General features: G+C 42.4%; 1 protein-coding gene across 1 annotated transcript; it reads right to left on the bottom strand.

Annotated features, from left to right (window-relative positions):
- Nucleotides 1–54,581: 54,581 nt before the first annotated feature.
- On the bottom strand, nucleotides 54,582–106,968 carry metrn (meteorin, glial cell differentiation regulator). The gene is made up of 4 exons (XM_068003703.1): nucleotides 106,680–106,968; nucleotides 104,200–104,651; nucleotides 71,913–71,972; nucleotides 54,582–56,727 (listed from the first exon to the last, which is right to left on the bottom strand). Exons 1-4 carry the CDS (start codon nucleotides 106,778–106,780, stop codon nucleotides 56,411–56,413), a joined length of 930 nt encoding a protein of 309 aa, XP_067859804.1. The 5' UTR covers nucleotides 106,781–106,968; the 3' UTR covers nucleotides 54,582–56,410.
- Between the last annotated feature and the right edge of the window lie 37,211 nt (nucleotides 106,969–144,179).

Raw genomic sequence — 144,179 nt, 5'->3', positions numbered from 1 at the left:
ACCACCCTTTGCGTGTAGAAGCGTTTCCTAACTTCACTCCTCCAAGTCCTGGCTCTAATTTTTAGGCTATGTCCCCTAGTCCTAGTATTCAAGTGTTGGAGACCTCCAAAAATAGGTACAAATGCATCAGCAGCCAGAAGCAATAATCCAGCAACTAACCTGTAAATCCTGCATAGTCCCTTTAAATGGTACTGGTAGGAGTCCTCCAGGCCATCTAAGACATGTTCAGATGTTCGTGGGTAAGATAATGCGTTGGCTGGAGCATTGAGTGCCAAAATGGTATCTATTCCTTTAAATCAGCGTTGCACACTGATCCAATGCATATTCTCCTCACTTTAAATGGTACCGGAATTCGTTATCTGCGCGTGTCCAAGATGGTGTCTGGCGTACATCACGCTAGAAGCATGCGCACGCATTCCGGACGCCATTGTGAAACCTTAGGAGTCCGCATGGCACCTGAAAAATGGGCGATACATGGCCCAATTTCTAGCCCACTGTTTCAACAGTACTATCCACATATACTATCATGTATGGTATTATTCACGAACATTCAGATCTTTTCAGGCTTAGCTACAGAGACTCAAAAACCCAAGTTACAGCATAATCTTCCCAATGCTACCTAAGAGCACTGACACACCTCCTTTCTCCCCTCCCTGCCTGCACTACATTGAATCAAACACACATCTCCTACCTAGACCTGAGAGAACATGGGCATATATCCAGCTCAAGATTGCCAGACATTGAAGCCTGACCATTACACATCCTCACCACGATCTCCGTCGGACCCCCTTTCATAAGACTTACATTAGTGCCGGTGACGGTTCTTTCTGGTCCCTAGCGGCAGCCTCCAGGGGGCCTATTTTTGGATGGCCGAGCGGGTGCGTTGGGGGGCGGGGGGGGCTCCGAAAATGGCAGAATCCCGGAGCGGGTACAGAGCCCGGCTCCAACCCGCTCACTTCCGGGTTCCCCAATGACGCGTTCGGGTGCGCGGACAGCTCCCACATGCAGGACTCCCGCTGGCAATTAAAGCCGGCGGGATGATAATTTAGGTAGTTATTTAGCTAGTTGAGGTACTTGACTGGAGACTTTGGCAGGGGTGCAATTTTGAAGGATCCTCAGCGTGTTTCCCGTTCTGTGGGAAACTCTCCCTATTAGAGCAGACGTGTTTCAGCCAGCAGCCAGTGGGAGATGCAAAGGATTATTTGACAGTTGGGGGGAATACCTCATTTATTGCAGCAAGGCACTCTGTCACTTCAGACAAAGTTTTGGCTGCAACATCTTTGTCTTTCCACTCAAAATTATTAATTTATACCCTAAACTCTGCTGTGCAAACACATTTACCTACTTTGCGACCCCCCAAACTCACACCGACAGGATGGAGGGTGCCAAATCTGCATTCATCAATTTATCTGAGGACGAGCAACATCACCAGCCTCACCAGGCACGCCGTCCACCTCTGCCACGTGGAGCTCCGCAACACAGTGCTGCGCCACAGGCACCTGCCCAACAGCAGGGAGGGCAACAACAGAGAGAGTGGCGTCACAGGAGGCACTACCCTCGCCACAGGGTCTACAGACCGAGGCTCAACTTCCTGGACCTCTCTGAGGAGCAGTGCACACAAAGGCTCAGAATCAGTCGCCAGGTAGTCACGGACATCTGCAGCCTCCTTCATGCCGAGCTGCTCCCGACTGGCCCGAGCACCATCTTCTTACCTGTTGCTGTCAAAGTCACCACTGCCCTCAACTCCTTCGCCAGGGTCTCTCAGTTGTCTACACATGTGCATAAGGCAAGTCACCGACAGCTTGTTTCGCAGGGCCTCGCACGATATCAACTTTCCCATGGATGACCTCAGCCAGACGGAGAGGGCAGTAGGACTCCACACTGTGGCTGGCTTCCCACGGGTGCAGGGTGTCATCGATTGCACCCATATTGCAATACGAGCATCTCCACACGAGCCAGGACTGTTCATCAACAGGAAGGGCTATCACTCCATCAACACACAGCTCGTTTGTGACCACCGCAAGAGATTCCTTCACGTGTGCGCCAGATACCCTGGCAGCTGCCACGATTCCTTCATCCTTCGGGAGTCCAACATCCAGCCCCTCTTCCACGCACCCAACACCCACAAGGGCTGGCTCCTCGTGGACAAAGGATACTCCCTGCACACGTGGCTCATGTCACCTCTGAGGAACCCCACCACCGAGCAACAGCATCGATATAACGACAGCCACATCACTACCAGGTCCACAACTGAGCATGCTATAGGGCTGCTCAAGATGCGCTTCAGGTGCCTTGATCGTTCTGGGGGAGCGCTCCAATACGCACCAGACAGAGTGGGACGCATTATAGGCGTCTGTTGTGCCCTGCACAATGAGGCACAACAGAGAGGGGTGCCACTGGAGGAGGCCCCATCCACATCTGCCACCTCTATTGAGGAGGAGAAGGAGGAGGCCGAGGAGGAGGAGGACAGGTCGAGGAGGAGGAGTCAGAGGAGGAGGAGCAACCCCTGGGCAAAACAGCGGCTCAGCTGGCTGCTTGTGAGGCCAGGGAGTCACTGATATGTGAACGAGTTCTCCTAACATCAGACAGTGTGAAGAGTCCAGTCCTCACCACCTGGACAGAAGAGCGGCCACACCAGCCCCCTCCCCCGCCCCCTGCACAAAATAGTCCTGCAACTACACATCCTCTGCGCGATTGTGGAGAATGCGCGTGGCACCTGTTCCAGCACCTCGCAAATGTGCTGCTGCCCCTCGATCATTCTCCTTTTAAAGGATGGCCCCCAGGCTTCAGCATTTTGTCCAGCTGAGCAGAGCCTGGAGAAGAGTGCTCCCACCGACACGGACTCTCCACAGCTGCCCCTGCCACCAGTCTGCTCGTGCTCACATGTGTGTGGTGACTCACCATGTGCAGCCCTAACTAACTGAGGACGGGGACCCACCGAGGTGTGTGTATCTGCGCTGGTGGATGGCTCGCTCAGATGTGACGGTGTCCCCTCAGAGGCCGACAGGTCCTCTGAGGAATCGCCCTCCGCCGTCACAGCAGTCGCTGAAGACCCTGTAAGAGGACAGAAGACAATATTAAGCATGATGACAGATGTTGAGGTGCTGAAGGTGGCAAGGCATGTTAACATAATTTGCTATTGTGAGTGCTGAATGTTAAAGTTCCGTCACCAGCGGTTTGTCGGGTGGCAGTCTCGGCGTCCCCCACAGACAGGCACTCGAGGGTGCGGCTCACTTCAAGAGCCTCCTGCTCCACGTCCGTGAGAACGACCTGATGTTGTGGCCCCCCTCCGGTCTTCGCCCTCTCCCGTGCATTCTGGGCTCTCTTCTCCTATAAGGGGAGAAAGTAGAGAGGCGTGAGTGAGGGATGGTGACGTGGCCAACCGCTGAATGCATTGGTTTGGGTGAGGCTGACCATACAAGAAATGCATCAGAGGGTGAGTATGAGACAGAGCCATGACATTATATGAGGATTGGGTTGAGTGGTAGTGGTGGGATGAGTACTGGGGAGGTGAGTAAATGCAGTTAAGTTGAGGATGAGCTTTGAGTGGTTGTGAGGAGTGATGTGATAGAGTAGTGTTGGCAGTGCAGAATGAGTTGGGGGTGAGGACGGTGATGTGGAAGACGGAGTGTAGGAGAATGAGTAAGTGTACTCACTTTGGCTGACCTAGTTAGGTCATTGAAGCGCTTCCTGCACTGGATCCAGGAGCGGGAGACGTTGCTGCTGCTGGTGACCTCCTCTGCCACCTCGAGCCAGGCCTTCTTGGTGGCAGAGACAGGCCACTTCATCCCGTCCGCCGGGTAGAAAATCTCCCTCCTCCTCCTGGCCCCATCCAGTAGGACCTGGAGTGAGGCATCATCAAATCTGGGAGCAGCCATTCCCCTGGTCAGCTCCATTATATAATTTTAAATGTTTGCTGCAGGAGCAGCATTGGAGGACTGCCCCTTTAAATAGGGCTCCTCCAGCTGACAGCCTGTGATGCGGGTGCGCAGTCCGCCCACTGCGCAGGTTGACGACGGGAAACCCGGAAGCCATGGTGAGTGCCTTCAATTTACCCGCGATCGTGTGGGGAACGGACCGATTTCACTGGGCGGGTTACCCACGCGCCCAGTCGCCCCCCCGCTGCCACCGCCTCCCTGGTAATATCGGGTCCCAGATTTTAACGGCTGTGCAGCTGCTTCCTGCCGACTTCCAAGCTGTTTTGGTCAGGAAGTCATGGTAATGAGGCCAGGCCATTAAATTCGGCTGGGCCTTCCCACTACTGCTCCCGGATAGGCCAGCCAATTGTTAGGCCTTGTTCCTGCCCAGGACTTAAAATCAACGCCAGAGTGTGGAACTGGAGTCACACGTAGGCCAAACCAGGTAAAGGTAACATATTCCCTTCCCTAAAGGACATCAGTGAACCAATTGGGTTTTTTATGGTTACCTTCCTGAAAGAATGGTGCTGGGCCACAAATTAGATTTAGTTTCACAACTTGCCATGGTGGGATTTAAATTCACAACCTCAGGGTTATTAGTCCAGTACCATAACCATTAGGCAACTGTACCCTAGTATACATGTCAGCTCTACTCTTACAATTTTAGGTCCAATTCAATTGTAACATTTACAATGTAAACAGACATGGACTGCACTCATAAAAAATGGTTGCTGGACTGGCATCAAAAAGTGAAAATTATTTCTGATTGAAGAAATAATAAATTGCAAGCAGAATAAATAAAAATAGAATCTCTCCCCTCCTCCTCTCCAAATCAATTATGATGGATTTGCATGTTGTCATTAGCTTGTCAGTGAGATTGGCTTCTGTCCAGATGTCATGGTTAGTAACAGCTGGAAAGATAGCTCCATCAACACCATTATTTGTGTTGTTCATGCTCACATAATGTGTGGACCCTCTGTGACTCCTGAAAGCCTCGAAGTCCAATCCTAAAACAATCAATTACTCATCTTCTCGTGTACTGTGTTTGCTCCCCACATCAAGTCAGCATTGAAGTCTTCAATTGTCTGACATTAAAAGATAATGACTTTGAACTGAGGTTCAAACACTGAAACAAGTACATATATTTGTCAACAAAAGTGCATTACAATAGTGATACAGTTCATCTGACATGAATGTGGCCACTCTATAACCTTGGCAGTGATATCCTTCAGTTTGCAGAAACTCCCCATTATCTATTGGTGTATGCAGGTCAAGGGAACTTGGTTGGGAAGGAGAGGTACACCTCAGCAGTCAGCTCCCGGTTGCTTTTTTGGATTGCTTCGGTACGTTCCAAGTTTATGGACCAATTTGTTACAGTTAAGTAATCTTCTGTCTCATGTTGTAAGGCCCTCAGGTGAAGAAGCATTTTCTGTCAACAATAGGTGTGTTGCCGCACCTTGTGTTAGATGGTGTTCTGATAATCCCTGTTCTCTTTTATTACTGTCACCTGCTCAGTTGCTTGAGTGATGAAAATGCGATCAGATGTTTTGACCAAGGGCCAAGTTGTTGTACATTGCTTTGTATCGTTCCAGAAAGTTTCACATCACTGTCAGATTGAGGGAGTATACAAACAGCACACATGCTTCAACTGCCCCCTTCTCTTCCTCAGTAATTGGGCTTATTCTGTGTCATAGTCATTTCACATGTCAGTTTATTTGTACCAATTCAATTATCAAAAGTAACACCAAATATATTGCAATACACATCAAAGGCAGTTATCTTCACTGGCTGATACTGTGTTTGCCATAAATTGATACCTAAACACACAATACAGCTTAAACAAACAAACAAAACAGACACACCCTGCCTTGCTGATTACTTGCTGCATTTACAGTGTCTCAACCATACCTATTCCAGCTATAAAACGCTGTCAATTATAATAATAGGGCAAATACAGAATTTCTCTTCTTCCACTTAGCTCCTGTGACCCAATTCTGAAGATTTGTAGGAACTGTGATAGACACAGAAGGGCCTATTTTTACTCGGGGCGGGTATCGTGCATGCGATGCGGGACTGGATTGGGAGACGTGCTGTTAAGACATTGTCGGCATGAGGCACAGGCCATTTTTACTTACGGGCCTCATTTACATTTGAAGGACGGGCTGCCCTCTCAATTGCCTGCAGAATTGGGTAGCCTGCCAACGTGACCCATGCAATTTCCGGTGCCTTTCCTGACTCTACTTAAAGCAAGGATGCATCCCCTACTTTCATTTTACATTAAACAACGCTGGAAGATTTGATGGCTACAGATAGTCAGGGAGCTGCACCCCGCTTTCCTAATGCACTCCTGGAGGTCTTAGTGGAGGAAGTGAGGGCAAGGAGGGAGATTATCTTCCTCAGCACCCGCAGGAGCATCCTCTAGTCCACTGTAAAGCAGGCCTGGACAAAGGTGGCTGGGAGGGTTAGTGCCAGCAGAATCTCACCCAGGACCTAGGTTCAATGTAGAAAGAGGTTTGATGACCTCACAAGAGCAGCAAGTGTGAGTACAACTTTGCAGCTCTCTACTTCTCTCAATTGTAAACAATTTTACAACACCTAGTTATAGTCCAGCAATTTTATTTTAAATTCACAAGCTTTCGGAGATTTTCTCCTTCCTCAGGTAAATGTTTACCTGAGGAAGGAGAAAATCTCCGAAAGCTTGTGAATTTAAAATAAAATTGCTGGACTATAACTTGGTGTTGTAAAATTGTTTACAATTGTCAACCCCAGTCCATCACCGGCATCTCCACATCATGACTACTTCTCTCAACACTAACTCACAACAGCCCTCTCACCCCTCCCTCACCACTCTCAACTATGACCTCCCCACCATTACATCCTTCAACATTCAATCACAAGGGCACACTAAGAAGCCTCCCTTGCTCATTCCAAACATCCTCACCTCTTTACACCACACACTATCACCATTATCTTCTCATATCCCACCACTTGCACAACCACTAACCACTCCCACTACTCCTTCCTCACTTCATGACACGCACTTCCCTTTACATTCAACACTTCCCCATCCTCAATCTATTTTGCTTCTTCTCCACCTCTCAATAGGTCCATTATATGTATGAGCCCCACACATCTCCACTCACCTTCTCAGCAGACACTCGCTAACTCTTACACTCTATTTTACATAGAATTACATAGAATGTACAACACAGGAACAGGCCATTCAGCCCAACAGGTCCATGCCGGTGTTTATGCTCCACATGAGCCGTCTCCCACCCAATTTCATCTAACCCTATTGGCTCCCTCATGTGTTTATCTAGTTTCCCCTTAAATGCATTTATGCTAGTCGCCTCAACTACTCCTTGTGGTAGCAAGTTCCACATTCTAACCACTCTCTGGATAAAGAAGCTTCTCCTGAATTCCCTATTGGATTTATTAGTGACATATTTATGGCCCCTAGTTTTGGTCTCCCCCATAAGTGGAAACATCTTCTCTGTCTACCCTATCAAGCCCTTTCATAATCTTAAAGACCTCTATCAGGTCATCCCCCAGTCTTTCTTTTCTAGAGAAGAGAGCCCCAGCCTGTCCAATCTTTCCTGATAGGTATAACCTCTCAGTTCTGGTATCATCCTAGTAAATCTTTTTTCCACCTTCTCCAGTGCCTCTATATCCTTTTTACAATATGGAGACCAGAACTGTTCACAGTATTCCAAGTGTGGTCTAACCTAGATTCTATACAAGTTTAACAAACCCCAGTGCTTGCTTTTTTATGGCCTTATGAACCCGCGTTGTTACTTTTAGTGATTTGTGTATCTGTACCCCTAGATCCCTCTGTTCCTCTACCCCATTTAGACTCTTATTTTCCAAGGAATATGTGGCCTCCTTATTCTTCCTACCATGTATGTGACTTGGAGGGGAACATGCAGGTGGTGTTGTTCCCATGTGCCTGCTGCCTTTGTCCTTCTACGTGGTAGAGGTCGTGGGTTTGGGAGGTGCTGTCGAAGAAGCTTTGGCGCGTTGCTGCAGTGTATCCTGTAGATGGTACACACTGCAGCCACAGTGCGCCGGTGGTGAAGGGAGTGAATGTTTAAGGTGGTGGATGGGGTGCCAATCAAGTGGGCCGCTTTATCCTGGATAGTGTCGAGCTTCTTGAGTGTTGTTGGAGCTGCACCCATCCAAGCAAGTGGAGAGTATTCCATCACACTCCTGACTTGTGCCTTGTAGATGGTGGATTTTGAAATTGTACTTCTGATTCCCGAGTCCAAATTGTTTATGTAAATGGTGAACAACAGTGGTCCCAGCACTGATCCTTGTGGAATGCTACTCCCCACCGTTTGCCAATCTGAGTAACTACCTTTAACCCCTACTCTCTGTTTTCTGTTTTGTAGCCAGCTGCTATCCATTCTGTTACTTGCCCCTGACTCAACACGTTCTGACCTTAGTCATGAGTCTACTATGCGGTACCTTATTGAAGGCCTTTTGAAAATCCAAATATATTACATCTACTGTATTAACCTTGTCTACTCTTTCTGTTACTTGTTCAAAGAATTCAATAAGGTTGGTCAAGCATGACCTTCTCTTTTGAAATCTGTGCTGATTATTCTTTACTATATTTTCAGTTTCTAGATGTTTTTCTATTACATCTTTGAGTAAGGTTATCTTTCCTACCACTGACATTAAACTAATTAGTCTCTAATTCCATTGACTTGTTCTACTTCCTTTTTAAAGGGAGTCCCCAACATCATCACCCTCACACAGGCAGAGTAGGAAGCATTGGAGAGCATTGGCCCTGGCAGGGTCATGAGCATTGGGCCAGGCAAGGCTGGTGGCATACCCAAGCAAAAATTCTGCTTATTACTTTATCCCTTCATTCAACTCAGCATAGCAGCAAGCTTAGCAACTTCAACCTACATTCTCCAGACTGTTTCCTGATCATGTGCCCCTTCTCTCTGACATCCTAACACTTCTCCCTTCTCTCTTTCTTCAAGGGCCTTCTCATCACCAAGGGACTCCTGCACAAGACCGTAAGACCATATGACCATAAGAGATAGGAGGAGTAGGCCATTCGGCCCCTCGAGCCTGCTCCGCTATTTAATGGCTGATCTGATTTTTACCTCAATTCCACTTTCCCGCCCTTTCCCCACATCTTTTGACTCCCTTGCTGATCAAAAATTTGTCGAACTCAGCCTTGAATGTATTCAATGACTCAGCCTCCACATCTTTTTCGGTAAAGAATTCCAAAGATTCACGATCCACTGGGAGAAGAAATTCCTCCTCATTTCCATCTTAAATGGGCGACCTCTTATTCTGAGACTATGCCCCCTAGTTTTAGATTCCCCATGAGGGGCAACATCCTCTCAGCATCTACCCAATCGAGTCCCCTCAGAATCTTGTATGTTTCAATAAGATCTCCTCTCATTCTTCTAAACTCCAATGAGTATCGACCCAACCTGTTCAATCTTTTCTCATAAGACAACCCTTCCATACCTGGAATCAACCTAGTGAACCTTCTCTGAACTGCCACCAATGAAGAACGAACCTTATAGGAGGACAATCCCTCTGAAGTGCATTGGCAGGCATTCAACCTCTCCCAGGCACCAGCTCACACATTGGCACTCCACATTGGCAAGATAGCAAGCTAGAGGGATCTGCATGTGGAGAAACACCCAGCACCAGTGGGCAGCAGCAGCAACTGGTGGCATACAATATAGAAGAGAATTTGTTAAAGGGTGAGGTGCTCTCCCAGCTCTGCTGAGGATGACAGAGATGAGAGGACTTCCAGGGCCCAGCCATGAGAAGAAAACTGCAGGCCTCACACAGACAGCTGTATGAGGTTTTGGAAGATGTGCCAAGGAGTCTTTCTTCTATGCCTGAGAGTGTGGAGGAGTCAGCATCCAGACTCTGTAGTGTCATCTCACATGGCATCAGCACTCTGTAGTCTACCCTGGAGAGTGCGGCACCCTCCTGGGACACTGCAGCAGCCCTCACAGCAGGCATCTATGCTAGCACAATGTGGAATCTCAAACGGCAGCCATGCAGTCTCTGAGCTCCACAATGGAGACAATGGTGGATCAAATGGATCGGGGCTTTGGAGGGGTCGGTCATCTTCTGCAATCTGTTCTCCCTCAGATCAGTGGAAGTAATGAGCCCCAGTCCCAAGGGAGAGGCACTGACGTGATGGGACAAGTACTTACTGGCCTCTCTCAGGACGTCAGCTCCCCCCAGTTAATCAGTACCTACATTAGGTGCCAGTAAAACAGCTGGGCCAGACTGGTCAGGCAGCAGCCGAGTTGCAGCAGGAGTTTAGATGAATGAGAGGAGATCCTATTGAAACATACAAGATTCTGAGGGGACTCGATTGGGTAGATGCTGAGAGGATGTTACCCCTCATGGGGAATCTAAAACTAGGGGGCATAGTCTCAGAATAAGGGGTCACCCGTTTAAGATGGAAATGAGGAGGAATTTCTTCTCCCAGAGGGTCGTGACTCTTTGGAATTCTTTACCCCAAAAAGCTGTGGAGGCTGAGTCATTGAATCCCAGTGTTGCACCAGGTCTTAACATTCTTGAGCACTCAGAAATCACCAGCCTCAAGTATCTCGAGGGTCACCACATGAGGAACAGCAGCCTTCCACCAGCTCTGCTCAGGCCACGAGGGGAGCACCTCGTGTGTGTAGTAGAGTTAGGAAACCTTCTTTAAATAAAAGCATTATGGGTTGATCACTTGGGAGATTAATTAATGGAAAGCATTTATTATATTTGGCATTAAATTGATCACCTTTATGGCCTTTGGGTCTACAGAGTGGTTTAATAGCAGCTACTCAGTCTACACGGTCAGAATGTAATTGGCATGGAAGTTGTTTGAATGGTTTAAATGTTCTTCAATACAGGATGAAGGGAGTGGTGAAGAATGTGACAAGAACTTTTATGTAGAGGGGCCCTGTCTAAGTCAGGAGTGTCCATCTCAATTTACAAACACGATGGGCCTGATCCAACATCCTGGCACTTGGCATGGGCCACATTCATCAAATGCTATTTGGACACACCATAGATAGAAATTGGTAAGCATTTCGCCTGTTTTTTGGACGTAAAACTGGCGCAATGTAGACCAATTTCTGGGCACGAGGTTCTGCTCCAATCTGCGCTGGTGGCAAGACTGCCGCCATATTGGTCCTCACTGTTTTAAGGCGAACCTGGCGGCTGCCTGAAATCAAAGTTGGATCAATTTAAATGTGCAAAGAAGGATCCTGCACTTATTTCCAGACTCTTCTGCAAAATGTGTGTAAAACTAGGTGGAGCATTGCGCCCTGCAAGTTTTGACTAGTTTTTCCAGTTCCGGTCCTCAATGGGAGGCTGCTGAAGAAATGGTAGGAGAACAGTGCCTCTCCCAGCTCCACAGCACTACCGCCAGCCTGCACCTTCCTCCACCCGCCTCCCGGCGATGCGGCAGGCCCAAATTTGATGCCCAACGTTAGGCGAGCTGCCTCTGGAGGAGTGACAGGCGCCAGTAGCTTGCCTCCATTATTAAAATAAGGCCTCAGGCCCAATTTCGGATGAGCCTCGGGCCCCGGCTGCAAACCCTATGAGATCCCGAGCGAGAAGCCGACAGTTGAAATGGGGGAGGCAGGCCCAGGGTTGTTTGTGGGGTTTGTTGACCTGAGAGAGGAGCTGGGAGAGTGGGGCTGCAGCTTGCGGCTATACTGCCTGCTGTACCCCTCCTCTCCCAGCCCAGCGTGAACAGCAGCTGTTGGGTCAGATGATGTAAAATCAGGGTGTGAGAATCCTTCGTCTCTGTCCCCTTGTTCCCCATTCACCCACCAGTAGAAACAATCTTTCATTATTTCCTCACAGTAACATCCCCAGGTTTCACTCATCCCTTCACTGGCTGCTCCTCTCTCAGCACTGCTCCCACTCATGTTGCTGCTGCTGATGCTGCTCCTGGCTCTGTAGGAAGTGCTGAGCCCCACACCCATCCTACCCCATTCCCGAGTCCTCTCTTCACCCACCCTCTCCGCCCAAGCCCCAATCTGCCCGACCCTCAGAATTTTAAAGTGAAATAAATTTGTTGCTGGTTTCTAGCCTGGGTCTTGGAATGTGTATTCTTCTGTCCTCAGATGCCAAAGAAATTATACCGAGACAAGCAATATATGTGATTAAGCTGGAGTACAGTGGTAAAGGTTTTTTGTTCAGCATTTCCCTAGATATTGGAGCGGTAAGGGTACATTCTGGTTCATAGGGAACATGAGCTCCACTTATAGAAGTGGCCCGTGACACTGAACTCGAGGAAATATCTAGCATAAAAATATAACATGGGTTCCTCCTTACTACTCGTGGACTATTAATTAACTCCTTTGGTGCTAACAAGCCGGGGCTAATTTTCTGAGTTTGTGCTTCCAGCTGGGAGCCTTTCCTGCTGGCAGCACAATTCAGACATTTCAGGCATGCACTCCTTACAATCACAACCATCTGTTGGCAAATTGTGGGCAGTACATGCCAAAACTTTTGATTTGCACTGCTGGTGGCCAAGGCTCTAGTCCTCCGTTTAAGGCATGATCCTGAACCTGGGACATTATGGGATCTGCCCTGGTTCCTGAGACACTATGGGATCTGCCCTGTTCTTGGCACATGTATGGGATGTGTTCTGGTTCTTGGGACAGTATGGGATGTGTTCTCGTTCCTGAGAAAGTATGATATTTGCCCTCATTCTTGGGACAATATGAGATATACCCTGGTTCCTGGGACAATATGACATCTGTCCTGGTTCATGGGGCAGTATGGGATCTGTCCTGGTTCCTGGGACAGTATGGGATCTGTCCTAGTTCCTGGGACAGTATGGGATCTGTCCTGGTTTCTGGGACAGTACGGGATCTATCCTGGTTCCTGGGACAGAAAGGGATCTGTCCTGGTTCCTGGGACAATACGGAATCTGTCCTGGTTCCTGGGACAGTATGGGATCTGTCCTGGTTTCTGGGACTGTACAGGATCTGTCCTGGTTTCTGGGACAGTATGGAATCTGTCCTCGTTTCTGGGACTGTATGGGATCTGTCCTGGTTTCTGGGACAGTACGGGATCTGTCCTGGTTTCTGGGACAGTACGGGATCTGTCCTGGTTCCTGGGACAGTACGGGATCTGTCCTCATTTCTGGGACTGTACCGGATCTGTCCTGGTTTCTGGGACAGTACGGGATCTGTCCTGGTTCCTGGGACTGTATGGGATCTGTCCTGGTTCCTGGGACAGTATGGGATCTGTCCTGGTTCCTGGGACATTATGAGATCATACCTGGTTTCTGGGACAGTATGGGATCTGTCCTGGTTTCTGGGACTGTATGGGATCTGACCTGGTTTCTGGAACAGTACGGGATCAGTCCTGGTTCCTGGGACAGTACAGGATATGTCCTGGTTCCTGGGGCAGTATGGGATCTGTCCTGGTTTCTGGGGCAGTATGGGATCTGTCCTGGTTTCTGGGACAGTATGGGATCTGTCCTGGTTCCTGGGACTGTATGGGATCTGTCCTGGTTCCTGGGACTGTATGGGATCTGTCCTGGGTTTCTGGGACATTATGGGATCTGCCCTGGTTTCTGGGACAGTATGGGATCTGTCATGGTTCCTGGGATAGTATGGGATCTGCCCTGGTTTCTGGGTCAGTATGGGATCTGTCCTGGGTTTCTGGGACATTATGGGATCTGCCCTGGTTTCTGGGACAGTATGGGATCTGTCATGGTTCCTGGGATAGTATGGGATCTGCCCTGATTCCTGGGACAGTATGGGATCTGTTCTGGTTCCTGGGACAGTATGGGATCTCCTCTGGTTCCTGGGACAGTATGGGATCTGTCATGGTTCCTGGGATAGTATGGGATCTGCCCTGATTCCTGGGACAGTATGGGATCTGTTCTGGTTCCTGGGACAGTATGGGATCTCCTCTGGTTCCTGGGACAGTATGGGATCTCCTCTGGTTCCTGGGACAGTATGGGATCTCCTCTGGTTCCTGGGACAGTATGGGATCTGTCCTGGTTCCTGGGACAGTATGGGATCTGCTCTGGTGCCTGGGACAGTAATGATCTGCCTTGGTTTCTGGGACAGTATGGGACCTGTCATGGTTCCTGGGACAGTATGGGATCTGTCCTGGTTCCTGGGTCAGTATGGGATCTGCCCTGGTTCCTGGGACTGTATGGGATCTGTCCTGGTTCCTGGGTCAGTATGGGATCTGCCCTGGTTCCTGGGACTGTATGGGTTCTGCCCTGGTGCTGGGACAGTATCGGATCCATCCTGGTTCCTGGAACAGTATGGGATCTGTCCTGGTTCATGGGACAGTATGGGATCTGTCCTGGTTCCTGGGACTGTATGGGATCTGTCCTGGTTCCTGGGACAGTATGGGATCTGCCTTGGTTCCTGGGACTGTATGGGTTCTGCCCTGGTGCTGGGACAGTATCGGATCCATCCTGGTTCCTGGAACAGTATGGGATCTGTCCTGGTTCATGGGACAGTACAGGATCTGTCATAGTTCCTTTCTTTACTTTTTAACACTTTACCAGGAATTGCTCAATTTGACTGAAATAAAAAGATGATTTGTTCCTGTGTGGGTAATCATGAAAGGTAATCAGCATTCCCATTGAGAGCAGTGTTTTCTTGTATTTAAAATTCTGTGAATGGATAGATAACAAAAGGCCCACTATTGTACCCTGGCCGCTGCTAGTGAAAGATTGCCATTGATCACACCAAAAATAGCTGTGAGGAGATGGTGGGCGATGATCAGAGTACAACGTAACCAATAAAAGTACTGATGAAACTTAAATACTCAACAATCCCAATCACTTCTTTCTAATTTTGTGCATAATTGTTGTGGGGTGTGAAGAACAGGCTTTTCACCTACATTAAATTGGATATAAGAAATAACTTCCCCCACACCTTAGGGTGGCACATCACAGTCAAGCTTGACTGGGAAATGTGTAGGCCCAGCATTTATGAAGTGCAGCCATTTGCACCCAACAACCATTATCCTTCAGGTGCCTCCATTGCCCAAAATATCAATTTCTTCATAAAATAATGTAAGAAAACAGCATTGACCACTTCCCAATCACCCACAATTTAAGACAGCCAATCAGACTTGGTTGAACCCATTTTTTCTTCCTTACCCAGCTCCAAATCTACTACCCCTTAAAAATGCACTAAACTTAAAAAAAGTTCCAAAATGATTAAAGTCCTCATGCAACCATCAGCTGAGATAGGTAAGCACTGACACTTTATGTTATTTCACTTCCAAATACAAACTCTGGTAACTCTGGAGAGAGAAGAGATTGAGGGATATAATGAGAAAGTGGGCTGGTGGGGTTGAGATCAATCAAATGGGGACCAGTTTGTTGGGAATAATGGCCTTTTACTATTCCTAAAAATTATTGTGCTCTTAACTTCTCCTGAAATGCATTTTTGCACTATGGCAATAAATACACCCATTCTGAAAACAGGCTTCCTCTAAATACCTAAAATCATCAATTGGATATTAGTTCACGATGACAGCCATAGTGTTTAAATGTAATTTAGGAGGATATAAGGATGCAAGTATTTTTAGAAATAGGAAAAGACCACAATCCAAAGTAATAGTTTTATACAACTACAAGCCCGATACAATGGGGCAGAAATTGCATCTCATAACGTCCATTTTACGGGCATAAAGCAAGCACAGTGAGGTCCAATTTTGGAGAACAACATCCTGCGCCCCAAACACCTGAAAGACAATCAACCCGAACTTGTGTTGGACAATTTTTCAGCCTTCCATGGCGTCCACCCAAAACAGGCATTAGGTCATTTTTATATATTAACGAGGGGCCTAATGCCTGTTTTAGGACTCCTCGGGAAATCAGGTCAACTATGCTTAGCTTCACATGACATTCATCTCATACGTTTCACTTTATTTAAGACAATGACTTAATTAGGAAAGGATAACCTGTTCCTATGTATTTGATCTAGTCAGATGGAAAAGTGACTGCTAATTTGAAGATGCAGGTCACACTAGGAGATGTATTTAAATATCTGAATATCTACAGTGAGGCTCAGGTTTATCCGGACATTGAAGTGGAACTCAATTTAGAAGTGGAACTTAATTCAATCTGAATGTCCTAGCCAATACACATCCCTCAACCAACATCACTAAAAACAGTTTAACTGGTCATTTATCTCATTGCTGTTTGTGGATCCTTGCTGTACGCAAATTGGCTGCTGTGTTTCCCTCCTTTACAACAATGACAACACTTCAAAAGTACTTCATTGACTGTGAAGGGCTTTGGAACATCCTGAGGTTATGAAAGGTGCTTATAAATGCAAGTTCTTTCTTTCTGAATACAGATTTTTTTTGCTGGCTTAAATTGCAGTGTTTAATCAGAAAATTCAAAAAATCCCAAAAGTTATGTTCACCTGTGATTTTGGTTACAAGCCAACCGCTCATATCAAATTGCTGCATTTAATTGATTAGTTACGATTTAAGCAATTCAGTTTTGCCTGAACTTCTCTTCTCCATAAATTAGAGTATTTTTCCATTTCCCAGCATCTTTGGAGCTTCAATCTGTCTCAGCAATGCATTTGTCTAATTTATGAGCCAATAGTTGGGATTATATTGTCACTGCATCCTTGATAAAGATGGAATCTGTACAACAATTTACATAAATTGTAGACTAAATCAAAATTGGCATATAATTTTACTTCAGCAAAGTCTTTAAAGTGGATATCAATCAATGGTCTCAGACTTCAATGTGATCACATTGATGAATTCTCATGCCAGATGAAAAATAGAAATTTAATTTATATCGAAACATTAGATCAAGTAAAATTAATTTAATTTAAACTGGATTGAAGGCTTTGACCTCTTTTTTTATCATGGTAAAATGTCACTGAGGTTCAGATCTGAGTAAAATTGATTGGCTTTTTTCTGATGTCCTCAGCGACAGCCTTATTCACATTGAAAATTGCATTTTATCTCAGGAAGTCAAAAACTTCTTTTTAACTTCAAGTTAGTTGTACGTAGGAACAGGAGTAGGACATTCAGCCGCTTGAGTCCTTTCTGCCATTCAATTACATCATGGCTGATCTGTACTTCAACTCCATTTACCCATCTCTGATCTATATCCCTTGATACCCTTACCCAACAAAAATCTATCGAGCTTAGTCTTGAAAATTTCAAGTGACCCAGCATTCACAGCTTTTTGGGGGAGAAAGTTTCAGATTTCTATTACCCTTTGCATGAAAAGTGCTTCCTGATTTTACTCCTAATTGGCTAAGAATGTGGGGAGTTAAATTGGGCCACGTAGCACTCATTGTTTAGGCGCTATGTGGACTCCTAAGCACCGAAAATGACGGCGAGATGCACGCGCACACTTCTGGCGTGACGTGCGCAGGACGCCATATTGGTAAAGACGTTTGCGCACGCACACCTAACAAACGCCGGCAGCATGTAAAGTAGGGAGATTATGCGGTAGATCTGTGTGCAACGCTGATTTAAAGGGACAGATGTGATTTTGGAACTCCACGTTCCATTGTCTTAACATCGCACAGCTGAACAGGTCTTAAACAGTGTGGAAGACACCCCACCGATGCTATTTAAAGGGATCATGCAGGAGTTACAGGTTCGTTGCTGTTTATTGCTTCTGGCTGCATTTGTACCTGTTTTTGGAAGTCTCTTATACTTGAATACTGACTAGGGGACATAGCCTAAAATTTATAGCCAGGACTTTCAGGAGTGAAGTTAGGAAACACTTCTACATGCAAAGGGTGGTAGATGTTTGGAACTCTCTTCTGCAAATGGCAGTTGATGCTAGCTCAAGTGTTAATTTTAAATCTGAGATTGATAGATTTTTGTTAACCAAAATGTTAAGGGACATGGGGCTACTGCAGGTGTATGGAGTTAGGTCACAGAGCAGTCATGATCTCATTGAATGGCAGAACAGGCTGAAGGGGCTAAATGGCCTACTCCTGTTCCTATGTTTCTATGTTCCTTCAATAAAGTTTTGATACTCTACAGGGAGTGAGCTGGCTGGCTGACAGGCAACAGCAAGGGCACTGGTGGAGTGGCAGGGGTGGGACAGGAATGCTGTCATCCTGAGAGAGGACGGCAGGTTCATGTTCCATGGAGCCACTGCCACTTGCTGCCTCCTATTATGCACCACCTTCGCCTGAAAGAAAGAGGGACATGTGTCAGTGAGTGTCCTGCAAGATATTAGGATGATGTGGCTGTCATGGTTGAATGGCTGCCAGTGTGTGTGACCTGTGAGTTGCGGATGTGCAGCTTGCAACAGTGGTAGTGTGTGAGGGTGAGATGAAGCATCTCATTGGAAGTATTGAGTACTGATTGAAAGAGTTTGTTGGTAGGTTGGTGATGGGGGTACCGTGCCTGGAGCAGTGGATGCGGGTAGTGGTGCAGTTGGTTGGATATACCACTTGACAGTTGAACTCATGCACCTTGACCACTCATGTCAATTCATTGCACTTCTTCCTGTAATGCATCCATGCTCGTGGTGCTATGCTCCTGGCATTGACCTCGTCCCTTACTGCCTCCCACTGCCTTGGGGGCATATGTATGAAGGGCCTCTTGCCCCCCTGCGGATATAGGATGCCCCTCCTCCTGTCCATTTTTTGCACCAAGGCCTCTAGTGCATCATCAGAGAGCCTTGGTGCACGCTCTCTCACAGGCCTGGTACAAACTCGGATCGGCAGATTGGTGGGGTCTGGTGTGCAGATTGGACGATGTGGGATGTAGTTGTGCGCAACCTTTATTCAATGTTTTAAAATAACTCAACAGTTTGTAAACATAGGGACAGTACCTGCATCTGTGTTTTACGTGTGCGATTTCTGATTTCTGTTCTGACTCAGTTCAGACCCGTATCTTATAATATTAAATTTGAGCGGCCAAGATGTTGCTCATTAAAAATTCCAAAGTTCCCATCATCACCATCCTGCACTATATTGCATTACAGATTCACTTCACCATTGACTTCCATCACTTCCTGCAGCCACAGTGCACCTCCCGTTTAAGAGGTGCAAGCTGCCTTTAAGTGGTGCTAGCCACTCGTGACATCTGGGTCCCCTGCTGGTGAGCAGCCACTCAACAGCACAGGTAGTGCTGGCTGCACGCAGCAATCATGTAAAACAGCAGGTAGCACGAACGCTGCGTGCTGCCTGCATCTCAACGACCGGGCATGGGTTAATGGCGCACCACGATCCCAGTGCCTGTTTTCAGTGGTTAACCAATTTAACCCCCGTGGCCTCCTGTTCTGGATTCCACCTCCGAAGGAAATAGTTTCTCTGGGGTAGATCTTGACTTTGTGCGACAGTGTAAAACAGGTGATAGCGAGTCGGCAGCCCGTTTCAAATCGGGAGAGATGTAAATCAGGTTGCCGACTTGCTATTACCTGTTTTACACTATCGCACAAAGTCAAGATCTACCTCCCTTTACTTAACCTATTAAACTCCTTTGTCCTTTTAAAAGCCTCATTTAGATCATCCCTCAAGCTTCTAAACTCAAGGGAATACAAGCCAAGTTTATGCAACTTGTCCTCATAACTTAACCCTTCAAGACCCGGTATCATTTTGGTGAATTTGCCCTGCACCCCCTCCAAGGCCAATGTAAACTTCCGGAGATGCAGCGCCCAAAACTGAACGCAGTACTCCAGATGGGATCTGACCAAGCATCTAGATAACTAAAGCATAACTTCCTCCCCTTTATATTCCAGCCCCCTTGAGATAAAGGCAAACATTCCATTGGCCTTTTTGATTACTTTTTGTACCTGTGCACTAGTTTTTAGTGATTTGTGTACATGGACACCCAAATCCCTTTGCTCCTCCACAGTTCCTAGTCTCTCACCATTAAGAAAATATTCCAATTTGTCTTTCTCAGATCCAAAGTGGATGAGCTCACACGTCTCCACATTGAACTCCATCTACCACAGTTTTTCCCATTCACTTAATCTGTCTATGACCCTTCCTGCTCCCATCTACACAACTTACTGTACCTCTTAACATAATGTCATCTGAAAACTTGGATATACGACTCTGTATTCCTTCATCCAAGTCATTAATATATATGATGAAAAGCTGGAGCTCCAGATCAGATCACTGGGAAACACCACTTGATACATCATGCCAATCAGAATACATTCCCTTTATCCCCACTCTCTGTCTCCTACCTCCCAACCAATTACCATCCCATGTCATAAGACCATAAGAGTTAGGAGCAGGAGTAGGCCATTCGGCCCCTCGAGCCTGCTCCGCCATTCAATGAGGTCATGGCTGATCTGATTTTGACCTCAACTCCACTTTCCTGCCTTTTCCCCATATCCTTTGACTCCCTTGCTGATCAAAAATTTGTCTAACTCAGCCTTGAATGTATTCAATGACTCAGCCTCCACAGCTTTTTGGGGTAAAGAATTCTAAAGATTCACGACCCTCTGGGAGAACAAATTCCTCCTCATTTCCATCTTAAATGGGTGACCTCTTATTCTGAGACTATGCCCCCTAGTTTTAGATTCCCCCATGAGGGGTAACATCCTCTCAGATCTACCCTATCGAATCCCCTCAGAATCTTATATGTTTCAATAAGATCTCCTCTCATTCTTCTAAACTCCAATGAGTATAGACCCAACCTGTTCAATCATTCCTCATAAGACAACCCTTCCATACCCGGAATCAACCTAGTGAACCTCCTCTGAACTGCCTCCAATGCAAGTATGTCCTTCCCTAAATAAGGGGACCAGAACTGTACACAGTACTCCAGGTGTGGTCTCACCAGCACCCTGTACAGTTGTAGCATAGCGTCCCTGCTTTTATACTCCATCCCCCTAGAAATAAAGGCCAATATTCTGTTTGCCTTCCGGATTACCTGCTGCACCTGTATGTTGACTTTTTGTGTTTCATGTATGAGGACACCCAGATCCCTCTGTACCGCAGCATTTTGTAGTATTTCTCCATTCAAATAGTATTTTGCTTTTTTATTTTTCCGCCCAAAGTGGATGACTTCACATTTTCCCACATTATATTCCATCTGCCAAATTTTTGCCCATTCGCTTAACCTGTCAATATCCCTTTGCAGACACTTTGTGTCCTCATCGCAACTTGCTTTTCCACCTATCTTTGTACCATCAGCAAATTTGGCCACAAGGCACTCTGTTCCACTCTGTCATGTCACAAGGTTACCTCAGATAGATAGACAGATAGATAGATAGATAGATAGATAGCAGGGTGCCTGGTCCGTTTTGAGAATTAGACCTCATTAGCATTCAGCCAGTACATGCGGGCGGTGGGAGGGGGGGACGTGATCTTGGGAGGGGGTGTACCCATTGCATCATCGGTCCCAGCTAGTTATGTGGAGCCTGAAAGAGGACTCAGCCTACATTACAACAGTGACTACACTTCAAAAGTGCTTCATTGGCTATAAAGCGCTTTGGGACATCCTGAGGTTATGAAACGCCCAACATAATTGTAGGTTCTTTCTTTCCTTTTAGCAGTTCTGAAGCCAGTCCCTACCACCGACATTATTATATCTCAGCTGATTTCACCTGTTATCCAACACAATCATCTTTCATCTTGAAAGACAATAGAGCCCAAAGTATTTATCATTTTGGTTCAAATTAGTTTGTGAGTAAATGTTGGTGCCAAATTATTTTCATAATTAGAAACATGATATGACAGAATTACTATTGTCAAATGGCCAGGTTACAAAGGAACTTTAGTCATCAAAGTGCTGAGATCATTTGCTACTTATGCTTCAAGCAATTTTTAAAATGTTTACATTTAAAGGTTAGAAAGGAGTGTGTCTACATATGTGAATATATATAAACTATACTTCTAAACTAAAAAGAGCACTTGAGCACTTGCAAATTGCAAGGAGGCGATGGAATAATTATATCACTTCAATGGGGCTTAAGGTTGCAACAGCTTTTGGCTGTTTGGTATCTGGTTGTAGCTGTTTGTCATTCCTGTCACGTTGCCTTTTTTGTGAATTATGTCAGTGACTGAGATTCCCTGCGGTTTTCCCATGTGAATGTAGTAAGAAAGCTTCCAGTCCAACATCAGGTTCGGGAGGAGAATACTAATGCACTGGATTGTGAATGATTCCATAAACTAATGAGTAGAATGTATACACTGAACAGGGAACAGGTCTAACAAACAGTTAGTTTTTATCAACAGATGGCACTATTATTACTTTTATTCATTTAAGTTTAGATTTATTTTAACAACATTGAATGGTGCAGTTATACTTTTACACTGGTTTTATATTGATACGATTTTGAAAGCATGTAACCTAGAGTTGTACTGTCTCCTTTGCACCACTGTCAAAATAGGGGAAGGTGATCAGAGCTCTGCACATGTGTCGTTAAATGCACTGCAAAAATTTGTTCACTAGCAAGAGGCATTAGAAATGTAAAGGCAGTCCAGCGGATAACTTTAGTACTTAAGTTGCAGCAGTGAAAAATAACCTCCCGGGGATGGTCTCATATCCAGTATCAAATGCCAAAGTGACCAGGGGTGGATTAACGCATGGACCTACGATGCCTAGGGACCTCAGCTTGATATGGAGCCCTCCACCGAAAATATGTACCAGCATAATATATTGTGATATGATTTGCTTTATTATTAATACAGCGTGTAAACATTCTACAGGCCTATTTCTTCATGCATTTTACGACACGTTTGTGTTTTACTGGATGGGGGTATGGAGGGGTTGTGCTGGGGGTTTAGAGGGCCCTAAATATTCTTGGCACACAGAGCCCTAAGAATTCTTAATTCGGCTCTGAAAGTGACAACAGTTCGGCTGCAGTTATATTGCTTGTTTTTATTGTGTGACACAATCTGTTTTGGAGCAACTCAACATGTAAGATATGACCGCAGGGTAAAAATTGCATATTTTTTTAGCTGCATAACATAGAAAAAAACCTCTTGCCCCTTCCAAAGGGACATTGTAAAAGTGACAATTAAGCGTTATTATATTCTATAGCTGGTACATGTAGCATTATTGTCCCTCCCCTCTGAGTTCCTTTTATAATCTTATAAACATAATGACAATTACAATGATATTAAGGTTAAGGAATATTGCTGTATGCTTTGCACCCATTATGTCCGTTTTTCAAGCCTCAAACAGGCGCAAAGCATTCCAATTTAGAAGTGGGACAGCCTGTGACCAATCTGCACAGATGTTGATCCCACTGCTAAATTCATGGGGACCATTTTTAGGCGTCCCAGTGGATGCCTAAAACAGGAATTAGGCCCCTTGAATATGCTAATAGAGGACCTAACGCCCGTTGAAGGACCCCTCTACAAAATTCGGATGCCCGGCGCCTGCCCCACTCAAGATTCTTCAGCAGCCCCAATGGCTGCCAACTATAGGCCAGGAGCAGCAAGGGTGCTCCCCCTGATTCCATAGCCCTGGGCCTCTCTGTTAGGGTGCAGGCTGCACCAAGTCTGGGCCCGATATTGAGCCCAGACTTATTTCTACCCCTTTGTGTCAGTCTGATTCTGTGCATTCTAAACAAAGTCTAAGTGCACATGTAGAAATTTTCCTTTAAATTTGTTTTCAAAATTCATGTTAACAGAGCACATAAAATTGACATTAAATGTAAGGATGTTTTAATAAACCTATTTAAAAAAACTTAAATCAATATCATTATGATAATTAGCCTAAGTTCTTGACTACGTTGTTTTTGTCTGGAGGTAATTGAACTTCACCCGAGTCTTTTTGAATCTGTTGTCACTGTTTCTTTTCCAAACGTTTGAGCTGTAATTCCCACCAGTTGGATGGCATTTTACAATATGACTGACAAGAGGCCAATGTAGTGGGAATTAGTATTGAAACAGCCCCTGTGTACACAGTACACACACACACCTCTCATCCGATCATCCATTTTGATACAATTGGCAGTGAAAGGTCATTGCTGTGAATGCAGATCAGTTTGTTATTCAGGGATATGTCTACACAGATAAGTGAGTCTCAAAATATGAATTCTTAGGCTGGGAAGGAACAGATCATTGTGGCAGGAAATTATCACTGGAAATCTCCTTTCACTCTTGTCACCAAGGCCCATTCACATGCACTGTTAGTGGTGAAGGTTCCCATGGAGGGCTGCTTTGGCTCAGTTTGAATTAGTGGGACTTGTTCTCACTGGAACCTTGTCTACCCTTTCATAATAAAGAGGAGTTGCATGCTGCCAACGGAGATGTCAAGGAGACAGTTGCCCCATGTTATCTGACAGCTGAACAAAGCGAGCAGATACATGACGTGATGTTGTTTGACCAATATAAAGAATTCACACCATCGGTCACTGCAGGGCATGATTTATTGGAGTAAATTTGAAGTCTCCCAGACATTACACTTTTCATAATGGGGGTTTGTGAAGAAAGAAAATGTCATTCTATTGTTGCATTCTGCCAATATTAACCAAAAAAATTAGAAATGAAAATCAACATTAGGGTTCAGTGAACTGGGTTAAAACGGGACCATTTTCAGTTTATTTGCAAATTCCTAGATTTGGAACCCTTCAAGGTTAGATACACCTGAGCCATTTTGTGTTAATGGTTTCATGTATGCACAGAAAAGTGTCCATGTACATTTGAATAACAATATCGTTTATATCATGCCATAAGTTTATTTTGTTTGTGATGATTAATGCCCAGCTGTCTGGAATCTGTGGCTCAATCTACAGCTACCAGAATAGTGGCTTTTAGTTTAACTCTTTGAATGCAGAGAGAATTGCCGACTAGTGGTGGGTTTGTGTCTGTGCTCTTTGGTGGTCTTGTCAGTCTTGGTGGTCCAGGGGAATAGTGGTGGCAGATTAGTAAGTACATGTCTGATCCCTGGCTCTCTATTTAGGGGGATATGTCTGTGCTTGCAGTCTAGGCAGAGTTAGCCACCTGTATGATTATTATTGGAACTGGACTTAGACTTCATGGATACCCAAACCTTGGGTTTTCTGAGGCTGAAAACAGAAAAAAAACTCAGAAAAAAACAAACTCTTATTCCCAAACTACATCCCTTCACTTCTGTTGCATATTCATCTTTTTACAGAGTGTCAGCTCCATGTGTAGGCAGTGGAGCTCCTTAAGTTGAACAATTCTAACACTTTTTGTATTTAAAATGACATTCCGTCATCTTAATTCATTTCATCCATGCCTTTCATGAGAAGTCTTGATACCTGCTGCCTGCCTAGTGAGGGCTCAAACCTGATCCTGTCAGTTGCCTAAAGACCAACTAATGTCTATGAATCTTGGGAGGGCAAAGATAAGAAAGGTCTATTTGGAGTCAAGATGGCTCTAAGATGACATGCCTGATGTTCAAAGATTGGAACCAAGTGAACCCTCTGTGGTATACTAGGTAATCTGATAGCTGAGCCAGGCAGATCTGAAACACTCAACAACAACAACTTGCATTTATATAGCGCCTTTAACGTAGGAAAATGTCCCAAGGCGTTTCACAGGAGCGTAATCAGACAAATATTGCCACAGAAGGAGATATCAAAGCTGGTCAAGGAGGTAGGTTTTAAGAACGGTCAAAGGGGGATAGAGAAGTGGAGAGGCGGTGAGGTTTAGGGAGGGAATTCCAGACTTTCGGTTCTAAACGGTTGAAGGCCCAGCCGCTAATGGTGGGGTGAAATGAGTGGGGGCGCACAAAAGACCAGAGTTGAAAGAATGAAGAGTTCTTCGAGGTTTAGAGGGCTTGAAGAGGTCATAAAAAAAGGGAGGGCGAGGCCATGGAGGGATTTGAACATGAGAATTTTAAAATCAAGGTGTTGGTGGAACAGGAACCAATATAAGTCAGCAACCACAGAGGTGATGGGTGAACAGGACTTGGTGCGGGTTAGGATATGGGCAACAGAGTTTTGAATGAGTTCAAGTTTATGGAAGGTGGAAGATGTGAGGCCAGGAAAGAGGACATTGGAATAGTTGAGTCTGGAGGTAAGAAAAGCATGGATGAGGGGTTCAGCAGTAGCTAAAACCATAGAAACATAGAGACATTTACGGCACAGAAGGAGGCCATTCGGCCCATTGTGCCTGTGCTGGTTGATAAAGAGCTTCACAGCCTAATCCCACTTTCCAGCACTTGGTCCGTAGCCCTGTAGGTCACGGCACATCAAGTGCATATCCAAATACTTTTAAATGTGACGATGGTTTCTGCCTCTACCACCCTTTCAGGCAGTGAGTTCCAGACCCCTACCATCCTCTGGGTGAAAACATTTTTCCTCAGCTCCCCTCTAATCCTTCTACCAATTACTTTAAATCTATGTCCCCTGGTTATTGACCTCTCTGCTAAGGGAAATAGGTCCTTCCTATCCACTCTGCCTAGGCCCCTCATAAATTTATACACCTCAATTAAATCACCCCTCAACCTCCTCTGTTCCAATGAAAACATCTTTTGTGAAGACAGAGCAAATTATTCAAAAGAACCATAGCAACATCTTCCGCCTCCGCACATAGGTTACCTTTTTGGTATCTAATAGGCCCTATTCTTTCCATAGTTATCCTCTTGCTCTTTATGTATTTATAAAACATTTTTGTGTTTTCCTTAATTTTACTTGGCAGTATTTTTTCATGCCTACTCTTTGCTTTCCTAATTTCCTTTTTTAATTTCACCCCTGCACGTTCTATACTCCTCTAGGCTTTCTGCAGTATTAAGCTCTCGGTGTCTGACGTAAGCTTCCCTTTTTTGCCTGATCTCACCCTGTATGCGCCTTGTCATCCAGGGGGCTCTGGACTTGGCAGTCCCACCCTTTTTCTTTGTAGGAACATGTGTACTCTGAACCCCTTGAATCAACCCCTTGAATCTCCCCCTTGAATGCCTCCCACTGCTCTGATACTGATTTACCTTCAAATAGCTGTTTCCAGTCCATTTTTGCGAAATCACTTCTCAGCTTAGTAAAATTGGCCTTTCCCCAATTTAGATAAGTTGAGGCGGGGCAGAGACGGATAATATTAAGGAAGTGGAAGTAGGCGATCTTAATGATGGTGTCGGAAGCTCAGCTCAGCGCCAACTGATGTTGCAAACAGTCTAGTTCAGATTGAGACAGTGGCCAGGGAGGGGGGATGGAATCGGTGGCAGGGAACAAAGTTTGTGGCGCGGGCCAATGACAGTAGCTTTGGCCTTCACAATGCTTAATTCGAGGAAATTGCAGCTCATCCAACATTAGATGTTGGACAAGCAGTGTGATAACTCAGATGCAGTGGATGGGTTGAGAGAGGAGGTGGTGAGGTAGAGCTGGTTGTCATCTGCGTACACGTGGAACTTGACGTCATGTCTCCGGATGATGTCACTGAGGGGCAGTAGGTAGATGAGAACTAGGAGGGGGCCAAAGATAGATCCATGGGGGACTCCAGAGGTAATGCTGCGGGGGCAGGAAGAGAAGTCATTGCAGAAGATTCTCTGGCTACAATCGGATAGGTAAGAGTGGAACCAGGCGAGGGCAGCTAGACAATGGAGGAGAGGCGTTAGAGGAGGATGATGTGGTCAACCATGTCAAAGGCTGCAGCAAGGTCATGAAGGATGAGAAGGCACAGTGCACCATGGTCACAGTCACCGAGGATGTCATTTGTGACTTTGATAAAGGCTGCTTCAGTGCTGTAGAAGGGAGGGAAACTTGATTGGAAATGAATGTGCAGGAAAGATGGCATGGATTTAGGAGGTGACAAAAGGTTCAAGAACTTTGGAAAGGAAAGAGAGGTTGGAGATGGGGTGATAATTTGCAAGGACAGAGGGGTCAAGGGTGGGTTTTTTGAGGAGTGGGGTAATGGCAGTAGAAAGGGAAGGGGACAATACCTGAGAGAAGAAACTGTTTACAGTATCAGCTAACATGGGGGCCAGGAAAGGAAGTTGGGTGGTCAGCAGTTCAGAAGCAATAGGGTCGAGAGAGCAAGAGGTGAGTCTCATGGGAAAGATGACCTTGGAGAAGGCATGAGCGGAGATAGGAGAGAAATTCGAGAGCAATACACGTTCAGGGAGGAACCTTAGGGGAAGCTTGGCTTGGTGGGCAAGGAGAAGGGAGGGATGTGGAAGAGGCAGCTGATTGATGGTCTCAATCTTAGTAACAAAGAAGCCCATGAACTCCTCAGACTTGTTGTAAGGATAGAGATGGCAGTGGAGAGGAATTTAAGGAGATAGTTGGTAGTGAAGAAAAGAAGCCGGGGTTATCTGCATTCCAGGATGAGCAGTTTTGACAGAGGAGAGGAGGGCCCAATGTGATCCAGTCAGATCTAGCGATGAATGGCTAAAGTGGTTGTGCATCATATACATTTAAGTCTCAGCCCCTTGAGCTTAAGGGAGTGAAGATGGGGGCTCTACCAGGGAGAATGACTAGGACGAGAGAAAGTAAGGGATTTACTGGGGACAAGGGCATCAAAGGCACAGGTGAGGGTGTGATTGAGCAAATCGATAGCAGCACAAGTATTGTGGTGAACAGAGGGCCAAAGACTAGACAATTAAGAGTTTGAAAGTGCCGTTGTAAGTGACTTGGGGAGTGTTTTTTCCATGGGGGAGGGTGCAGAAGAAAGAAAGTGGGTTGGAATGGGGAAGAGGGATGCAAGTGGTAGGGGATACATGGAAGTGATCAGAGATGGCCTTGTCTGTAATTGAGACAATGGGAATAGAGAGGACAAGTGAGATGGCGAGGTCGAGGGATTAGCCGTGAATATGGGTAGGAGAGTTTATATAGTAAGAGAGGTTTGAGGACAGCAGGTCAGTGAACTCAGAGCAGAGAGGACAGGGTGAGCTGAGAAGGAGATTGAAATCGCAGAGGATGAGAAGTTGCTCAGTGGGCGAGAAGATTGGTGAAAGATGGAGTGGTTGGGATTGCTGCTTGAAAGCAGGCAGAGATGAGTGCCTCAATGGGCCTTTCGGAGAATGATGAGAGATGCACAGCGGTAAGCTGTGGGCTTATCCAAGAGGAAGTCAAACCTGGGATGGCGGCAAGAGAGTAGGAAGGTTGAGGAATAGTGAAGGGTTGGGGTAGGAATTTGAGGGCAAAGTACTAGAAAGGGGAGAAATGAAAGGAGGAATGACTGGGTAGCAGGAATGGGAGGAGACAGGAGAGAAGGGCCCAAGAGGAGGGGAGAGATAAGAAAGAAAAAATGAGATGAAAGTAATGGGCTCAAGTCTAGAGCGGCAGCCAAAATGCACACATAAGTGGACACAAAGGAAATTCAGGTTACATAGGCAAAAATTGGGATAGATATACCCTGGTTGTAAATAGAGAATAGGGAGGAGACAATGAGAGTCCAAAGTTAAAGTCAGAGATCCCATGGTGGGATGAAGTTGACTTGTAGATAGGGTAGAGTCAGCTTGGAGCATTGATAAACTAATTTCCAGGTTCAGATATAGGTATGGAGGGCGAGTGAGTCCAGAGCTGTTTGTGGGGCAGGGTATCAGTGGGCACACTGTTACTGGTTTCCCGGAGAAATGGAGAGGCGGGGAGGCGTGGAGAATCGACCATGAGCCAGCATAAGTTCCAGGGGTCTTGCGGAGATCAGTAGTGGCTTCAGTGATTAGTACACCAACAGATCCAGTATACCAGCAGAGGGATGAATGGAATTAGTGATAATGGGAAACAAGCAGAAAGTGGCAGAGCAAAGGTCATTTGGCAGCAGTAGAACAATATTCAGAGCAGGATGGGAACCAGTAGAAACAGATGAGAGCTAGCTCAGTGTAGAGTGAAAAATTCACAGCAGAGGAGCAGAAAACTGAGGATGGAGGAACAGGCCAGATATTAGAATTGAGGCAACCCAACAGAGAATACAGTCTCTGTCGAAAACAGTGGCGATCTTAGAGGCCACTGTAAGGTCCAGAAGCAGCAGAGAAATGGACTTCGGTCCAGGAGAAAATGGTTTTCTCTCCAGGATCTACACGGCAGCAAAATAAAGCTGAGAAACCAGCAGTCAGAAGCTCAGCAGGTAACAGCAGCAGGTAGGGAATGGGCTGTAGGCTAGAAAAGGTCACCTTAAAACTTAAAGCAGAGCAGAGTCACGGTAGCTGTGTCTTACAGTGTAGACCAGTACAGCAGTGTAATCCTGATGGCAGAGGAATCTAGGGAAGTCAAATTTGAGCAGAGTTCCAGCTATTGAAAAGAGGACAGTGAAAACAAAGAAGAAGCAAGGTCAAGGGATGGGCAGTGGGCTCTGCACCGGTAAACCTAAACTTGCGTCTTGAAATTGTAATTTGGGCAAAGATTCACCCACTATTAGAGCCAGGGGATCTTAACCAGTGGATGAGAGGAGAAAGGACAAAGGATGGCAATGAATGACCAAGGATAGAGTTGCAGTGGAGTGGTCCTCAGTAAGGAGCTGCCTGCCCAGGAGCTATCTTAAGTCTAGGTACTCAAAGGTACTGTTGATGATTGACCAGCCAGCCTTGCTCATTTAAGGGATGGGGACAGGTCTGTCCTTGCGAGCTGAGATTCTACCCACTCAGCTCCAGATAACCTTGCAACCCAATGGCTATTAGTTAGGGTGGTCCTGGCTATAAAAGTAGCCGGATTCTTACCAGTGCTCTATGCTTCATGGTTTTAGCTAGTTAAAAACGCCTGCATACATATGGGGGACCCTAACCCTTAGCTCTTGGAAACCTGCCAATGATATCATTAGAGATCATGTAAACATTTGAAAATTTGACATGTTAAGTATGATGGGTATACACCTGTTTTTCAGATTTGTTTAGCAATCTCCACGATTAAATAAGCATGTTGGTTTTAAAACAAAATTGTTGTTTCTGGGCAAGTCTGTCAGAAGAATTGACTGCTTACATCAATAAAATTCAAATGGTCCCCCAGCTGTGAGACATTTCAGTAAATGTTATGATACATCATATAAACTGAGCCAAATTTTCCTTCTGTCTAAGTTTGTCAATATAGTCATAAATAAATCCACCCAATGTGCTAGAATTCTATGTTGACATTTATTTTAAACCCCTGAGTATTATTTCCACAATCCTAATAATCATTATTTCATGCCTGTGAAAATAAAATATAATCTTTGAAATAATGCTCACAGTCCCTGTGAAGTGCCACCATCTCCATGCATTGTACATGATGAGCACCAATGGGAAAAGAGACCTTGGGGGTAATTTTGACTTTGGGCGGTCATGTAAAATAGGTGATATTGATTCAGCTGTTCGTTATACATCTCTTCCTTGAAGTCAATAGAAGTGAAAATCGGGAGAGATGAATCGATATCATCCATTTTATACTATCGCCCAAAGTCAAAATTACCCCCTTGAAGTTACCATTAATTTTAGTGCCAATAATATTTCACATTTTGAAATTGGATTTTTTTGCACCTACCAATATAAAAGTGTTTTCTTTCACTCATGAGAAAGGCTTCATAATTCACTTGTACCTGTGATGTCCATGAATTAATGTGATTTCTCCCAGGGATATACTGGCACAATACCTCAGTATAAATAATTCCAATGAGCGTACAAACTGAATGATACAATGTAAAATTAGTCATGTTCCCCTGATCATTCATCTGTTTAAGGCAGCAAGTAGCTCAGCCACACAGACCAGATTAGCCAATCTCAACTGGAACAGTGATGGGGGTGCTACATTTGGCTTCAGTGCTCCTGGGTTAGGACGGGGAAATCATCCAAAGTCCGTACTCCTGAATTTCATCCAGCAAAACCTGCTGGAAGTGCACATGTGGACATTAGGGTAGGACAAGATTGATGCTTCCTGCAGTCAGAAGATCTGCTGACATTAACTGTCTCCAACTCCACCCCACCCCCCCCAACTCATTGCCTCACCCTCACCACATAGAGACATTTGTATGTGAATAGAAACCATAAGAACATTACTGGGCACTATATTATAATGGGGAGGGAAGGAAAGGATTAGTTGCGGGACCCTTGAAGAGAAACCAGCACCACAACCAACTGGCAAGCTTTGCATCACTGGGATCTCACTGGGCCAACCACACAGGATTTTAACTTATGTTCTTCTGTTTCTATGTATGTCCCTGAAAAACAGGCTGCAGTTATCCCAAGAAAGCCATCATTTCAGAAGACCTCAGCATCAATCACTCCACCAGTAGCCAGCACCAGGGCAGGTACATTTACCTCAGGGGATTTAGGTAGTTGGTTTGTTATGAATGCAATGGGTGAAGCATAAAACATGAGTGACCACAAACAGATAGTTGAAGCATAGGAGGAGGGAGAACCTGTTGGTCGGAGTGGCTGCTCATGGTCCTTTTGCAGTTGCAAAGACTATGATCTGGAACTCATGTCATGCTTTTGAAAGAAGGCACCAGTCTGAGCACCTATATTTTCTGTAGTCATTAAAAGATGTGCCAAGCACCCTGTATGGGCAAGTGTGGAGGAGTCCACAATCCTCATCTATCCGGTTATAAATGATGGCTTGTCAGAACTACAGTCTGTGGCGACTCCAGGAACATCTGCAGTAGAGTGCCCGGTAACAGTCATTCTTAGGCCAGTCAGAGTATCTCTTCTGAATGTTCAGACTACTGATATAAAGGTGTTGCATTATAATCTCTAAGACAATGGTTGGTAATTTCCTTGGAGCTCCTTCTACTCCGCCGTCGTAATTTCACCGGAAACGCCTTTTACACACGTAAGTTACAGCAGCGGAGTGGGAGCAGCGCTGAGGAAATTTACCCGAGTTTACACTGCACGTCCAGTGAAGTTACGGCGGCAGAGCAGGAGTAGCTCCGAGGAAATCTGCAGTCAATCTCTTGTCTGATTTCAACATACTAGGGAATCACATGTAGACAGCCATTATGTAGGGTTTCCCTACCCTCGTTGGTGCCTCAAGGTGGTCCCACACAAACTAGTGGGCATGGTGAGGCAATTTCCAACAGTGGTGACATGGTTGGTGTGATGAAAAGTATTTTGCTCTGCACCAAATCATAAATCATCTGCTTGATACATCTGTGAATAGCAAGTTAACTGATGTTGATGATGTCCCCTGTAGCAGAGTCTGAGGCGTACAAAAGTTCAGTGCTGTGGTACCCTTGATTGCTACTGGCAGTGTTGATCCTGTGATGGTGGTTGGTTGGATGTCAGATTCCAGGAGATGGCACATCTTTGTCACTGCCACCTTAGTGAAGCAGAGCTTGCAAAGCAATTTCCTCCAATATTCCAAGGTAGGTGTACCTGTAGATACAGCTTTGTAGATAAGGGCAGTTCAAGACAATCCACCTCTAGACTAATAGAATATTACAGCACAGAAATAGGCTACTTGGACTATCAAGTCTATGCCGGAATTTTTTTGTACATAAGCCACCAAGTCTAATCACTTCCCATACCCCTTAACATTCCTTCTTTACCCAACAACTGGCTAATCCCCTTTTAAAAGAATCTATGGTCTCTGCTTCAACAGAATGTTTTCTAATTTCCCCTTTAATTCTTTTCATGCCCTCTTGTTACCATCTTGCCAACTATATGAAAGAAGTTATCACTATTAACTTTATCATAATCTTTCATAATCTTAAAAATCTCTCTCACCCCTCAACCTTCTAAGCTGTAGTGAAAAAAAGCCTTAGCTTCTCAAGTCTCTCTTCAGGACTGTAACCCCTGGTAACATCCTAGTTAATCTATGCTGTACCTTTTCTATTTGCTCAAATGAGGTGCCCAAAACAGCGCAATACTCCAACCATGGCCTCACTAAAGTCTCGTAAAAGTTCAACATTTCTTCCTTGCTCCTCCACAGCCTCTGATGCAATCCGATCTGCCTTCATCCCTTTTCTCATCCCCTTCCTCTACATAAATCAGAAATTGCTGTCCATTTTCAAAATTATAATTATAGAACCTAAAACTATGGCAGCAAAACACTTGAGTTATTTTTGGAGGTTTTTGTCCAATGCAAAATAGCACTGAGAATAATATCTGGCACTAATCTAATGATTAATTACACTTTCAGGTATTTTTTCTTCAAAAGCGGTGGGTCCCTCATTAAATGCTGATTCTCCTGTCACCCTGACTCCAAAGGCCCATTTTATACATTCAAGCTCAAGTCAGCACATTCCCAGGGAATTTTAATATATTTTGGATCTGCAGATATTTGCTCTCAGAATGTGGACAAGAATGTAAGACTTGCATTTATATAATGCCTTATCATGTTGTTGACATGTCTCAAAGTGCTTCACTCAATGAATTACTTTTCTGGAGTATAGTGACTGTTGTTATGTAAGTAAACATGGCGGCTCCTATCCCAAGAGTTATTTTGACCATTGTATTATTTAAAATGGTAATCGATCAGGTTTACATCCATGCAAAAATAAATGATAAAACTCTCTGGATTATATTTAGTTATATACCAATCTGATAAAATAAATACAGAAGAAAAACTTCTCAGAAGGTTTCCAGTAATTCTTGCAATATATTGAAAAAAGCACAACTTTAGCTTGCCTACACCTCATAGCTCACACTAACAAAAGCCATTCATTCAAATCCTAATTAGGGCAGCACTGCACATAGTTGCATTCATGTCGATGGGAATCTGGCAGCACCAATTAAAATCCTTGTAAAAAGGATACAGGAACAATGTTGTGACAGCCTCAATCTTTTTTTTCCATGTGATTTCTAATTAGAAGAACCTTTTCTCTTTGTAATTGGCTTATCTGATTTGGAGAGCCAGGTTGGTTCACTAAACACAGCTGAATTTTTGCCTGTTCAGAATCGCAAATGCCAGGACAAATATTACGAACAAATGCTTGGCACAACAAACTTTACCCTGGAGAGAAAGTGTTAGAGCAAAAAGCAGTAGAGTTAGAATCCATTGACTATTAATTTATGTGCAGTAGAAGTGACACATAAAATGGGCGTCATGCCAAATGTGCATCTTGAATAGAAGTTCACATTCAGTTCAGACTTTCAGTAAGCTTTTGCCAAACCACTTAAATGAATTGAACAGTACAATCATTTTCCAGCCATAGGACATAGTACAAAAAAGTTTTTCAAAAAGACCAGACACGAAAGCATCCATAAACGACAGTGTTTCTATAAAGGATATTAGTTGGCTATTCCATGCTAATATAAAGAACAAAAATATGAGCCTTGTAATGATATGAAAAGATAACTAAAATGATTACATTTCACTTACGCACATATTTACATGCACCTACACTTGTATACAAATGTACATAAAAATATCATGGAATTACAGTATGTTAAAGTAAATTAATGGGCCAGAAATCGCTCTTCTGTGGACGCCACTCCGTAATGGCGTCCTCTCTAACCACCGCTGCATCCATTGTGCAAGTTCGTGAAGTTAAACCTCGAAATCGCGAACTTGCTTCAATTGGTTCACTGGCGTTTTGACGGTTACGAATTAAAGGGCTGCCTACACTACAATTAATACAATCAGGAAATATTTGTAAACTTACCCATCTGCCCAGCTGGAACTAAGATATTTACGCCACCAAAAGGTACGCTGGAAAATACCAGCCCTACACTACCTTTTAAAAACGCAGTGATTGTCAATGATTGCGAAACAACAAAAAATTTAATTTTAAAAATGTGGAATGTCAAATTATTCTCATTTTAATATTTTTTGATGGTTTAAAAAAAAATTAAAAATCAAAAATTTATTTTAAAAATTCATCTTTCAACTTCTGTGAGTTTCATTACATTACATCACTGGCTTGGCTTTTTACGATAAGGTATGTTAAATTTTTATTTACACTAACAAAGAACATTTCACTTTAAATGAATGAGTTTCACTTGCCTGCTTGTGGGCGGGGCTTTCATTCTCACAGGGTCTATCCGTCCGAAGGAAGGTGTGCTGATATGACAGCGCTGAACTGAGAAAAACTTTAAAATGGAGCAAGTGGACTTCGGAGACCACGAGGTAAGTACTTTCGTAGTCTTTGTCCGCAGGATGTGCAGACAGCCTTGCCATGCCGGTCGGAGCAAGTTCCGGCCCATTTGTGTTCCTACTATATTGCTAAATCTTAACAAAATACTAACACCCCTTAAGAGTAACAAGGACATTTTACTAGTGCTTGGGATTTCCTTTTTACAATTCCATCCATTTACAATAAGCCACAGGTTATGGTAACTGAATAAGTCAAATTCTGTTATTATTACATAGGATTATGGAATTTTCGGAAAATGTAACTAGTGTTTTTGGGAACATTGTTAAGGCCTTGATTCTGTCCATTTTTCCGTGAAAACCGCAAATCATGGCCTTGAGGATATTCCTATTCCTACTTGGTCACTGTAACATGGGGAGCATGTGCTAATTTCCTTACTATTCTCAATGCGGGGAAATTTCCTCTGGTCATTTTATGTTAGCGCATTGCTAACACGATAGCAAGATTTTCTCAGATCCTATTTCTAAAGAATTTGTTATGCATTCGAGTAATTTTGCTAAAAAATAGGAAATAAGAAATCTTCCCATTGTATCTATAATGGCACTAACACAGAGTGACAGCATTTTATAATCTTTTAACCCTTGTGTCTTTTACAATTCCTGTGGTTTCTGGGAAGTGGCATTTCTCTACATACTCTTACATTTTAAACGTAATTTCACAAATTTGTGCTGCCAACACAGAGCTTCACCTGCCCGGAAGATAAATTGAGAATTCGGACAGGCAGATCAGCAGGCCCAGCAGGAATTTCCATCCATTAAAAATAATGGGCAGAAAACCATGCCCACTAACCACCACACCCCAGTTCCCTATCTGCAACCCTGGCAGATGAAGTTCAGCACCAGGAGCACAAATTCATGACATTTACTCTTTAATGTTACTGTGTTTTTTTTAGATCCACTTGGTCATAGATCTAGGATTCTGCTGTGGGAAAAAGGAGCTGGTTTTAGCATTGTAAACACGGGGAGGGGGTGCATGTACGACGGTTTCCCTTGATCCTCACTGACACAAGTGCTAAATGTGAAGACGTTTCAGTCAGGCACCCATCGCATTAATTCATTATCTCAGCTTTCCCGTGACTGACCACAGCAATAGTGAACCAGTTAGGTTTCCTATTGTCCTGCAGGTTGATAAACTCCAGTCATGACTGTCCCTGAGCTTTTTGAGAAAGTGAAGACATTTACCATGACAAGGAAAGGTTTTATTCAGTGAATGTATTGCTGTTGCTGCTCATGATGATGATTCTCACTGACTTTCTACATGAAGTCCATGAAACATGGTCCTCCTGTCCAGTGTTTGAAGTGATATCTTAGATGCTGCCCAACAGGGCCAGACAGTTCATAATTATCCGCAGTTCCACAACTGACTGATAGCAATGACTTACGTAAATATGTAAATCACATATTACTATAAGTGTAAAGTGTTGATAGAAATGTACGGTTTGCTGTATCTCAAAACTCCTGAATGGCTTCCTCAGCTGCGTCTGTTTTTATTTTTCTAGAGTCGCTCTTGCACATAATTCTTGTCTCATCATTGCAGCTTCAACAGTCTCATGAGCTGACTCCACAAAGGAAAATAGCTATAAATCAGCAGTAGAGCTGACATTTTTATTCTGTGCCAGATTTGGACATTAGTGCTGCATAACCAGCAATTTCACAGCAAGCCTCATACAGCTTCATATTCTAGATGGGTCAAAGGTTACAACTGGCACCATTTGCCTGCACAGTGCACTTTTCAATTAAATCACTCTGACTACTGACTATGGCTTTCATGGTACACTCCGGGTATTATATTTCTACAATAGTAGGGTGAAAACTATAACTGTGATGATGCATCACTGTCACTCGCACTTACTAAAACACACACACACATTATCCACAATAGCTGGAGATTCCCAGTACCCAAGATCCAGGTGGACAAAAGAGAGAGGAGGGGAGGGAGGTGGAGAGGGGAAGAATGGAAAGAGCAGAAGCAGGAGGAGGATGGGGGGGTGGGAGAGGTGGATGGGGAAAAGAAGGGAAATGGGAAGAAGGAAGAGACAGAGGGGAAGAGGAGAGGGTGTAGGAAATGTGTCAATGGGGGGATGAGGATTGTGTGGGTAGCACTGGGAGGGTGATTTTCTTTTCAGTCGTTGGGGAATGGAAAGTTGCAATGGTTAGATTTTGGTCTCAATGTGGGAGAGGGAAGAAGGTTGAGCCGCTGCTTAACTGGGGGAGGATTCGGAAAAGGCCTGACTTACTTTTCAGCCGTGAGAGATTCAGAAGAGGCCCGGGTTGCTTCTCAGCAGGGGGTAGGGCAGAAAAGGGCAGAGTTGCTTCTCAGAGGAGAGATGAGGGAAGACGCCCATATAGCTTCTCAGTGGATGGGGGCTAAAGTTGCTTCTCAAAGTGGGGGCACAGGGGATAAAATTAAACTTAGGTGAGGGCACGAAATGGATGGTATTGGATTGGCCTTCCATTATACACACCGCCCAATCGGGCAGGGTGTATAACGGCCGACCGATCAGGTACTGTGTGTTTTGTGCCCCCATTGAAGCAAATTTACCCCCGAAAAGAGGATTATATCAGGTGCATTGATTCGCGTTCCACTGTATTTAATGGGACAGATAATGTGACCCTGACAGTGCCATCTACAGGTTCAGTACTAACGCATAGTCATGGTTACTCCTATTTTAGATAATTGAATCACTTTATAGGAATAGAATATCTCTGCCTAATACAGAGTTTGTGATCGACAGGTTCTCCTTCGAACCAATTTCAGTGTAATATCTGAATATAATTCACAATCAAAAGTGAATAATGTTCCAAAACACCATAAAGTAGTGGTACTAAACTAGGCCATCTCCAGGTGTGGAGAGATGGATGGAAACAGGTGCATGTCAAATTCAAACGTTTTGTGTGTATGTAGTTGATTTATTTTTTAGCTGGAAAGTTTTGCTGAGAGTAAATGTCAGGCTCCAACCTTTGGCTCAGCTCTGTACCTAATGTACAGTGTGTTTATTTAAGATAAAATGTATTTAAAGATGCAGAAAATTAATAATCCACATCTGATGGCCTTAAAAGTGCAGCGTGTTCGCCCGATGGCTCAGTAAGTTTATTTAGTGGGCAGACTAGACCCGCAGTCTGTGCTGTGTTAGCAGATTTCAGCCAGGGCAACAGGTAGAGCACTACAATTGGTGTCATCACCCATTGCTTAGGGAGGAGAAAATTAGCCAAACTTACTGCTCCTAGTCGCTTTCCAGTGACCGTCGATCTGGATACTGAGGGAGAGATATATTTTCTTAACTGCCATCTTTTGGATGAGACATTTAACCAAAGTCCCATCTACCTGCTTAGATGGACGTCAAGGGAGGACAGGACTGGGCTCAGCTGTAATTCCCTTATGGTGGAATAATCTGCCAACACTCATTATCAAAACTCATACACGAAAAATGGCCACTTGAACGAGATACTGGAAGGCATTTGTCACGCATCGAACCACACACTAGAAAGGAGGCAAATGTGGTGGACAGTTTATACACTGCAAGGTCTCACAGTCAACAAGTGAATGGGAGACTAGAAATCTGTTCTTTTTGGTGATGTTGATTGAGGTAGGAATGCTGGCCAGGGCACCTGCTCTTCTTCAAAAAGTGCCATGGGATCTTTTGTGTCCACCTGATCAGGCAGAAGGGGCCTTCATTTAAAGTCTTATCTGAAAGATGAAACTTCTGACAATGTAGCAATCTTTCAGTGGTGTACTGAAGCGTCAGCTTAACTTTTGTGCTCAAGTCTATATATCACTGATTATTCGGCTAGCATGAAATAGACAAAAAGGACTAATTTTATTATGATAGATGAAAATGGCTATTTCCTTAAATATCTTAAATACTGTACTCATTAAGGTGTAATCCTGCTTATTGTCATCTCTGTGTCACTTTCCCCTTATTGTTATTGCTTTCTACAGCCCTGATTCTATTTCGTATCTTCTATTTGACAGTTCCACTTTGCATCATCTGCAGGAGCATTCTCCCTGGTGTCCTGGCCAATATTTATCCCTCAACCAACATCACTTAAAACCAATTATCTGGTCATTATCAAATTGCTGTTTGTGGGATCTTTGCAAATTGGCTGCCATATTTCCCACAATACAACAGTGACTTCAAAAGTACTTCATTGGCTGTAAAGTACCTTGGGACATCCTGAGGTCATGAAAGGCACTATATGAATGCACATGTCTTTCTTTTATATATTCCTGTTAAATCTATCAGATCCAAGTGTTCACAGCTCCTAGATAAGTGATGCAATCAAAATTGCCAAACTCAAAATCGAAATTACAGTATTAGCCATTGCAGAAATGACATTTATTGTTAATCTAATTCTTTGATTATGTTAATACTTTAAGAGCTGGCAAAACAGCTTTCTGAAGCAAACAGTTCTATAATATATATTATCCAAACTGGTTTGTTTGAGCTATTGTCTTGGAGGACCTTTCACTGGCTGTTAAACGTGAATGCCTGATAAGAGGAATCTGCTCTGTTAATAATTACCCTTAATTACCTGAACCATGATTTTACTGCAAGGAATATTATGGACTATTCAGGCCTATTCAGAGACAGCCTGGCTTGAAAATTCTTTTGAATAGTTCTTAGTTTCATTTTCATGCCCTATTTTAGCCATCATCATATTTAGTATAATATTTTACTTTAACTTGGGACAATAATGAGACCAATAACTTTAGATTTGTAATTTACAAGGGTCACTTTCCATTGTGTGCTTGAGGATTATGGCGAAAGTTTCCAGCATGGAATTAGTACTGAGTCTATGTAGCAACATTCATGCCAACCTAGAAAACTAACAAAAGCTAACTGACTGTTGCAAGTTTCAGGACTGTTTGAGTTGGGGTAGAGCACTTGGTGAGGTGAAGCCAGATATAAATAATTAAATTGCTAGGAGTCGAGTTTCCACTAGATTACGTTAGTAATATCAGCACAATCCGAGAGGAATTAACCGAACCAATGCAAAAGATCGGGGAATTTTAAACGTAAGTGAGTTACGCCCAAAACCACTTAGGCTCGTGTTTTCCGTGATCTTTTACACTGCTTCATGATTCAATTCACCCGAATCAGGCCCCGGCCACAAAACTGGCCACGCCCCCGGTCAAAATTGCGAGATTCCACCAATAGAGCTGGTTCAGGAAGGCTCTTTGTATTGCGTTCATTTTCTTAGGAGCACAGGCACTAGCAGGCATGTTTTAAAAGTGTTTTCATATCAAAAAATATTCAAGTTACTAAGAAACTGATTAGTGTACACCAATGAAACTATTAAATAGTTCAGAATAGTTTTTTAAAGTCATTTTCAGTGATTTTAAATTAGGTTACTCACAGGTGGAGGACTGGACACCCTTATTAAAAATGCTTCTTTTTGGTGATAAACCCATTTTCAGCTGCATTAATAAAATTGAACCAGAAAAAACAATCACATTCTATTACGCTGCCCAATTACGCTGGTTGATGGAAGGTTTTATGTTTGTGATTACACAAATGAATTTTAGCAGAATCTTGAAGCCAATCCTAACCAATGCAATTTCAAGTGCATTTTGGGCGCAATTTCACGATTCCACCCAAAGCAGAAACTCCACCCCTTAATGTCACAGACAGCAAGTGAATGTACAAAGTAACAATCAAATTAAATTCCACCTATTTATCTCAATCTCACTTCTCTCCCCTAAAAGGTGAGAAAAAATATTAACCTATGCACCCTGTATCTCTTGTAGGTTCACTTACATTTATTTTTGTAAACAATTTTACAACACCAAGTTATAGTCCAGCAATTTTATTTTAAATTCACAAGCTTTCGGAGGGTACCTCCTTCCTCAGGTGAACGATGTTCTTCCACATCGTTCACCTGAGGAAGGAGGTAGCCTCTGAAAGCTTGTGAATTTAAAATAAAATTGCTGGACTATAACTTGGTGTTGTAAAATTGTTTACAATTGTCAACCCCAGTCCATCACCGGCATCTCCACATCATGACTACATTTTTTTTAGCATTTCCTTTCTTCTAGACTACTTTTAACTTCTAAAACTGATCACCTCTATTTTAGCTTACACCTCACAGTTTCTTGCTTAAAACCTGACTGCCCATGTGTCCCTTTGTTTTCTTCTCTCTCTGTTCCCGGCTAGGGGAAGGGCTGTGATGTTGACTTCCTCCCTAGTCAATGATTTGCCAGAAGGCCTATCAATAAAGCCAGCTACCTCTTCTCCTCCGTTAGGATGTGGATTTAAATATAACATTTCTTGCTTTTCTCAAAATGAATGGGAGCTATCCAAAGTAATGGACTTCGGATGAGACAATTGGCTCTCATTGTATAAGTTTGGAATAGACTGTGAGCTTTGGCATTCCACAAACTGGTCCATCTGGCTTTAATACACATCGTGAATGCTTACAGCCTGTGGCTTTTTTTGAAAAAACCTATGTGAATTCACTTTGTTTCAAAACACAACACTTAAATATAACTCAATCCCAAAATCATTCACATGAAGAAAAAGTGATCAACAAATCTGAAACATGACATTGACCAACAGCTTCAGAAAAGCTGGCACAGTCTCCCAAAAAGTTGATCCCTCAAGGATGGCCCTGATTAGAAGCCTGTGACATCCCGAAGGAGAGGTAACTGGCTTTATTGATAGGCCTTTTGGCAAATCATTGACTAGGGAGGAAGTCAACATCAACGTGAAAATAGACTTTGTAACTTAAACTTTAGGTTTACACAATATCCCTTCCCTTGTACTGCAGGGAATAAAACATAAGTACATGAAATCCTAAAGGGAGAAATCCAAATGGTGAACACATGAAATTACAGCTGCATTTTGAGGGGGATCTAGGGGAGTTCTCTCCCAGAAAATTTTGAATGTTTACATTAAAAGTGATGAATTCATTTTAAGAAGTTTAATATTTCACATTAATCATTTTTTAATCAAAAAAAGAAAAACAAAGTCACTTTTAGACTTTCAATAGACCAATCATACCATCACTTCCCCAAAAGTTACCTCAACAGTCACTCGCCCACATCCAGCCTTCACTGCTCCAGTTCACAGATCACTGAGAACCAGCCAACTCCTCACCCTTTGATACAGACAGTCTGTCCTGCTCCAGCCCTAACAGTTCATACATCGGAACATACAGGCATAGAAAAGACCATTGCTGTCCATCTGGCCAGTCCCGTGTCTAGGAACTATCATCTCCAACGATACCTCCCATATGCCTTCATCAAATTTTCCTCCAGGTACTTATCCAACTCTCTTGAATTTGCTGATATATCAGCCCCCGCTGCCTGTTTTGGCCGTCAATTCCACACATTCACCACCTTCTTTATAAAGCAGTTAAGTCCAAGCTGTTTTTTCACTCTCCATTTTCAAAGTTTAAGGCTATCCCCTCTTGTTGTAGAATCTGTAACCATGTTGAGCATATCAATGTTTATTTTGTCAATACCTTTTACAATACAATCTCCACTGAGCTGTTTCTGCTCTAGTGTGAACGTTCCCAGCTTCTGCAGTCGCTCCTCGTAACTCAAGTGCCTAATTCCAAATAGCATTTTAGTTTCCTTTTGCTGCATTCCTCTCCAGTGCCTGGATGTCCTTCACATTAAACAATGACCAGAATTGTTACCAGAAGTCCAGGTGGGGCTGGACCAGCAATGTACAAACAAAGTATTATTTCCCAAGATTTGTGCTCTACTTCTGTGATCATTCAGTCCAATATTCTTTTTGATCTCTTTATTGCTGATGCACACTGTGTTGATGGCTTCAATGATCTATTCATCAGTACCCCCAAATCCCTCTTCAGTGTCCCGTCTTGTAGAATAGTACTATTTCGCTTATATTGCCACTGTTTATTATCCTTTCCCAATCTCATGACTTTGCACTTGTCCACATTAAATGTCATCTGCCACTCATCAACCCAGCTCCAATCCATCCAAGTCCTCTTTATTTGCCTGGTACTCTTTTCCCTCCTTCAGCCCATTTCAAGCTTTTACTCATTTAGTGCTCCCCATTCAAGCTGGCACAATTCTTCTCCCCTCTGGTTTGAGCTGGCATTCTGTCTATCACCCCCTATCATTAATGCTTGGACTGTCTCTCCCTGCTCCCTGTCAGTTGATGCCAGCATTCTCCTTCCTCCCACACCCAAAAGTGCTGCTCTCAGCTTCTCCCTCTATCCCCGCCCCTTCATTTCACCTTTCCCTCTCTTCTTCGTTGCCATCCATTGCCCCTTTCCCTACACTGCCTCGTCTTTTCCACTTCAATGCCATTCCAAGGAAACTAATTTTGAATCAAGGTCGGGGAATCGCCATAATTAACGTAAGCAAGTTAACAGTAATGAAAGAAAATAATGGCACTAAAGAGTGACAAATCCCCAGGACCAGATGATTTCCACCCCAGGGTTTTAAAGGAAGTAGGTGAGAATATTGCAGATGCCTTAACTATAATCTTCAAAGTTCTCTTGATTCAGGAACTATTCCTTTAGATTGAAAAATTGCACATGCCATTCTGCTATTTAAGAAAGGTGAGAGAGGGAAACCAGGGAATTATAAACCAGTTAGCCGAACATCTATTGTCGGAAAATTACTAAAGTCTATAATTAAGGATAGAGTGACTTGACCTTGAAAATTTTCAGCTGATATCAGATTGAGCCAACATGGATTTGTGAAGGGTAGGTCATGCCTGACGAACCTGTCTGAAATTTTTGAAGAGGTGACTAAAATAGTGGTCGGGGAATGTCTATGGATGTTGTTTTTATGGACTTCCAGAAGGCATTTGATAAAGTCTTTCATAGGAAAGTCCCTGGTTATGAAATTGGCTGAGCAGCAGGAGACAAAGAGTAGGGATAATGGACAAGTACTCAAATTGGCAGGATGTGACTAGTGGTGTCCCACAGGGTCCTCAACTATTTACTGTATTTAAAATGACTTAGATGATGGGATAGAGAGCCACATATCCAAGTTTGCCAATGACACAAAAATAGGTAGCATTGTTAGCAGTGTAGATGGAAGCATAAAATTACAGAGAGATATTAATAGATTAGGTGAATGGGCAAAACTGTGGCAAATGGATTTCAATGAAGGCAAGTGTGAGGTCATCCACTTTGGACCTAAAAAGAATAGATCAGAGTACTTTCTAAATGGTGAAAAGCTCGAAACAGTGGAGGTCCAAAGTGACTTAGGGGTCCATGTACATAAATCATTAAAATGGCATGGACAGGTACAGAAAATAATAAAAAAGGCTACTGGAATGCCTGCCTTTTTATCTAGAAGACTAGAATACAAGGGGTAGAAGTTATGCTACAGCTATACAAAGCCCTGGTTAGACCTTACCTGGAGTACTGTGTTCAGTTCTGGGCACCGCACCTTTGGAAGAATATTTTGGCCTTGGAGGGAGTGCCTTCTAGATTTACTAGAATGATACCTGGACACCAAGGGTTAAATTACGAGGAGAGATTACACAAACTAAGGTTGTATTCCCTGGAATTTAGAAGATTAAGGGGTGATATGATCGAAGTTTTCAAGATATTAGGGAGAACTGATATGATAGATAGAGAAAAAATATTTCTGCTGGTTGGGGAGTCTAGGACTAGGGGACATGGCCTAAAAATTAGAGCCAGGACTTTAAGGAGTGAAGTTAGGAAACACTTCTACATGCAAAGAGTGGTAGAAGTTTGGAGCTCTCTTCTGCAAACGGCAGTTGATGTTAATTTTAAATCTGAGATTGATAGATTTTTGTTAACCAGAGGTATTAAGAGATGTGGGGCTAAGACGGGTATATGAAGTAAGGTCACAGATAGCCGCAATCTCATTGAATGGCGGAACGGCAATTGATACTAGCTCAATTGCTAAATTTAAATCTGAGATAGATAGCTTTTTGGCAACCAAAGGTATTAAGGGATATGGGCCAAAGGCAGGTATATGGAGCTAGATCACAGATCAGCCATGATCTTATCAAATGGCAGAGCAGGCACGAGGGGCTGAATGGCCTCCTCCTGTTCCTATGTTCTATGTAACATGCTCGAAGGGCTAAATGGCCTACTCATGTCACTATGTTCCTATCCAATGTCCCATTTCTGCTCCTACCTGATTTTGTCTACTAGTGGATTGGGCCAAGGCTCCTCTCTCCACAACACCATTCCAGCCACTATTGGCAGTGATTGTGGCTGCTGTATATTGTAAGCAGGAGCTTCTGTTTTTAAAAGAGTTCCCTTTTACAAAATACAGTGGGTGGGATACTCTGACCTTAGCAGCTTAGAAGAGAGAGGGAACATGGTCTAGTCCATTAGCAGTTGGATTTGGGTAAGAGTAGGGAAGCGGGCGATTGAGAGGGCCAGAAAATAGAGGAGCAGTTTGAGCTGAATGGAGCCCCAAAATGGTGACTTGTCAATGTGAAACACTAACAATTAGCATGTATGTAACTATATTATCATTGGATGGATAATAGCTCGTAGAGGAAAAGAAACATTGTGTAATATACTGATTAGTTGTCATGTTGTGTGGTTCAGCAGAGGATTTTTAATTACACAATAAGCAAAGCATATGAATAATTTACATTCCTAGAATGAATATCATAAATTTGTCAATTAGGTAGATGCATCTGAGATATATTTGGGTTAGTTTGGTACAGTTAGTGATTGTTCTGAAAGTCTGTCTTTACAGCTATGATGCTTTCTGCTGCAGCTGTTCCAGTGTCTTAGGTGATGCATTTTTCGAAGTAAAATCCCAGATAAAATGGCTTAACCAAAAGTGTATTAGCCTGACTAGCAAGAAAGAACTCACCAAGACTTTGCAATGTTAGAAGTAGTGCCCCTATGTGGGGCTGGATGATGGCCATTGTGCGTGGCTGGATTTCTGCCACTCGGATTTCTAACTGCAGTTTTTGGGCTATTCTTTGCCAATGTTCAGAAATACATTCGCTTGAATCTGCGAAAAGAAAGAAGCAAACAAGAAACTACAATTTCAAATACGTTCGGTGAGTAAGTTGCATGTCAATGCGACAGAACCTAGACAGTCAACTCAGACACGGTTGTTCAAACAAATTGAGAATTCTCCCACGATACAAGAATGAGCTGCTACAAGATGACAAACTAGCATCGAATTAAAAGCAAACACAAATATTTCAATTTACAAACCACAAGGTCTAGTAGATCAGCAGTTTTGAAAAGAGATAATTAAGAAAGAAAATATTACCTGCAGGAAGACATGTATAAATAAACAGGACAAGTAAAAGTCAAGGTAGAAAGGAATTCATGGCTGCACATGTTGTGTAGCAGGTTAAAGATAAGATGGATTTTCCCGAGGAGTGATTGTAATGGAGCTTAAGCTAACACCTCAGTTTGAGGAGAAATGCAGACTGAACAATGTAGGAGACAAAAGTTCCTACTCCAGTGATGGCTACATGTAGTGCAAAAGCCAGTGGCTGTTTATAAGGTATTATAAAAAAGGCACCATAACAGTTTAATTGTACGTGCAGCTCTCCTCCTCCTGTTCCCTCTCCTGTTTCACAGTGTGGGGTGTTTGAAGGAGCTGAAGATTTTGACTTTAAGAGAGGATTTCAGAGAAGAGGTTTGGGACTGGATGAGAGGACAGGATTCAGTGGAAAGAAGTAGAATTAGTTGTGAAACGACCTTTTGTCAATGATGATATTTTCTCAGTGTTTGAGCAAACACTGCTGTCAGTGCTATGACTATTATTAAGTCACAGCCTTTGAAGTCTTGTGTTTGATGGAAATTTCACATAACAATGTGGTAGATGTCATGGATGATACAAAACAGATACTTTGACAGAGTGAAATTTGCTGACATGTTTGGCCAGGAGTTCTGGAAGATCTTTCCCCCATTGTCTAAAGTAACTGGGATGCTGAATTATAATCAGGAGCAACTGAGTAATAGGAACCAGAAGGCTAAATGGACTTTTGGCTGCTTCAAAAATGATTTTTTTATGTAACAATTATATATTACTCTGTCGGCGTTTTCATTAGTATGAAACTTTATGTTTATTGTCAAATGTTTGCCTTTTGGCTATGACAGGTGCTTTATAACAGAGGTATTGCCGGTTTAGGTGTAGAATGTTAGATTATCTCAGTATATGAGTTTGAGGAAGAAGAAAGAAAGACTTGCATTTATGTAGCGCCTTTCACAACCTCAGGATGTCCCAAAGTACTTTACAGCCAATGAAATACTTTTGAAGTGTAGTCACTGTTGTAAGGTAGGAAACGCGGCAGCCAATTTGCACACAGCAAGATCCCACAAACAGCAGCATGATAATGACCAGATAATCTGCCTTTTTAGTGATGTTGGTTGTGGGATAAATATTGGTCAGGACACCGGGGATAACTCCCTTGCTCTTCTTCGAAATAGTGCCATGGGATCTTTTACATCCACCTGAGAGGGCAGACGGGGCCTCGGTTTAACATCTCATCCGAAAGACAGCACCACCCCCAGGGCAGCAACTCCCTCAGTACTGCAGTGGAGTGTCAGCCTAGATTTTGTGCTGTATGTGATGTATCTTAAGTTGTTTTAGTTTTGTAGCAAAACAGTGAAATAAATATTTGGGGGAATTTGATGGCCTTGTCTGAAGCAATGTTAAATCTATATTAAAAGTTATGGGGTAGATTTTGACTTTTGGGCGACTGTCCCCACCCCTCCCCGTGGTTTTGAGGCTCCGGCTTCATTTGAATTCGCCAGACGAGCTAGACGGCGCCAACAGGTGTCCAGACACAGCTCGCCAGGGTGAACACTGGAAATCGGGCCGGAGCTGCCGCCAGCAAGGTAAGTTGTGGGGCGAGGGGGGTCACGATCACAGAGGGTGGGAGTCACGGGGCCACAGCAGGCCAGGTTAAATAATTCAAGACTTACCTTTAGAGGGCCTCTTCTCTTCCATCGCCCATGGATCTGGTGGAAGCCTGCACTGCGCAGTCTCCAACCAGTTCATATTCACAAAGGCAATCGGGGTGCTATTTACGTCATAGGCTCCCAATTTCTGTATTAAAAGGGGCCTATCGCCTGAAACAGGCGGGCGCTTTGGACACCCGGTGGTAGGCCCCTTTTAAAATGGAGACAGCCGCATTGCCAGTGTTGATGGAGTGGTAAGGCTAATGACCCCATTTTGAGGCCCTTACCATCCCGTTAACACCAAGCGAGGGCACTCAAAATCGACCCCTATAAGAATTTAGCAATATATGATTGTAATGTCCCTACACACACAATAGAACTTGTGGAGACCACTGTCCTTTCAACCAATCAGATCCTAGACCATGTAACTACCAGTCAGTTCATAGAACCATGGGGGTAATTTTAACCTGTGGGAGAACCTTCACCACACGGACTGCAGCGGTTCAAGAAGGCGGCTCACCTCCACCATCTCAAGGGCAATTAGGGATGGGCAATAAATGCTGGCCTCGCCCACATCCTATGAACGAATAGAAAGAAAGTACTTTTGAAGTGTAGTCACTGTTGTAATCTAGGAAACGCAGCAGCCAATTTGCACACAGCAAGGTCCCACAAACAGCAACGTGATAATGACCAAATAATCTGTTTTAGTGCTGTTGGTTGAGGGTTAAATGTTGGCCAGGACACCGGTGATAACTCCTCTGCTCTTCTTCAAAATAGAGCCATGGGATCTTATAAGCCCACTTGAGAGGGCAGATGGGGCCTCGGTTTAACGTCTCATCCAAAAGACGATACCTCCGACAGTGCAGCACTCCCTCAGTACTACATTGGATTGTCAGAGAGGTCACAGTGAAGTGCAGAATATTCTTCCCCATATGAACAAACTGAAGACCAATACAGATATCAGAGTAAAAATTATAGAAGTAACACATTTTTTAAAAATCCTACTTTTAACGTGATGATACCTGCAGTGATAGTGAAAAAAAGTATTATTTCTGTAACATTTGTGATGATACCAATATTACCGCTTTTTCATCACAAGGGTAAGTACCGATGAATTTTCCTGCATCTGGCCCATCTAGGCTATTCTTGCATAACAACCACAGTTCCTCTATCACTGTGTTGGCCAATAGAAATTGCTGACAAGCCACAGGCGTGGCTCTGGTGACACAATTTTAGCCACATGCACTAACTTTAGTAGAAAATGCCATACATACAATACAGGTAATATAGTCTACGTATATTTCAACCTGTCATTGCGAGCGGTACTTTGACTTCATCAGAGTGATTGCTGAGAATGTTGACTTGCACAAGGAGACATGTCAGACTCACCCTTCCTCTCCATTCAGATGGAGATCCAGTTGGATGCTGCCTGCCCTTTGCCCTTTGCCACGACGTGCCCTGTTGGAGCTGCTCATTATTGGTTGGGCTGGCTTACTTCTGCTGGCCTGGAATGGTTATTACAAGTGGTTGAGCTGACCATGTTGACCGCTCCTTTCTCCATACAGTGTTGCTGGTGTTTCCATGCTGCCGAGGTCTGGAATTTTCACTCGTGTTACACATCATTTTAACAGATAACCAATACACAGTAACCAAGAAAATAAAGCACACACAATGATCAAAAAATACTCGTACACTCTGCTTTTCATTTTACAATTTTACCAACAAACGCACAAAACGTTTAAAGTAAACATACATACAGCATGTGACTATGAGTATTGAGATCACATGCCCAATGACGATGTCTATTACTCATTTATTTATGGCTACATATAGTGACACCATAAATCCTGGCCAGAATGGAGATGGTTAAGTAATTCCCCCATCAATCACCCCTGGAGACCGCACTGCTGTTAGTAACTGAGATTGATTTTACGCACATAATTTGTATTATGTAACTATCCGCCACTCACTGCATTTTGCTGGAGAGATAATCCTGCTCTACTTGGGACACTCTGTTTGCTATAGTTTTGGTCATGAGTTTGGAGATGCTGTTTGCTCTGCCCCACCTCCAACTCATTGGCTGATACAGCGGTGTCAATATTCACACCATTTTTTTAATTTACTAATCAAAAATGCAATTACATAGAATTACAAAGAATGTACAGCACAGAAACAGGCCATTTGGCCCAACAGATCCATGCCAGTGTTTATGCTGCATACGAGATATCTCCCTTCCTACTTCATCTAACCCTATCAGTATATCCTTCTATTCCTTTCTCCGGCATGTGTTATTCTAGCTTCCCTTAAATGTATCTATGCCAGCCACCTCAACTATTCTTTATGGTAGTGAGTTCCACAGTCTAACCACTCTCTGGGTAAAAATGTTTCTCCTGAATTCCCTATTTAAGTTGATTTTTAAAAAAAATTTTTTTGAAAAATATCACCAGCATTTCAAAAATGTTACATAGAATTAGGATCAATTTTTAAAAAATAATAGGTTATATTTATGGCCCTGCAAGTGGAAACATCTTCTCTACATCTACCCTATCAAACCCTTTCATAATCTTAAAGACCTCTATCAGGTCACCCCTCAGTCTTCTCTTTTCTAAAGAATAGAGCCCCAGCCTGATCCATCTTTCCTGATAGGTAAAACCTCTTAGTTCTGGCATCATCCTAGTAAATTCTTTTTGCACCTTCTCCAATGCCTCTATATCCTTTTTATAATATGGAGACCAGAAATGTTCACAGTACTCCAAGTGTGGACTGACCAAGGTTCTATACAAGTTTAACATAACTTCTCTGCTTTTCAGTTCTATCCCTCTAGAAATGAACCCCAGTGCTTGGTTTGCTTTTTTTATGGCCTTATTAACCTGCGCCGCTACTTTTAGTGATTTGTGAATTTGTACCCCTCGATCCCTTTGCTCCTCTACTCTATTTAGACTCTTATTACCCAAGCAGTATGAGGCCCCCTTATTCTTCCTACCAAAATGTAATACCTCACACTTATTTATATTGAAATTCATTTGCCAATTACAGGCCCATTCTGCAAGTTTATTAATGTCTTCCTGTATTTTGTTGCAGTCCTCCTCAGTATTATACCCACAATTTGGTGTCGTCTGCAAATTTTGAAATTGTACTTCTGATTCCCGAGTCCAAATCGTTTATGTAAATGGTGAACAACAGTGGTCCCAGTACCAATTCTTGTGGAACACCACTTCTCACCTATTAGTCACATCTGAATTCCCAATTAGCCGCATGTGGCTAGTGGCTAACGTATTGGACAACACTACCCTATCACAGCTATATAAGTGCCCCGTGCACGCTTCCAAAGATTTTGGGAAGAACTTTCCAAGGCCCCCGCCACTGGCTTTGACAGTTTTTGTGACTGGAGGCCATTTCCAGTGGGGTTCCGCAGGGCTCAGTTCTGGGTCCCTTGCTTTTTGGTGTATATATCAATGATTTCGACTTGAATGTAGGAGGCATGATCAAGAAGTTTGCACATGATACAAAAATTGGCCGTGTGGTTGATAGTGAGGAGGAAAGCTGTAGACTGCAGGAAGATATCAATGGACTGGTCAGGTGGGCATAAAAGTGGCAAATGGAATTCAATCTGAAGAAGTGTGAGGTAATGCATTTGGTGAGGGCAAACAAGGGGATACACAATAAATGGGAGGATGCTGAGAGGTGTAGAGGGACCTTGGAGTGCATGTCCACAGATCCCTGAAGGTAGCAGGACAGGTAGATAAGGTGGTTAAGGCGGCATATGGGATACTTTCCTTTATTAGCCAAGGTATAAAATATAAGAGCAGGGAGGTTATGCTTGAACTGTATAAAACACTAGTTAGGCCATAGTTAGAATACTGCGTACAGTTCTGGTCACCACATTACAGGAAAGGTGTGATTGCACTAGAGAGGGTACAGAGGAGATTTATGAGGATGTTACCAGGATTGGAGAATTTTAGCTATGAGAAAAGATTGGATAGGCTGGGGTTGTTTTCTTTGGAACAGAGGAGGCTTAGGGGAGATTTAATTTAATTGAGGTGTATAAAATTATGAGGGACCTAAAGTGGATAGGAAGGACCCATTTCCCTTAACAGAGGGGTCAATAAGCGTAAAGCATAGATTCGGTAGAAGGATTAGAGGGCAGCTGAGGAAAAACTTTTTCACCCAGAGGGTGGTGGGGGTCTGGAACTCACTGCCTGAAAGGGTGGTGGAGGCAGAAACCCTCATAACATTTAAAAAGTGCCTGGATGTGCACGTGAAGTGCTGTAACCTACAGGGCTATGGACCAAGAGCTAGAAAGTGGGATTAGGCTGGATAGCTCTTTTTCGACCGGCGCAGACACGATGGGCCGAAAAGCCTCCTTCTGTGCCATAAATTTCTATGATTCTATGACATTAATGTGCCTGTGAATTTCCAATAAGCTGCCCGGTGCTGTGAAGTCCCGCCAGTGGTGAGGGGCCTTGGAAAGTTCCACCTCACACCCCCACTACCCCATGCAAAAGGATAAATACAAGAGTCAGAGACACACAAAGATACCGAGGCATCAAAAACAGAAAGTGGGCGAGAGTCCTGGAAAGAGAGAACAAGGGAGACCAAGACAGAGGGAGGGAGACTGACAGAATCAGGGTGTGAATCAGGGTTTATTCCCCCACGATGGGAGATGGGAGGCGGGGTATTAAACCCTAAAAAATGCGAAACGCGAGGCCAACCCGACACGTGCACACCTGCCACAATTTCTACGGCGGCGGGTTGCAAGTGTTCCGTCCTGGAGAGGTGGGACACTTCATTAACATATTTAAAATCAGGCTCCCACACTGCAATTGGGAGCCCGATTTAAATTTAACTGCTGCCGGCCAGGTTTCCCCAGGCTCAGGAAACCCGGCAGCAAAATGGAGGCAGGAGTTGCTGACTCCAGAAGGCAAGTGCTTTTTCTAGCACTCCTTGTGGGCCAGGAGGAGCAGGAGTGCTCACCCCAGCCACTAAAGGTAACCTTCGGCCTCCATTCTGCCGATCGCGGCCTCTCTCTAGCATCTGCCTCGATTGTTGATCTTCCCTCCCAAGCCCCGATTTTCAGCCTGCCCTCCCCCCGATTGCCGGGGACCATTTTTTTCCTGCACGAAGAAACAACACGATCAGTGACTTAGGCGATTTGTCGAACAGAGTTAGAAACAAAACAAGTTACCCCAATGCCTGGCATTTTTGCAGGATGGGTCCCAGCTGCTGGATGTAGCAGTTCTCTAGATCGATGAGTTTTATTGTATCAGAGTCCAATGGCATGAGACAGCCCCACAGAGTCAATTGGGGTCAGCCACAAATCCTGAAAATTAAGTGTTCCCACAGATCCAACTGTGGCCCAAGCCAGTCTTTTATTCTGAGACGCAAACAGGTAGTGCAATGTGTTCAGGATGTCCCTTTTACCAGTTTCACTCTGTTTCCAATCTGTTCTCCAACCTCTCCTTCACCCAGTCAATCACTCGGCAGGGGAGCCGATTTTCCCACCCGGCAGCCGGCCAGCCTGTCAATTTGGCCGGTTACCGGGCGGGAAACGGAAGGAAAACATAAATGAGGTCCTGCCGTTAAATTCGGCAGAACCTTTGCATCCTTGCAGGGTTCTTCAGCCATTTTCAGCCTCGTCCATACCCTCCCCGTCACCCCATAAATATAGGGCCCATTGATTTTTATTTTTGTTCATGAACTAATTGAGCAATCAACTAGTCCAATTGAATATTTAGCATACATCCTGCAACATTCCTTTACAGCTCTTTATATTAAAAATAACATTTTTAAAAATTGTTTACATAAGTGATTGCTAACCTGTTAATATTCTCTGCACAGTGTGGTTAAAAACATCGGTATTTCCAATTTACATGAACTACTTCAAAAGAATCGCTTTCTTGTTTTGTACCAAAATGCCTTCTGATTTGAGTCACCATCATCTTTTAATGCTGGTGTTATACAAATAATTCAACGGACACTAGTGCTAATCACAATTTGTTTCAGATTTTAATAAACTTTTCAAATGTAAAAAGAACATTTTTTTTAAACAAATACATTTCCTCAAGAAAAAAAAACTACAGCCCATATTTATACAAAGACTCAGAAGGTCTCAATTTTTCCATCCATTGAATTTAGGATTTTTTTTAGCATAAATATTTACACTATGTACACTCAGAAACTAGCTGTAGACACACAAACATAACTAAGGCCACAGACAATGGCACTATAGTAAATATTTTACATGAGTTGGCAGCACCATGTTCCTACAATACAATGTATGGTAAGCCAAGAAAAGTACAAGGAAAAAACAAAAGCACAGTAAAGATATTGGCCCATTTTAATCACTCGGTTTCTTTTCTCCTCAATGGTGTTTATTTCAAAATATTGTTTTGACAAATATGCCACCTTAAATGTTATCCTTTTCAAATTAAATAGTCTGATTTTAAAAGTCGTGGCATTTATATGTTGATAATACAGATGGGTCTTCTGTTTAGTGGCAGCCACCTTGTAAACTCCATAAATTTACATAATACCCTATTCTCTTCATATTTTTCACTTCAAATACTGAAAACATAGAACTCATTAATTCACTGCTTCCATAATAAGGAAGTGGACCCTCCCATTCCCCAAAACTTTCAGTTTTTTCATAGGAAGTGCCCTAATGTCAGGTTTACTAGGAACACATTTTATCAATATTTGAAGTGGTTGATACAACGATTACTATTTTATTCACAAAGAGACCGTGAGGACAAGAATACAGCACAGCCATTGGCTTGCCATTAGGGATCATAAAGAAGACAATAAAATCTAGAGCTTTAAATGGAATGAATGGGGAGCCTATGGTTTGAGAGTAGAGGTCATGGGGTGCTAAGGGACTTGTGAATAGATGTCTGGGGTCAACGCGAACATAGGATTAAATGGAAAGAGGTAAAACTACTGATACTACAGAACTTGCTTTCTGTTACCAATACTGATACTTTCAGTATTTGGACTGATACATCTATCTGTGCCTGCACTGACTGACACAATTTTTATAGACTGTGGTCTCCTTCTTCTAAAGTTGCACCAAATAAATATAACAAAAATATACAAAGTAAACATTCTCTTATTAAATCAGGGGACACTGATCTGGTCTTGAATTTCACCTCAGCCGAATGACCTGAAATGTTCACTTGCACTAGTCAAGTGATAAAACTTAAGCCATTAATCCTGCAGGTCAATAACCTCTCTGTTACCTGCTGTTTCGTTTTGGTTAAGGGTCCCTATAAGCACCTACGTAGAGTCATGCAGCCTATACACTTTACATTTATGTGGAATGTTCTATTAGGATGCTGAATCAGTTGCACAATTTGTTTATAAAACTAACTTAACTGTAGAGTACAACATTGCTCCTCATTAAAGGGAAGTGTTCTGACATGAAACTATTTTACAAATTTATTCTTCAACCAAAGGTCCTTCACAAAGTGAAACTGAGTGCACGTTCTCAATTGTTCACACGGGACAATAAATCATTCCCCCTTCCCCCTCCTTTCTAAGGGTCCTTCACATACGAGGTTGCCTGTGCAATAACAATTGTTCTCATTGGACAATAAATCAATCCCACAGTTCCTTTCTCAATGTCCTTTGCACAGTGAGGTTACCAGCACAGTCACAGTTGTTCTCACTGGACAATGAATCAATCCGCCCCAAAATCTTTTCTTCAGGGATTCCTTCACAAAATGATTCAGAACGTACCGTGGCAGTGTAGTGGCATATGTTTTACAGTCCTTTTCTGCCAATTAAAAATGCAGCAGCAAAGTTTTTTTAAGCAGCTTCAGTCTGACTCAATCTCGCACTGATTCTCATGTGCGTCTTTGGCCGCTTCATAGATCCTCTTAAAGTCTTTGTAGCGAGGCGCGCAGCCGAGCCAAGCCTCTCCAAAGTGGACATGGCCCGTGAAAATGAAGCTCCCGACTCCTTGCTTTACGCCGCACTTTAAGAATGTCCTGACTTCCCCAAATGATTTTCCGTATTTTCCTATCGGGTGAAAGAGTGTGTACTTCTGTCTATAAATTTTGGTGGTGCTCACACTTACAACAGATTCCTGCCGCTCTGCATCGTGGAACACAGAACGAATGTGACCTCGCACCACTGGAAAAACAAAGAGAAAAGCATCTTAGCATTTTGTGAACACTGCACGCAAAACTGAAGACAGCCAAAGTCTTAAAAATAATGAAACACAGACCTGTCAACTCATTCATTTGGAGTGAGACTCAATGGGGTAGATCTTGACTTTGTGCGATAATGTAAAACAGGTGATAGCAATTGACTTCAATAGAAATAAAAATAGGGAGAGATGTAAAACAGGCTGCCAACTCGCTATCACCCGTTTTACACTATTGCACAAAGACAAGATCTACCCCAATCAATCAGTTTAGTTTAAAAATACCACTTTTTTTTTTAATCTCACTCCTAAAAATGAAGACCACCAAGTTTTTAAATGTGTTTGTGATCTATCTCAACTTTTCTTTTTAAAACTTCTCCAGAAAATTAAATTACGATAACAGCCTCTGACTTACATGAGGTTTTTGCAATGATTTTGTATGTTTTAAAATACAATATTTTGATCTGTGTCAATGTTTAGGTAGTAAATCCAGGAAAATTGGATAGAACAACCAGCTGTCCAGATAACTCATTCCTCCTGGCTTTGAACACAATAGTTAAACTAATCTGAAATAACCCAGAGCACCATTAGACAGTATATTTGTCAACTGTGCCTTCAGAGGTGGTTTGAAATAAAATGTTTCCTCCTCCCTTTTTCCACCAATTTTCTTCCCTCCTTTCCTTCCTCGTCTCCAGAAGGTGTTGCCTCTTTGCTGAAATATAAGGGGTGATTCCCTGATCAGGCATTCCCAGCAGGGAGCGGGACTCAGAAGGAGGCCATCTCGGGAATTCGCCCCCATGAATCCTTGGGTATCTCTGGTCCATCTCTGGTACCTCACCCAAGTGACCATTACTCAAATCTGAGCTTGGATTGTGAGGGGGAGGGAGCAGCTGAACGCAATCCTGTCCTCACTCAACATTCCTATCAAAGAACTTCCAGGAGGAGCCAAACAAGAGCACGATCCCTTGACGGTTTTCCTGGAACGCTGAGGCCACTTGTAATGCCCCAATCACCAGCCCAGAAGAGATCACCTTAATCAGGATAGTCTGATAATGAACCTAGGGCCTTCCGGGTCGACATGGCTCAAATACTCATTGTTTTCATTAACTGACCTGTTGGGGGAGCTAAACAACAAGAACAACTTGCATTTAGATAGCACCTTTAACATAGTAAAATGTCCCAAAGTGCTTCACAGGAGAATTATCGGACAAAATTTGACATTGAGCCACATAAATAGATATTAGGACAGGTGACCAAAAGCTTGGTCAGATTTTAAGAAGCGACTTAAAGGAGGAGAGGTAGAGAGGCAAAGAGGTCTAGGGAGGGAATTCCAGAGCTTAGGGCCTAGGCAGATGAATGCTCAGCCACCAATGGTGGATCGAAGGAAATCGGGGTTGCCAAGAGGCCAGAGTTGGAGGAGTACAGAGATCCCGGAGGGTTGTATGGCTGGAGGAGGCTACAGAGATAGGGAAAAACTAAAAGGTTAGTTTTAATGGTAGTGGCTATGTTTTATTGGAAGAATGTTGCTTGATGTGTTTTTGTATTTTTTCATCATAAGCAGATCATCCTCAAGTGAATACAGTTCTGAATATTTATGAAGAGAAACCCCAGTTGTGGTGACTAGCTCCAAAGGCCAGCAAACTTATAGCATTTGGACAATCAATCAGTTCACATTTCTAGCATTCAGACATGAGAGAGTCCAGTCTAGTTTACTACAAAAGAAATGTTCTTATCAGTTATAAATTACATCATTTGGTGGAAGCAAATAAAACGAATAACTGAAAGTTTAAACTGCAGCTTAATTTTTTTTTTTTTTTTTATTCGTTCACGGGATGTGGGCGTCGCTGGCAAGGCCGGCATTTATTGCCCATCCCTAATTGCCCTCGAGAAGGTGGTGGTGAGCCGCCTTCTTGAACCGCTGCAGTCCGTGTGGTGACGGTTCTCCCACAGTGCTGTTAGGAAGGGAGTTCCAGGATTTTGACCCAGCGACAATGAAGGAACGGCGATATATTTCCAAGTCGGAATGGTGTGTGACTTGGAGGGGAACGTGCAGGTGGTGTTGTTCCCATGCGCCTGCTGCCCTTGTCCTTCTAGGTGGTAGAGGTCGCGGGTTTGGGAGGTGCTGTCGAAGAAGCCTTGGCGAGTTGCTGCAGTGCATCCTGTGGATGGTGTACACTGCAGCCACAGTGCGCCGGTGGTGAAGGGAGTGAATGTTTAGGGTGGTGGATGGGGTGCCAATCAATCGGGCTGCTTTATCTTGGATGGTGTCGAGCTTCTTGAGTGTTGTTGGAGCTGCACTCATCCAGGCAAGTGCAGAGTATTCCATCACACTCCTGACTTGTGCCTTGTAGATGGTGGAAAGGCTTTGGGGAGTCAGGAGGTGAGTCACTCGCCGTAGAATACCCAGCCTCTGACCTGCTCTTGTAGCCACGGTATTTATATGGCTGGTCCAGTTAAGTTTCTGGTCAATGGTGACCCCCAGGATGTTGATGGTGGGGGATTCGGCGATGGTAATGCCGTTGAATGTCAAGGGGAGGTGGTTAGACTCTCTCTTGTTGGAGATGGTCATTGCCTGGCACTTATCTGGCGCGAATGTTACTTGCCACTTATGAGCCCAAGCCTGGATGTTGTCCAGGTCTTGCTGCATGCAGGCTCGGACTGCTTCATTATCTGAGGGGTTGCGAATGGAACTGAACACTGTGCAGTCATCAGCAAACATCCCCATTTCTGACCTTATGATGGAGGGAAGGTCATTGATGAAGCAGCTGAAGATGGTTGGGCCGAGGACACTGCCCTGAGGAACTCCTGCAGCAATGCCCTGGGGCTGAGATGATTGGCCTCCAACAACCACTACCATCTTCCTTTGTGCTAGGTATGACTCCAGCCACTGGAGAGTTTTCCCCCTGATTCCCATTGACTTCAATTTTACTAGGGCTCCTTGGTGCCACACTCGGTCAAATGCTGCCTTGATGTCAAGGGCAGTCACTCTCACCTCACCTCTGGAATTCAGCTCTTTTGTCCATGTTTGGACCAAGGCTGTAATGAGGTCTGGAGCCGAGTGGTCCTGGCGGAACCCAAACTGAGCATCGGTGAGCAGGTTATTGGTGAGTAAGTGCCGCTTGATAGCACTGTCGACGACACCTTCCATCACTTTGCTGATGATTGAGAGTAGACTGATGGGGCGGTAATTGGCCGGATTGGATTTGTCCTGCTTTTTGTGGACAGGACATACCTGGGCAATTTTCCACATTGTCGGGTGGATGCCAGTGTTGTAGCTGTACTGGAACAGCTTGGCTAGAGGCGCAGCTAGTTCTGGAGCACAAGTCTTCAGCACTACAGCTGGGATGTTGTCGGGGCCCATAGCCTTTGCTGTATCCAGTGCACTCAGCCGTTTCTTGATATCACGTGGAGTGAATCGAATTGGCCGAAGACTGGCTTCCGTGATGGTGGGGATATCGGGAGGAGGCTGAGATGGATTATCCACTCGGCACTTCTGGCTGAAGATGGTTGCAAAGTAGTGCATTGAACTAGCATGTTCTTAAAACAAAGATGCCTCAAAGCCCTGAATATATGAAAATACACAAAATGTGCAACCAGGTTTCAAATAGTTTCATCCCAGTTGTGAGATGCTATTTTCTCTTATGAGGATCCTATTTTGTGTGGCACTGTGGACTGCAGCATTCTTTACAATTTGTACCAAACACAGAACACAAACGTAAAAAAAAATCAGTGGATGCTGTCCCAACCAATGACAGGAAGATGCTAAAAAAAACAATAGTCCTAAAACTTACTTGGCTGTTCCAGTGGACTTTTGCTGTAACTCCAGTGGAAAACCACCAGAACAGCCAGAAAATTGATATACCATGTCTCAGCCTTACGTGGGAGTCTCCAATGGCCTTATTTGAAGGGAGAAGGGGGGTAAGCCTCTGCCCACACCAAATAAGGCCACTGATGCAGAGGAGGCACTTCCTCAGCCTCAATGGGACCTGGTATATGGTTGGAGGCCAGTATGCCTGGTGAGACGAGATATACCAGCTCCCTGGAAGGGCACAAATGAGCGGGTCCAGGCTAGGATCGAGGCCTGGAATCCTCAAAGATTATTTTAAATTTTTTAGGCAAACTCCTGACACAGGGAGCAGCTGTGGCCACAATCTACTTTCTAGGAGGGAACTTGACTTGCAACCCCATCCATCCCCAGGCCAGACATCTACCATCCGCATTTCTGGGGCTCTTGGTGGGGGAGCTAGGCAGATATCCCCCCCACACTGCCAAAGGCTCGCTCCACTCGGACATCAGAAATTTCAGCGGGGTCATCAGTGGAATTCTATGGTAGATGCAGCCCTGGGCCCCATGAATTTTCAGGGCCAATGCTTTTTACAATTAAAAGAAAAAAAAATCAGAAAATACATCTTTAAAAACACACACAAGCCAACTGTCATATCTCTCTCTTCAGCATCTTCCTACCCCCTCTGAATGTATTGTATTAAAGGTCCGCGTTGACTCCCCTCCCCATGGCTGAGTGGGTATATGGATTTCTGGCTACGCTACGGAGCCATTCATAGCAGGAAAGTCCCAACAGCCAGGGTACCTCCTCCGGTTTGCTAATCAGTGGATGTGCTAGACAATGTGCATATGTGGATGTCAGGTGAGAACAGGATCAAGCTTGGCTGTGATGTCCTTTCTCCCATTGTGGATTTGCCTGCTGATACTCGCTGTCTAGGCTTACACATGAAGAATGGTCACTTGGGTGCGATACCAGGGTACGGCCAGCACCTGTGGAACTGTACCCCAGCAGGAGTCACCAGAAGGCACAGAAACAAAAAGGGAAGAAAATTGGTGGGGAAAAAACATTTATACAGTTTATTTTTTACATTATATAATACATCAGAGATTATAGTGGCAGTACCTCAGAGCATTATCATGAGGTATCATATCTTGGTGAGTTTACATTTAATCTATAGAATGTTTTAAAATGACTTTTGCTGCAGGCCTGACAACTAAGATTTTTTTTTTGAAATTTTGAACTCAGCTATTTAAAATAGTTTAGCAACCAAATCCTCGCAAACAGCGGAAAACAGAAGTTCCAGTTATTTAGTAAGAGTCTGAGTGGTTTGGGTAATTAAACAAACTTTTGTGAAAGCTGCATTTGTTTTAAAGAATGTACCATTAAATAAGAGCAAAGAAGAAAAATGGCAGGAAATGCCAGTAAACTCTGATAAAGGGTGTCTTGAGGGATTTTTTTTCTATGCGTGGGGAGAGATGATTATTATAGTCTGAGCTCAGTCCTCCACCCAAACTGAACAAACTTTTATCAGTCAGGTTAGCACTGGACCACACGGCCTCAAATTAATGGTAATCCTCTGGAGTGCTAATATATTTAAACAGGATATTTATTCTAGATAAGACAGAGTTGTGCTGTGTGCATGGCTGCTATGAAAACTAAAGAAATCACTACTCATTACACAAGCTGTAATAATCTATACTACAAACAGCCACAAAACTGCAAGTAAAATCATTTATTCAATGGGGATTTTACTTGTTACACTAGAGATTCCTTACACTGCAAACTCCTCTAGTGATTTAATTACTTTCCCCCTGCCCGATGTTTTTTTTCCCCCTTTGTTCTCCCCTTTTCCATTGACAGCACTGACATCATGCTGCTCCCATTGGCACCAATGGCCTTTTGGTACCTCATTAAAGTGTGAGCCTGGGCAGTGAATATCAGTTGCCTATTTGATCATATAGGGTATCACAGCAAAGCCCAATCCTGTCCTCATTCAATGCACACTCACGCATACTTTCCAGTCATGATCATAAGCAGGAACCTTAGCTAATTTTTCCCCCTTGCTCTCTAGCCCAGGACCCGGAGGCCAACTGCAGTATCCCACATCATTGCCATCCAAACTGATAACAAATAACCTAGCACAGACTAAGAATCAAACCTGGGACCATTCATGCAGCTCAGTTACACGTTGCCTGCGTCATTAACTCACTGAATAATCAGGAGTGCCCACATCACTTTAGTGATTTAAAATAAAAACATTTCAAACACAATTTACCAAAGCGTTTTGTAAAGGTTTCTAGAATCAAATTCATAATGTGGGACAAATTTCCAGGAAATTATATGTGTATAAAACATCACAACGTGATGATCAACAAATGGAACAGAACATATGTATTTGGGAAATAAAAGTTAGAGATGGCAGATGCCTTTTCAACAGATGAAATATAGATCTGCGCATCTTACATCAAATCTGTAAATATATCCCAATCTTTGCATGTACTTTTATGTAATGATGATATTGAAATGGCTCAACTTGTTATGAATCTGATAAAGTAAAATGGCTGCCAGTTTGCTCAATACAACAGGCATGTCCTTTCATCAACTTATTTAAAATGTGACACCTTAAACATGCTAATATAATTTTGATTTGCGTTACCTTTGTGATTAATAAGATAGATGATTTGCAAATTTGATTGTTGATAAGGTTCAGATCAATCACCATGGCAATTCTGTGGCGTACACAGTCCAAACTGGCAAAAGGCCAGGAAAACTGGTTAACCTTTCCAAACTTTAACCCACTAAATCCTACAGTAGCATTTTTCCATTAAATCCATATTATGACTAAGTTGTATCTGACATAACCCCTTTTTCTCATAGGTTACCTACAGGATTAATTATGTTTCCAAATCACAAACTCCACAACAGACTGTCATGCCTTAAGTTAGTGTGGAGAAACCATGGTGACAAGCCCCTTCATTGTTTTTTTTTCCACAAAATTGCTTACGGCAACAGCTCATGGTGCAAATGAGGAGGAGGTATGTCAGTTTTTTAATACACGGCTCTGCAAAGAGTTGGCTCCTATTTTCTAACGTTTTTCAAAACTACAATTAAATTACTGTCAAAATGATGTAATATGATTTTGTTTTTTCTTTGAACTCTTCAAACGGGCACATAATTCCAGAAAACTACCACATGCACGGAGAGCTCCTTCAGAACAAAAGCAGATTGGAGTAGGGGGACAGCCATATGCCCTTTAACCTGATGTACATTTAAGACCTACAAATCATGGTATTATCCAACCATGCAAGGATAAATTGCTCACTGGCCATTTACTTTCAGTAGACCATGAGTACTTAAAGTAGAGTAGCAGAAGTTTGAGCTCACTAATTACACTTAGCGTTGGATGTTTAGGCCACTAATCTTTACTATAGTTCACAGTTTGTGTGCAAGCTATCATTAACCCATCCACCACCAGCAGCTAATTTCGTAACTACAGCAATGCTGTGTAAATGCTAGTTGGTTATTTCCAGTTTTTAGTAACACAAATATTTGTTATGTTTAACAACTTTAGATCTTAACCACTGCTCCCATTTTCTCAGAAAGCAGGTGGAGGACGGCTGCACCAGAGCCACTGGGAGAGGAGGTGGTGTGGGCTGGTGCTTAGGGTGGAGATCGGTACACAGCCGGGGGAGTGGTCCACACCCTTAGGGTCTACCCACCTTTATCCGCCACATTCCTGGGTCGCGGGAGCCTTCTCCTCTGCCAGATTTTCCATGCTTTTCTGCCCCTCTGCTATAACCATTTACATCTTCTCTGGAGCCATTTTTGGTTTCTTTACTTGTGCCATTATCAGCCCCCCTTTTGCCTTGCACCATCGTCCCTTTTGTCATTTAATCACTCCTGCCCTCCATCCCATCACAGACCTTCCCTTTTGTTTTTTCCTCCCCTCCCCCCTTTTTCCCTGGCTCTGTGCTTTCTTAAAAACTGTTAATCTTGAACATCTTCCAGTTCTGATGAAAGGTCATCGACCTGAAAAGTTAATTCTGTGCCTCCTCCACAGATGCTGTCTGACCCGCTGAGTGTTTTCCAGCATTTACCATTTTCTGTTGTGTGTTGACAAGCCACAAATATTTTCACAAGGTCCATGGTAATATTTAACTACAACTTGACTTGCGTGAAGCTTGGTCGAAAGTGAAAGATTATAAATAAAATACTGCTTAAATATATAGGCCCTGGAATTGCGTGACGGTTCTCCAAATCTCCTGCTCTAGCTTTGGCCGAAAGCCAGCAGGGAAATGACAAATGGCTAAAGATGTCCGTTATGCCATCTCCCTGGGGGTTCCGCTAGTCTCCCACTAAAGTTACAGCAGGAGACTGGGAGAAACCTCACTGAACTTCATGGCCATAATTGTGTCCTGCAAATGTAAATCCCTATTTATATTCTGACCACCATTTTTTAAAACATAGATTCTGGGTCTGATTCAAACTTTTATCCTCTCACTCCTATTCAAGTAAAGTGACATAGGCCCTGAAATGACATGATCCCAGTGGTTACACGGGGACTGAGCCCGCCAATGTCCTCCAGGGCCGACCCCACAAGAGTTTACAGTGTCAGTGGGAGGGCATGTCATTAGCACGGGGCAGGCTGACAAAAGCTTCACTACGGGTACATTTCTGGCATCCAAGAAAACTTCGGTGTTCGTCCACTCGAGGGGGTGGGCATTGCCCGGGCACCTCCCCCCCCCAATCCCGGCCACATTCCCCTTAGCAAGGCTGCTGTTCTGGAAATACAGTTTTTTTTAAAAAAAGTAACCTCCCTTCAGGGGTACAGGCGCTTGCCTGAACTGGATCTAATTGGTTGGACCCACGTACATGCTTGTAGAGGTTGGTACACCTCCACCCATTCACCACACTGATTCCCCACCTCCACCCATTCACCACACTGATTCCCCACCTCCACCCATTCACCACACTGATTCCCCGCCTCCACCCATTCACCACACTGATTCCCCACCTCCACCCATTCACCACACTGATTCCCCACCTCCGCCCATTCACCACACCGATTCCCCACCTCCACTCATTCACCACACCGATTCCCCACCTCCACTCATTCACCACACTGATTCCCCACCTCCGCCCATTCACCACACTGATTCCCCACCTCCACCCATTCACCACACCGATTCCCCACCTCCACTCATTCACCACACCGATTCCACGCCTCCACCCATTCACCACACCGATTCCCCACCTCCACTCATTCACCACACTGATTCCCCACCTCCACTCATTCACCACACTGATTCCCCACCTCCACCCATTCACCACACTGATTCCCCACCTCCACTCATTCACCACACTGATTCCCCACCTCCACTCATTCACCACACTGATTCCCCACCTCCACTCATTCACCACACTGATTCCCCACCTCCACCCATTCACCACACTGATTCCCCGCCTCCACCCATTCACCACACCGATTCCCCGCCTCCACCCATTCACCACACCGATTCCCCACCTCCACCCATTCACCACACTGATTCCACGCCTCCACCCATTCACCACACTGATTCCCCGCCTCCACCCATTCACCACACTGATTCCCCGCCTCCACCCATTCACCACACTGATTCCACGCCTCCACCCATTCACCACACTGATTCCCCGCCTCCACTCATTCACCACACTGATTCCCCGCCTCCACCCATTCACCACACTGATTCCCCACCTCCACCCATTCACCACACTGATTCCCCGCCTCCACTCATTCACCACACTGATTCCACGCCTCCACTCATTCACCACACTGATTCCCCGCCTCCACTCATTCACCACACTGATTCCCCGCCTCCACTCATTCACCACACTGATTCCCCGCCTCCACTCATTCACCACACTGATTCCACGCCTCCACCCATTCACCACACTGATTCCCCACCTCCACCCATTCACCACACTGATTCCCCGCCTCCACCCATTCACCACACTGATTCCCCGCCTCCACCCATTCACCACACTGATTCCACGCCTCCACCCATTCACCACACTGATTCCACGCCTCCACTCATTCACCACACTGATTCCCCACCTCCACTCATTCACCACACTGATTCCCCACCTCCACTCATTCACCACACTGATTCCCCGCCTCCACTCATTCACCACACTGATTCCCCATCTCCACCCATTCACCACACCGATTCCCCGCCTCCACTCATTCACCACACTGATTCCCCATCTCCACCCATTCACCACACCGATTCCCCACCTCCACTCATTCACCACACTGATTCCACACCTCCACCCATTCACCACACTGATTCCACGCCTCCACTCATTCACCATACCGAGATTCCAGGTCTCCACCCATTCACCATACTGATTCCACGCCTCCACTCATTCACCACACTGATTCCACGCCTCCACTCATTCACCATACCGAGATTCCAGGTCTCCATCCAATCTGAGGAGTAGGAATTCCTGGCTTAGAGTCCCTGCCTCTACCTCTCTGCGGCTATTATTTGCCTTGCAAGGGCAGCCGGAGGTTCAGTCTCTTAGATGGCAACTATGAAACTTCCTGGAATGAGAGGCCTGTGCTACCAGGTAATGGTAGGGGCACTACAAATGGCCTTATCTTCTTTCACGAGGGAGAAGGATGGAAAAAATCAGCCAAGGTTCCTATCCTGATGTGCATGATGGCTGAGTTGGCGGTGTTAGCCTCGTAGCAGTCGGGTCCTGAAACTCCTCTGTTTTCAGCTGTTTGTGCCATTTCTCTGGGGGCTCCATTGGTCTTCCACTGAGCAGAAGACCGGGAGAACCCTGCAGAATTTCAGCACCTCACTATCTAGGTTCATGCATGAAGAATCACAGTTGAGCAAGATATTGGAAGGTTACAAGTATGTTGGAACTGTCAAGTAAATTCACTACTCCCAGCAGGGACCCACTCTCAAAAGAAGCATAGTCAGCGATAGGGTTACAACACCATAGTGCTAATTCTCCAACCACGGTCTGAGTGCGGCTCGCTTTTGGGAGTACGGGATTGATGAATTTACCTTGTATCTCAGAATAAGCCCATGCCTTCAGGAGAGGAGAAAATTGGATGGGGGGGTTGCGGGGGGATGAAAATCCACTGAAGCCACCATGCTGGCTGCATGGGTAAAAAAGAAAAGAACTTGCATTTATATAGCGTCTTTCACGACCTCTGGACATCCCAAGGCGATTTACAGCCAATGAACTATTTTTGAAGTGTAGTCACTGTTGTAATGTAGGAAACACGGCAACCAATTTGCATGCAGCAAACTCCCACAAAACAGCAATGTGATGATGACAGAAATGATCTGTTTTTTAGTGATGTTTGTTGAGGAATAAATATTGGCCAGGACACCAGGGAGAACTCCCCTGCTCTTCCTCCAAATAGTACATTGGGATCTTTTACTTCCACCTGAGGGGGCAGACAGGGTCTCGGCTTAATGTTTCATCCAAAAGAGAGCACCTCCAACAGTGCAGCACTCCCCCTCCCTCAGGATTGCACTGGAGTGTCAGCCTAGATTTTGCGCTCAAGTCTCTGCAGTGGGATTTGAACCCACAACCTTTTGACGCAGAGGCAAGAGTGCTACTAACTGAGCCACGGCTGATACTAAAAGCTGGTGCTGCAGCAGATGCTGCGTCTCCTTCAGCTTAAAATTTCACAATACATTTTATTGTAGTGTTAGTTTAGAACTGACCTTTTAAAATTTGTAACAGTAAACCAGATTAGTGACGCAATTATGTAATTGTGCCACAGATCATGTAATTTTACATTCCTCCGTTTATAAACCTGAACCAGATGGCAATGCCCCCTTTTAAAGATTGGCATTGTGCTGTTCCAGTGATTTGTTCATAATATAATCCGACCCTGAGAAGATGCCCTTTTCAAAAATAATCCTACTGAAAAACTAAACTAATCTACAAGAGTCTGACTGTATGTTACAATATGAACTCCAGTTTAATGGTTGTTAAACTCAACTAAAAGATCTACAGCAGTCATACAGCGTGAAATGGCATTAGACGGTTGGCAGACATTCATTAGGTGCTCTTCCTGCCAGCTCCTTCTGTAGGTAGATTTCCACATAAAAGATAAGCAGAGAAGCTGTGCCAATGAAAACAAAGGCCTGCTTACAGGCGAACATTGTTTAGTTAATAAATTTAGCTGTCAGCACCAGGATGTGGCATGAAAGGGGATTTCAAATGTAAGAGACACAGGCCAAAAATGGCCCAGTGTGGTTATGGGAATGCACAAATGTGAATAAAAGCAGCTTTGCTGAGATCCAGATGGATCAAAATGAAACTCTAGGGTCCTGAAATTACACTGTGGGATAATAGCTGTGAATGCTTAAAGCCTGCTGAAATTCCTCTCGAGTATTTTATTGGGGGCGTTAACCCATTTATCCCACAGAATAACTTCAAGCTCATGTTTTTTTAAAAAATATTAATAAAAAAGAACAATTTATGTAATTTATACAACAGAGAGCAGTCAGAGGCAATTATGGATACAATAGGATTTTTAAATCTTCTGTAATACCGTGTCGAGGTTTAAAGTTTAGTTCCAAACATGTTGCCTCGAGAGTATTTTTCTTTACTAAATTTCTCCTACTTTTTTTTCTCCTCTCCTTCCCTCTTAAAGGCATTGACTCCTGCCTTGGGTACATTCCCACTGGCACTAGAAGCCCTCTAGGGCCTCGTCCAAATATCCAATCTTCCTGCGTGAGCCTTGACAGCAAGTGTTAGCGAGCTGTTCTACCATGGTGGGCATCGCAGCAGAGTCGAATTCTGTCCTCACCAGACATCCACATACAAACAATTTCCAGCCAGGCCCATTGGATAGCGATCAAAAGTGGAAAGCTTGGCTGATTTTCTCCTCTATAATCCAGGGTCACTGGAGCTAATTGTACAGCCATCCATCAGAGATCAGCTAAATACAGGCCTAAGAATCAAACCTAGGAACAACTGAGCCATCAGGAGATGCATTCTGGTATCTTTAAGGTGCAAGATGTTTTAAAAACGGTTTGATCAATTCATACTAATCTAAATTTGAAGAAAAGGCAGTTACGATGTAATGCAAGGATTGCTGAATAGCAACCAGGACCAGAAACCATGATCAATATTAGGAGCAAAGGAACAGGAGTAGGACATTTAGCCTCTCGAGCCTGTTCCGCCATTCAATGAGATTATGGCTGATCTGTGACCTAACTCCATATACCCACCTTAACCAAAGGTATTAAGGGATATGCGGCTACCAAAAATCTATCAATCTCAGAATTAAAATTAACAATTGAGCTAGCATCAACTGCCATTTGCAGAAGAGAGTTCCAAACTTCTACCACTCTGCATTTAGATGTGTTTCCTAACTTCACTCCTGAAAGTCCTGGCTCTAATTTTTAGACTATGTCCCCTAGTCCTAGACTCCTCAACCAGCGGAAATAGTTTCTCTCTATCTATCCTATCAGTTCTCCTTAATATCTTGAAAACTTCGATCATATCACCCCTTAATCTTCTAAATTCCATGGAATACAACCCTAGTTTGTGTAATCGCTCCTCGTAATTTAACCCTTGGAGTCCAGGTATCATTCTAGTAAATCTACGTTGCACTCCCTCCAAGACCAATATACCCTTCCAAAGGTGCGATGTCCAGAACTGAACACAGTACTAAAGGTGTGGTCTAACCAGGGCTTTGTATAGCTGTAGCATAACTTCTACCCCCTTGTGTTCTAGTCCTCTAGATATAAAGGCCAGCATTCCAGGAGCCTTTTTGATTATTTTCTGTACCTGTCCATGACATTTTAATGATCTATGTAGATGGACCCCTAAGTCTCTTTGGACCTCCACTGTTTTAAGCTTGTCATCATTTAGAAGGTGCTCTGATCTCTCCTTTTTAGGCTCAAAGTCGATGACCTCACAATTGTCTACATTGAAATCTATTTGACACAGTTTTGCCCATTCATTTAATCTAATATCTGTAATTTTATGCTTCCATCTATAATGCTGCCTATCTGTGTCATCAGCAAACTTGGATATGTGGCTCTCTATCCCATCATCTAGTCGTTAATAAATACAGTGAATAGTTGAGGCCTCAACACAGATCCCCATGGGACACCACGAGCCACATCCTGCCAATTTGAGTACCTGCCCGTTATCCCCACTCTGTCTCCTGCTGCTCAGCCAATTTCCTAACCAGGTCAATAATCTGCCCTCAATTCCATGAGCTTCGAGTTTAGATAACAGTCTCTTGTGAGGGACTTTATCGAATGCTTTCTGGAAGTGCAGATAAACAACATCCGTAGACATTCCCCTGACCACTACTTTAGTCACCTCTTCAAAAAATTCAATCAGGTTCGTCAGGCATGATCTACCCTTTACAAATCCATTCTGGCTCTCTGATCAGCGGAAAATTTTCAAGGTGCTCAGTCAATCTATGCTTAGTGTAGACTCTAGTAATTTCCCAGCAACAGATGTTAATCTAACTGGTCTATAATTCCCTGGTTTCCCTCTCACCTTTCTTAAATAGTGGAGTGACATGAGCAATTATCCAATCTAAAGGAACGGTTCCTGAATCAAGAGAACTTTGGAAGATTATAGTTAGGGCTTCTGCAATGTCCTCACCTACATCCTTTAAAACCATCTGGTCCTGGGGATTTGTCACTCTTTAGTGCCATTATTTTCTCCACTACTGTTAATTTGCTAACGTTTATTATGGTGAGTCCCGTCCCTAATTCAAAATTAGTTTCCTTAGGGTATCAGGCATGCTATCCTCTTCCTCTACTGTAAATATGGACGCAAAGTAATTATTTAACATGTACAACATTTCTTTATTTTCATTTACAATATCACCATCATCAGTTTTTACGCAGCCCACATTGCTCTTGACCACCCTCTTTTTCCTAATATAATTATAAAAATTGTGTGTATTGATTGATATCTCTTGCAAGTTTCTTTTCATACTCCCTTTTTGTAGCTCTTACTATCTATTTTGACACCCTTTGCTGTTCTTTAGTATTTTTGATTTACCAATATATATTTTAACAGTAAAAAGATGAATATATTTACTGTCCTGTAAATAGTATTGGGGGGCCAAATTCTGCCAGTTCCTGATGCAGCTTCAGAGATCATTCATGGAAAGAATAGATTGTGAATTAGTTTCAAACCTCTTTACTCAGTTGCAGAACACCCCACCTAGAATACTCACTCAACTCCACATCTGGGTATTCTACATACCCTATAATGATGACTGTAGGTACACAATGTTCTACAGCATTAACAGTTATGCGTGAAGAAAGGTAGGTAAATGGGAGTGAAGGTAAAGGGGAAGGATACAGAACCGTGGTGTAAATAAGTCAAAGCACTTACCAAAATCACTTGTGCAGACAGCCATTAGGACTTCTGTGTCGTTACATGGTCTACACGCTCCTACAGCCAAAACAAACAAGAAGCACATTTAGTCTTTCTGTAGGCTTTTGACTATACCACTGAGTGTCTGCTGAGAAAGTGAATTAAAATTATAATGTGGCAGAACTCACTCCCGAAATAAGAGGAGCTCAACAGCGCTCTCAGTTTTCAGCGGTGAATCGAAGGAGTAAGTTCCCGCGTTTTTCACATGCGCAGTAAAACTCAAAAATCGTGAGCTTGCTCCTAGTGGTGAGCGGGCGATATGACAGCTTCAAATTGAAGGGCCATCGCATGCTGCATTCAGGAAAATCATTGATAAAGTGTAATCTTGCTCATCTGCCAGGCTGGAAAGTAACTAATTACGCCACCAAACAGGTACGCTGAAAAATACTAGGTCTAACCTAACTTTTAACAGCGTGGATAGTTTTAATGACTGCCAAACTAAAAATTAACTTTCAAAAATGTGGAGTCTCATATTACTCCTTATTTTAATAGTTTTTGGTCATTAAAAATTTATTTTATGAAAATTATTTTAAATTTTCCCTTTAATTTAATTCAACTTTTTTTGGCTTTTTATTAAAAAAAATGTATTTACAATGACATACAGAATAATTAACTTTAAATTCAAAATCAAGCAAGTCGACGCCACAGAGCCCACAGTAAGTATTTTTGTTCGCTCTGCGCAAGTTCTGGCCTGTTGTTTAACTTAACAGTAATCAATTGGCTTCTAGAAACATTGCCAAACATTCTCTAATGTGGCAGAGGTGCAAAATTAGAATAATTTAGAAATGACTTGCTCATTTCTGCATTCTCCTATTAGTTTTCCTGTGTAAAACCATTTCTAGCTGAATAAAATACTATCTGGTCTCCTTTTCTTCCCTGAAGGCGCTGACTTTTGCTGGGATATGGTTCCATTGATACCTCATCCAATTGGCCAATCTTCACTTTTAACAGTGAAAATTTTCAGGCTATTCAACTATGGTAGGACCACAGCCTGTGCTCACTTGATACTCACACACGCAGAGGGGTCACCGGTTAGTGATTAGAAGCAGGATCCCTGCCAGATTCCCTTCCCTAACCCAGAGATGCCGTCACACTGAGGGCAATTGTACCTGGAAACCTCTGAACTATAGAAATTCTTGGGGCTCCGTTCCACCAACTGAAGTGAGTCAAAGTGGAACGTATGCTTGCTGAAATAGGAAGGGCTGACCCGGTCAGAAATTCCAGGGTCAGTTAACTTAAACAATGCTGGGAAGAAGTCTTGTCAGCAGGGCAAGGGTGGGGGGATGGGAGGCAGATACACCTGGGGAACCCAGAAAATCTGGTAAGCGGGAAAAGCAAGGGCATAACTTGCCTACCGAATGGTAGGTGTAGGAGGCCGAGGACCTAGGTTGGGAGACTTCAATGTGCAAGCATGCAGTACAGGATGTGAGACACTTAACACGAGTGCTGCCAAGTGACTTTATTCTTTGGGCCATTGTCGGAGCTTAAAGCTTTATAAATATATTGCCCGAGGCCAATGTGATGACATAATTGTCAAACCAATGACATAATTACACACACTTTGATTACCATTCTTTAAGAAAGTTTAGGACACTGAACCAGCTGATCCTGCTATTTTCTCCAAGACAATGTATTATATATTCCACACCTGTACTGTAGACTTTGGGAGGAGGATAATTTGCTTTTGAAATTATTGAACAGAATTCCTAACTTTCTTGAATCTTATACATGCTTATCTGTATTAAACACCAATATAATAATAAATATCATTTAAGACAGAAATTATAAGTTACTGCAAACTCCTTGCAAGCACAACTAAAGAAATACAAGTTTTCAATTTTATGAATAAAACACGGAGGCATGTTTGGAAGTGGAATCTTCCTAATGAAGATTAGCAAACATTCAGCCATTTGGAAGGTAGCAAATATACCCCTGCTATTCAAGAAAGGAGGGAGAGAGAAATCAGGGAACTATAGGCCAGTTAACTTCATCAATCCAGCCAATTACCACCCCATCAGTCTACTCTCAATCATCAGCAAAGTGATAGAAGATGTTGTCGACAGTGTTATCAAGCGGCACTTACTCACCAATAACCTGCTCACCGATGCTCAGTTTGGGTTCCGCCAGGACCACTCGGCTCCAGACCTCATTACAGTCTTGGTCCAAACATGAACTAAAGAGCTGAATTCCAGAGGTGAGGTGAGAGTGACTGCCTTTGACATCAAGGCAGCATTTGACAGAGTGTGGCACCAAGGAGCCCGAGTAAAATTGAAGTCAATGGGAATCAGGGGGAAAACTCTCCAGTGGCTGGAATCATACCTAGCACAAAGGAAGGTGGCAGTGGTTGTTGGAGGCCAATCATCTCAGCCCCAGGACATTGCTGCAGGAGTTCCTCAGGGCAGTGTCCTAGACTCAACCATCTTCAGCTGCTTCATCAATGACCTTCCCTCCATCATAAGGTCAGAAATGGGGATGTTCGCTAAAGATTGCACAGTGTTCAGTTCCATTCGCAACCCCTCAGATAATGAAGCAGTCCGTGCCAGCATGCAGCAAGACCTGGACAACATCCAGGCTTGGGCTCATAAGTGGCAAGTAACATGCGCACCAGACAAGTGACAGGCAATGACCATCTCCAACATTCAATGGCATTACCATCACCGAATCCCCCACCATCAACATCTTGGGGGTCACCATTGACCAGAAACTTAACTGGACCAGCCACATAAATACTGTGGCTACAAGAGCAGTCAGAGGCTGGGTATTCTACAGTGAGTGACTCACTTCCTGGCTCCCCAAAGCCTTTCCACCATCTACAAGGCGTAAGTCAGGAGTGTGATGGAATACTCTCCACTTGCCTGGATGAATGCAGCTCCAACAACACTCGAAGCTCAAAACCATCCAGGACAAAGCAGCCCACTTGATTGGTGCCCCATCCATCACCCTAAATATTCACTCCCTTCACCACCGGCACACCGTGGCTGCAGCGTGTACCATCTACAGGATTCAGCAACTCGGCAAGGCTTCTTCAACAGCACCTCCCAAACCCGTGACCTCTACCACCTAGAAGGACAAGGGCAGCAGGCACATGGGAACAACACCACCTGCACATTCCCCTCCAAGTCACACACTATCCCGACTTGGAAATATATCGCCGTTCCTTCATCGTCACTGGGTCAAAATCCTGGAACTCCCTACCTAACAGCACTGTGGGAGAACCTTCAACACACGGACTACAGCAGTTCAAGAAGACGGTTCATCATCACCTTCTCAAGGGCAATTAAAGTTGGGCAATAAATGCTGGCCTTGCCAGTGATGCCCACATCCCACGAACGAATAAAAAAAAAAATCAGTAGTAGGGAAAATGCTAGAATCTCTTATTTGGGACATGGTAACAGGACACTTAGAAAATCATATGATTAGGCAGAGTCAACACGGTTTTATGAAAGGGAAATCGTGTTTGACAAATTTATTAGAGTTTTTTGAGGGTGTGAATAGCAGGATAGATAAGGGGGAACCAGTGGATGTAGTATGTTTGGATTTTCAAAAGGTATTCAATAAGGTCCAAGAGGTTGTTACACAAGATTAGGGCTCATGGGATTGGGAGTAATATTAGCATGGATTGAGGATAGGTTGATGGACAGAAAACAGAGTAGGAATAAACGAGTCATTTTCAGGTTGGAAGGCTGTAACTAGTGGGGTGCCACAAGGGTCAGTGCTTGGGCCTAAGCTATTTACAATCTATATTAATGACTCAGATGAAGGGACCGAGTGTAATGCATCCAAGTTTGCTGACGATACAAAGCTAGGTGGGAAAGTAAATTGTGAAGAGAACGTAAAGAGGCTACAAAGGGATATAGAAAGGTTAAGTGATTGGGCAAGATGGAGTATAATGTGGGGAAATGTGAAATTATCCATTATGGTAGGAAGAATAGAAGAGCAGAATATATTTTGTAAATGTTGGCATTCAGAGGGATGTGGGTGTCCCCGCATACAATCACAGAAAGTTAACACTGCAGGTACAGAAAGCAATTAGGAAAGCAAATGGTATGTTAGCCTCTATTGCAAGGGGGTTGGAGTATAAGAGTAAGGAAGTCTTGTTACAATTATATTGGGTTTTGCTGAGACCACACCTGGAGTACTGTGTACAGTTTTGATCTCCTTACCTAAAGAAGGATATCCATGCCTTAGGAGGGAGTGCAACGAAGGTTCACTGGATTGATTCCTGGGATGAGAGGATTGTCCTATGAGGAGAGATTCAGTAGAATGGGCCTATATTTTCTGGAGTTGAGGATAATGAGCAGTGATCTCATTGAAACGTATAAAATTCTTAGAGGGCTTGACAGGGTAGATGCTGAGAAGTTGTTTCCCATGGCTGGAGAGTTTAGAACTAGGGGTCATAGTCTCAGGATAAGGGGTTGGCCATTTAAGACTGCGATGTGGAAAACTTTCTTCATTCAGAGGATTGTGAATTTTCTACCCCAGAGGGCTGTGGATGCTCAGTTGTTGAGTATATTCAAAACTGAGATCAATAGATTTTTGGACACTAAGAGAATCATGGGATATGGGGATCGGGCGGGTAAGTGGAGTTGAGGTTGAAGATCAGCCATGATCTTATTGAATGGCGGAGCAGGCTCGAGGGGCCATGTGGCCTACTCCTGCTCCTATTTCTTATGTTCAGCCTTTAGTAACCTATTAGAGGCTTATTTTACTAGTAATTTTAAAAAAAAATTCGCTGGGCGAAATTTGAGCGAGATTGAACAGTCAGCCAGTTTTGCACCTTGTCCTTTTTCTTTTAACGTTGAAGTCAATAGAAAAGAAAATCAGGTGAGGTGTAAAATGGGCGGCCGATTCCCTATCACCCATTTTTCACCCAGTGATAAAAGTTAAAATTATCCGCAAAGACTTTAATTAGGTTTTGTGAAGCTGAAGTAACTAAAACTTTAATTTGTCAAGTTTTTGGTTTTAGGAAAGTATTTTATTGAAAACATGTAATCTACTTGTCAACTGGTGGGTTTTATTTAATCATCTTTGAGAAGAAAACTGCACAGTACAAAAGGGCCTATTCACAACCACCATAATTTCAACATTCGTGCTTAGCCTAAATGGTATTTCTGTTCAATAAAGCTTCTCTTATTCTCAAATCAGTAAAACACAGCCAGAAGCTTTTCAAAGACAGGAGTTTCTGTATGATATTTGATGCAAAAATAGATCAAACCCTGTTCTATTACACTAAGCTACATTGTTGCATATCCTCTGGTGTTACCTAACTAGAGAATACTTGGTGGGTAAACCCAGAATGTTAAAATATGCCATAATGAGCAAACCACATAACCTACAAGTGACTAGTCATGTCAAATCTGGATCATACTGGAATATTTTTGTAATCACTCAGCATTTATTCTTTATTTACAGTATTATGTTTTTGGGAAACTGGGAACACGGTCAGCTTTTTTTGAATGTTGCCCATCAGGTACTCTCTTCCATCGAGATGAAGCAGTGCTCAACAACGCTGGGTGGAATGGCCGCATACGCCCAATTGCTGCAGTGCATATCTAGTCCGCAAGAAACCTGACCCCACAAACCACTGCATTTAGGAGACTGTTATTCAATAGTTTGTTGGTATAAAAAGTTATCATTTCTAACATGTGCAGAGTAGAAAAATGTTCCCCATTGGCAACGGGGTAATAAATGACTGTTGTATGCAGTGTTGTTGTCTACCATATGTGTCCCCAGAACGGGACTACTGGAGAAGACCAGCTACAGGAGCCCAACATTTCTCAAATGTAACCACAATTGTTCAGCATATTAGCTTTTCTGACTCTGTGACCACATCGGATTCAAATATTATTACTTTCATATTAATCTTAATTTAACACTTTTTAATTCAAATAGTGTACTTTCATGGGTCAAATAGGGATAGATTGTTTCCACTAGTTAGTAAATTGGTAACCAGGGGGACAGTTTCAGGATTATCAATTTTAGAAGAAACTAAGTGGGAAGTTAGAAGAAGTTTTTTTCCCCCCACACAGAAGTCATTAGCGTACAGAATATTTTACCACGAATGGTTGTTGAGGCAGAAACAATATCATTTAAGAGGGAACGGGATAAGTATTAAAATATGAAGAATATGAAAGGGTATGGGGAAAGGGCAGGGAAATGGGCTTAGAGGAGGTAGCTCCAGTTGAATAGCATGGACCCAGCACAGGCACAATGGGATGAATGGCCTCCTTCTGTACTGTTGAACTTGTGTGCATCAGGAATATCAAATTATACTTTTGACACATACAAAATCCAAGCATGCAACAAGATATACATTAAAATTATGAAATTGTTCATACCTGTATTTGTAAAGATATATTACTAATTAAATATTTCCACTTTTCCTTAAGAAAAAAATTATGTTACTTAGCAACAATACATATCTTAAGGAATACTGATAAGAAAGTTGGAATTTTAACTTCTAAAAAAAGTGATGATGCCTAAACGTCCCCATGATTTTACCTTTGGTAATGTTAAAGTAAGTCAGTCAAGTCTCAATCGCCATAGAGAATGAATGTCTCCTTTCTTCAGCCGGTAGCGTCACACAAGTCTTCAAACTTGCAACTGGTCTTTGACAGTGAACAATAATCATTATTGTGGAAAGTTCAAAGATGTTCCCCACTGGCACCAAGGTAATGAGTGGCTATTGCAAGGAGTGTTTTTGAAATTGTTTACTATATGTGCCCTCAAATCATCACAAAACAGACCTGTTGCAGATCAGTTGCAGGACCCTAGTTAAGATAGCACAGTTGGTCTTTATACATTATATACATGCTCAGGATGTATCTTAAGTATGACTTTTTAAAAAAAAAATACGTGTATCCTTTTCACTGGTTGGAAGGTGGAAACAGGATCTTCACCAAGACCATAAGTCTTTGCCTGCTCTATGAGGCACAGGTGTATTGTCATTTTGGTTGAGATTGAAATATTTTGGTGATTGAAACTTAAGACCTTGAGCCAGATGAAGGCCACTGCTGTCAATTTAACTCAGTGGTTACATTTCCTTACAGATAGTGCACATTCAAGATGCTTCAGGCAGCACTTCATCACCCCCCATGATCAAGAATCTTGACCTTGAGTATAATTGCAACATCATGTTGTTAAAGTTATTCAGACAACTGATTGGAAACTTAAAAACTGTTGCCTCATTCTAAAATCTTAATTATACTGCATTTTAGTGGTCAGGTCAAACCCCAAATGGACTAAATTCTATCATGTAAAATATAATCCATCTAGGATGATCTATTCACTCTAAACCTGTGCCACTTTAAATAAGATCCACCCAAGGGTGGGTTTTGTCTTGATTATAATTCAGATACATACCACGATGATGTGGCAGGAGAATTGCAACTGAATCACCCCCATTTTGTCTTTCACATTCCCTCATGCCATATGTCATATCTCTTTCTGCTACTGTCCCTTGTAACCATTGTTTAATTTCAACCACTCTGCCCATCAATGTTTCCAAAGGATTATTCATGGAATTGTATATTGGACACAAAAACACCCACAAAGATTCCTGCCATGCAGCGACCCACAAAAAGGTTACACAGAACATCTGAAATACTTACTTTCAACCCATCATCATAGGATATAAATATGGAACTCAAATTATGCCACTGGGTTGCAGTATGGTCTTATTATATGTGTTTAAAATGTAAAAAAAATCTGCTATTCCATAGAGGCTGACGTTTATTCAGAAAAAGGCTTTGTTTTGTCATATCTTGAAAAGGATATGCTAGCCTGCATTGAAAGGAACAGTAACGTTAACCTCTTTGATTGTACGTTCATTTCTGTATAACCTGACCAGAGGGCTTCATTATCACTTGTCCACATTAAGGTTACCTTTATGCTTCCTAATCCTATTGCTGCAACGCTAGCTGGCGACCACACTTTCATTTCCAACATTGCAAGATTGAAGACAACATGTATTTAAATGAGCAAAATCTCAGCTAATAGACATTCATTTCTTGCTTCAAATTCTTTTCTTTGTTCAGGGTTAATCAGAAAGTTCTCTTAATTTTCAGAGTGTTCTACTCCCACTGGTCACAGTCAGTGCAAAATACAATTATGCCTGGAATAGAATTTGCTGCACTCCACTGTAAGGTGAGGTGTTAAGTATCATTGGCTAACATGAAACCTCATGACAAAACAAATCCATGTCACTAAATAACTATACATGCACTGATGTGAAACAATAGGACAACATTGAATCTCAAATTCAGCAATCCTACCTTGTAGCCTGACTTTGGTGACAATGAAAAGAAGGTGCAGCTGCTGTCTCCATGGACAGCAAGACTCACCTAAAGAGATGGTTTTTGTTGGTGCCTCCAGAGGCAGCAAAACCGCTTCAGTCTTTTAGACTCAGTCCACTTATACAGACCCAACAATGTGATTTTTTTTCCCATCGTGGCCAGTATGATCTTTCCCCAGCCAGTGCGTAAGATCCGTTGCCAGAGCATAAAGCAGTGAATCACAAAATTTGAAACAGCTGCACCTGCTCAGTTATTTGCCAGTTGTCTGATACCATAGAATCTAACCCACAATGTAAATGAATCAGGACCATGCACTAGCAGCATGACGATTATAGAACTGTTTCTAATTGATGATAGTACTGCACTGAAGCGTCGGTCCAGATAAAGGTAGAGTGAGTTACACACCCACAACCTTCTGACTCAGGGACAACTTTGATAGCACAGAGCCAATCTGATGCTTCAGTACAGCAATGAGGAAGTGCTCTATATTGGCGGTGCCATGACAACATAATAGTTGTGGGCAGGATAGAATCACATCTTCAGCTAATACTTATGATACTCATGATGAAAATTCATAGAAAATTTTAATAATTAATATCTCAACATCAGGAGATAGAGAAGAAAATGGGGATGGAGGGGGGAAAATTGACATTTAAAGAGATTTTTGATGTCTGCTTTACATTTACAAATTTCCAGACAATCCATTCAAAACTGGACTATCCAGTCCAAACCTAGGAGGGTAGCAACACTAGGTGCAGCTATAGTTTTTAGGTAAAGTTGCATGGTGAGGAAAGCAACAAATCAATGGCAACCACATTCTTTCAGTTCAGTGAGTTTTGTATCTAATTTTTGCCCTATTGGCTAGCAAAAATCTGATAGTAGAGGCAATGTTATATTGGCATTGGTCGTGGGTCGATGGCATTTGATACCAACTTACTGCATTCGCACTGCCAAGATCATCTTCCTTATCCCTGTGGCAGAATCGTAGACCTACAAAAAATTAAGTCTTTGATTCTGCAGTCAGGAAAAGGGAGCTTGTTGTAGGAGTATAAAGGCAGATGGACATTGCTGTCCCACAAACCCAACTAAACAAGTGCCAGTATAAAAAGTGACTTCAGAAGCTAACTAAATCAGTGTAGGTAGTTTAAGGGGATTCTTCAAACAATCTTTGATAACTTGGTTAACATTTAGAAAATGTTGGGTGGGTGAAAAATTCCAGCCACAAAAGAATTTACTCAGTCACTGTATTAATGGGTAAATGTGTTTGAAATTAAACAAAGACTTTGTCCTTTGTGGCCTAATAGCCTCAAACACTTTGTTAGGGTTAGAGAAGTGTAAACAGTTTCAGGCTGCAGCCCATCAGACACTTCTAGCTTTGCCTCCAGCTGTGCTTTATGACCTCACCTTAACTCCTTTGGACTTGCTGTTTGATGGATGGCTTAAGTCAGGCTGTGCAGGGCCTATTGAATTTGACTGAACCTTCAGGGGTCACTTGACCTTCAGTCTGGGTGTGTGTTTTCAGTATTATGCTTTCGTAAATTCCAGCACATGAACTTTAAGGTGTAGAATATATAGTTATTCACCTTACAAAACTGCTGTGTGTGGCATCAGGTAAACTTTCAAAAATTATATCTACCTTTGGTCAGACTAGGGCTCCGCATGAATCAAATTAAAACAATTCAGACAATTCCTAATGCAAATAACAAAAATCATGGAGAATGAAGTTGAATTACATTTACAGCCTTCTATATTTACAGCATACAACATCTATAGTCAATGAGACTGACTTTAATGGCAGGAACACCTATTAAAAAAATTCTAAATGTTAACATTTACTGGATGGCTTCAAATTTACAATTTAATTGGATATACTAAATGTTTAAATATCCACGTTTATTTAGAATGTTTTCATCCTTATTTAATTTGGCTAAATTCTTAACTTAGATTTTTGTGTTCTGGTCACTGGCCTTGTTGCAAATTAACAGTGAGGTTTTTTAAGCAAGTTATTGTTGTTGGTGTTTAAATATATTTTATATATATTTTAAGAAATATTATCTGGCCGTGTTCTTTAACGTAAAAATATAGTACAGTAGCACCACATTTTTGAGCTGCAATGAATAGTGCCACAGAATGATACCTGCAATTCCCCACACTGCTACTTTGCCAGTTTCAGCCATACCACTGTGGGGAAAAGGCAAGCAAAGTCACAGGGAGGGATGGACGTTTCCAAGAGTCATCCATGGACTGCACATGTCTCTAGCAACTGGTTCAAAATATATTGGAAGGACTGAGTACTACAGTGCACCTATGCAATCTCTTGCCACAGTTGATGCGTAGCTGGGGAAACTTATTCTTAATTTTTAAAAATGTTAAAATTTGAAAATCAAAATGTATACCAATGGTGTTCTAAAAGTACCTGCATAAGTAAGAACCTAATAGTGGAGTTTCTTACAAGCTGTGTTTGGTGATACAGTCCTACTTGCTAGTCATAAAATTGTTTCAACCAATTTGAATAAAACAAAGTGGTAAATCAACCCCTCATATTTATAGGAAAGTATGTTTTATGTCCCAGTTGTACTTCATTGATGTTCAACAGCCATCCCATTAAATATTATGATGAATGTATTTTGTCTGATTATTGCATAGATTATTAAATACATAACTGATTTCCCAATAATATTATTCACAAATCAGAGATATACTCTTTAAAGAAATGGATTAAAAACGTTGCTATCGCCTATAATGCATTTACAATAGGCTGGATTTGGACTGCTTAAATGGCTTAGAGTATAACACCTGCACTGGCTAAACCAGCAGGTAGGTGAACAATTAACAGATTAGTATAATGGTGAGAATTGGGAGGTGGCCTATAAAACCTTACACTGAAAATAAAAGTACTGTTATTACTAGACTTAAAACAGACTTCTGCAGAAACAAATGGAGACACATTTTAACTCTTAAAAATCTATTTATTTAATAGGAGCTCACAATGAAAAGGTAATTGTAAACAATTTTACACCACCAAGTTATAGTCCAGCAATTTTATTTTAAATTCACAAGCTTTCGGAGGCTACCTCCTTCCTCAGGTGAACGATGTGGAAATCGTTCCACATCGTTCACCTGAGGAAGGAGGTAGCCTCCGAAAGCTTGTGAATTTAAAATAAAATTGCTGGACTATAACTTGGTGGTGTAAAATTGTTTACAATTGTCAACCCCAGTCCATCACCGGCATCGCCACATAATGAAAAGGTATGCAGTTAAGTAGAGTAGGCAGTATTAGCAACAGGAGAATGCACAATTGTCCTAAGCAGTCCCTGCATTGGTGAATATTTTTGAACTAATCTTTACGTTTCCCAGTTAGAGAAGGGTTTGGATAAACCAAAGTGTTAATTCAGCCCTTCACCTTTAGGAAAAGTATGTTTTATGTTTCAATAATATTTTAGCCCGGAATTACCTCAATCCCATTTACATTGTTATTTACACCGTTTTTATGCTGATCTTGCTGACAGGAACTAAAGCCCAAATTTCATGCAGAGCTCATTTCCCAACGCCAGAACATCAAAACCAACTTTAAAAGTGCAAAAGCAGTGCCACTAAAAGGGCAATAGTGCAAGTGTAAAAAGGTGTGCACATTTTTGACCACGGTGCCTCACTCAGAGCCTTTTGCCTCTGCTGCTCCTCCATTATTATGCAGAACTGGGGTATACCCACTTGGAGGGGCATTCCAGCGATGTATTCCTTCTGAACGCATGGGGAGGGGGAGCTGAAAAAGTTTGGGTGTACTGAGACGGACAACACTTTGGCTAAGTATAGTGCAGGGGTCAGTAAAAAAAAAATGTAAAACATCACAAAGAAAATCCCTATTAAACTTCAGAAATTTCAATTATAAAGATTTAGGCCCTGCTGTGCCTAAATTTGAGCACATGTTTACACCCCTTCAGAACTGGCAGAAATGCAGAAAACGCACACTCTCTGGACTTTTTCATGAGGGCGGAGCTAGGTTAATGAGCTAAGATGGGTTTCAATGGACATAACTCCGGAGCAGTACAAATGATCAACGATATTAGTGGATAGCAAGGCTCCAGCGTAAAACGGCTCCAGTACGGCTTTGCACCAATTTCCATAGAAGAAAATGGTGCAATGTGGCTCTTACACCATTGTTGCACCAAAAATTATGAGGAAATTACTGGCCTTCGTGTTTAGTGTTGGTGTAATGCAATGTGGACTGCACCAAAGCCAACTTTTGTGCATTTTAACTGCTAATTTCTCAAGAGGTAGTCTCACTCCATTAGTGCTTCACATTGGCTGCAGTTTAATTGCTGTTGATTTTCAGCAAATATTTTGAACTTTATAGTTCCGAATACCCATCCTGTTGCCTTTTTTCTATTATAAATGTTATTACTGATCATATGCAGGAAGCAGAACTGCATACAATTAAGTATACATGCATTGAGTGCTCCTTTCCCCAATTCGAGATGAGTGCATGGATACCAGTTTAATGTTGACTGCTCTCTGAAAAGATCCTAAAAATCGCAATATTTGGGACAGTATTTACGGTGTATTAGATTTCTTTTAATATTTACGTGAAAAAAGTGAACTAGATAAAGAAATCAAATCAGTGTTTAAATGTCCTTCTGTTGTTCTCCATCCCACTTTTTTGGCTCCTTGAATAAGTTCAAGTCAGCAAAGCTCACCCACTACTCAATATGTGGATTGCTACCACCCCTAGGGACTGACTGTTACTTCTAGCCAGACAAATTAGTTAAGAAACATTTGTGCAGAATCTCAGCAATTCCAAAGTCACTTATCTACAGACCAAACTACACACTCCATGTGTTGTTAATCATTGCCGTGTTCCACATACACTGCATGTGACATGGGTCACATGTTGAGGATAGTTTCCAGCTGTACTGAAACTTAACTCCGACAAGTAACACAATACACAGGTGGCTTAAATTTAACTCTTTTGTCCTGTGCTTTGATACCACTTCTTTCAAAGTGTGCACCTCAGCCTCACAAATCCAGAGTATGTAAAAACAATCAAAGATCTACAGTCTTCTTTCCTCACTAAATATAACACACTTAACTAACCCTAAAGATACAATCAACGGTTTATTAATCTTAAGGGTTTTGTGATTGACAATCTGTGGTAAACCTTTCTAAAAAGTTAGAGATCCTATACTTATAAAATTTGGTCTGAAAGAAAGGATATGGATCAACAGTCCCAAAAGTTATCTGCTTTCAGCCATCTCCTAAACACAATGAAACTATCATGGACTTTATGACATGGCTGCGTTTGACTTTTTATTCCCCTAATGTTTTAAATCCAGACTGCACCATATGGACTGGCAAAAGGTCTATTCTTGTGATAACAATAGTGGCAAACTAAAACTTCATATCCAAAAGGGGTTTGTTTTCCTCCTGAAAGAAATGACATCTATAAATCTGCATAACAGCTCGCTCAAACATACAACAAATCTGTTCTTTACTGGCTCTTTTTCCATTATTTTTGAATGCAGGCTGCATCATAGTTGCTCTGCAGTTAGTTTGCCAAGTTACTGAAAATGACACAATGTCCTTAGAAATTGTTACTTCTCCTTTATACATTTAACAAGAATTTGCAACATGAATAGCATTAATTCAGCTCAGCTGTTGGTTTTTTTTAAAAAAACAAGAGGAATTCGGCTGGGACACATGCTCAGCATTGTTAAAGACAAATGAACCATATGCTAAAGGTTAACCTTGCCCCCACTACTTGAGTGAAATAGAGATGGGTTTTTTTTGTACAAAAACCTGAGGTGAAAAAGAAGCCCATTGAAGAGCTGGACTGAAAGAGGCAGAAGTTTTACATTTTAAAACACAAAAAGATCCTTTCATTATTGGACAAATGTGGAGATTGGTTATACAAGCAGCAGGTTACATATAGGGAGGATATAGCACTGGTAGAGATGCATCACTTGACTTTATTTCACAAGTGGGATAGAACTATCACTTATTTTTGAATTATGAAGTTCTTCTTACTAATGAAATCAACTCACACTCCATTCTATGGACATCAGTGGTCCTAAACAAGATGATCTAAAATATTTATAAATGATTGTTATATCCTGTAGAAAATGTGGCAGCAATTGTCATGGATCTAGTGATCTGGGGATCTGTGCTTCCGATGGTTACTGACTGTTGATGGGCATGTTAGTTGATACATTACTTCTCATTTTTATTGGTGGTATAGGGGGAATTGTGAAAATGAAATAAATGCTTCATTAAATGTGTTTGGCAAACTTATTCATAAATACAACTAAGTCAGTAACTTGTGATGAAATGCATCATGTCACTTACGTGTGACATCATCATGACATAAGTGACAAACAGTTCTTCTGCACATACAAAAAAAGATTTGCCAAACATTTTTTTTTACACAGACGTAGTCCTTTAGACTTTAAATAATTAACATATGCTGCTAAAATATAAGTTTTCAAACTGGGGTCCCCAGTCCATGAGGGAATCCTGGGGTCCATCAAATTTCTGTCATCAGATCTTTTCTAAATGTATCCATATTTGTTGACTAATTAGCACATAATATATTGCTCTATACTAAATGACAAAAAAATATATTCTGTAATGCTAACACTATTTTTCTTTGGGTAACTGACATTGTCTTTTGGCCATTAGTACAGGGGTTCCCCACGTGCGTGTCAATATTTGTAGGGGATCCTCCACACAGGAAAGTTTAAAAAACACTATGTTAATTCAAGGAGTTTTCAGATACTACCTAGGGATATACAGAAAAACAACATATCATTGCAGAATATCTAGTTAGCAAAGACCACAATTCTGCCTAGTAAATTGCTGTACAATGACTTTACCCTGTTTTTTGTTGTTTTTTTTTTATTCATTGTGATTAATGAAAACAAGTTTAAAATAATTTGAGTTTCTGCATGAGAAAGATATTAAAATAACTACAACTACAGTGTTATAGTTATGCTTTCTATCTCAACCTTTCCCTGTTATTTTATGAAGTATAATAATTCAATGAACACTCAGTTCCACTGTAATAAAACAAACAGTCAGATGATAATGTGCTTCATGATGCATGAAGACAGTCCTCTAGTTTTACCACAAAATGACTTGTAAAAAAAGAGCTGAAGTATGATAATGAAGGAGTTATATTGCCTCTGATGACAGGTCTCTTTTGTTGCGTTAATTGACCGGATTTGACCCGAAAATGTGAACTGATGTGTAGCACTCGTGTTCTGATAAATTCATAATCCAGGCAAATGTCTAATCCAAGCATAGAATTTACTGCACCATTCCCATTCTCTCTCATTATGTAGAAGACTGAAGCCAATCATAACATTTTTTGACAAACTGAGAGTGAGAGGGACGATATGTGAACCATAGGCTTTTGAGAGCTCTGTATCTGTGACAGGTGTACAGCTTTAAGAAGTTGTCATAGAGTCATAGAGTCATACAGCACGGATAGAGGCCCTTCAGCCCATCGTGTCCGCGCTGGCCATCAAGCCCTGTCTAATCTAATCCCATATTCCAGCATTTGGTCCGTAGCCTTGTATGCTATGGCATTTCAAGTGCTCATCCAAATGCTTCTTGAATGTTGTGAGGGTTCCTGCCTCCACAACCCTTTCAGGCAGTGAGTTCCAGACTCCAACCACCCTCTGGGTGAAAAAGTTCTTTCTCAAATCCCCTCTAAACCTCCCGCCTTTTACCTTGAATCTATGCCCCCTTGTTATAGAACCCTCAACGAAGGGAAAAAGCTCCTTAGTATCCATCCTATCTGTGCCCCTCATAATTTTGTACACCTCAATCATGTCCCCCCTCAGCCTCCTCTGCTCCAAGGAAAACAAACCCAATCTTCCCAGTCTCTCATCATAGCTGAAGCGCTCCAGCCCTGGTAACATCCTGGTGAATCTCCTCTGCACCCTCTCATTGTATACAATGTCAGAATGGCCAAGGCAAAGCGGTGTAGCTTTAAGAAATCATTGACCTTAATTGCCTTTAATCAGGAATGACGCCCAGCCTGGATGGATAAAAGGGAGGGAAATAGCTCAGTTAGAGAGGAGATTTGAACTGAGTGAGAAGGTTTATGCTGGAAAGTAATCCCTGTTATTGTTTTGTTCATCACTGCACTTAAAAATACAACTGCTATGGGTGAATAAACTGCATTTGTTTTAACCATTACCCTCTGGTCTGCATGTCCAATTGACCACTGTGTCCTGGGCCTGCTTCAGCTTGTTACACTAGCTATAAATATATCTCTATTCAAATGTTCTTCAGGTGCAGTGGATTAGCACATTGTCCTTTCACTTCTGGATCCTGGTTCAAATCGAGTTCAGATTAATAGAATGAAAACCTCCTTCCTCTGTGTCTGTGTGGCAGGGAAAATGTTATACAAAGTGTGACAATTACAGGAAGTACACAAGAATTTTAATATATTCATAGATCAGTGTACATTCTATTTATGCATATACATGTATGTGTGGTGCATGGTACCACACGGTAATTAGGTTTGCTTTCCTCTCTTCCATCCCATTATTATTCTTCAAAGGTTTTGTGCTTTTTATGGCAAGGTTGTCAGTGCTGGCAAACAGAACAATTCTTATATTTTCCACTCAGCATCAACATTCAGCACTAGAGCATGAATAGCATAGCATAGACTATGTATTGAGTAAAGCTCTCCCTACTCTTCCATAACTTCAGAAAAGAACCCCTACAGCACCAGTGTGACATTTCATAGGAACAGGAGAAGACCATTTAGCCCCTTGAGCCTATTCCACCATTCAATGAGATCATGGATGATCCGTAACCTAACTCCATACACACACCTTAACCCCATATCCCTTAATAACTTTGATAGATTTTTGTTAACCAATCTCAGATTTAAAATTAACAATTGAGCTAGCATCAACTGCTGTTTGCAGAAGAGAATTCCAAAATTCTACTACCCTTTGCATGTAAAAGTGTTTCCTGACATCACTACTGAAAGTCCTGGCTCCAATTTTTAGACTATGTCTCCTAGACTCCCCAACCAGCAGAAATAGTTGTCTCTATCTACCCTATTAGTTCCCCTTAATATCTTGAAAACTTCAATCAAATCATCCTTTAATCTTTTAAATTCTAAGGAGTACAACTATAGTTTGTGTAATCTCTCCTCATAATTTAACACTTGGAGTCCAGGTATCATTCCAGTAAATCTACTCTGCACTCCCTCCAAGGCCAATATATTCTTCCTAAGGTGCAGTGCCCAGAACTGAACACAGTAATCCAGGTGTAATCTAACCAGGGCTTTGTATAGCTGTAGCAAAATTTCTACCCCCTTGTATTCTAGTCTTCTAGATCTATAGGCCAGCATTCCAGTAGCCTTTTTGGTTATTGTCTCTACCTGTCCATGACTTTTTATAATTGATGTACATGGGCCCTTAAGCCTCTTTGGTCCTCCACTGTTTTGAGCTTTTCACCATTTAGAAAGTGCTCTGATCTATTCTTTTTAGGTCCAAAGTGGATGACATCACACTTGCCTATATTGAAATCCATTTGCCACAGTTTTACCCATTCACTTAATAGCTCTCTAATTTTATGCTTCCATCTACACTGCTTACAATGTTGCCTATCATCAGCAAACTTGGGTATGTGACTCTGTGGCCCATCATCTAAGTCGTTAATAAATACAGTGAGTAGTTGAGGTCCCAACGCAATCCCTGTGGGACACCACTAATCACATTCTGCTAATCTTAGTACCTGCCCAATATCCCCACTCTGTCTCCTGCCGCTTAGCCAATTTCCTAACCAGGTCAATAACTTGCCTTCAATTCCATGAGCTTCAAGTTTAGCTAACAGTCTCTCATGAGGGACTTTATTGAATGCCTTCTGGAAGTCCATATAAACAACATCCATAAACATTCCCCTGTCCATTACTTCAGTCACCTCTTCAAAAAGTTCAAATCAGGTTAGCATTATTTTGGAAAAGGACAGAGTTAAATCAGGAGTAAATGTTTTAAATTGGGGGAAGGCAAATTTTACAGAACTAAGAGGTGATTTGGCAGAAGTGGACTGGACGCAACTACTTGAGGAGAAATCAGTGGCAAGCCAGTGGGAGGCACTAAAAAGTGAAATTCTACGGGTACAATGCAGACACGTTCTCTCAAACAAAAAGGGTGGCACTGCCAAATTTAGAGCCCCCTGGTTGTCTAGAAGTATACGGGGCAAGATAAAGCAGAAAAAGAAAGCTTATGACTGTCACAGAAAACTAAATACTGCAGAAAGCCTAGGAGTATAGAAAGTACAGGGATGATGTAAAAAAGGAAATAAAGAAAGCAAAGAAAGGGCATGAAAAAATATTAGCTAGTCAGATTAAAGAAAACCCAAAGATCAGTACATTAAGAACAAGAGGACAGCTAAGGAAAAGGTGGGACTTATCAGGGATGATAAGGGTAACTTGTGTGTAGAAGCAGACGATGTGGGTAGGGTTTTACACGAATATTTTGTCTCCCTATTCACAAGGGAAAGGGATGATCTAGATGTAGTAGTTAAAGAGGAGAGGTGTGAAATATTGGATAAGCTAAACATAATGAGAGGGGAAGTACTAGAGGGACTGGAATCCTTGAAAGTTGATAAGTCACCAGGGCCAGATGGATTGTTTCATAGGCTATTGAAGGAAGCCAGGGAGGAAATAGTGGATGCTCTGAGGATCATTTTCCAATCCTCACTAGATACAGTGGAGGTACCGGAGGACTGGAAGACTGAAAATGTAGTACCATTGTTTAAAAAGGGTACAAGGGAAAGGCCGAACAATTATAGGCCGGTCAATCTTACCTCGGTGGTGGGCAAACTATTAGAATCAATACTGAGAGATAGGATAAACGGTCACTTGGAAAGGGATGGTTTAATCAGGGATAGTCAGCATGGATTTGTTCAGGGAAGGTCATGCCTTACAAATCTGATTGAATTCTTTGAGGAAGTGACAAGGAGGATTGATGAGGGTAATGCAGTGGATGTTGTCTACATGGATTTTAGTAAGGCATTTGACAAGGTCCCACATGGCAGACTGGTCAGAAAGGTAAAAGCCCATGGGATACAGGGAAATGTGACGAATTGGATCCAAAATTGGCTCAGTAACAGGAAACAAAGGGTAAAAGTCGATGGATGTCTTTGCGAATGGAAATTCATTTCCAGTGGTTTGCCACAAGGCTCAGTGTTGCGTCCCTTGCTGTTTGTGGTATATATTAATGATTTGGACTTGAATGTAGGGGGCATGATTGGCAAATTTGCAGACAACACAAAAATTGGCCGTGTAGTTGATAGTGAAGAGGATAGCTGTAGACTCCAAGAAGATATCAATGGGTTGGTGGAGTGAGCGGAAAAGTGGCAAATGGAGTTCAACCCGGAGAAGTGTGAGGTAATGCACTTATGGAGGGCAAACAGTAAAAGGGAATATGCAGTAAACGGGAATATATTGAGAGGGGTAGAGGAAGTGAGAGACCTTGGTGTGCATGTGCACAGGTCCCTGAAGATGGCAGTACAGGTAGATAAGGTTGTGAAGAAGGCATACGGAATGCTCTCCGTTATTAGCCGAGGTATAGAATATAAAAGCAGGGATGTAATGATGGAACTGTAGAAAACGCTGGTAAGGCCACAGCTGGAGTATTGTGCGCAGTTCTGGTCACCACATTACAGGAAGGACGTAATTGCTCTGGAGAGAGTGCAGAGAAGATTTACAAGAATGTTGCCAGGGCTTGAAAATTGCAGCTACGAGGAGAGATTGGATAGGCTGGGGTTGTTTTCCTTGGAGCAGAGGAGGCTGAGGGGAGACTTGATTGAGGTGTACAAAATTATGAGGGGCCTCGATAGAGTAGACAGGAAGTACCTGTTTCCCCTAGCAGAGAGTTCAAGAACTAGAGGACATAGATTTAAGCTGATTGGCAGAAGGATTAGAGGGGACATGAGGAAAAGCTTTTTTACCCAGAAAGTGGTGGGTGTATGGAATTCGCTGCCTGAATTGGTGGTAGAGGCAGGGACCCTCAACTCTTTTAAAAAGTACCTGGACCTGCAGCTAAAGTGCTGTAAGCTGCAGGGCTATGGACCGGGTGCTGGAAGGTGGGATTAGAATGGGCACCTGGTTGTTCTTCAAGCCAGCGCAGACACGAGGAGCCGAATGGCCCCCTTCTGTGCTGTATCTTTTCTATGGTTCTAGGTTCATCAGGCATGACCTACCCTTTACAAATCCATGCTGGCTCTCTCTGATCAGCTGAAAATTTTCAAGGTGTTCAGTCACTCTATCCTTAATTATAAACTCTAGTAATTTCCTGACAACAGATGTTAGGTTAACTGATCTATAATTCCCTGGTTTCCCTCGCTCTCCTTTCTTAAATAGTGGAATGACATCTGCAATTTTCCAATCTAAAGGAACGATTCCTGAATCAAGAGAACTTTGGAAGATTATAGTTAGGGCTTCTGCAATGTCCACACCCACTTCCTTTAAAACCCTGGGATGGAAACCATCTGGTCCTGGGGATTTGTCACTCTATAGTGCCATTATTTTCTTAATTACTGTTAATTTGCTAACGTTTATTATGATGAGTCCCCGTCCCTGATTCAAAATTAGTTTCCTCGGGGTGTCCAGTGTGCTTTCCTTTACTGACGCAAAGTAATTATTTAATATGTCCGCCATTTCTTTATTTTCATTTACAATATCACCATTATCAGTTTTTAAGGGGGCCAAATTGCACTTGACCACCCTCTTTTTCCTAATATAACTGTAAAAATTTTGTGTTGATTTTGATATCCCTTGCAAGTTTCTTTACATACTCCCATTTTTGAAGCTCTTACTATCTGTTTTGACACCCTTTGCTATTCTCTGTATCCCTCCCAGTCACCAGGATCTGTGCTTTTTTTGCATGCTTCTTCTAGTTTTATATCATCGCTTACCTCTTGTCGTCCATGGCTGTTGTTTTTGGCAAGTGGAGCTCTTGCCCCTTAGTGGTATAAAATGGTTCTGTATCATGTTAAATTCTTTTCTGAACACCATGCACTTCTGGTCTTCTGTCATTTAACCCATTAACAGATTTGCCCAGTTTACTGTGGACAGTTTCTGTCTCATCCCGTTGAAGTTGGCCTTACCTAAATTTAGAATCTTAGAAGCTGATACAAGTTTCTCCCTTTCAAACACAATATTGAACTCGATCATATTATGATCGCCATTAGATAAATGTTCATGCACCATTAGGCTGTTAACTAAATCTGGCTCATTACTCATTATTAAATCTAATATGACCTGCCCCCTTGTTGGTTCTAGGACATATTGTTGCAGAAAGCAGTCTTGAACACAAGAAATTTGCTACATTTCTGACATGAGCTCATTTGCTTATCCCAATCAATATGAAAGTTAAAATCCCTCATTAAAACCACTCTGCCTTTGCTACATGCTGGTCTAATCTCTGCATTTATACATTCTGCCACTTTACAGCAGCTAGCAGGGGGGGGGCCCTAACACAACTCCACTACAGTCTTAAATCCTTTTCTATTTCTTAATTATACCCATAAAATCTCGACTGCCTGCTTACCTCTCATTATATCCTCTCTTATCATTGAAGTAATTTCATCCTTAATCACTAAGGATACTCCTCCCACTCTACCAGTTTCCCTATCCTTCCTGTAGACCTTATAACCTGGTATATTCAGTTCCTAGTCCTGACTGTCTTACAGCCATGTCTCAGTAATGGCTAACATATCATACTGTAAGTTGAATTTGCGCCTGCAATTCATTCAATTTGTTCCTTATACTCTCTGCGTTTGTATTAAGAACGCATATTTGGGCCACACACCCTAACCTGTCCTTCTGCTATAATGTTGTTTTTCTCACACATTTCTTATTTCTCTCTCCTGATTTAATTACTTTACCTGTAGTGCCTAAAGCATAATTTCTGACCATCACTCTACTCTCCTCGTTTGTTTTAGAATTATTATTTATACTATCTTTTCCCCCTGAGGCACCCCCCACCCCCCATTTACTAGTATAAAGCCCTCGTCACCGCCCTATTTATCCTTTCCGCTCGCACCTTGGTCCCAGCCCAGTTCAGGTGGAGCCGGTCCCAACAGTACAGCTCCTTCCTGTCCCAATACTGGTGCCAGTGTCCCGTGAAATGGAACCACTCTTTCCCACACCACTCCTTCAGCCACATGTTCACCTTCCTAATAATCTTATCTCTACCCCAATTTGCATGTGGCTCAGGTAATAATCCTGAGATTATATCCCTTGAGGTCCATTTTTTTTAAAATTTAGCTCCTAGCTCCTGGTACTCTCTTTCCTATGTTGTTGGTCCCAACATGAACCACGACTGGATCCTTCCCATCCTGCTCCAATACCTTTTCAAGCCAGTTCAAGATGTCCCTTATCCAGGCACCAGGTAGGCAACATACCATGTGGGACTCTCGATCCTACTTACAAAGGATGCTATCTGTCCCCCTAATTATTGAATGACCACATCATGCTTCGCCGTATCCTCCTCCTTTTGGACAGCCCCCTGCTCCAGGGTGCTGTGGTCAGCATTCTGGCTGTCCTTCCGACAGTCTTTATCCTTATCCTCACAGGTAGCAAGTACATTGTACCTGTTGGATAGGATCAATTTCTGCGGATCCTCATTATCTCACCTGGGTTCCCCTTACTCTGTACACTATCGGTCACATTAACCACGTTCTGATCCTGTATCTCTCTACGAGATGTGACCGAGGTCTGGAGCAAACTGTCTAGATACTCCTCCCCCTCCCTTATGTGTCAGCGTGTATCCAAATGACTATGAACTGGAGAGATTCGAGGTGGAGGCATCTACTGCAGATATGTTCGCTCGGGACATTTGATGTCCACAAACTCCCACATACTGCAGTCCAGACACAATACCTGCTCTGCCATATCTTAGTTTATATTTATTTATAAATAATTACTTTTAAGTCTGCCTTGTTTTTTTTTGAAAAATTTAGCATCTCCTTCTCCCTCTACATCTAATTCCCACCCGGTTCACGATCCACTCTTTGCAATGCCCACTCTGTGCTTCAGCACTGTTTCTGTATCAGCCAAACTGTAACCTTTGAGTGAAACTAGAAACTCTTGGTAGTTTCGTGTTCTGGAATCATGCCACTTTACGAAATAGGTTTACAATGTTCAAACTTAGAATTATGTCCCTTATAAGCATTAAGGGTGGAATCTGGCATGCATTTTCAGCCCCGATCTCAGGTGAAGGGGCAATGCTCTACCCACTGCACCATCCAATCTTGGGTTTCTTCTTTCTGAAGAAGAACACTTCTACAGTCCAGAAAGGCACACACACCTTTACTCTTCTTTGATTTACTTGAAATTTTCCATTTATAGTTAAGTTTCTGTAGATATAATTGTTCAAAAAGCTCACTTCCTTCAATGTATCCTCAAAGCTCCTACATTACCTTGATAGTAATCTTATACACCGTTTCCAGTTTTGACATGGTTAGGCAGCCCTCGACTCCCATTGTTTCCCAGAGACTGCATTTTCACTGTATTGCCATATGACCACTGTTTGTTACTTATTTGCATCAGGTTGAATAAGTAATTTATACTATAAAAGCATACATACACGCAGCACACAATTGATCTTACTTTAAAAAGAAAGTTTACTCTCCTAAGTACCTGACGTCGGTGTTTGTGAATAACATATTATAAGACCATAAGAGATAGGAGCAGGAGCAGGCCATTCGGCCCCTCGAGCCTGCTCCACCATTTAATGAGTTCATGGCTGATCTGATTTTTACCTCAACTCCATTTTTCTGCCCTTTCCCCATATCCTTTGACTTCCTTGCTGATCAAAGATTTGTCTAACTCAGCCTTGGACGTATTCAATGACTCAGCCTCCATAGCTTTTTGGGATAAAGAATTCCAAAGATTCACGACCCTCTGGGAGAAGAAATGCCTCCTCATTTCCATCTTAAATGGGCGACCCCTTATTCTGGGACTATGCCCCCTAGGTTTAGGTTCCCCATGAGGGGTAACATCCTCAGCATCTACCCTATCGAGTCCCTTCAGAATCTTGTACGTTTCAATAAGATCTCCTCTCATTCTTCTAAACTCCAATGAGTATAGACCCAACCTGTTCAATCTTTCCGCATAAGACAACCCTTCCATACCCGGAATCAACCTAGTCAACCTTCTCTGAACTGCCTCCAATGCAAGTATGTCCTTCCTTAAATAAGGGCACCAGAACTGTATGCAGTACTCTCGGTGTGGTCTCACCAGCACCCTGTACAGTTGCAGCATGACTTCCCTGCTTTTATACTCCATCCCCCTAGAAATAAAGGCCAATATTCCGTTTGCCTTCCGGATTACCTGCTGCACCTGTATGTTGACTTTTTGTGTTTCATGTACGAGGACACCCAGATCCCTCTGTACCGCAGCATTTTATAGTATTTCTCCATTCAAATAATATTTTGCTTTTTTTTCCTCCCAAAGTGGATGACTTCTCATTTCCCACATTATATTCAATCTGCCAAATTTTTGCCCATTCGCTTAACCTGTCAATATCCCTTTGCAAACACTTTGTGTCCTCACCGCAACTTGCTTTTCCACCTATCTTTGTATCATCAGCAAATTTGGCCACAAGACACTCTGTTCCTTCATCCAAGTCACTGATATATGTTATAAATAGTTGAGGCCCCAGCACGGATCCCTGCGGCACCCCACTAGTTACAGATTGCCATTTTGAAAATGACCCTTTTATCCCGACTCTTTGTTTTCTGTTAGTTAGCCAATCCTCTTTCCATGCCAGTATATTACACCCAACACCATGAGCTCTTATCTTGTGCAGTAATCTTTTGTGTGACACCTTATCAAATGCCTTTTGGAAATCCAAATATACTGCATCCCTTTATCCAACCTGCCCGTTACTTCCTCAAAGAACTCTAATAAATTTGTCAGATATGATTTCCTCTTCCTAAAACCATGTTGACTCTCCTTGATTGTATTATAAGTCTCCAAATATCCTGCTACTACTTCCTTAATAATGGATTCTAGCTTTTTCTCAATGACAGATGTTAGGCTAACTGGTCTATAGTTACCTGCTTTCTGTCTCACTCCCTTCTTGAATAGAGGTGTTAATCCTTTCCACAATCTAGTGAATTCTGGAAGATTACAACCAACGCATCCACTATCTCTGTGGCCACTTCCTTTAAGACCCTCGGATGCAATCCATCAGGTCCAGGGGACTTGTCAGCCTTTAGACCCATTAGTTTACCTAGTACTTTTTCTCTAGTGATCGTTTTTAGTTCCTCCCTCCCCTTTGCCTCTTGATTTTCTACTATTATTGGTATGTTATTAGTGTCTTCTACCGTGAAGACAGATACAAAATATCTGTTCAATTCCTCTGCCATTTCCTTGTTTTCCACTATTATTTCCCCAGCCTCATCCTCTAAAGGGACCAATGTTTATTTTAGCTACCCTCTTCCTTTTTATATACTTGTAGAAGCTTTTACTATCAGTTTTTATATTTCTTGCTAGTTTAGTCTCAATTTATTTTCTCCCTCTATTATTCTTTGTCATCCTTTGCTGGTTTTTAAAGTTTTCCCAATCTTCAGGCTTACCAGTAATCTTTGCCATGTTGTATGCTTTTTCTTTTGACCTGATACCATCCTTGACTTCCTTAGTTAGCCATGGTTGGTTCACCCTTTTTGTGGAGTCTTGCCTCCTCACAGGGATATATTTTTGTTCTGAGTCATAAAATATCTTTTTAAATGTTTGCCACTGCTTATCCACCATCATACCATCTAATCTGTTTACCCAGTCCACTTCAGCCAATTCCGCCCTCATTCCTTTATAATTGCCCTTATTTAAGTTTAATACAGTAGTTTCAGACCCAAGATCCTCGCTCTCAAACTGGATGTGAAATTCTATCATGTTATGATCACTGCTTCCCAAGTGATCCTTTACTTTGAGATCATTAATTAATCCTGTTTCGTTACCCATTACCAGATCCAAAATGGCCTGTTCCCTGGTTGGTTCCCCGCTGTATTGGTCTAAGAAACAGTCCTAATACACACTATGAACTCCTCCTCAGGGCTATTTTTGCCAATTTGATTTGTCTAATCTATGTGAAAGTTAAAATCACCCATGATTATTGCATTACCTTTTTTTACAAGACCCCCTTATTTCCTGATTTATATTTTGCCCTACAGTGTAGCTACTGTTAGGGGGCCTATATACTACTCCCACCAGTGATTTCTTTCCCTTGCTATTTCTTACCTCCACCCAAGTTGATTCGACATCTTGATCTTCTGAGCCAAGATCATTTCTCACTATTATACCAATTTCATCTTTTATTAAAAGAGCTACCCCACCACCTTTACCTTTTTTCCTATCCTTCCGAATTGTTAAATAACCTTGAATATTTAGCTCCCAACCTTGCAACCACATCTCTGTAATGGCCACGAGATCATACCCATTTGTTTCTATTTGTGCCATCAATTCATCTATTATGAATGCTGTGCGCACTCAAATAAAGAACCTTTAATTTTGTCTTTTTACCATTCTTTCCTACCTCGGCCCCATTTGCTAGTGCACTCATGTTTGTGCGCTCTGTCCCTTCCTGACACACTCTGTTTATCATTACCCCCATCACTTTTCTGTACTACTGCCTTGTCTTTTCTCTTTATCAATCTAAACTTTGCCTCACCTGAGCCCTCCCCACCTCTATTTAGTTTAAAGCCTTCTCTACCGCCCTAGTTATTCGGTTTGCCAGAACACTGATCCCAGCATAGTTCAAGTGAAGCCCATCCCAACGGAACAGCTCTCTCTTTCCCCAGTATTGGTGCCAGTGCCCCATGAATCGAAACCCACTTCTCCCACACCAATCTTTAAGCCACGCATTCATCTCTCTGATCTGATTTACCCTGTGCCAATTTGCTCGTGGCTCAGGTAATAATCCGGAGATTATCACCTTTGTGGTTCTGTTTTTTAAATTTAGTCCCTAGCTGCTCAAACTCCGTCAGCAGAACCTCTTTCTTAGTCCTACCTATGTAGATGGTACCTACGTGGACTACAACAACTGGACCCTCCCCATTTAATGATTTATTAATGTCATATTAATGATTTACTGCTTGCTTTGAAAATCTATTAGCATCTTAACTGAGCATAAGTGCTTGACAGTAGCTGAACTTCAAAATGAACTGAGGGAACACACGTCAAACCACATCTGCATAATTCAGGAAAAGCCTGGTCAATGTTTTTATTGGTGTGTTTCTAGCCAAGGCACCTATCTTGGTATTCTCAATGGTGGTTACTGCATTGGAGCAAAACCTGCCTCGTACAAGTCAAAGTAGTGTCACGTGATATGCAGATTAAGCAATCCATTAGATAAAGCATACCTGCATGGGACAGCGGCACATGGAAATATATTTTGAGCAAACACCTAATTATACTTGAGTGATGATGTCTGTTAAAAGATTAAATAATTTCTAAATCCCACTCACTCAATTTAAATACCTTATTTCATTCAATGTACTTTTTTTAAAAATGTTTGCGCAAGTTTTCAGAAATTTTATTTTTGGGAGTTTGGAACATTTTGACCTTGTGACCTGCTTAGGCTTCATGTTAACATTTCAAGGTAGCATGGAGAAAACAAAATCTGAATTTGGCCAATATTCTGTTCCAAAACTGTATAACCAACCAAGTTAACTCCTGGACTCTGGAAGAGGAGAACAAATTAAGCCTGAAGTATAAGTTTTCCAGGGATTCAACTGTAGTTCAAGCCAGTTCCTTTTGTGAATTGTACATCCCAGAAGGCAGTGTAGTGACAAAATGATATCAACATGTTGTATAAGGAATTCTGGGGCAAAATGTATGTTTCATTGAAAATTTTTTTTGGGGGTCTATAGAACTGGCCCAGTCTTCCAAAATTTCCTGTTGTGGAACCTAGGTACTAGAAATAAGTATAAGCAGGGTCTCGGACTCAGGCGCTTAGCTTCTTGTGCACTGGAAATGACGTGATATTTTTGACCACAAAGAGGCCTTGTCTAGAGTTTTCCCATCAGAACTCATTTCCCGAGTATTTTACTATTTTCTTATGTGGCTATTATACTGCACTTTGGCACCAGTGCCATGCCGAGATTTTCAGCCTGTTGGTGCCAAAGTGCAGCATTAAGCTGATATTTGGCAAAAGTGAGAGAACTTCGAAGAGGTGGTCTCAAATTGTTTTCATTTTATAAACTGCCAATGGGACCAAAGCTTGATTAACTTATATTTTTATAAATTTAAACTCAGGTGTCTTGTTGCACTGCAATTGAATTCTTACCAACTGATTAAAGCCAATTGAAAAGAGCTGCTGCCAAAAAAAAGTGAAATCTGATTGGAGTTGGAGTCTAGTAACATCCAAGACCCTTTACCACAGTGATATGAGTGAACAGTGTAACTGTTGCTTCCCACTCACATCTCCCAACAAACGCTGTTGGTACTGAACCTGCAGATGTGGTGCAAACAGCAACATTAGAGAAAAACTGAGAGGCAGGGAGCAGAAGATGCATCCGCATGGATAATGGAATAATGAAACTCACAAAAGGAAACCTGAGTTGAGCTCTCATTAGTATGTTTGTTTTATTCCCTTGGAATTAGTTCTGGTTCAGCAAGCTATCCCAACCATCTTTTGCAAGTCTTTTAAGATAAAATGTACTGGGCTGTTGAAGGTGCACTGAAAAGGGAACAGTGGGAGGACTGCAATATGCCAAAATGCTCAGTTTATGATTTTCCAGTCTGTAAAGAATTAATAATTGTTTTCAACGTGGCTGTTTAGCACCAAAAACAAAGGTTGCCAAAAAGTAAAAAAAATAGATTCTCTGTATGCAGTATGAGTACATCACCCAGGTTGGGTAACAGAGGATGACATATTTCAATTTTCTGAATTTTTATTGTCCCATGTTAGTAGTTTCAAAGGAAGTGTAAACTGTGTGATATTTTTCCAGCTCTTTTGAGTATTCAACTTTGTTGCAATTCTCTAATACACTGGGACAGTCAAAGGATGGGCAAGGCGCTATATCAATGAAAGTTCTTGCTTTCTTCTGTAAGAAACATTCAGCATTACATCATGCATTGACTTAGGGATAGTGGGGAATGATTTACTCAGCGCATAAAAAATAAATCTTCACCCATTATTGAATGAGGTTGTGAGGGAACAGAAAAATATCCTTCCCTTTATATTCTATTGGCACTGCACCATCATTTGAAACAGGTCAGCATGATTTGTTTTTTTTTTTAAATCTCAATTCCTATCTTCTGTGCCTATAAAAAGGAAAATTAGTTATGTTTTTGTATTTTATACTTTACATACATTTTAAATACAATTATTGTTGTGGCACACAGAAGTAACATGGAACTCACAATACTGCTGTTGTTTCAAGTTCCAAGACAAATTTGAATTCTTGTCATGCTGAAGGAAAATGCCCTTGGGGCATTTTTCACTTCAAGCTACTTTTAGAGGGAGCATTTCAGATGACATGTTCCGTAAATCTTATTTCCATCTATGACTTCCAAAACAAACTAACAAAATCCAAAGGATACTGGTTGCACATAATTTTTAAAAATCTAAACAAGATGACATGATTAAATACTTCACAATCACCATGACAACTGTACTAATCCTTAATCTTTCATGCATCTGAATAAAAGGCAGAGTTTTGTATTGGGCCCAACACACTGGGCTTTTGTCTGTTCCACCACAAGGGTGCTATTGGGGTTACAAAGACAAGAGCATTCTTGACCCTCATAATGCACTTGCAGCTTTTTTCCCTCCATGAACTTGTTCTTAGGAAAAGGGGAGAATTCTATCTGTGAGCCATGGGAAGCCAAACCGGGGTGAGATTAAAGCCTCAGAACTACCCATTTTCAAATTGATGCCCAGACGCACCTGGCTGGACCCAACATGCTTCAGTGAGTGAACTGTGTAAGACTTTCAGTGCACTTCTGAATTGGATATAGCACAAAGTGAAGACTGGAAGAATCGCTAACTGTACAAAAAGCTCAGGCCACACAAACACTAGTGTATCAAGGCATTCTACCTCATTCGGTCCACAAAATGGTTTTACACCCAAGATAGAAGCAAAAGCTACACCCTTAAAAATTAGAAATATCTTCCAACATCATTAAAAAGTACAGTAATTTATAACTACAGATCTAAATAGATGAAATCCTGTACAGCAAAATTACAAAGCCTTCATTGCAGTCAATTCCCTTTATCTTCTCCTATAATAATAGGAGGAAATAGATTAATTTCTGAAGTGTTCTTAATAATGACTACTTGGCAACCAGTTTCAGAATCACTGACCAAGTGGGATTTTGTGTTTATTTTCCTAATACTGCAGCCTCTCAATCTAGTAGGAGAAAAAAAAAGTTACAAGGATCCTCTTGGCCTAGTCAATTGTACTTTGTATAATATTCATCAAGCAGCAGGTAAATAAAAACTTCAGTTTATTTTATGTGTTGACATTATGAACTGAAAGTGGATTGAGCAGGATGTCCCTGTAACTGTATTGTGCATTGGAAGGACTTGAAATAACCCTTAAGCAAAACTTTGTAGCATTATAGTAGTACAGCATATCTCACTCAAGGTCAATTATGACCAAATGAAGGCCCTATTAAATACTCTGCTGAGGTAATCTGCAGTTTGTTCCTACCCGGAACAAATATTTAGAATTTAACCTATTGATATTATCATAGTTTCTCTGATAATGACAAGAACTCACCCCAGAGTTGCGCCCATACTTACTGTAACCTTTAACCCTAATCAATTTTGATTCTATGCCAAAATGATAGCTTTGTTAGTTTTGGAAAATCAAATCCAGCCAATTAGAAGTATTGTCCTTTCAAATTTTACTTTGCAAGAGTGTGTTACAGGGAAAGATGACCAGTTCTTTTGCCTTTCCCTGCTGCCCAATAAGAACTGTTTTTTTTGATTAATTTTCTCTTGTGTCCCCATAAATCTCTGCTTTTGTCCTTTGCAGTAGGTGGAGTACCTGCTGTTCGGAAAAGTTTGAGTTAACCAGGAGATTTCTCCCAATGTGTTCTCAAGTTCGTGAAAACTTTAAGGAACTCCTACTTTTGTACATACTTTTTAAATCTAGATGAAGTACTGAAGTCAAACTAATTTCACTGGATTCTCCAGCCCAATGGTGCCAGTTCTGATGAAAGTTCACACCTATCTCTCCCTTTCAGATGCTGATGAATATAACCAGCATTATCTGTTCTTATCTGAGACCGTCTGCCTCATAACAGTGTTATATTTGGTAACTATGAGTAGAAGGGTTATTAGTATTTATGTTAAAATAAATAAAATCTGGCTGATTTTATCCTCCCTGAGGCAGATATATTAGAATAGGTGACCGAAAGCTTGGTCAAAGAGGTAGATTTTAAGGAGTGTTTTAAAGGAGGAGTTAGGGGTGGATGCAGAGATGTTTAGGGAGGGAATTCCAAAGATTGCATTACAACAGTGACTACACTTCAAAAGTACTTTATTAGCTGTAAAGCGTCTTGGAACATCCTGAGGTCATGAAAGGCACTATATTAATGCAAGCCAGTCTTTCTTTACTTCACTGTGAAATATCATTGGGGGCACAGAGGTACACAGAGGTACCAGGGGATGAAAATTAATCAAACTGCAACCTTCTTTTCAAGGGTAATGCAAATCTATTTTTTCAGTTCCTATCTTTTCTACAAGTGTTATCACCCATCATTGGACTTCCAAAACACTTCCTGTAGCTGATGGCAGTTTTACATCACCTCAAGACGGAGTATCCAAAGTCTCCTAGCCCCTTGTAATTGACAAGTAGAGTGTTGCTAGTTTAGGCCAGACTGCAGTTTTAATATAGAAACAAGTCACCATTGCCATTAAATGTAATTAGGGGTCAATCCAATACATGTACTTCAAAGTATGGCTCCTTACTTTCAATCTGCTGAGGGTGTAGCACTCCGGAGCTCCAGTCCCCACGGAGCTCGTACTTAAAGGCAGCAATACGGCGACTGATGTCCCGGTGTAGTGTTGACTGGATGAAGAGCGCCACCTTCTCGCCGGCCAAGCGGCTGAAGCAATGTACTTTAGGCTCGGCCCCCTCCTCCTCTTCCTCCTCCACCTCTTCTTGCTGATCTCGGACCAGCAGTTGCAGCTCTCCGTCCCTCTCCAGGTAGATTTGCGCCCCCCGGAACGTGTCTGCCGGTTTAATGCACGCCGTGATGCGGCCGCCAGCGTTTCCTCGGGTCGCTGAGGCGGCTGGCCCCGAGGGGAGGCGGGGAGAGAGGCTGAGTCGCAGCGCTCCCACTGGGTACAGCCACTCCACGTCCCCTTCGGCACACTGCAGGAAGATCTGCTCCACGCTGCCGGGCTCCTGAGATAGACCACTGCAGCGAAACATAACACACCATTAATACACAAAAAACCTACACACATCACATCAACTGATGTGCAACTCATCACCTTTAACATTGCGTGTAATGGTATTCTGTTGAACTCAAACCATGTGGAGCCACATAGATTACACAATGCAATCTATGCATTGCTGCAAAGCTATTATTCACATAGGACCATAGGGACTGAATGCATTATAATCCCTAATATGTTCCCACCGATACAATATACTTCATAGAATCGAACAGCGCAGAAGGAGACCATTCGGCCCATCGTGCCTGTACCAGCTCTTTGAATGGGCTATCCAATTAGTCCCCCTCCCCTTTCCCAGTAGCCCTGCAATTTTTCCCCCTTGGAGTGGTCATCCAATTCCCTTTTGAACGTTACTATTGAATCTGCTTCCACCACCCTTTTAGGCAGTGCGTTCCAGATCATAATTCTCCCAGTAAAAAAACATTCTCCTCATCTCCCCCCCCCCCTCCCTCCCTCCCCCACTTCTTTTGCCAATTATCTTAAATCTGAGTCCTCTGGTGATGGACCCACTTGTCAGTGGAAACAGTTTCTCCTTATTTACTCTACCACCCACCCCTGTGGAAACAGAGTAGATAGGGAGAAACTATCAAAACCCTTCAGAATTTTGAACACCTCTATTAAATCTCCCCTTAACCTTCTCTGCTCCAAGGCGAACTTAATTTTCTGTTCGAAGGTATTGAAACTTTTACTCATTCATGTTTTATAGGCAATAGAAACTGGACCCGAATCCACCAGTCCCAAAATGGTTAAAACACGAAAGGCTTTTAAAGATTTTCATGAGGAAAAAAAATAAACGGGACACTAACTACTTTCCATATTCTACATGAATTGTGTGAATCTTAGATCTGGTCCTATTAATTAACCCCGGTTATAAAACAGTTTTATCATCTGACGGACGGTAATCTCTCTCTGTACATCTTATCAACGAAATCACAGGCAACACAATTTATACCAATTAAATGGAAAACCCATTGACGGAACAGTGCAGAATCCGCCTCCCCACCCGCTCTTTTCATGGGCTTTAATCTTTCCTCCATCAACTCAATATATAAACGTCCCCCTCCACCGCATAAAAGTTATTTTCTAACAAATAACATTCATAAAGCGGATAAAATGCGGACTCATCCCCGTGCTCAGGAGATACGACAGATTGCACGGGATTCCGCTGCTGTCAATCGCATCGCTGCACTTAATGGAAAAAGACAATTGTAACAATAAAAGTGCGCGCCAAATATAACAAAGGGCTCGCATTTTAATAAAATGCCGAATTTAAAGTCACAATTATCGAAAACAAAAAAATCACAACATGCAAACAGAAAGTAGAGCCTAAGACGCCGCTCTAAAAGCTAAAAAAAAACTCTCTGTGGTACAAGTTGCGCCCTAGCTGCAATAACACGTTAATGATGTTATAGATATGAATTGAAATGAGCTTGCTGGTTTGAGTAATGCGGACTAACAACAAATAGCGTTCTGGAATGGTGAGAAGAGTGGAATTTAATGGTATGGCTTTAATGGGCGCTGAGCTGTTCCTTACAACAAATCTGATCAGTGAAACCCAGACACCTAAAGCACTGTGCACTTGTTCCTAGCCACAGAATAATATTCCCAGGAGTCATCAGGTTAGTCTTAACAGGCAACATCTTATCAGATAAAAACGTTTTTTTAAGCGCTTTATATACTAATGTGAGTTGGGAACGCAGAGTGCTGATTTTCTGTTGCTATTTTCGAATGCTGCCGATTTAAGACACTCAAGAGAAGGTCAAAACCCTTCATTTAAATGCAAATTCCTTCGTTTCTCGCCACGTAAACTCGAAAAAGTTTACAAAAGCAAAGTGCAGAAACTGTACGGCAGCGGTGGATAGGGGGCGCCATTACTAAAGAACTTTAATGCAACTTTGTCCCGTTCCTGACTGTTACCAAACATCACAATAAAGTCGAGGATTTTAACTGACATATGTTATGGTAAATTAAACAAGCCAGCCCCATACCTTCCTTTCCAGTTGCACTGATCTACCGAGTAATTAGAATACACCGTTTTCAGCAGGGTCAGTAAGAAAGTCCAAAAAGCAAAAGGAGTGAGCAAAAGCATCTTCAAGCCCAGAAAGGTAATCCTGATTTAATTAAGCGGAGATCCCATCAAAACTGATATCCAGAGAGAAACGTGGTGAATCACGCAGTAAAATGCGGGCATACTGACATTCCGTGGGACAGCTCTCCTGCTTTCTGCCTGTCTCGACCCTTTTACTGTCCTTTAATTACTAAGGCTCAACCCTCGCTCTCTGACACACTGACACTGACCAAAGAGCGCCTCCTCCGAAGATTTGTTACAGAGTCCGGACGTTTCTGGCCAATCAAACCGCAAGTGCGGTAATTCCACCTTACCGAAAACCAATCGTCGGGCGAAGCAGATTTTGCCGGAGGCACGCCCCGAAACATGACGTCTGCCAGCGGCATCCAGATACACTTTTAAAAGGGCAATGACGGCCGCTTAACTCGACACTTCGCTCCAGTTTATTTCATGGCCTTGCCCCATTTTTAAAAAGATAGCGGTAATATTTTCCTAGAATCGAAATTCTAAAAAAAAGAATCGGTATTAGGAGTGCACAGTAATTTATTGAACAAATGCTGGCTCATATCCACAAAAGTATCAGTTTCTGAGGGAGACTTTCTGGGCCCCACATACCGCCACTGGGAAAGGACCTCTCAGATTATTCTCATTCTACCTGGATATTTGCTTCTTAAACGTTAATAGTATGCATCAAGCACATTTTCCATTGTAACTCGGAGAAATCACTGACTAAACTTGAGGAGGGAAAAGATGGCATTCTGTCAACAGAATCTCACCTATAGCTGTGGGTAAATATCATTGGCGCATTAAGCGATTTTAAACGCATTGGTGCAAAACCTGTTTGGCACTTTTACAAGCAATAGTTGCATATTTTCAAATCGATTTTTCTTCTGGATTACCTGTGGTCTATTTAGCGTGAATTTTTACCAGGCTTTTTCCATATATGGGAGTTATTGAGAAATCCGTTTTGTGGCTAATTTCACTGAAGAAATCACCGATGCTGATGCTTACCAGAACCCCCCACAGTGAAACGTATTAAACTTTGTCTTCATTCCATTCTGGAGTATGAATTACAGGATAAAATACAGTATGGTTTAACTTAGCGATAAACAGTTTAATTGATAGCCGAAATTATGCAGAACAACATCACAGTCTCCCGAGAGTGAGATAAATATAGATGAAAGTTTTATTCTTATGTTCTGGCTTTTATCTTAAAAGTGATTTGTAAATATAACTGTAGAGAGTCATTGTTAATCACTGGATGTTTTTAGCCAACCAAACGTGTAAATGAGAGAAAGACTTCAGCACAATAATTAAACTCCCACACTAAACTACGACGGGTAATTGAATCTCAACCAGCCTTGGCGTGTTTTAGCTTGACATAAATATGGTACTTTATTTAAATTCACGTTGATTTTTAAGAACTAATTCTGGTTAATTTCTGCAACAGAAACAAACTTCCCCGCAGTCTTCAGCATTCAGGCAGTTCGGAAGCTGCAATGCACTTTTCCAGAGTCTTCAAAGAAAGATGGGGCGCTATTTCTACCGGCATCTTTGGTTAAATTAATTTAAAGCAACAGTAAAGATGTGTCGGGTTATACACATTAATGCCGTGTTGGTTAATGTTGGTGGACAGAATGAGAATTCTCTTTTGCCTGACCTTATAAAGTTGCTTTCGTTTTCTCAATAACATCTAGACACTCTCACCCCATCACCTAATCTCACCGGTGTTATTATAAATTCATGTATACATTACGGTTTGAAAGGAAAAGCTTTTGAAAGGACTATAGATTTTTTTTTCGCTAAATAGTCGTATCGCCCGCCAAAATTTCAAATAAAGAGCAGAAATCGACTGACAATGGGAGAAGACAGACGGGCGGAGTTCTATGCAAATTGCTGACTGCGCTTCAGGACAGAAAATGACCAGAAGCACGTCTGACATCCAAAGCAATGCAATGTAACCCCAGCAACCCCTCGTGGATTGTTCCATTTCAATCTATTGAGACTAGCAGATTCTGTTATCATTTATAGTCTGATGCCTGCAGGCAGAGGTCTGAAATCTGCTGTGTAACCTCGGGGCATTCCATCTCCACAAGGTGGAATAATGCCACAGCCCTTCGCTTTATCATTTCTCTGCAGTGTTACGATACATTCCTGTTCATTTCTTGCCCGCCGTGTGAAAGTTAGCGACAATTATTACATGATCGATATTTTACCCAATCTATCCTTTAAACCGACAATGGCATTATAACGCTCCAAATAGCGCAAGGGGCATTATAACACAACTCTTACAGACTGGGGAAAATACTTTAGATACAATAACTATTGTTAGCTGTACATGTTTACATTTTCTACCGATGGAAGCGTTTTGACAATTGATTATATTTTTCACGTTCTGCCTTCACTACATAAAAGGACAAACCCATTCATTCGTATTCTGGATGCCATCCATATTAATGGGGCTACAAGACAAATCAGCACTAGATTTTACAGGATGCACATTCTACTGCTGGTCGTGTTTCAGAACCATGTGAGGATATTCTGCATCACTAAGATGAGTTTGTTGCATTATTGTATCTCAGGGTACCAAAGGAGGTGGTGGGTGTCAGTTAGACACGCTGATCTAGAGGGTGATCCGAGAACCTTGATGGGGGGGGGGGGGGGGGAGGGAGGGGGTTCAGCTACCGCCTAAAGCTTTAGTCAGGCGCCAGAAGTCAAGCACTGACCCTACTTAACATATCCCGCCAAAATAAGCCCTATTCATGGTGTTGAATAGTCGATAAATTATAATCGGTTCAGCCTTTGTTTAAATAAATATCAGACATTTTTAAAATTTCTACGTGGAAGCATTTCTAGATATACTAAAAGGGTATTGCTTATCTGATTGGAATTACAATACATACAGTAATTATTTTGGTTCTTTATCCAGCTCTTGTCCCAGACGCGTGGCTCGGTATACAGTGCACAAACAGTTGGCTCCGGCACCAACCCCATTGCTTTGTACTCATGCGTAAAGTAGATAAAATGAATCAAAGCAAAAGCACAAAAGTTAAGTCCTTGCCCTGTTATGAACGCCTGCTATTGTCATTCCACAACTCGTTTTCTGTTACATTGGAGAACACAAACCAAATCGATTATCATTTCATCATCTTCAAATGACACACAACGTGTAATAGAATTGATCGTATTGATCCAACAAAGATAACACAAATTAAAGCAGCGTTTTAGCAAACAACAAAGAAGTAGATTATTAAATGACCCTTTATAGCCTGAGCTCCTCAGCCGTTTCACTTCCTTATACTGATAATTTTAAAGGAAGTGAAATGGGTTTGGATGAGTGTCAACACAAAGGTGGCAGTAAGATTGGGGAGTCACATCGCAGTCTGATTCCCAACAGGCTAAAGCGAAGGGTTTGAAATTCTCTCCAGGAGGCCACCCCATAATCGGTCTGAGTTCACAAGGGGTGCAGTATAACTCCAGCGCAGTGTAAACCTGCATTTTAAAAGTGCCCAGGCAGTTTGATGGCCCTCTTGGGGACTTATTAAACTTGCCTTTGAATGTTTTTATTGTTAGTAGATAGCAGATGTTTCGGCCCTTCTTCTGACATTATATAAACTAACCATCCAGCGATTGGTTACCAAGGATACTGAGGGAGGAAAGATAGTGGAGGTACTAACTATAATTGGAAATGGCAATAGTGCCAAAGGACTGGAGCTGGCAAATGCTACATTCTTATTTAAGAAAAAGGAAAGGGATAAGCCAGGAAAATAAAGGCTAGAGAGTTTTTCCTCTATTGTGGGTAAATTTCATGAGTTCATAATATAGAATAACAATAGTGACATGAGATAATCAAGAGACAATCAGTGTGGATTTGTGAAGGGTAAGTCATGGTGGCCTAATTGAATTGAATTCTTTTGAAGAAATCACAGAATGTATAGAGAAAGGGAACGTGGTAAATATACATGTGAATTTTCAGAAAGCATATAAGGTGTCACCTAAGATGCAGAAATTAAGGCACATGACATTAAAGGGAAGGTTTTCAAAATTATGAAAAGTTGTGAGGGTGTGTGACAAAGATGGAACTTGTCTATAATATATTATGGTCTTGGATTTTTTTTTCTTTTTGTCATGGTACATGCAGAGTTAAAAATCATGTTCACCCAAAGAAAACGGCCCAATTTGTTTTAATGCCAGAGCTGTCGTATGTAGACATCGAGTTTAGTCAGGTACCAAGCCATTTAATGAAGTATTTAGCATATTGTGGGGTTTATTGATATATATGTTTCATTGGCAGCTTTTTGATTCTAAGAGTCACATATTAAAATTTTGCTCATCCTACTCATATCTTTGAAAAGTATTTCTCAGCCTGTCTTGTTCAAATTACATAATGAGGGTCACCATTGACCAGAAATTTAACTGGACCAGCCACATAAATACTGTGGCTACAAGAGCAGGTCATCATCTGGGTATTCTGTGGCGAGTGACTCACCTCCTGACTCCCCAAATTCTTTCCACCATCTACAAGGCACAAGTCAGGAGTGTGATGGAATACTCTCCACTTGCCTGAATGAGTGCAGCTCCAACAACACTCAAGGAGCTCAACACCATCCAGGACAAAGCAGCCCATTTGATTGGCACCCCATGCACCACACTAAACATTCACTCCCTCCACCACCGGCGCACTGTGGCTGCAGTGTGCACCATCTGCAGGATGCACTACAGCAACTCGCCAAGGCTTCTTCAACAGCACCTCCCAAACCCGTGACCTCTACCACCTAGAAGGACCAGGGCAGCAGGCACATGGGAACAACACCACCTGCACATTCCCCTACAATTCACACATCATCCCGACTTGGAAATATATCACCATTCCTTCATCGTCGATGGGTCAAAATCCTGGAACTCCCTACCGAACAGCACTGTGGGAGAACCTTCACCACATGGACTGCAGCGGTTCAAGAAGGCGGCTCACCACCACCTTCTCAAGGGCAATTAGGGATGGGCAATAAATGTTGGCCTTGCCAGCGACGCCCACATCCCATGAATGAATTTTTAAAATCCATCTGAATCCATGTCTAAGGATCCTATTTTATGGATTTCCAGGAGGTTCCACATAAGAGATTATTAGGAAAAATGAAAGTGCGTGGAACTGGAGGTAATCTTGTGTCATGGATTGGTAATTGGTTGGGGGTTAGGATACAATAGGGATAAAGGGAATGTTCTCTGATTGCTTCAATGCAACAAATGTTTTTCCTGGGGCCTCAGCTTTTCACTGTATATATTAATGACTTGGATGAAAGAATAGAGAGATGTATATCGATGTTTGCAGATGATATTAAGTTAGGAGGCAGAGTAAGTTGCGTAGATGGGAGCAGGAAGTTACAAAGGCTCATAGACAGGCTAAGTGAATGGGCAAAACTATGGCAGATGGAGCTCAATGTATGGAACTGTGTAGTCATCTACTTTGGATCTGAGAAAGACAAATCAGAATATTTTCTTAATTTAGGAGCTGTGGAGGAGTAAAGAGATTTGAGTGTACATATACACAGATCACTAAAGCACAAGCACAAAAAGTAATCAAAACGAATAATGGAATGTTGACCTTTACCTCACGTGGGTTGGAATACCAAAGTGAGGAAGTGATGCTTCAGTTGTACAGAGACTTGGTCAGACCCTATTTGGAGTAATGCATTCAGTTCTAGGCAGGAACACCAGGAAAGATATATTGGCCTTAGAGGGGATAAAGCACAGATTAACCAGAGATAACAGGGCTAAAGGGTTAAAGTGTGAGGGCAGGTTGCATAAACTTGGTTTGTATTCCATTGAGTTTAGAAGGTTGAAGGCTGATCTAATTGAGGTGTTTAAAATGATAAAGGATTTGATAAGGTGATACAGAGAAACTGTTTCCTCTGTTGGGGGAATCCAGAACAAGGGGGCTTACTCTTAAAATTAGAGCTAGGCCATTTAGGAGTGAAATCAGAAAGCACTTTTTCACATGTAGGGCAATGGAAATCTGGAGCTTCCTCCCTCAAATGGCTGTGAATGCTGGGTCAATTGGAGCTTTCAACACTGAGATTGATAGACTTTTGTTAGGTAAGGGTATCAAGGGATATGGAGCAAAGACAGGTAAATAGAGAAGAGGTACAGATCAACCATGATCTAATTGAATGGCAGAATAGGGTCGAGGGGCTGAATGGCCTATTCCTGTTTCTATGTTCTCACCAGAGAGAGTGAGATAAGCTGGAGATAGTCGTAAATGCTCATTGCAGTATAATTGTAAGCCAGTTTCACAACACTCGTGTAGTACCCCAGGAGTCATTATCCAAAGAAGGAATTTGATTATCAGGACACCTGCATACTGCAATTTTTTAAAAATAGAAACATAAAATTCTGGTATTACACAGCAGGTCAGTTAACATCTAGAAAGAAAGAAGACAGGTTATCATGCTTCAGATGTACACCCTTCATCAGAGCTCTAATGACAAGTCCAGATCCATAACATTCTTCTCTTCAGAGATATTGACTGATCTGCAATGTATTTCCAACATTTTTTTATTTCATTTCAGGTTTCCAGTATGTTCATTTTTTTGCTTTTAACTGTACTGCAAAATGTTATACTTTAGAAACACTTTTGTTTGACTCTTCAAATACTTTTGTCAATTAATGTGATTTCTGACTGCTTTATATTCAACTCTGCAGAATCTAAGAGGCCAATTAATACCAGTGTTATGCCAACATCACTGTTTTTACTGATGATATACCAATAGGAAACCCAGTGACTGCTTGATAAGCTTAGGTATATGAAACCATTCAGTGATCAGTTAGTTTTAGACCAATACAATATTTTTGTTGTAAATACAATACAGGTAAAATAATTTATTAGTTTAGAATTAAATTACAATGCACTGCAGTAGCAATCAGACATCTGACTTTTTACTTTGAGTTACATGAATATCTTACAATCAATCATTTTAAGAATAACTCAGGAAATGGAAGTACAATTTCAAAATTTGCAGATGACACAAAATTTGGTTATATAGTTAATACAAAGGAAGAATGCTTTAAAATGCAAGAAGACATTAATAAACTTGCAGAATGGGCGTGTAATTGGCAAATGAATTTCAATATAGATAAGTGTGAGGTGGTGCATTTTGGTAGGAAAAATAAGGAGGTCACATATTGCTTGGATAATAAGAGTCTAAATGGGGTAGAGGAGCAAAGGGATCTTGGGGTACAGATACACAAATCACTAAAAGTAGCAATGCAGATTAATAAGGCTATAAAAAAGGCAAACCAAGCACTGGGGTTCATTTCTAGAGGGATACAATTGAAAAGCAGAGAAGATTATTGCTCAAGATAAAGAATCACTGGATTGGGGGTAATATCCTGGCATGAGTGGAGGATTGGTTATCCAACAGGAAGCAGAGAGTTGGGATAAATGGTTCATTCTCGGACTGGCAACCATTAGCCAGTGGTGTTCCGCAGGGGTCGGTGCTGGGTCCCCAACTCTTTACAATCTATATTAACGATTTGGAGGAGGGGACCGAGTGTAACATATCAAAGTTTGCAGATGATACAAAGATGGGAGGGAAAGTGGAGAGTGAGGAGGACATAAAAAACCTACAAGGGGATATAGACAGGCTGGGTGAGTGGGCGGAGATTTGGCAGATGCAATACAATATTGGAAAATGTGAGGTTATGCACTTTGGCAGGAAAAATCAAAGAGCAAGTTATTATCTTAATGGCGAGAAACTGGAAAGTACTGCAGTACAAAGGGATCTGGGGGTCCTAGTGCAAGAAAATCAAAAGGTTAGTATGCAGGTGCAACAGGTGATCAAGAAGGCCAACGGAATGTTGGCGTTTATTGCTAGGGGGATAGAATATAAAAACAGGGAGGTATTGCTGCAGTTATATAAGGTATTGGTGAGACCGCACCTGGAATACTGCATACAGTTTTGGTCTCCATACTTAAGAAAAGACATACTTGCTCTCGAGGCAGTACAAAGAAGGTTCACTCAGTTAATCCCGAGGATGAGGGGGCGGACATATGAGGAGAGGTTGAGTAGATTGGGACTCTACTCATTGGAGTTCAGAAGAATGAGAGGCAATCTTATTGAAACATATAAGATTGTGAAGGGGCTTGATCGGGTGGATGCGGTAAGGATGTTCCCAAGGATGGGTGAAACTAGAACTAGGGGGCATAATCTTAGAATAAGGGGCTGCTGTTTCAAAACTGAGATGAGGAGAAACTTCTTCACTCAGAGGGTAGTAGGTCTGTGGAATTTGCTGCCCCAGGAAGCTGTGGAAGCTACATCATTAAATAAATTTAAAACAGAAATAGACAGTTTCCTAGAAGTAAAGGGAATTAGGGGTTACGGGGAGCGGGCAGGAAATTGGACATGAATTTAGATTTGAGGTTAGGATCAGATCAGCCATGATCTTATTGAATGGCGGAGCAGGCTCGAGGGGCCGATTGGCCTACTCCTGCTCCTATTTCTTATGTTCTTATGTTCTTATAAGTTATGTTAAACTTGTATAGAACCTTGGTTAGACCACACTTGGAATACTGTGCACAGTTCTGGGCTTCATATTATAAAAAGGATAGAGAGGTATTGGAGAAGGTGTAAAAAAGATTCACAGGGATGATACCAGATCTGAGAGGATATACTTACCAGGAAAGAGTAAACAGGCTGGGGATCTTTTCTCTAGAAAAGAGAAGGCTGAGGGGTGAACTGATAGATGTCTTTAAGATAATGAAAGGGTTTGATAGGGTAGATGTAGAGAAAATGTTTCCACTTGTGGGGGGAGTCCAAAACTAGAGGCCATAAATATAAGATAGTCACTAATAAATCCAATAGGGAATTCAGGAGAAACTTCTTTACCCAAAGAGTGTTAAGATTGTGGAATGCACTACCACAAGGAGTAGATGGGGCAAATAGCATAGATGCATTTAAGGGGAACACAAAAACATAAGAAATAGGAGCATGAGTAGGCCAAGCCGCCCCTCGAGCCTGGTCCGCCATTCAATAAGATCATGGCTGATCTTCTACCTCAACTTCACTTTCTCACCCTATCCCCATATCCCTTGATTCCCTTAGTGTCCCTGTCAATCTCAGTTTTGAATATACTCAAAGACTGAGCACCCACAGCCCACAGGGGTAAAGAATTCCAAATATTCACAACCCTCTGAGTGATTAAATTTTTCCTCATTTCAGTCCTAAATGGCTGACTGCTTATCCTGAAACTATGACCCTAGTTCAGCCAGGGGAAACAGCCTCTCAGCAACTACCTTGTCAAGACCATTAAGAATTTTATACATTTCAATGAGATCACCTCTCTTTCTTCTAAACTCCACAGAATATAGGCCCATTTTACTCAATTCCTCCTCATAGGACAACCCTCTCATCCCAGGAATCAATCTAGTAAGCTTTTGTTGCATCCCCAATCTAAGGCAAATATATCCTTCCTTAGGTAAGGAGACCAAAACTGTACACAGTACTCCAGGTGTGGTCTCACCAAAGCCCTATATAATTGCAGCAGGACTTCCTTACCCTTATACTCGAACTCCCTTGCAATAAAGGCTAACATGCTATTTGCTTTCCTAATTGCTTACTGTACCTGATAGATAAGCACACAAAAGAGAAAGGAATAGAAGGATATGCTGATAGGGGTAGATGAAGTAGGGATGGAAGTGGCTCGTATGGAGCATAAACACAGGCATGGACCAGTTTGGCCGAATGGCCTGTTTCAGTGCTGTAGACTCAATGGGCTATAAATTGGGTAGTGGAGCGCCTGTTTTTCAGGTGCTATGCGGCCTCCTAAGATCCCAAAATGGCATCCGGAATGTGCGCACATGCTTCTAGTGTGACGTGCGCTGGATGCCATCTTGGTAAAGGCATTTGCGCATGCTCTGATAATGAACGCTGGTACCATGTAAATTAAGGAGAATATGCATTAGATCAGTGTGCAACACTGATTTAGAGGGATAGATACCATTTTGGCACTCAATGCTCCAGCTAATGCACTTTCTTAACCACGAACAGCTGAACGTGTCGTAGGTAGTCAGGAAGACCCCACCAGCACTATTTAAAGGGACTATGCAGAATTTACAGGTTAGTTGCTGGATTATTGATTCTGGCTGCTGATGCATTTGTACCTGTTTTTGGAGGTCTCCTATCCTTGAATACTAGGACTAGGAGACATAACTAAAATTTAGAGCCAGGACTTGCAGGACTGAAGTTAGGAAATGCTTCTACAATCAAAGGGTGGTAGAAGTTTGGAACTCTTTTCTGCAAACGGCAGTCGATGCTAGCTCAATTGTTAATTTTAAATCTGAGATTGATACATTTTTGTTAACCAAAGGTATTAAGCGATATTGGGCTAAGGCGGGTATATGGAGTTAGGTCACAGATCAACCATGATCTCATTGAATGGTGGAGCAGGTTCGAGGGGCCAACTGCCACTGCCACTTGCTGCCTCCTGTTATGCACCACCTTCTCCTGCAAGTGTGTCAGTGAGTGTCCAGCAGGATGTTTGGGTGATGTGCCTGTCATGGTTGATAGTTGCCAGTGTGTGTGACCTGTGAGTTGTGGGTGTGTGGCTTGAAACAGTGGTAATGTGTGAGGGTGAGAGGAAGCATCTGATTGGAAGAGTTGAATATTGATTGAAAGAGTTTGTTGGTATGTGGGTGTTGGGGGGTGTAGTGTGTGGAGCAGTGGATGCGGCTAGTGGTGTAATTGGTAGGAGATGCCACTTGACAGTTGACCTCATCTTGACACCCGTATCAAAGCATTGAACTTCTTCCTGCACTGCATCCATGTTCGTGGTGCCATGCACCTGGCATTGACTTCGTCCCCTACTGCCTCTCACTGCATCGGAAGCATATGTCTGGAGGGCCTCTTGCCCCCCTGTGGATATAGGATATCCCTCCTTCTGTCCACCTCTTGAACCAAGGCCTCTAGTGCATCAGCAGAGAACCTTGGTGCACGCTTTCTCTCAGGCCTGGTACAAACTCAGATCAGAAGATTGGTGAGGTCTGGCATGCAGATTGGAGGATGTAGGATTTAGTAGTGCACAGCCTTTATTCAATGATTTCAATCATCAGTTTGGGACAGGACCTGCATCTATGTTTTACATGTGCGATGTTTGATCTATGTTCAGACTCCATGCGGGCCCATATCTTATATTTTGCATGTAAGAGGTGCAGGCTGCCTTTAAGAGGTGTGAGGCACTCACTCGATATTGGGCCCCCCTGCTGGTGAGAAGTCACTGAACAAGGTAGCTTGGCCTGGCTGCTGGCGCTGGAATCAGGTAAATGAGCAGGCAGCACGAATCTCATGTATCTCAGGTAAAGTGTTACCAGTTTAATTCCCAGTTTAGAAAATTTGACAAATGCTTGAGTTCCTTTTACTTTATAAAGCAAATTATGCCATTTCTTTTAATGCACGTGACATTGACACTGTTAACACAATCTTTGTACCCCATTAAATGCCAGAGTCTGCAGTCACTTTTACCATGTGCTCTTTTAAAGCAATATCATGGCCATCCATTTATCATTTATTGACGAGTTGTACCTCCCGTTTGCACGTTGTAGAAGCTCTTCAGTTACGACTAATAAAAATGTGCTCAGACAAGTTTAACTTCTTTACTTGTGTGAATTTAAAACATTTAAGCAAAGCCTCACTGATCTCAATGTCCTTACCAGCACGCTCATGTTTTAATCTTTATTAGCCCTGCTGGTCCATTCTTCACAAATGTCAACAGGTGTCTTGATCTATTTACAGGCTATTGGGTAAAGAAATACTGAACTTCCAGCTGACTTAGCAACAGATTTTATCATTATTTTCAGAAGGTCAACTTCCTGCTGATATTCTCAATTTTTTGAAAAGGTACTTTCTTTTAATCAGTCTCCACATAAAAATTATAGTACTGCTCGTGCAGATGTTAGAACTGGTTTACTCACTATTATACATCTTCATATGAAAACAAAAACTGAATTTAAAAAATGTGAAAGAATTGTATTTGTATGCTGGTGTGGTTTGTGCCATCAACGTCATACCTGTATCAAGATGAGAGTGTAAATGAAGTACAATGCCCATATTATAGTAAGAATTTCAGCATGAGTGAAATGCATTGAGCAATGGCGTATCACTGCACTGGCAGAGTCAGTCTTTCCTTAGCCAGCAGCTGGGTGCTACAAGTAACCTCAGCAACCCAGGACTTGAGGCCAGCAGTGTCTTGCTCCCGTTAACTATCCACCAACCCCTGTTGGAAACAACAAAAACTTGCATTTATATAGTGCCTTTAAGGTAGTAAAGCAGCCCAAGGCACTTAACAGGAGCTTTATCAGACAAAATTTGACACTGAGCCACATAAGGTGATATTAGGACAGGTGACCAAAAGTGAGTGGAGCAAGGCCAGTTTTTTAAAATTTAAAATTAAAGTTAAAAGGTGCTCCAGACAATATTCACCTTCAAGTTAAGCCACGTGGTTCTTTTCTAGAAGTTTCACTGGCAGTTGGAGCCCTGTGGACAAACTTGCGTGCTTGTTCCTGGGTTTACGGAGCTGGTTTGTGTGCGGGGTGCAGTATAACTGTGTTCGGCTCGCACTGGTACCTACACCATTAGACGCCTTTTCAGGTGCTGTGTGATACAGACCAAACGACCAACTGCAGTTCCAACATTGTTTTTACTTCCATGAAAATTACTCATCACTTTTAAAAGGGCAATGAAAAAGATCACCAACACCCTTATAACAAACATCTTTAATCAGTGGTTCGCTTAATTCCTGCCTCTAAAAGCCAGTCTGCCTTGTATTTTGCCTCCAGGGGACAGCCCTGTCTCTGCACGGACCAACGCTCAAGTGTTCATTAAAAGGAGTTACAATATGTAGGACAAGCCAAGAAAGTTGATTCCATTACTCCCTGCTTGGTGGGTTATTTACTAAGAAATAAGTACCATCGGTTACCGAACATATATTAACCTGTTAATAAATACATTAATTAATAAGTGTTGACCTGTCTGGTCTCTCTGCCGATTCTGTGTGTTTCCAGCATTTTCTGGTCCTGTTTTAAATTTCCAGCATTTGTTTTTTTTTTAACCTTTACATATCCATTTTTTTGTGGCCGGTCTAAACTGACTTTATATAAAATGGTTTAGAATGATTCCAGGAACATTGTTATGTATGGCTTTCAGCCGTCTAGGCCCTAAGCTCTGGAATTCCCTCCCTAAACCTCTTCCCCTCTCTCCTTTAAGAAAGTTTCTTAAAACCTATCTCTCTGATGTGGCTGCCTGTTAAATTTGTTTGATCACTCTCATGTGAAGCGCCTTGGGACGTTTTACTACGTTAAAGACGCTACATAAATGCACGTTGCTGTTGTTGTTATATTGGGTTGTGGACGTTTTCAATATCACGGATTAAGAAACCAGAAGCGTGCCAGCTCACTGTCGGCTTCACTGCCATTACTGGGTGTAACATAGTGTGAGTTGGGCCTTCTCTTTGATCGCGACAGCAGCTCGCAGAGATGGCTCACCAGATCATCCATATGAGTCAGAATATTTCTATTACAGCGATAGTGAATTAAATTGCAATGATTATAAAGACATCAGGAAATTGTTTTAACGTCCGAAGCGGGTTTGCACATTTTCCTTTGAAGTGAACAATTACTGAGTGCGGAGATGGGTGGAGAGGCGGATAAAGCTCAGAATAGTAAGGAAACTCGCTCTAATGTAACCTAATTTCGGGGATAACTGATCAAGGTTCATATCTTGAACCGATAATTTATGCATCCACCATCTCAAATGTCTATCCCGCCATGCATACACAACAAGCACCCTTTTAGTTCATAGTTAATTCAGTTGAGTGGCAGTAACCACAATTCGGTAAGATAATTGGAATCAGTGCATATTCTAAAAAATATAAACGCACCTGGGATGATCCTTAGCGAATTAATTCAACTCAAACATCTGTGCAAAAGCTTAAAACATCAAAGAATAAATGCGACCTCTCTCTTTTCTCGAACGATTTTGATACAATATTTAATCAGATTATGGCTTTTTTTTGAGATATGAATTGTTTTAAACGCATTGCAGGTCGTTCCGAAGGCCCGGGGAGAGAATAACTCTACAGGGTGTCATAACGAAGCTACAGAGGACACCCCGCCGCTCCCTCGTACCATACTGAAACGCACCATGACTGCGAGATTTGATTTGCTCGTTTATAGATATCTTGACAGCGATTGTAACCATTGTTCTGCAGTTATGATGAGGTCAAAATTCAGAGCCCTCTGTCTGTAGGAGGGGAGCATACATTCTGCTCGTTTTGTGCATGAGGAGGTTCCTTGGCCGAATGACCAGGACTCATTGTGAAAGTGACGCGGAGGAGCAGTTATTGGAAGCGTTATTTCTCGAAGCAATGAAACGTCAAAAGTTTTTGCAATTTCCTTTGCAATTTAAACATGTCTTTAAAAAAATCATGGGTGAAAATCATTGAAAGAAGGGAAACTAGAAAGAGGCAGTAGAAGGGTTACACGCTGTAATGCGACATAGGGAGTGTCGCCGATAGCAAGTTATTCTTCAGAAGGATTTTCTGATTATTCTGATTCTGATTATTCTCCAGATACTCAGAGTAAACACCCTCCACACTGTTTGGAACTGACATCCATACACATCGATTCGAGTGTTCAACATCCCAGTAAATTTTCCCCGTTGAAATCTATTCCGTTTCCACTATGAAGTTTTTTTCCGAACGTTATTGCGCGATATCTTAAGTCACTACAAGGAAGTTTCATTTGTTCAATTTATATAAGGTATTTATTAATTCTTAGAGGGGGGCGGGGGGAGATAAACGCCTGCTCAGATTTTCTCCCAAATCCCGCGGGGTTTTCCTGCAATTGCAATATCCACTTGCGTTTACATCACGTTCTACATTTTTTCACCTGTTTTCAATCTCAAAGAAGTTGAACAAACCGATTGAATGCACCATTAAGGATATCTACAGATCTTGCTTAAAGATAGAATGAAATAGAATCATATTTCAGAGCCGCCTCATGTCTTGGTCTGAAATAACTTTTAGCACGAATTTTGGTCCTAGCAAGACTCAGCAAATTGATCTTTCTTAATCTTATTCTGCATCACTTTCAGATACCACCTTAACATGGGCAGCATAATAATGTCTCTTAAATATTTGTTTAATTCGCGACTATCACGTTGAACAGGGTCGAACTTCCAAAATGTACTCAACCTCAGAGTACAGATAGACTTTAAAAGCGGTCTAGATCCTTAGGCATACATTGAAATGCACACAGATTAGATCTGGGTTTGAATTCTTTAATGATGTGTTCCTATCATTTGCCACCATTTAGTCCGTCGGCTCCGCTTTAAACTACTGCAGCCCCATAGAGTAACTGAGCCCGAATGGATGATATCAGTTTGACATTGGCAAGTTCCGCTCGCTGTTTCAACAAAGTTTTACGCTTAAACTTCAGCACTGGCGCTTTGAAGATGTTAATGATTGTCCTGCAGCTGTTTATCAAGTAAACAGGGATCGGGAGACCCCTTAAACCTCCCGTGGTTTTTTATTTATTAGCTTTTAACCACAGGAGGCACATTTACACGTTATCACCCTTCAGCCCCTAGTGCCGGTGAAGGGAGGCTGCACTTTTTTTTCAGATGGCTTCTTAACAGAACTATTTCATTGCCCATGTTGAATATTTTTTGTTTAGTTAGTGTCTCAGGGTGTGAATTTTTGCCAGAATAATTACGAGCTAGAACGAGAAGATTCACTTTCCTCACTTTCACTGGCATTCCCGCTGAGCTCATGTGGACAGGCCAGCATATGGTGTCACATTCAGAAAGCCTGCTACTCATTCTCCCATTCCCTCTCCCTTTCTGTCTTTTCTAGCATGTCCTCTCAGTTCCCCACCCCACTCAAGACTCCTCTCATTCTGATCTCATCTCCTGCTGCCATTCCAGGCTTAAGCTTCTGAACATGCCTACACCACCCTAGGCATGCTCTGTCATGCCCATAACCCCAACTACCCTAAACCCGTTTCCTCTTCTACTGGCCTGCTCTCTGACTACCCTGTAGGTCACCAATCACCAGTCTACTCCATGTCACACTCTGGAATGTTTGCTCCTTTGCGAATAAGATATTCTCCATCCACAGCCTCATTCTGAATGAGACTATCAACATTCTAGGTCTGATTGAAACCTAGCTTATGGATGATGGCTCCTTCCCTTTCACTAAAGCTACCCACCCGGCTACACGTGCCCTGCCCAAAGCATTGTGGCAATGCAATGTCTGTTATCACATCTTGGTCTCTTTCCCCTACTCCTGTGGCATCTTCTCCTCATTCAAATATGTCAAGCTCTTTCCAAAATTCCACCATTCCTTTAGAGACTAGTTTTAAATTGTCTACTGCCTTCCCAAGCCCCATGATGATTTCTTCACCATGGTTTTCACCTTATTCTCATCCCTTAATCTTTGCATTTAGAAATTCTTCACCCTCGCGTATCTTAACTAGCACCAAGTCCCGTTCACCCATTACCCCTGTGCTCGATGACCTATATTGGCTCACGTTCCACCAATACCTCAGATTTAAAATTCTTTTCCTCATGTTCAAATTCCTCCATGGCCCTGCCCTTCCCTATCTCTGTAACCTTCTCCAGCCCACAACTCTCCAAGAACTCTGTGTTCCATTCAATTCTGGCCTCATGTGCATCCCCAACTTTCTTCGCCCCACCATTGGTAGCCGTGCCTTCAGCTGTCTAGGCCATAAGCTTTGTCATTCCCTCCCTAAACCTCTTCACCTTTAAGATGCTCCTTAAAATCTATCTCTTTGACCAAGCTTTTGATTACCTTTTTTTATTTGTTCATGGGATGTGGGTGTTGCTGGCAAGGCCAGCATTTATTGCCAATCCCTAATTGCCCCTGAGAAGGTGGTGGTGAGCCACCCTTCTTTAGACAACTGAGTGGCTTTCTAGGCCATTAAGAATCAACCACATTGCTGTGGGTCTGGAGTCGTATATAGGCCAGACCAGGTAAGGACAGCAGGTTTCCTTCCCTAAATGGCATTAGTGAACCAGATGGGTTTTTATAACAATCCAGTATTTTCATGGCCATCATTACTGATACTAGTTTTTTTTATTCCAGATTTTATTTAATTAATTGAATTTAAATTCTCCCAGCTGCCATGGTGGGATTTGAGCTCATGACTCCAGAATATTAATCCAGGCCTCTGGATTACTAGTCCAGTAACATAACCAATATGCTACCATACCACGTTTTGATTATCTATCCTAATGTCTCCTTTTTTAACTCAGTGTCAATTTTTTTTGACCTGATTACGCTCCTGTGAAGTGCCTTGGGATGTTTTACTCTGTTAAAGGCATTATATAAAAGCAAGTTGATGTTGTTGTTCACTCTGTATTGGTAATTGAACATAGAGCATCACTGCACTGCCCTGTTTCTCAGTTTCTTGCCATTATTCTTCAAATATGTTGGCTCCATAAGTGCCTTGTAATAAGTTTTAATTCAAGTGGGGCTAAACAAACCTACCAGGTAAAACAATTTCTCCTCAGTACTGTCCATTGTACAATATTCAAGTTTTTGGGTTGGAGGTAGATTCCAGGCAGTTCAGTTTCTGTGCACAGGCTGACCCCCATTCTTCACCCTGGGGTCTTGCCATTAGTGAAAAGCTAGAAGTCGGGAGGAAGAGCAGAACAGTAGTCCATGGCATGAATACACATACCATGCATTTCGGAAATTGACCTCTGCTTCAGAAACATGAATATCATGCTGGACGGCTAGAAGTTAGATTTTAAAAGTCAGGTATGTTTAGTTACCTCCTACTGGTTTGTGGAATTTTTAATTAAGGGACAATTGTGAGGAGCTGCTACTTTAATGATTGTAGACTAATAGTTAATTAAAGTTTTCTTTTTTAAGCTATTCACTGGATTTTCAAATTTTGGTGCCACATGGAGATCTTTAATAATAACTACATTCTTTATGTATTGTAGATAAAGAAACCAGCATTCTTGTAAACTTCTCAATTTTATATTCAACTAGCTTAATAGCTTTCAAGATTTGTATGATATGATTACAGGTTGCCAGTAGGTCAACTTAAAGGGGCATTGTCACCCCTGATTTATATATAGAATCATAGAATGATACAGCACAGAAGCAAGCCATTCAGCCCATTGTGCCAGTACTGGCTCTTTGAAAGAGCTATCCAATTAGTCCCATTTCCCTGCTCTTTTCCCATAGCCCTGCAAATTTTTCCCCTTCAAGTATTTATCCAATTCCCTGTTGAAAGTTATTATTGAATCTGCTTCCACCACCCTTTCAGGCAGTGCATTCCAGATCATAACAATTCACTGCATGAAAAAAAATTCTCCTCATCTCACCTCTGGTTCTGTAAAAGCTTTTCCCCATTGTTTTGTCAAGTTCAAATGCAATGGCACGATTTGGATTGAAAACCATCAAATTTCAAAAACACCATTGCATTGCTTGAGTGTGCTACTGTAATGAATGTGACACACAGTGCTTCTGGGTATTTATTTCCCCACAATGATGGCAATTCCCATTTAACATTTTGTGAAATTAATAAGAAGATTCATGTGTGAAGGACATGGTAACTTCAAATAGTGAGTGGAGTTGAATTAATTACTTTTAAAACTGAGGGTTCATTAGATAGATACAAATGAGGAAGACCATTCAGCTCATTCTAACTGAGTTGTCCAGCCAGAAAGAACCCACAGTCTTTCCCATCATAACACACAGTTTAGTTTTGCCTCCACCAATCTACCTGGAAGTCCATTCCATGTATTGATCACTTTTTATGTGAAGAATTTCCTGAAACCAGCCCTAAATTTGACTTTCACCAGATAGAGCCTGTGCCCTTCTCCTATTGAATAGTTTAATTTGAAGTACTGTTCCAGATTTACCTTTTCTATACTGTTTACTATCTTATATATCTCTGTAAGGTTCCCATTCAGTTGCCTGCTTTCAAGCTAAAAAGGTTCTTCAGTTTTTCCTCATCATAGTGTTCTGGTGGTTTGGATCAGTCTCATAGCTCTTCTCTGCATCATCCCCAGGGCTTGAATTTCTCCTTCCTGTGGCTTGGAGCAGAGTCAGACGAGAGAATCCAAGAAGACACTGTTGCTTAGCCCAAAAGCACAACACTCAAACAACAAATTACATTTATATAGGGTTCCTCACATTGGAAAGACACACCTGAAGCTTTTCAGATGAGAGTATGAAAGATACTGGGTGAGAAAGGAGAGAGAAGGGGCTAAATCAACTGTCAAGGAGAACATTTTTAATAGACTTTTGAAAACAGGAGGGAAGAGAGTAATGCAGAGGAATTTTAGGAGGGATGGAAGAAAGAGGAATGAGGTGTAGACTAGTATCAGAGGAGCGATGGGTGTGAGCAGTGACCTAGAGCTGAAGGAGGTCACTATGTAGGGTGGGGTGAAGCAGTGGAGACATTTGAAGGTGAAGATAAGGATCTTCAACGTGACTCACAGCAGTATGGGAAACCAGTGGAACCTGAGAAGAACCAGGATAATGGAAGTCCAAGGCTTCGAATGGATAAGGACAGGAGCAGTGATATGCTGAATGAGTTGTAGTGTGCTGAATTTGAAACTGGGGAGGCTGGCTTGGAGAGTAGTAGAGAAGGTAAGCCTCAAAGTAATAAAGCCATTGGTTGGAGTCTGAGCAGCAGTGGTCGAGAGGTAGAAGCTGCAACCAGCAATGTTGCAAAGGTGGAAGAAGATAGCCCATGATGGAATGGATGTGGTGAAGGAAACGTAACTTGGGATTGAGCAGCAGCCTCAGGTTACATATCACTGGACATAGCCTGAGATGGCAGTCAGTAAAGTTGATGAAGTTAAGGGCAGAGGTACAGAAGAATTAATGGGAGCCAAAAGAAAGGATAGCTTTAGTTTTGCCTAAGTTAAGTTTGAGAAGATTTTTACTTATCTATGATTTAATGTCAGACAGGCAATCAGAAAGATAGGCAATAACCTTGGGATAAAAAAAAATGGAAAGGTAAAGGCCTGCGAGTCACCAGCACACATACAGAAGCAGATCCCATGCTTTCAAATGATGTCACCAAAGAAATCATATAGACAACAAGGGGGAGAGGACCAAGGACTGAGTAGATCAGTGGTAATTGTGTGAGATCAGGAGGAGAAACAGTTAGAGGACATGAGGCTTTGTCATTGAGACAGGTATTTCTGGAACCAGGAGAGGGTAATGCCATGAAGGTGGACTGCCAAGGAGAAGTGTTGAAGGAGGATAGAATGATCAATACAATGGAGGGGTCAAGAAGACTGAGGAGGGTCAGCAAATCATGGTCACAATGAAAGAGGGTGTTATTAGTAACTTTGGCACGAACCAGCCACTGTGCTTGTAAGGGGCAATTTGAAACCATATTGCAGGGTCTCAACCAGGGAACAGTGGGAGAGGTGGGTATAGGACTTTGGAAGGAAATGGAAAATTTGAGATAAATGCTCATTGGAGTGGTGGGAAGCAGTCTGAAGTCTGAAGTGGTCTTTTTGAGGAGGGACATCATGATTACTATTTTGAAGGAGGTAGTGACATTGTCAGAGGATAGAGATAAGTTGATGATGCCAACAGGCAAAGGGCTCTCTAGTACAATCATATGTTTCCTGTAATGTGGTGACCAGAACTGTGCGCAGTACTCAAGCTGTGGCCTAACTAGTGTCTTATACAGTTTTAGCATAACCTCCCTGCTCTTATATTGTATGCCTCGGCTAATGAAGGAAAGTATCCCATATGTCTTCTTGACCACCTTATCTACTTGTCCTGCTACCTTCAGGGATCTGTCGATGTTCACTCCAAGGTCCCTCTGTTCCTCTACACTTCTTAGTATCCTACCATTTATTGTGTATTCCCTTGCCTTGTTTGCCCTCCCCAAATGCATTACCTCACACTTCTCCGGATTGAAATCCATTTGCCACTTTTCTGCCCACCTGACCAGTCCATTGATATCTTCCTGCAGACTACAACTTCCTTCCTCACTATCAACCACACAGCCAATTTGCAAACTTCTTAATCATGCCCCCTACATTTAAGTCTAATTCCAAACATGGACAAAAGAGCTGAATTCCAGAGGTGAGGTGATAGTGACTGCCCTTGATATCAAGGCAGCATTTGACCGAGTGTGGCACCAAGGAGTCCTAGTAAAATTTAAGTCAATGGGAATCAGGGGGAAAACTCTCCAGTGGCTGGAGTCATACCTAGCACTAAGGAAGATGGTAGTGGTTGTTGGTGGCCAATCATCTTAGCCCCAGGACTTTGCTGCAGGAGTTCCTCAAGGCAGTGTCCTAGGCCCAACCATCAGCTGCTTCATCAATGACCTTCCCTCCATCATAAGGTCAGAAATGGGGATGTTCGCTGATGATTGCACAGTGTTCAATTCCATTCGCAACCCCTCAGATAATGAAGCAGTCCGAGCCCGCATGCAGCAAGACCTGGACAACATCCAGGCTTGGGCTCATAAGTGGCAAGTAACATTCGTGCCAGAAAAGTGCCAGGCAATGACCATCTTCAACAAGAGAGTGTCTAACCACCTCCCCTTGACATTCAATGGCATTACCATTGCCGAATCCCCCACCATCAACATCCTGGCGGTCACCATTGACCAGAAACTTAACCAGCCATATAAATACTGTGGCTACAAGAGCAGGCCGGTGGCTGGGTATTCTGCGGCGAATGACTCACCTCCTGACTCCCCAAAGCCTTTCCACCATCTACAAGGCACAAGTCAGGAGTGTGATGGAATACTCTGCACTTGCCTGGATGAGTGCAGCTCCAACAACACTCAAGAAGCTCGACACCATCCAGGACAAAGCAACCCGCTTGATTGGCACCCCATCCACCACCCTAAACATTCACTCCCTTCACCACCTGTGCACAGTGTCTGCAGCGTGTACCATCCACAGGATGCACTGCAGCAACTTGCCAAGGCTTCTTCGACAGCACCTCCCAAACCCACGACCTCTACCACCTAGAAGGACAAGGGCAGCAGGCACATGGAAACAACACCACCTGCACATTCCCCTCCAAGTCACACACCATCCCAACTTGGAAATATATCGCCGTTCCTTCATCATCACTGGGTCAAAATCCTGGAACTCCCTACTTAACAGCACTGTGGGAGAACCTTCACCACATGGACTGCAGTGGTTCAAGCAGACGGCTCATCACCACCTTCTCAAGGGCAATTAGGGATGGGCAATAAATGCCGGCTTCGCCAGCGACGCCCACATCCCATGAAGGTATAAAAAAAATTAATATATAGCACAAAATGCAAGGGTCCTACTACTGAGCCCTGCGGAACCCCACCAGAAACATCCTTCCAGTCACAAAAACACCCGTTGACCATTACCCTTTGCTTCCTGCCACTGAGCCAATTTTGGATACAACTTGCCACTTTCCCTTGGATCCCATGGGCTTTTACTTTTCTGACCAGTTCATATGGAAGGTAAGTGGCTTTATAGAGTATACATGGTCCATGTGATCTCCTGGACTGATTTTGATCACCTGAGGGGGTCGGAGAAATTTTCCAGTGTATTTTTCCCTTATCAGCCCTGGGTTTTTTGCCTCTCCGAGGAGATGACATGGCTGCAGGACAGGGATATGAAGTGTCTGGTCATGATTCTCCAACCATTATGAGTGTGGGACAGGTTCGATGGACCAGCTGATCTTTGCCTGATTCGATGCCACTGGCTGCTTTCAAACTGCCCCAGGTTACATTTGTCAGATCTGCCAGTCTACAGTGCACAGCTGCATACATCAGGTCACTGATGCATTGTTTGCCAGGGTGAAGGACTTCATCACTTTTCGTAAAGACAACAGCCAAGAGCAAGAGAGCTCTTGATTTTTTCAGTGTGTTTGGTTTACTAAGAATGCAGGGGCTCATTGGTGATAGCCATGTGGTCATATAGGCTGCTTTCACCAATGAATGGCATTTATGAATCAACAGAGCTTCCATCTATTAGCATACAGGTTGTATGTATCAATCAGAACTATATCATGCAAGTGGATGTCAGATATCTTGAAGCTGTCACAATTTATTTACTTATAAGCCAGCGACGTACGCTCAAACTAAAGTAATTCTGCTCCTCAGCTAGCCAGAGTAGTTGTGAACATAGTCCAGCATAATTTAGCTGCCAGTTTGCTCAGTAACTCTCCGCCCCCACCTCAGCAAATCTCCGCCCCCACCTCAGCACATCCAAATCCACCAAAGTCGTTAATCCAAATCAATTATGTTAGTAACCAAAATCACGACTTAAATGTAAAAATGAATAACAAATTGCAGTCACAAATTACCTGTCAATAATTATTTGGTTGTCACCGTACAATTCAATCCCATCTACTCAGATCGTAGAAATTAGATTGTGTGGCTTATGGTTAGTAAAAAGGAAATTAACATTGAAGCTCACCAACTAACTAAGTGAGAATTGTGTGAAAATTATCTCCTCGGGCTGCGGTTTCAAATTATTCTCTCAGAATTTAAACCCTGCGTCTAGCCAATGAGATGGAGTACAGATATCACCTCCATGTGTTTTCGGTAATGGTACTGTATGTTTATATCATGATGCACACCAACGTCACATGGTACAAATATATTGATCTGAGCTAAACTGCACAGGTAATGGGATTTCTCAGTCAATGGAGCTGCTCTGGTGTAAATGTGGTGTTAATGGGGCTAGTTTAAATTTTCTCTCATTGTCAGCCATATAAATAAGAAGGTCTCAGTCTGTGCTGAGTTTGCTGATCTCCGTCAGGATGACGGTAGGGATGCTACAATTGGGTTCAATCTTTTTGTCCTAGGCCAGAGAAAATTAGTTAGGGTTTCTAATCCCGATCAGTATCCAATGTGTGCGCGTGGAAAGCAGCTGAGGGTAGGATCAGCCTTGGCAGTCATATCCCAAACTAAAACTCACTGCCTAGGCTCACAGACAAAGAATGGCCATTTAGGTGGGATACCAGAGGTGCCCAGCACCTACAGAACTGTAACCAAGCTGAAGTCAACCTCTTCAGGAGTGGAGGAGGGGAGGAAAGAGGATAATCAATATCGACAAAACAACTGGCACTACAACTGGATTTTAGCCAAAACACATTTTAAAAAAAATTCTGGGTAAGGTCTCCAACTCCTGGATATTGGTTTGAATCAGCTTTGCAGTAATGGAATTTGAATCAAGCTGTGCAAAATGTGTAATTTAAATTCAAATCCCACTCTTTCTAGCCCCACAATAGAACCCCAGCAAATGAGTCAGGCAATAATTTCCTGGCAGTGAGCGAACTGCTGTGGGACTGCATTGTACTTCGATACTTCTCACATTATAGGGAATCTATATAGTAGCAGTAGAATGATTTTCTCAGCGAATACCACCATCCTGTTTGCTGTTCTTTAGCTGCCAGACTGCATTAGGCAAAAGACAGCTCCTGTTATGTTTGGCAGTAATGATTTAGTGTGACAAGTGAAGAAAAGATACATGCTTTCCCTGCCGATTACCCTGCCATAAGTAACCCTGTTTCTTGTGCTAATGACCAGCATCCCCAGTGGGCTATCTGCTTGGGCAATCCTGAACTCTGATCTTTCTGTCTGACTTGTAGAAAATTCTAATTATTCAGCTTTACCTCTCTATGGTCCTCAGCTGTATGTATACAGATCAACAAAATAGCTAACTGTGAGGTGGTGCATTTTGGTAGGAAGAATAAGGAGGCCACATACTCCTTGGAAAATAAGAGTCTAAATGAGATAGAGGAGCAAAGGGATCTTGGGGTACAGGTTCACAAATCATTAAAAGTAGCGACGCAGATTAATAAGGCCATAACAAAAGCAAACAAAGCACTGGGGTTCATTTCTAGAGGGATAGAATTGAAAAGCAGAGAAGTTATGTTAACTTTGTACAGAACCTTGGTTAGACCACACTTGGAGTATTGTGCACTGTCCAGGTCTCTACGTTACAAAAAGGATATAGAGGCACTGGAGAAGGTTCAAAAAAGATTCACTAGGATGATACCAGAACTAAGAGGTTATACCTATCAGGAAAGACTGAAGAGGCTGGGGCTCTTTTCTTTCTGAGAGGTGACCTAATAGAGGTTTTTAAGGGTATGAAGGAGTTTGATAGGGTAGACGTAGAGAAGGTGTTTCCATTTGTATGGGAGACCAAAACTAGGGGTCATAAATATAAGATAGTTACCGATAAATAAAATAGGGAATTCAGGAGCAACTTCTTTAGGTTAAGGGATAGGTCAGTAGAGATGCAGTGACAGACATTTAATGAGAAATTTCATAACACTCAGCAAAGATACATTCCAGTGAGAAAGAAAGACTCTAGGGAAGGACGTACCATCAGTGGCTAACTAAGGAAGTTAAAGATAGTACCAAATTGAAAGAAAAAGCATACAATTCCGCAGAGATTAGTGGCAGGTCAGAAGATTGGACAAAATATAAAAAACAGCAAAGAATGACTAAAAGAATAATAAAGAGGGAGAAATTAGAGTACGAGAGAAAGCTAGCTAGAAATATAAAAACAGATAGTAAAAGTTTCTACGGTTATTTAAAAAAGAAAAGTGTAGGTAAAGTGAGCGTTGGTCCTCTACAGAGTGAGTCTGGGGAATTAATAATGGAGAATAAGGAAATGATGAAGAACTGAACAGATATTTTGCATCTGTCTTCACAGTAGAGGATACAAATAACATGCCAGAAATAATTGTGAATCAAGAGGTGAAAGTGAGGGAGGAACTTAAAACATTTACAATCACCAGGCAAAGGGTTCTGAAAAAAATATTCGAACTAAAAGCTGACAAGTCCCCAGGTCCTGACAGACTTCATCCGAGGGTCTTAAAAGAAATGGCTGCAGAGATAGTAGATGCATTGGTATTAATTTTCCAAAACTCCCTAGATTCTGGAAGGGTCCCACCTGATTGGAAAAATAGCGAATGTAACTCCTCTATTCAAGAAAGGAGGGAGACAGAAAGCAGGAAACTACAGGCCAGTCAGCTTAACATCTGTCATAGGGAAATGCTAGAAGCTATTATTAAGGAGGTTATAGCAGGGCACTTAGAAAATCTCAATGCAATCAGGCAGAGTCAACATGGCTTTGTGAAAGGGAAATCGTGTTTGACTAATTTATTAGAGTTCTTTGACAAAGTAACAAGCAACATGGATAAAGGGGATCCTGTGGATGTGGTGTACTTGGATTTCCAGAAGGCTTTTGACAAGGTGCCACATCAAAGGCCACTACACAAAATAAGAGCTCTTGGTGAAGGGGGTAACATATTAGCATGGATAAAGGATTGGTTAGCTAACAGGAAACAGAGAGTAGGCATAAATGGGTCATTTTCAGGTTGGCAAGATGTAACGAGTGGAGTGCCACAGGGATCAGTGCTGGAGCCTCAACTATTTACAATCTATATCAATGACTTGGATGAAGGGGCCGAATGTATGGTTGCTAAATTTGCTGATGACACAAAGGTAAGTAGGAAATTAAGTTGTGAAGAGGACATAAAGAGTCTGCAAAGGGATATAGATAGGTTAAGTGAGTGGGTAAAAATTTGGCAGATGGAGTAAAATGTGGGAAAATGTGAACTTGTCCACTTTGGCAGGAGGAATAGAAAAGCAGTATATTATTTAAATGGAGAGAGATTGCAGAACTCTGAGGTACAGAGGGATCTGGGCGTCCTAGTACATGAATCACAAAAAGTTTGTATGCAGGTACAGCAAGTGATTAGGAAGGCAAATGGAATGTTGTCATTTATTGCAAGGGGAATGGAATATAAAAGTAGAGATGTTTTGCTCCAGTTGTACAGGGCATTAGAGGAGGTTCACTTGACTGATTCTTAGGATGAGGGGGTTATTTTATGAGGAAAGGTTGGACAAGTTGGGCCTGTATACACTGGAGTATAGAAGAATGAGAGGTGATCTTATTGAAACATATATGATCCTGAGGGGATTTGAAGGGGTAGATGCTGAGAGGATGTTTCCCCTTGTGGGAGAGACTAGAACTAGTGGACACAGTTTAAAAATAAGAGGTCTCCCATTTAAGATGGAGATGAGGAAATGTTTTCTCCCAGAGGTTCGCTAGTCCGTGGAACTCCCTTCCCCAGAGAGCGGTGGAGGCAGGTCATTGAATATTTTTAAGGCGGAGTTAGATAGATTCCTGATTAACAAGGGAGTCAAAGGTTATGGTAGGAAACGGGAAAGTAGGGTTGAGGTCACAATCAGATCAGCCATGATCTTATCAAATGGCAGAGCAGGCTCGAGGGGCCGAATGGCCTACTCCTGCTCTTAATTCGTATGTACCCAGAGAATGGGGAGAATGTGGAACTCGCTACCAAATGGAGTAGTTGATGCAAAAAGCATAGATGCATTTAAGGGGAAGCTAGATAAGTACATGAGAGAGAAAGGAATAGAAGGATATGTTGGATAGGGTGAGATGAAGTAGAGTGGGAGGAGGCTCCTGTGGAGCATAAACATTGCCATGGACCAGTTGGGCCGAATGGCCTGTTTCTGTGCTGTAAATTCTATGTAAAATACCTTCACTGTGAGTATTGTGAATTAATTTTAAAAATGTAAAGGTTACACTGAAACATCTGTAATAGTAACCAACTTGATCAGGGCAAGGTTTTATACTTTGCAATAAAGTTTCATTTTGATGCTCGTAATATATTTTGTAACATACAAAGTTGAGGTAACCGTCCTTGATTTGGAGCTTTAGTTTAGTTTAATCTGTACTGGCCCATGCCAATCACATTTGGTGTGAAATTCAGCCAGATCTTCTTCCTATTGCATCCGTTAGTCTATTGCATAGCTATTGGGATCATGCTATCAATGGTAGAAATATGAAGGTATGGTCGGCTAAAATACCCACATGAGAAAGGGTGCCTTTAGGAGAATGCTTCTTGTGACTAAAAGAAAAACTTGCATTTATATAGCGCCTCTCACAACCTCAGGAATTCCCAAAGTGCTTTACAGCCAATTAAGTACTTATGAAGTGTAGTCACTGTTGTAATGTAGGGAAACGCAGTAGCCAATTCATGCACAGACAGGTCCCACAAAAAGCAATGTGATAATGACCAAATAATCTGTTTGAGTGATGTTGGTTGAGGGATAAATATTGGCCAGGACATCGTACCATGGGCAATGTTCCCTCTAATTTTTTTTCAGCCATGTGCGGAATGAATTTGGGTTTGTGCGCCAACATAAAGGCTGTGTGCACTACCGTAAAAAAAGTCACAACTTTCAATAGAAGATCTTTTCAGAAAACATTATTCAGGGTATATAACAAACAGAACAAATGTACAAAATAATGGATAATTGTAACAAGGCGAGCTGTCAAGGATTTTTAATTAAACAAAACTGGTTATAGAAATCTCAGAAGTAAACACTGTCACTAGAGGAATGGAGACATCCTGATTGAGACGCAGAGTCTGTAGATGACTGGCCAGATGATGAAGAGGGTGGCTGTCTGTATCATTGATGTATCATTGATGTAGTGCCCCTGACAAAACTCAGCCCAGCCAAGCAGCCACCAGTGCCCCCAACGATTCGGCTTACACATGTAAAACCATACCGCAGCAAGAATCACCATCTTAAATACACCAAAGGGCAAAGCTCAGCCCAGCCACAAAAAGGCCCGACCCCCAGCCCCGACCTCCCAGTATAAACTAAATGGCAACATTTTAAAGGGGGTGCAGGAACAGAGGGGCTTGGGGGCTCACGTACACAAATCTTTGAAGATGGCAAGACAAGTTGAAAAACTGTTAAAAACGCTTACGGGGTCCTTGGCTTTCTAAATAGAGGCAAGGAGTCAAAAAGAAAGAAAGTTATGGTAAACCTTTATAAAACACTCTTTAGACCTCAGTTAGAGTATTGTGTCCAAATCTCGGCTCCACACTTTAGAAAGGATTTCAAGGCTTTGGATAGGGTGCAGAGGAGATTTACCAGAATGTTTCCAGGGATGAGGGAATTCAGTTATGTGGAGGGGCTAGAGAAGCTGGGATTGTTCTCCTTAGAACAAGTTCAAGGGGATATTTCATAGAGGTGATCAAAATTAACGGTTTTGATAGGGTACATAAGAGAAACTGTTTCCACTGGCAGGACGGTCGGTATCCAGAGTTCACATAATTAAGATAATTGGCAAGAAAGCCAGGGGGATGATGATGAGAACTTTTTTTACTCAGTGACTTGTTATGATCTGGAATGCACTGCCTGAAAGGGTGGTGGAAGCAGATTCAATAGTAACTTTCAAAAGGGAATTAAATATATGCTTAAAAAGGGAAAATGTGCAGGTCTATGGAAAAGAGCAAGCTTGAGGGACTAATTGATAGGACTTTCTGAGAGCCATCATGGCCATGATGGGTCGAATGGACTCATTCTATGCTGTATGATTCTATGATTTACACTTAAAAATGCAACACTCAGCAGCATGCAGTAACTGTTTGGAAGATGTAATACCAACCGTAAAGAATGTGTGAACAAAAGCTTGTCATGCAACACAGGCTGCTCAACAAAGCGAAACAGAGAAACAAAACTTATTCTAGTGGTGATCTGAGGTCAAAACCGCAACTCCTTCCATTATTACATCGCGTGTTCCCAACTCCCACCCCAAACCCCAAATACCTACCTCGAACTGATGTTCCTTGGTGCGCACAGAGCTGGATCTGATTCTGAACACGGGCAGCACCACGAGGACGACCAGGGCCTACAAAATTCCAGTGCCTGCTCCCACCGGATATGACGATCCAGCTCCTGAGAGGCCTGGCCCAGGTTTTTTTTCCCAGATTGTCTTCGACCCGGAGTAATTCCATTGGATCATGAGATTTTTTTTTATTTAGGAATTGATGTCATGAGGTTTATTTTTGGTCCTGGCCCTGCGTGAGCAGAGTCCCGAAGTACATGCACTCAATGGACTGCTGCGCGGTCGCGTGCAACTTGCAAGGAATGGTGACCATGGGATCTTTTACATCCACCGGAGAGAGCAGACAGGGCCTTGGTTTAACATCTCATCTGAAAGACGGCACCTCTGACAGTGCAGCACTCCCTCAGTACTGCTTTGGAATGTCAGCCTAGATTTTTGCTCAAGTCTCTGGAGTGGGACTTGAACCCACAACCTTCTGACACAGAGGCGAGAGTGGTACCACTGAGGTACGGCTAACACCTAGAGTAATATCTGAGCGAAGGCTCCAGAAATGGTATTTGTGAATCTTATATTTCTAAAGTCCAAAGTTAAGTTTAAAGTTATCTGCATTTTGTATTCAATTTTAAATCAACCAAGGGCCTCCCACATATAGGGATGCTTGTTGTCATCATTCTCTTTCTATGCTCATGTTTACAATGCTGCAACTATCACTTACAATGACATGGCAATGGAGAGTGCGACTGGTACTTCCAAGACCTTAGCACTGAGCTAAATGCAGACTGAAAGTGAGCTCTCATTACATGTATACACTGAAATACTACAATGGTTCAAGTTGATGACACACTCGCCCAGCAATGTGCTTTATTGTTCTCTGCATGTTTACTAGACTTTTCTTTTACCATCCAGACTGATCTAAATTTGGGTAACTGTGAGTCTTTCCAAATAGGCTTCAAATGGCTCAATTGAGGTCATCCCATGTCCAGAGACCAGTTCAGCATTTATCCCTACAGATAATTACTGGAATTTCAACAGGGGTTTGCCACCTGGAGAAATGGTGTAAATGATTAAAAACGCCTGTATCCACCATTTTTCCAAGGTTTTCGCCAATCTTTTGCCAAACTTGTGGCCGGAGATCAGAAGAACGCCGTAGAAATTTTCCCCAAATATTTATCAGATTCAGTTTCATTGTCCCCAACTATTGGGGCCAATTCTGTGGTGCAGTTGTGCAGTTAGCTAATCTGTTTTTGGTCATTTTGGTTGAGGGAAGAATTTTGACCAGGACTCGTCTTCGAACAAGTGCTATTGCATTTTTTTATTCCACCTAAATAGCTCAACAAGTTATCCACTTAACTGGTGCCAGCTTCTGGTGGGTTACACAGCTGCTCCGTTGATTTCATGCCTGTTTTGAGCAGAAGTTGAAAATCCTCCAAGATGATCTGGATTAATTTTTTCCCCCTTGTGTGCCAATTTACTACGGAAGCAAGGATAGTTCACAGGTGACAGAGTTCTTAAAGGTAAACAAGCTTTGTATTGGGTTTTTTTGCAATGTTAACAGTACCTTTTTAGTTATATGTTTCTTCATTAGATATATTTTCCATATTTCTAAGCATTTTATTCACAGTAATTTGGGGGAAAAATTTGGGGGGTTCAATTTTTTTACTCCAGTGAATTTGTTTTAAAAGTGCATCAAATATAGTATTTCATGGTTGGTCTGGTAAAAGATGGAGATTAACAGGCTTCATACCATCTCTGCAGACCTTAGCACACCTATCTGCCAGTGCCCAAAGATAACTGTTGCAATTTGCTCAGGATGTTGAGTACATTCAAGACTGAGATCGATAGATTTTTGGACACTTAAGGGATATGGGATCGGGCGGGAAAGTGGAGTTGAGGTCGAAGATCAGCCATGATCTGATTGAATGGCGGAGCAGGCTCGAAGGGCCACGTGGCCTGCTCCTGCTCCTATTTCTTATGTTCTTATGATCAGTAGGAGCTTTGCCATCTGCAGCAAGGACACCTGCAGCCAGGGATGGCACTGCCAGAGGCTGTTCCCCAAATAGCACTGCAATATCAGCTTATGTGCTGCTCACCAGTGACTGTTGCTGCAGTCAGTATAGTCAGCACTTTCATCTTCTTTTCCATTAAAAAAAACCCTGACTTGGCTGCCCCCAAACCGATGGCAAAATGCATTGTGCAAATGCAGAGCGACAATGACAAATTGGCCATTTTGTACACGCAACATAATTGCCCGAATCAAGATGATAGTACGGTGTACAAAACGCCCAGTGCAATGAAGTGTGCAATGTCGTGACATCAGTGCAGTGCTTGTAGTGCCCAGGGGGCCCATGACCATGTGAAAAGCAGGTCTTCCTGGCCACCAATCTCACAAAATCTGGCAATGTTACCTTCATCAGGCCTCTGGCTGTGGGAGCCGCAGGCTACAAGAGCTTGTAACGGAAGATCAATATACAAGAGGCTAACTAGTACAGGACATTTTACTGTATTTTTCAAAAATGTTTTTCTGCAGCAGACATGAGTTTGGGTGACAAATAGCTTGGTCAAAGAGGTAGGTTTCAAGGAGCGTCTTAAAGGAGGAGAGAGAGGTGGAGAGGTTTAGGGAGGGAATTCCAAGCTTAGGGCCTAGAAGGCTGAAGGCACGGTCGCCAACGGTGGGGTGAAGGGAATGGGGAATTCACAAGAGGTCAGAGTTGGAGGGGCGCAGAATTCTTGGAGGGTTGTACAATTGAGTGTTTCAGCATTGCCGTCTGCAAAGATTAGCTCTCAGAGGGTTAATGGATATCAAGGCCGTGTTAGAATTCCTCTGGGCAGCACTTTCACTGTTAAAGCACAAACACGTAGAACAAGGAATATACACAGAAGTGTAAAATAGCATGTACTTACTAATTGATGTCTGTTGCCTCACATGCAAAACAGCATCTCTTTGATGTAGTTGATGACAGCATCTGAATACAGCCTCCCTTCAAGCTGGAACACCACCTCTACACCCATTCATCCTGGTCCTGACCCGAGAGATTCAGACAATTCATTTTCAGACAATTGTCACTGCTAACAGCTGGAAAGAGACCATAAATTATCCAGCATCTAAGGAGTAACATTCAGCAAATAACAGGCCACACAGATGTTAAAGAATGGGCTAAACTTTATAAAAGTATGTCATTTATAAGTAAACATCAACTATTTGAACTCCAGGCAACAATGAACTGTGAACGATTCCAGTGTAATGAGAAAAGGGAGAGGGGAGCTGGTATGGCCATATTGTCTACAGTACAAACTACACCTCTGTGGTGTTGCCCTCATCTGAAGTCCACACACATAGAAATTCCACTGAGCAAGCAACCACGAATGGGAACCACATCCGATTCCCGCTCTCTCTGCCCCCCCTCCCCCAGTAGCACAAAGGCTGACTGTAATGCCCCTATCATTGCTGACACTAGCTAACTGAGCAATGACCAGTGATCAAACCCAAGATTTTAATGATCTGCACGGTTCAGTATTACCCCACATGGTAAATAGAGCAATTAAACCATCAGAATAGTCCTGAGAGCAGCTGTTCTGGAAAACACTAGCAACATATTTTCTACAATTACAAAATGATCTAGTTATTTATAGTCACAAGTTCTGTTACTCATTGTGATCAATTAAATGACTCCTGAGTGTAGTGGAACAGCGATCAAATCTGGCATCTTTCTGATCAAGTACCACACCTGACAAAGATATTTTTATAGTTGGGTATGAACAAAAGTTCTTGTTCCACAGAAGACATTCCCCCTTTAAATGTGTCTAATAATTTATATGTTGCAGTACAATCTTCCCTGAAACCATCAGAATCTGCTCCCCACTGGGAGCTCTAGCACTGCAATATTATAAATGAAAATACTACTTGCACCAAATCTTTTGGTCAATGCAGAATAGATTATAAAAGTGGATCTATTTTATTACCAATGTAGATGACAGCAACTTGTCAAAATAAAACTGCTCTAGGCTGACCATTGTTCTCCTTGGAACTGTGACAGATAGTCCAAATCTTTAATAATCAAAGTTTATTAAAATTTAGCACAATTTTGTTTTGGGGGAACAGGTTGGACACCATATTGCCTTCAGCATACAACAACGAAAAGAAACTTCACAGGTCGACAGAGCTACTGAGTTTGTCCTTCTGAGTGTACAGTTGTTTTTGTATACTCTATGTTTTTTTATATGCTGTGAGTTGACTTGTTTGAAAAAATTCTAAATGTAAGCAATTGCTGAGAAAATGTCTGACTCACAAGACAGAATCTTGTTTGTACTCACATCAACCTTTTCACTAAAATTAGCGACAGGAAGAATTCTACCCTTTGGGAAGGGGATTATTTGATTTTCCTCTGGACACTGATTGCACCTGGCTATATTGGCAGGAGTATTTAAATAGCGTGTTAATGAAGGAAATACATTATTAGGCTTAGCAATGCTGTGATAGAGAGGAGTTTGACATTTTAAGCCAAGTGCCCTAAGCTTTGGAATTCCCTCCCTGACCCTTTCCACCTCTCTACCTCTCTCTCCTCCTTTAAGATGCTCCTTAAAACCTACCTCTTTGACCAGACTTTTGGCCACCTGTCCTAATATCTCCTTATGTGGCTCGGTGACAAATTTTGTTTGATAATAGCTCCTGTAAAGTGCCTTGGGACTTTTTACTACGTTAAAGGCACTATATAAATTCAAGTTGTTGTTGTTGTTATAAGGCCAGCATGCCAATTACAGTTTTTAAAAAATATGTCCACTTTTTCAAATGCATTGGAGGCAGTAAACCACACTCTGCTGCAGACTCCCCAAAGGCAGACTCTCTGCGTCACTGGAAATCCTACCAAAAATATGCAAATGCAGCTGACCCCGAAAAGCCCAGTGTCAAGAGGCATGGGTGGGCACTAAGGCCACTCTGCAGCAGTTCCAGTGAGATTCATACTGAAAGTGAACATGTAGGCTTGAGTCTCTGTCTCTCTGTCTGTCTATCTCTCTTTTTCTCTCTCATATGGTGACTGGAACTCCTGTGCTTCTGAATTTCATTGTTGACCGGAACTTTTATTGCAGTTTAGTGATGAAATTCAATATTATCAGAATTTTATGAAAATTAGCTTTCACGGACTTTACTGGGCTGATGTGGAGAATGCAATATACAGTCTCCTTATCCTTAATATAATTATCTTTCTTATGAGTAGGCACTTCTTTCATGAAATAAAGCATGAAACCATATAATTACAATTAGGACAGACCACCTACACACCTCAGGATTCTGCACCTAATCCTGCATATTATCAGGCACAGATGTCCAGTGCAAATTGAAACCATATAATATATATTCCGACAGGAGAGAGATTTATCATCTGAAAGGGCCTGATCCATTATGTTAATTTCTGATTCATCTCTCCATCCCTCGTTAATGCTAAAGCTTCAGCCCTGTCTTGAGGGTAGCTGGCACAATACAATCCAAAGGCTTTGTGTGGGGGCCCAAGCAGAGTGTCACAAAGCATAATTACCCCCTGTGAAACCTCGCAGATCAGTTGGATAAAGGATGATCGCCCCTCCCTTTCTCTTACTTCAACCTCTTCTACCCCTGTCAATGGATTGTACACTAAAAGTACATCGGTGGGGTTCATCAGATTAGAATTAAATTGAGCTAGCAGCCCTTTCTATTTTGTCTACCAAGTTCAGGTTCAGAGAGCAGCTGTCATTTTGCTTTGGTAGAATATGGTTGAAATTTGGAATGTTATTTTTGCAAAAGAAAACATTTCTGAAATGCTGAATATAATCAACTCCACATAAACATATATAGAAAGAAGAAAGAAATAACTTATGTAGGGCCTTTCATGACCTCAGGACATCCCAAAGAGCTTCGCAGCCAATTAAATACTTTTTAAGTGTAGTCACTGTTGTAATAAGATAGATACAGAGAAACTATGTCCTATGGTGATGACATTCTCTCCCCCAAAAGGCTGTGGATGCTGGGTCAATTGAAATTTTCAAGACTAAGATTAATAGATTTTTATTAGCTTAGGGTATCAAAGGATCTGGATCAAAGGCTGGTAAATGGAGTTAAGGTACAGATCAGCCATGATCTAATTGAATGGTGAACAGGCTGGAAAGGCTGAATGGCCTACTCCTGTTCCTATATTCCTATGCAATGTAAGGAAATGCAGCAGCCAATTTGCGCACAGAAAGGTCCCACAAATAGCGATGTGATAATGCCCAGATAATCTGTTTTAGTGATGTTGGTTGAGATAAATATTGGCCAGGACATACACATATATACATCATATATAGGGATAGCTGTGTGCGATTCAGAATAAAGCACCTTCTACTCTGCTCCAATAATTTTACCTCAGCCTCAGCTGCAGTAGAGCACGTACGGCACTAATGTGACATTTTTCTATCTGTCACACCAGCCATCCTGTTTGCTTAGTGAAGCTGCCAATTGGTGCCAAATGAAGTGAATTTTATGCTAAGTGTCCATGTCATCACAGAAACTGGATAAAGACTACCCAAACTCAGGGTGATGAACATTCTACCAGTCTGTGATGCTAGGACAAACCCACTGCAGTGCCAGAGTTTGCAGCCCCTCTTTCATTACATAAAGGAGCTGCTCCTCAATTATCGATTTACCCTGACCATGTTTATCTCTGGTCACCCCAGTGCTCAGGGTGAACAGATTGCAAGATATCCTGATGGGTCTTCTCGTGGGCCTGACAAAATCTGCTATGAAAGCTCTAGAATGCGTAAATTCGCCAGATAGGCTCTCTCTGACTGCTTACCCATGTATCAATCTCTTGTATGTACTTGTGTAGCCACAAATTATCACCATGATCGGTCAAAGACTGGAGGCCCTCAACTGTTATATTGGTTAAGATTCCAAATTGTATTAAGCATGCATTTTTAGTTTGGAGAGGCTGTCCATTTTTATCAGTGGTATCTTCACTTGAGAGAAATGCTGCAAGTGCTTGCAGATGTACTGGTGACATTTAGCTCATCCGACACCACCCCATGTTGGCATAAAATTTCTACCAGGCTCCCTGATGGTTTTGTTGGCAAGCGCACTGCCTTATGTGAAATGGCCATACAGACCAGGAAGGCCTGGGTTGGATCCCTGGTTTGTGCTGAGTTAGTTGTTCTCAGCTGGGGTGGTGATAGGGCTGCAACGACTTTTTTTTTTATATTCGTTCATGGGATGTGGGCGCGCTGGCGAGGCTGGCAATTATTGCCCATCCCTAATTGCCCTCGAGAAGGTGGTGGTGAGCCGCCTTCTTGAACCGCTGCAGTCCATGTGGTGAAGGTTCTCCCACAGTGCTGTTAGGAAGGGAGTTCCAGGATTTTGATCCAGCGACAATGAAGGAACAGCGATATATTTCCAAGTCGGGATGGTGTGTGACTTGGAGGGGAACGTGCAGGTGGTGTTGTTCCCATGTGCCTGCTGCTCTTGTCCTTCTAGGTGGTAGAGGTCACGGGTTTGGGAGGTGCTGTCGAAGAAGCCTTGGCGAGTTGCTGCAGTGCATCCTGTGGATGGTGCACACTGCAGCCACAGTGCGCCGGTGGTGAAGGGAGTGAATGTTAAGGGTGGTGGATGGGGTGCCAATCAAGTGGGCTGCTTTATCTTGGATGGTGTTGAGCTTCTTGAGTGTTGTTGGAGCTGCACTCATCCAGGCAAGTGCAGAGTATTCCATCACACTCCTGACTTATGCCTTGTAGATGGT

This window comes from Heptranchias perlo, chromosome 22 (assembly GCF_035084215.1).
Source record: "Heptranchias perlo isolate sHepPer1 chromosome 22, sHepPer1.hap1, whole genome shotgun sequence".
NCBI classification, from domain to species: Eukaryota; Metazoa; Chordata; class Chondrichthyes; order Hexanchiformes; family Hexanchidae; genus Heptranchias; species Heptranchias perlo.
This window is presented reverse-complemented; position numbering and strand designations above follow the sequence as displayed.

What these genes read in the sequence shown, in the direction of transcription:
- metrn (XM_068003703.1), bottom strand. Translation starts at nt 106,780, where the DNA reads ATGCTTTTGCTCACTCCTTTTGCTTTTTGGACTTTCTTACTGACCCTG. An exon ending in ACACCCTCAGCAGATTGAAA is followed by an intron (nt 71,973 to 104,199) that starts GTAAGGAGCCAT and finishes TTTTGGCTGTAG; the next exon opens with GAGCGTGTAGACCATGTAAC. An exon ending in TGTCTGCACAAGTGATTTTG is followed by an intron (nt 56,728 to 71,912) that starts GTAAGTGCTTTG and finishes TTGTTTTTCCAG; the next exon opens with TGGTGCGAGGTCACATTCGT.